General features: G+C 43.6%; 2 protein-coding genes across 10 annotated transcripts in view; one reads left to right on the top strand and one right to left on the bottom strand.

Moving 5' to 3' along the window:
* The window catches only part of LOC129695762 (protein prune homolog 2-like), a 335,597-nt gene extending 334,839 nt beyond the window's left edge, over positions 1–758 (top strand). For all 7 annotated transcript variants that reach the window (XM_055633039.1, XM_055633041.1, XM_055633044.1 and 4 more), the window contains one exon: positions 1–758. This exon is cut by the window's left edge and continues 4,352 nt beyond it. The gene's annotated coding sequence lies outside the window, so the exon portion shown is untranslated.
* Positions 759–66,628: 65,870 nt separating this feature from the next.
* Positions 66,629–119,206, bottom strand: LOC129695763 (beta-1,3-galactosyl-O-glycosyl-glycoprotein beta-1,6-N-acetylglucosaminyltransferase-like). Of its 3 annotated transcripts, XM_055633048.1 has the most exons (4): positions 118,853–119,206; positions 118,445–118,642; positions 76,894–77,009; positions 66,629–71,361 (listed from the first exon to the last, which is right to left on the bottom strand). In XM_055633048.1, the coding sequence occupies exon 4, from the start codon at positions 71,266–71,268 to the stop codon at positions 69,946–69,948; it is 1,323 nt and encodes a 440-aa protein (XP_055489023.1). In that variant the 5' UTR covers positions 71,269–71,361; positions 76,894–77,009; positions 118,445–118,642; positions 118,853–119,206; the 3' UTR covers positions 66,629–69,945. The 3 variants fall into 3 exon arrangements, with proteins under 3 accessions (XP_055489023.1, XP_055489024.1, XP_055489022.1); XM_055633049.1 differs by lacking the exon at positions 118,445–118,642; XM_055633047.1 differs by lacking the exons at positions 118,445–118,642; positions 118,853–119,206 and adding an exon at positions 117,687–118,379.
* Between the last annotated feature and the right edge of the window lie 2,690 nt (positions 119,207–121,896).

Below are 121,896 nucleotides of genomic sequence, written 5' to 3' on the forward strand. Positions count from 1 at the left end.
ATAAGATCCCCCCTCAATCTTCTAAATTCTAGCGAGTACAAGCCGAATCTATCCAGTCTTTCTTCATATGAAAGTCCTGCCATCCCAGGAATCAGTCTGGTGAACCTTCTCTGTACCCCCTCTATGGCAAGAATGTCTTTCCTCAGATTAGGAGACCAAAAATGTACGCAATACTCCAGGTGTGGTCTCACGAAGACCCTGATGGAACATGCTATCCCTAACAACTTCTCCTTCGACAACTTTCAGTTTTGACAAATCTAAAGCATAGCCAAGAACACTTGTATGGATGCTTGTATGGACATGTATGGATTATGCACCTGCCTCTTGATTGGCCAAGCGAAGCAGTCTGTTTTTCAAACCTACTTTAGCATATTTCTCCAATTCCTACACAGCTAACTTCCACTCTGCTCTTGGTCATTTGGAACATTTCAGACGCATCTCTCCCCTTTCTTGATATCTCTTCCCTGTGCTGATGGTAATTGAGGAGGAAGTGTTGCCAATTCATGCTAATTGTGGTATGTTGATGAGGAATTCAACATTGTTGTTGTCAATTCATACCTATTGTGTTGTGTTGATGAGGAAGTCGAGGTTCCAGTTGCAAAGGTATGTGCCGTGACTCAGTTCCCTGTGCATGGTAACAGGTATGGAGGGGATGAAGTTGTTGAAGCTATCCTTGTACAACAGCCTGACGTATATGTTTTTATTCTTGTATCAAATTCTTTGTATGTTTACATACTTGGCTAATAAATTAATTCCAATTCCAATTATTGTCCAAGTAGTCCAGTGCACAGTGGAGAAGCCAGCAACACCTCATCCACCATTGATCTATTCTAACAGTAGGCACATTATAATAGGTCCATGTTCATGGTAAGGTAGGAGTTAATATGTACAATAAATAACCTCTCAAGTCATGTCATCACTAAGGATGTTAGTACCACTGGTCGATGGTCATTGAGGTATGTCACCTTATTGTTCTTGGACAACGGTATTATTGATGCTCTTTTAAAGCACTTGGAGACCTCAGACCTCAGTAATTGATAGCAGTAACAGGATTGGTCCGAGTCAGCATGGATTTATGAAGGGGAAATCATACTTGACTAATCTTCTGGAATTTTATGAGGATGTAACTAGGAATATGGACAAGGGAGAGCCAGTGGATGTAGTATACCTGGACTTTCACAAAGCATTTGATATGGTCTCACATAGGAGATTAGTGGGCAAAATTAGGGCACATGGTATTGGGGGTAGTGCTGATATTAGCAAATTTGCAGATGACACAAAGATGGGCGGCAGTGTGAACTGTGAGGAGGATGCTATGAGAATGCAGGGAGACTTGGACAGGTTGGGTGAGTGGGCAGATGCAATTAATGTGGATAAATGTGAGGTTATGGGTAGCAAAAACAGTAAGGCAGATTATTATCTAAATGTTGTCAGGTTGGGAAAAGGGGAAGTACAACGGGATCTGGGGGTCCTTCTTTATGAGTCAATGAAAGTAAGCATGCAGGTACAGCAGGCAGTGAAGAAAGCGAATGGCATGTTTGCCTTCATAACAAGGGGAGTTGAGTATAGGAGCAAAGAGGTTCTTCTGCAGATGTACAGGGTTCCAGTGAGACCACACCTGGAGTATTGTGTGCAGTTTTGGTCCCCTAATCTAAGGAAGGGCATTCTTGCTATAGAGGGAGTGCAGCGTAGGTTTACAAGGTTAATTTCCGGGATGGCGTGACTGTCATATGCTGAGAGAATGGAATGGCTGGGCTTGTACACTCTGGAATTGAGAAGGATGAGAGGGCATCTTATTGAAACATATAAGATTAAGGGTTTGGACACGCTAGAGGGGATATGGGGAGAAGGCGGGAAATGGGGCACTGATTGGGGATGATCAGCCATGATTACATTGAATGGCCGTGCTAGCTCGAAGGGCTGAATGGCTTATTCCTGCACCTATTGTCTAGATCACTGATCGGTGCGGACTCCGCACCATATTTCTAAACAAAACTCAAAATGCCTTCTTCACCACAATATCCATGGACTGTTTACCCTCCTACCATCCGGGAGGCGCTACAGGTCTCTCCGTTGCCGAACCAGCAGGTCGAGGAACAGCTTCTTTCCGGCCGCTGTCACTCTACTAAACAACGTACCTCGGTGACTGCCAATCACCCCCCCCGGACACTTATTATTTTTTTTTTTTTATTCAAAATCGTTTGCTATGTCGCTCTTCAAAGGAGATGCTAAATGCATTTCGTTGTCTCTGTACTGTACACTGACAATTAAAATTGAATCTGAATCTGAATCGGACTTGTTACTTTTAGGGATCCATGCACCCCCAGATCTCTGTTCTGCAACGCTCGTCAAGGCTCTAACATTTACTGTGTAAATCCTACCCTGGTTTGACTCTTCACTATGTCAGTCCAGAGGAAGGTTCTTGATCTGAAACATTGACTCTACTGATCTCTAGTATCATGTAGAATACGTTTTTGCTTGGTTTATCTTCAATTATTCTTCATCCAGCTAAAGGCTATGCTGATATAGTGAAAGCAACAATGAATATTACATGTACACAAAAATGCTGGAGAAACTCAACGGGTGCAGCAGCATCTATGGAGCGAAGGAACTAGGCAACCAAAGGGTTTCGGCCCGAAACGTTGCCTATTTCCTTCGCTCCATAGATGCTGCTGCACCCGCTGAGTTTCTCCAGCATTTTTGTGTACCTTCGATTTTCCAGCATCTGCAGTTCCTTCTTAAACACAATGAATATTACATGTACTACAGTGCTTTCCATATTTTTTTAAATTAAACATCTGTCAAACTTTCATAGATTTCACAAATGCTACAAATTTAATGCAGTCACAAGTTTTGTTTGTTGTAATCTTTGCAATGGCATTGCATTATTTTTGTTGAACACAGATGCTGTTGGAATATCATCTGTTTCTAAGTTCTGTGGAGTCTAATTTTGACTCACCAGAAATATTCTGTGTTCTTCTGAAGCAATTGCAGTATTTACTTCAGAGCACCTATAAAGTAAATGCCTTAGGAGAATACTTAACATCTGGTGGAGAGACAAAGGAAGCAATGTGGACCTGTGGAAAAGAACAAGCCAGGAGCCCATTGACGTACAAATTCGAAGGAGAAAATCGAGTTGGATTGGACACAGCCTCAGGAAACCTGCCACAAACTTCACCCGGCAAGCTCTGAAATGGAACCCCCAAGGAAAAAGGAAAAGAGGTCGCCCCAGGAACAGCTGGAGAAGAGGTGTCCAGACAGAAATGTCTGAGAGTGGGCTCAACTGAGGAGATCTCGAAAGAACTGCCAGCAACCAAGTGAGGTGGAGGATATTTGTCAATGGCCTATGCTCCCTCGAGGAGCAAAGGGCTTAAAAAGATCTGTGATATCACAGTTTTCTTCACTATTCCCCTGGGATTGTGCTTTGGAGCCAATATTTCCATTGGAATTGGTATTGGTCTATTATTGCCATATGTACTAAGATACAGTGAGAAAACTGTGTTTGACTACAATCCAGGCAAATTATACTAAGAAACATAGAAACATAGAAATTAGGTGCAGGAGTAGGCCATTCGGCCCTTCGAGCCTGCACCGCCATTCAATATGATCATGGCTGATCATCCAACTCAGTATCCCGTACCTGCCTTCTCTCCATACCCCCTGATCCCCTTAGCCACAAGGGCCACACCTAACTCCCTCTTAAATATAGCCAATGAACTGGCCTTAACTACCCTCTGTGGCAGAGAGTTCCAGAGATTCACCACTCTCTGTGTGAAAAAAAAGTTCTTCTCATCTCGGTTTTAAAGGATTTCCCCCTTATCCTTAAGCTGTGACCCCTTGTCCTGGACTTCCCTAACATCGGGAACAATCTTCCTGCATCTAGCCTGTCCAACCCCTTAAGAATTTTGTAAGTTTCTATAAGATCCCCTCTCAATCTCCTAAATTCTAGAGAGTACATTCTAAGAAATGTATTCTAAGAAAGAGTACATTTTATAAAGCAAAAGAGAAAATAAATAGTGCTGTATATATTGTTACAGCTTCAGAGAAAGTGCAGAAAAAAAGGTACAAAGCTGCAATGGGGTAGATTTGAAGATCAGAAATGCATCCTTAGCATATGACAGATCTATTCAAGAGACTGAAAATCTCAGAGAAAAACCTGTTCTTGAATCTGGTGATATTTGGTTTCAAGATTTTGGATTTTGTTTCTGATGGCTGAGGGGAGAAGAGATGATTTTCAGGTGTGAGGATTATGTTGGCTGAGATGGTGTGAAGTATAGATGGTCGATGGGGAGGATTGTGGTTTGCATAATAGACTGCATTCACACTCTGCAATTTATTTGGCTCTTGGACAGAGCATAATTAAGCTGTGATGCATTGGAAATCTTCTCTGGTGCATCTGTATAAATTGATTAAGTCATTGAAGCCATGCCAGATTTATTTTGCCCTCTGAGAAAGTAGAGGTATGTGTGTGCTTTCTTGGCAGTGTCATCAATGTGGTTGGAAAGGGACAAATTGACTGTGTACTCCACTCTGCTTCCACAAGTTGATATCTTGCTCCTTCATTTTGATGAGAGGTTGTCCACAAAGGCTTTGGGAAATTTCCCACCAACCTTCATGAGAAATACAATTTCTGCAATGTCACATTTTCTCACTTCCAACTTGCTGGGAAGTCTCAGTAACAAATGTTTTGCATCTTACAGCTTGTTTTAACTCTGTTTGGACTGTCAAACTCTGTGAATCTTGAGCCTCTTATGTTTTCACATTTCTACTGGAGTCTGGCACAGCTTAGAAGATGTAATGCATGTCAATGTTTCATTGTGATGCTCAATCAACCTTCATTATATGTTTTTTTTCCCAATTCTGTTCTGAGAAAGCTGATGTTCCCATTTCCCTATTCCATTGTTATTTATAGATTGTGCAAACTGAACTAATCTAACCTATGGGCCATTGCCTGATAGGACTTCTGCAGAATGTAGGGAGTAACATCAATTCCTCTAACATGTGTGGGAAGGAATTGCAGATGCTGGTTTAAACTGAAGATAGACACAAAATGTTGGAGTAACAGGCAGCATCTCCGGGGCAAAGGAATTGGTGAAGCTTCGGGTCAAGGCCCTTCAGTCTCCAGTCTGATTCTGACTCTGAAGCCTTCAGAGTCTGAAGAAGGGTTTCTACTCGAAATGCCACCCATTCCTTCTCTCCAGAGATGCTGCCTGTCCCACTGTTACTCCAGCATTTTGCATCTATCATCTTCTATCGTGTTCTGTGGCAGTGCATGCTTCTACATGGTTTATTTTCAACCAATTTTCTTTCCATTCATAATAAATAATAAATGTGGATCCTGGAATGGTTTGGCATTCCATACCTGGAGTGGTACTTAAAGAGACTGAGTCCTGCAATAATGACCTCCATTCATGTGTTTGATGGGCGTGCTCTCACGTTTGATTCTGGCAAATAGACAAATGCCTTAATCACTGCATTTGTGTTCATTTAACACACATTCTGCATGGAGTTATTCTGTAATCTTTCTTTGCAATTTTGGTATCACTGTCCCAAATCTCCCTTTACTTTGCCTTGGTTAATGAACAATTCATAGCATACATGATGAAAAAGCTCTATGCTTTAGACCAAAATAGTTCATCCACTGAATGTGCATTCAATGGGACATGCACACACTCCCCTACCTTCTCCCCCATTCACCCAACCCTCTTCCATAACTGCTTCCCTTAGTCCTCTCTCCCATTAATACTTTGTCACATGTGCTCCCACTGTACTCACTCATCTGGTTCACCCTTGGCCCATCCCTTTCACTCCCGATTCACTTTCTCACCCACCCACCCCTGCTGATTACCCCCTTCAGAGGTCTTCCCCCGTTGGCAATTGCATCTCCCCCCCCCACCACCACTCCAACCCTCTCCTTGCAACCTGAACCAGCAGTCGAAACATAAACACCACGCTCAGACACCTCAGGAAATGCTTCTGTGGCCTGCCTAATGTGAAAGATCGTGATCATCAGGCACTCTGTGGGCAGCTGCAGGGTTTGAGCCATTTCCTGCATTATTCATAATCTCACAAGCCATATGGTTGTAAAGCACAGAAATAGGCCCTGCAGGCCACCACGTCCATGGTAACCTTTATGTCTATCTACACATCCTATTTTCCTGCAGTAGGATTGCAAGCTACTGTGCCTTGTCTATTTAAGTGTCTGTGCAAATGCCATTTAAACATCGTAATTGAATTTGATTCCATCACCTTCTCTGACACCATGTTCCAGATATCAATGGCACCAAAAAAAAATTCTAACTTTCAGATCTCCTTGATAACTCCTTCCTTTCACCATAAAATTATGCCCTCTTGTTTTTGATACATCTATCAATGGAAAAAAAATTCTGACTATGTACCCTATCTATGCCTCTCAAGTTATGTTTGTCTGCGATGGACTGGGTTGAGTCCATTACTCTCTGTCACTTCTTGCATTCCTGTGCATTAGAAATGGTCATAATGTATTGTCATGTGTACCGAGGTACAATGAAAAGCATTTGTAGTGTGCTAACCAGCCAGCGGAAAAACAATACATGATTACAATTGAGCCATTCAGTGTCCAGATACATCTGGAGGTATGTGTTTTCACACTTCTATACCTTTTGCCTGATGGGAGAGGGGGGAAGAGGTGCAACCCATCCTTGATTATGTTGCTGGCCCTTCCAGGGCAACATGAGGTGTGAATGGAGTCAATGGAAGGGTGGTTGCTTTTGTGTGATGGTCCGGGCTCTGTCCATAATTTGCTGCAATTTCTTGTGGATGGAGCTGTTCTCAAACATAACAGTGATGCGATAGAATGCTTTCTAAGATGCATCTGTAAAAGTTGGTGAGGGTTGACGGGAACATTCCGAGGAAGGAAGTAGGAAGTAGTGGTGTTGGTGTGCTATCTTAGTCATTGCTTCAATGTGGGGGTCCAGGATGTTGTTGGTGATATTTTCTCCTAGGAATTTGAAATTTTCAACCATCTCCATGGTGTAAGGAAAGTAGAGCAGTGGGTCCAAAGCACAGTCTGGAGGTGCACCTGTGTTTATGGTCAGTATGGAGGAGATGTTGTTACTGATCCACAAAGACTGAAGACAGTTAATGAGGAAGCCAAGAATTGAGTTGCAAAAGCATCTTTGACTTCCTCACTGTTGACTCTCTGTCATGAACAAAGCCACAAATCTAACTTGACATATATAATTAGTTTTCAAAACAAATAGAATCAAATAGTTTTAGAACCATTTCTAAATTCTAAATGGAAGATGATTTAAACATGAATACCTAGAACATAATCCTTTATAGAAGATGAGGAACTTGTTAACATATCACTAATTGATAAATTACATAACTTTTTTTCAACCACAGAAACAGGATCTTAGATGGGAATAGAAACCCACTCAGTGAATCAGTTTTCAAAGATAAAATCCTTTAGCGATGGGACTTTCAGAATTAAAGAGTTCAGATGTACAGGATTAATTATATATATGTGAATGCAAAAATGCTACTAATGTTATTATTTATCTGTTGGACCATACATATATACATACATAGAGGGATAGTTGAAAAGAACAACAGTTAGAAATTGAAATCTTCCACTCCTGATGTTCTGGGACAATAGTAATAGTCAAGGATTAACAATGCAGCAGGAGCACGATTGAACAATTATCTGCGATTGAACAATTGATTGAACAATTATCTACAAGAAATGGACTGAAAAACAGCACTCCACCATTGCTGTTTGCTTCCATCCATGAAGTTAATTCTCTATCCAGTCAGCTAGCTCTTCCTGGATCCTATGATATCTAACCTTGTAGAGATAGACACAAGATGCTGGAGTAACTCAGCAGGACAGGCAGCATCTCTGGAGAGAAGGAATGGGTGACGTTTCGGGTCGAGACCCTTCTTCAGATACATGGGAACCGTATTGAATGCCTTGCTGAAAAACATATTGACAATGTCTTAGCCCTCATCAACATTTTTTGTTACAACTTCAAAAAATCTAATCAGATTTGTAGGCATGATCTCCCACAAACAAAACCATGCTGACCATCCCTAATCAACCTCAGTGTATCCAAATGCATATAAATACTCTCATAATCTTCTGTACTTTTATCAGCCTCCAGTGTCTAAAAAAAATATTCAGGTGTATCTAATCCCTTTTACAGCAGTAAGGGTCTCAATCCAAAATGTCACCCACTCCTTCTCTCCAGAGATACTGCCTGGCCCGCTGAGTTATTCCAGCATTTTGTGTCCATCTCTGTTCACAGCTAATACCCTCCAAACCAGGCAACATTTTGGGGAACCTCTTTCACACCGTTTCCACATTCTTCCTATAGTGCGGTAACCAGAACTCCGCACAACTCTCTAAATGGAGCCAAACCAAAGTTTATATACTGTAGCTGTAACATTACCTGTTGAGTTTTATACTAAACTAGACCAAGTGCAGATCCATTGGGTCTGCTCCCCAATACAATAATCCAGCACTCACCCATTCCCCCAATGCAACCCGTTCCCCCAACGCAACGCAGGAATGTGCGGGGGGGGGGGGGGGGTGTTTGGAGGGGATAACTTTATGGCTTTGCAATTTTGGTCCTTCAGAGCAAATTTCAGACTATGTGCATTGAAGTCTCTATGGTTTCTGAGCTGTTGTCAGGAATGTGACATTTTAGAATGGCCTTGAATAACTTTAGAAGCTAATATAACCGTATAACCATAAAACAATTACAGCACGGAAACAGGCCATCTCGGCCCTACAAGTCCGTGCCGAACAACTTTTTTCCCTTAGTCCCACCTGCCTGCACTCATACCATAACCCTCCATTCCCTTCTCATCCATATGCCTATCCAATTTATTTTTAAATGATACCAACGAACCTGCCGCCACCACTTCCACTGGAAGCTCATTCCACGCCCCTACCACTCTCTGCGTAAAGAAGTTCCCCCTCATGTTACCCCTAAACTTCTGTCCCTTAATTCTGAAGTCATGTCCTCTTGTTTGAATCTTCCCTATTCTCAAAGGGAAAAGCTTGTCCACATCAACTCGGTCTATCCCTCTCATCATTTTAAAGACCTCTATCAAGTCCCCCCTTAACCTTCTGTGCTCCAGAGAATAAAGCCCTAACTTATTAAACCTTTCTCTGTAACTTAGTTGTTGAAACCCAGGCAACATTCTAGTAAATCTCCTCTGTACTCTCTCTATTTTATTGACATCCTTCCTATAATTGGGTGACCAAAATTGTACACCATACTCCAGATCTGGTCTCACCAATGCCTTGTACAATTTTAACATTACATCCCAGCTTCTATACTCAATGCTCTGATTTATAAAGGCTAGCATACCAAAAGCTTTCTTTACCACCCTATCTATATGAGATTCCACCTTCAAGGAACTATGCACGGTTATTCCCAGATCCCTCTGTTCAACTGTATTCTTCAATTGACTACCATTTACCATGTACGTCCTATTTTGATTTGTCCTGCCAAGGTGTAGCACCTCACATTTATTAGCATTAAACTCCATCTGCCATCTTTCAGCCCATTTTTCCAAATGGCCTAAATCACTCTGTAGACTTTGGAAATCCTCTTCATTATCCACAACACCCCCTATCTTGGTATCATCTGCATACTTACTAATCAAATTTACCACCCCTTCATCCAGATCATTGATGTACATGACAAACAACAAAGGACCCAACACAGATCCCTGAGGCACCCCACTAGTCACCTGCCTCCAACCCGACAAACAGCTATCCACCATTCCCTACATCATCTGGAATCACCAAACACCTATGCACGCATCCTGTTTATAGATTTTATCTCGGCCTTTAATACTATACACCCGATTAAACTCTACAATAAAATGTTGGACATGAGCATTCACCCAGCCATGTGCCATTGGATTCTACACTTTCTAACAAACAGACAGCAAAGAGTCAAGGTGGGTGAAAAACTCTCCAGCCCTCTGACTCTCAACATAGGAGCCCCCCAAGGGTGCGTTCTGTCATCCCAGCTCGTCTCACTTTACACCAACAACCTCACATCCCAATGAAGCTCAGTTAAATTTTTTAAATATGCAGACGACACAACAATAATTGGCCTCATCTCAGACAACAAAGAATTACAATACCATCTAACAGTCGATATCGCAGTCAAATGGTGCGCAGACAACAACCTCCTGCTCAATACTTCAAAAACCTTAGAAACTATCATAGATTTCAGACGCAATCAAAACCACAAACCCCCGGTCCATGTCAACTCTCACCCCATAACCTCCATGAACTCATTTAAGTTTCTAGGCACCTATATCTCCAATAATCTAAAATGGCACATCAATGCAGACCACGTCATCAAGAAAGGTCAACAACGCCTATATTTCCTCAGACAGCTCAAAAAGTTCAGAGTCCATAAACACCTCCTGGTCCGTTTCTATCAATCAATCATTGAAAGCATCATCACCTCCTCAATCACAGTCTGGTACGGTAACACCGATAGTCACTCACTACACAGAATACAGCGCATTGTCTCCAAGGCCTCCAGGATCATCAACTCCCCCCTCCCCTCAATCCATTCCATTTATCTCCAACGTACCTCAAAACGGGCAAAAAAGATCATCTCGGACCACTCCCATCCAGCAAATCACCTTTTTCAGTCTCTCCCTTCAGGGAGGCGCCTCAGGTCACTTGCTACTAAAACCACCCGCTTTAAAAACAGTTTCTTCCCCTCAGCAATAAGAACTCTCAATTCCGTCCAATAATCAGACAATAATATGACTTTTGATGTATACAGTGTCTTGTCTATGGTCTTTGTTTGTTCTTTTGCACTCTGTATTGTTGGTGAGATTTGTGATTTGTGATGTGGTATGGATGCACTTTATTACGGTGATCTGTGTTATTAGTGGTATGTAACTAAAGCAGTGTACCATCATGTACCGAACCCAAATACCACCAACCCTGGTTGCGTGGCAAATAAAGATTCTATCTATCTATCTACCATTACCCTCTGGCTTCTCCCATTCAGCCACTGTTGAATCCATCTTGCTATTCCTGCATTTATACCCAACAGTTTAACCTTCTTAACCAACCTTCCATGAGGAACCTTGTCAAAGGCCTTACTAAAATCCATATAGACAACATCCACTGCTTTACCTTCGTCAATTTCCCTAGTAACCCCTTCAAAAAATTCAAGAAGATTAGTCAAACATGACCTTCCAGGCACAAATCCATGTTGACTGTTCCTAATCAGACCCTGTTTATCCAGATGCTTATATATATTATCTCTAAGTATCTTTTCCATTAATTTGCCCACCACTGATGTTAAACTAACAGGTCTATAATTGCTAGGTTTACTCTTAGAACCCTTTTTAAACAATGGAACAACATGCGCAGTACGCCAATCCTCCGGCACTATTCCCTTTTCTAATGACATTTGAAATATTTCTGTCATTGCCCCGGCTATTTCTACACTAACTTCCCTCAATGTCCTAGGGAATATCCTGTCCGGAGACTTATCCACTTTTATATTTTTCAAAAGTGTCAGTACTTCTTTTACTTTGAAACTCATAGTAACCATAGCTACTCTACTAGTTTCCCTTACCTCACATAATTCAATATCCTTCTCCTTGGTGAATACCGAAGAAAATAAATTGTTCAATATCTCCCCCATCTCTTTTGGCTCTGCAGATAGCTGCCCACTCTGTCTCTCCAATGGACCAATTTTATCCCTCGTTATCCTTTTGCTATTAATATAGCTGTAGAAACCCTTTGGATTTACTTTCACCTTACTTGCCAAAGCAACCTCATATCTTCTTTTAGCTTTACTAATTTATTTCTTAAGATTATTTTTACATTCCTTATACTCCACAAGCACCTCATTTACTTTATGCTGCCTAATTGAAACTAATGGTATTGTGATCACTGGACCCGAAGTGCATTTATCCTCCACCTCACTTCATTCCTACTCTCACTGTCGCGTGGTACAGGCAGTAATCCTGAGATTGTTACCTTTTTGGTCCTTTTCCTTAACTCTCCTTCCAACTCCCTAAAGCCTCCCTTCAGGACCTCTTCCCTTTTTTTTACCTATGTCCTATGTACCTATATGTACCACGACCTCAGGCTCCTCTCCCTCTGATTTCAGGATATCTTGGATGCGTTGAGACACGTCCGAGACCTTGGCACCAGGGAGGCAGACCACCATCCTGGTCTCCCGACTGCGTCCACAGAATCGCCTATCCGACCCCCTAACAATAGAGTCCCCAATTACTATTGCCCTCTTCTTTCCCTACCTTTCGGAGCAACAGGGCCGGTCTCTGTGCTGGAGGCCCGTCCGCTGTCACTACCCCCGGGTAGGCTGTCACCCCCATCCGTACTCAAACAGGAGTACTTATTTGCAAGGTGTACCGACATTGGAGTACTCACTCGTCCCTGCCTCTGCCCCTTGCCCTTCCTTAGCGTGACCCACATGTCTCTCTCCCGTGGTTTTGGAGTGACCACCTCTCTATAACTCCCCTCTATGACCTCCTCACTCTCCCTGACCAGACAGAGGTCATCGAGCTGCTGCTCCAGGATCCTAATACGGTCCCTTAGGAGCCCCATCTCGCTGCACCTGGTGCAGATGTGGACATCTGGAGGGCCATCCGACACCATGACCTCCAACATCTGACATCCAGAACAGTATACTGCTCTGACTGTCATTCTCCCGCCTTACCCTGGATCCGATACCAGTATAATACAATAGAAACTGCTGGGAGAAATCAGCAGGTATCTGACTCACAACAGCTGCTCCCTCTTTCCCTTTAAACTGCACCGTTATTATATAACAAAAAGCACTGTACCCTTGGCTCACTGTACCTTTACTAAAGCACTGCACCTTTAACCAGAAAGCAGAAATGCTAACCTGAGGTTGCACCCAATCAGCTGCTTCCTCTAGTCTGCTTCCGCCAATCAGCGGCTTCCACCAGAACCCTCCCTATGAAGTGTGGAACGTTACGGATTTTGGTAAAAAAGCCCTGACCCTCCTCCACGCTCTCCAACGGTCCCGGGCCTCTGTGAAAACAAGCCCCGTGCCCGATTTAAGTACTCACCGCCCTGACCCTTCTCCACACTCTCCAACGGTCCCGGGCCTCTGTCCGGTCTGTAAGTGGGATTGAATTCCTTTACTACGGTGTTGAGTTGGCCGTATTACTTTAAAATCATATTTAGTATACGCTGGGAAGTGTGGGAGGTAGGGAGGGGCGGTGAGGAGGGGGTACCGTGCTGTGGGAGGAAGGGTGGGGCGGTGAGGAGGGAGCACCGCGCAGTGTGAGGAAGTGAGGCCACAGGCAGGCATGGACCCGAGGACCCAAGCGGGGCCACAGGCATGTACCCGAGGAACCGAGCAGGCGTGTGTGAAACGGGCGCCAACCCAAGCCATGGTGCTCGCCCACCTCATTGTGACGTCAGCAGTCGTAGCTGGTTGAAGAATCTCTGTGATAGGCAGTTAAAAAGGCTGTTTTGTCTTTTTTTTTAATTTTATTCACCAATAACGTGAAATATAGGATGAAATGTTAAGTGATCCTGATCATTGCGGAGGAAAAATGTGTCAGAATATGTAAAAATGTAAGCGCTACCGCGTAGCGTTTTGGCGAAAATACAAAAACACATACACACACATACAAGATGAGACTTTTATAGATATAGAGATGTCCAATTTTTATACTGTCCCATTAGCTCAAACGATTAAAAGATCAGCATTAGCCAGGACATGATAGGTTGGTATTTTATTAAAAACTTAGAAACGACATACTCAGGAATCCAAAATGTAAGCAATACATATTTCTGCATTTTTTTTAGCACTAATAAACGATTTCTCATATTTCTTCATCTAAAAGAGTAAATTTAAAACTATTTTGAAGAGAGATTTCCTATGAGTCCATTGTGTGGACTTTACCTTATTTCCTTGTGCTCAGAGCAGCAACAATATCAAATTGTTCAAGCTGCAGATTAATGGGTAGCATTTCAGGAACAGCAGTGAACATTTATCCAGACAAGTAACTACTGGAAATTCATACCACTGCTTAATAATCTGTTTCATTACCAATCCCTGTAATGATGTGGCTCATAGTAGTTCTTTATGTCTACACACAGAACCGTGTTTCATAAGACTTGTTGAAGGGAAAACAAGGTCAATGTTTTTTCAGGCACGCTGCCTCGAAGCTTGGCTTTTAGATTTGACAGAAAGAGTCCAGACTTGTTATGGAACTAGTAATTCTCTACCTATGAAACTGAGCAAAGTTATACTCACAGAATTGCCCAATGTTGAATCAGTCTGTCAGTACGGCGAGATCTGCAGGGAATGGGTGGGAGCCAGTAAATAGGGTGCATTGCTGATTTGGAGGTTGCCATATTTTTTAGCAGGATAAATGTTTATCCAGACTGCCACACTATTTTATTTCTTTGGAAAATAAGATTTTCTAAGAGGTTGATGGCTGAAGAAGGATAAATATTTTTTTTCCATTAGTCCACTGTGCACAAGAGGGGATGAGATAGGGTAAATGTAGAGACTTTTACCCAGAGGAAAGGAATCAAGAACTAGAGAGAATAGATTTAAGGTGAAGGGAAAAGATTTAATAGGAACATGAAGGGAAACTTTTTTTATACAAAGGTTGGTGGGTGTATGGAATGAGCTGCTGGAGGAGGTAGTTGAAACAGGTACTATCACAACATTTAAAAAACATTTGGACAGGTACATGGATAGGATAGGTTTAGAACAATATGGGTCAAAAGGACAGGGGTGGGACGAGTGTAGACGTGGCATGTTAGTCAGTGTGGACAAATTGGGCGGAAGGGTTTGTTTCCACACTGTATGACTGTGTCTCCAGTCCTTCTATTGAAAATGCTAAAATGTTGAGACTTTTTCAAGGACTGAATTTTTTTGCATTTGGTGAGGTAGATACAGAGAAATAATTTCACATCATGCGAAGAGATAATTCTCTTCTTCGTGCCACACAGTATGGTCACAAGCTCTTTAGCTGACACTGAGTAAATATTGTGCAAGAAGGAACTGCAGATGCTGGTTTAAACCAAAGATAGTCACAAAAATCTGGAGTAACTCAGCAGGACAGACAGCATCTCTGGAGAGAAGGAATGAGTGATGTTTTGGGTCAAGACCTTTCTTCAGACTGGTTAGGGATAAGGGAAATGAGAGATATAGACAGTGATATGGAGAGATAAAGAACAATGAATGAAAGAAATGCAAAAAATTAACGATGATAAAGGAAACATTGTTAGCTGTTTGTAGGGTGAAAATGAGAAACTAGTGTAACTTGGGTGGGGGAGGGATAGAGAGAGAGAGGGAATGCCGGGGCTACCTGAAGTGAGAGAAATCAATATTCATACCACTGGGCTGTAAGCTGCCTAAACGAAATATGAGATGCTGGTCCTCCAATTTGCATTCAGCTCCACTCTGACAATGGAGAAAGCCTAGGACAGAAAAGTCTGTATAGGAATGGGAAGGAGAATGAAAGTGTCCAGCAACCAGGCGATCAGGTAGGTTCAGGCGGGCTGAGCGAAGGTGTTCCATGAAACGATCGCCCAGTCTGCGTTTGGTCTCCCAGATGTATAAGACTCCACATCTTGAACAATAGATACAGTAAATGAAGTTGGAGGAGGTGCAAGTGAATCTCTGCTTAACGTGAAAGGACTGACTGGGTCCCTGGACAGAATCGAGGGAGAAGGTATAGTGACAAGTGTTGCATCTTTTACGGTTGCAGGAGAAGGTACCTAGAAGGAGGGGGTGGTTGGGGTGGGAAGGGATGAGTTAATCAGGGAGTTGCAGAGGGAATGGTCCCTGCAGAAGGCGGAAAGGGGTGGGATCCCTTTGGAGGTGGCGTTTCAATTGTTCAGAATCCTGGTGGCTAACCTTAATCTTCATTCTAGTTTATGCCTTTTTTTTTCTAATGTGCTAATTTATTTTCCTATAAACAATCTGAGAGATTAACTCCAAACCCTCATGTTTTGGGAAATATATTTGAATTGCCTCTCATCTCAAGGCATCTGGGCCAGCTGTAATTGCAGATATGTGAAAGAGCAAGGCCCAAAGATCTGGTTGCAATTTATATTTCACAAAAGCCTTGTGCAACTACCTCTGATGCATATGGTTTGGCACAGACCAAGATTTTGGAGTGTGTTCAAGTGTTGGTCTCCTTAGAGATAAAAACATCACGTGCTTTAATTCTTAAACGTCACAAACATGGTGTTTGGCACTGCTTGGTTTCTCGTTATTGGAAATTTAGCCCATGTGTTGTGGAGTATTGATTCAGGAAACTAAATGCCCTTTTGTCGCTATCGGGAGGCTGCAGGGCGGCAAAGTGGAGCAGCTGGCAGAGCTGCTGCCTCAGCGCCAAAGAGCTGGGTTTGATTCTGACCTTGGGTGCTGTTTGTGTAGAGTTTTCACGTTTTCCCTGGGATTCCTCGGAGTGGTCCAGTTTCCTCCCACATCCCAAAGTTGTATGGATTTGTAGGCTAATTGGCCTCTGTAAATTGCTCCTAGTGTGTTGGGAGAATGTGGGATAACATGTGGGATAAAACTGGTATGAGCGGGTGACTGATGGTCGGTTCGGCAAATTCTTTGTAGGTGTGCATACTTGGCCAATAAACATTTATTCATTCATTTGTTTGCTGGCTGAAGGGCTTGTTTCCATGCTGACTCTTTAAAAACACTAAAAGCCACAAGCCACCACACTCTGCTAGAGCTGCAATCATATTGGTGGGTGGAAGGCCTCCCCAGTGGCCCTGCTACCCAACACATATTTGGAAAGCCTTTCTCCATGTCTTTACACAGTTTCCATATCCTAGCTGTATCTTTCCTATATAACCGGATGTGGTGGCGGTTGTGCTTTTGTCCTGTTTTAGTTAATTTTGGTTTATTAGGTTGTGTATGTGTGTGTGTGGGGGGGGCAGAAACATATTTTTGGTCTCTTCCTTCGTGGGGTGGCGACTTTTCTTGTCATGTCCCCCCGTCTCCGTCTGCGCCGAGGCATAATGGCGGAGCTGGCGGCCTCGGGGCTGTGCCAGCGTTCCGGCGGCAGCGGTGACCCGACTCCGGAGCTGTGGCAGCGTTCCAGCGGCAGCGGACCCGACCTCGGAGGATCGGCCACGGGCCCAGTGGACGACATCGTCGGGAGCTCGCAGGTCACAGGTTGGTGACCTGTTTTTCCGGCGCTCCCGCAACAACAGCTCCCGCAACAACAGCTTCGTCCGCTGGACTGGAGGGAGGCAGCTTCGGCAACTTCGACCGCCCCGGGCCGCGGAGTTTGAACCGGTCCGTTCGCGGGCTTGGATTCAGCCGCGGGACTGACTTACCATCGCCCGGCGGGGTCACAACATCCGAAGCCTGGATCGCCTCGGCGCAGAGGGAGAACAAGGAGGGAAGAGAAACAGACTTTAAGACTTTTGCCTTCCATCACAGTGAGGAGGTGCCTGGTGAACTCACTGTGGTGGATGTTACATTTGTGTTTATTGGGTGTTTTTGTCATTTTTATTATATGTATGATGGTAAGGCACGAAATTTTGTTCAGACTGAAAGGTCTGAATGACAATAAAGGATACTTTACTTTAAAAAAGAAATACCATACATTGTCACCACAAGGATCTTCATGCTGTCTGCCAAAGGGTCTGCGTGTACACTCAAACTCAGTGGAGTGACATTTTAATAATCACTGATGTTGTTCATGTAATTTATAAGAATGGCAATGTAATACATTCAAAACATATTTCCAATTTCACATACTCAGCCGTTGTGGTTTGTATCACTAATTAAAATCATCAGATATATTTCTGCGAATTGTTGTATCTGAGTAGCGCATTACACACACATGGCATTTGTTCTCGGGTAACAGGTTTTGCCAAAATTCCTTACAGTAATTGAGGGTGGATGCACTATTAAAATTGTTTTCTATTAAAATTGTTTTCAGGGGAACTATGCAGATTTGTGTGTTCCATCAATCCATTCACTGAACATTGCAATTATAGAATCTATATGATTATAGACTCCTGTTAGGCTTTTCTGTTGATCGCGTCAGCAAGGAAAACAAATTCAACAGTCACCAGAGACAAACTGGAGCAGTGATCTAAAATCAGAAATTAAAATAAACTTTACCCAGGGGACTTTATTTTCCATCTACAGTCCTGTTAAAATGTGTTTGTGGTAGTTAGGTTCCCATCCTGGATTTTCTGCGTGGAGACTGAATACATAAAATTAATTAAAATGTGGCCGGTTTTTAAATTATGTAGCAGGCTTCTGGCTTTAATTGTTTAAATAACCATCATACATTATGTAAAAGTAATGTATGTTTTGGCAACATGTTAATTTCAGAATACATTTCTGGTGATCGACTGTTAAGTTTGCAGCTTAGAATGGTCCTAGAAACACGCCAACCCAGAAAACTTTGGGAATTGGTCCCAAGATGTGTTGAGTTTAGGGCCTGTCCCACTGACGCGACTTTTTCGGTGACTGCCGGCACCCGTCAGGTCGCCGAAAATTTTCAACACAAGTTGAAAATTCAGCGGCGACCAGACAGACGCTACGACTCTTTGGGTGACTAGGAGACTTGTCACAACCATACAGGCAACCCCCCTGGCAACATGCCCCCTGGTGACACTCCGCAACACCCGTGACATGTCGCCAGGGGGGTCGCCTGTATGGTCGTGAGAGGTCTCCTAGTCACCCAAAGAGTCGTAACGTCTCTCTGGTGCCGGCAGTTGCCGAAAAAGTTGCGTAAGTGGGGCAGACCCTTTAGTTGACAATAAATATTGCCAACTGTCACTATAAAGGTAATCAATATGCTCTTTATGTGAATCTCTGTCAAACCGCATCAGGTTGGCTAATGTCAAAATTGTGCTTGGGTGCCAACTGAAATTTAAGAGCCCTCTGTCCAAAACACACTGGCTAGCCTACAAAACAACTTCAGGCAGTGAATAGTTCCTGATGTGGCCTCCCTTACATTAGTGAGATCAAGTAGAGACTATGTTACCATTTTGCTGAACTACTGGTTTTCACAGTTGCCAACCATTTTAACACCCCTTCCCGTTCCCAGTCCTTGACCTTCTCCATTGCAAAGAGTGATGCCACATACAAAATGGAGGTTCAACACCTCATATTCCACTCGGATAGCTTGGTATGAACATTGAATTATCCAACTTCAACTAATACCTCCCACCCCCTCTTTCTTTCCTCTGCTCCCTCCCCCCCCCCCCCCCCCCCATCCAACTTGAAGCGCTCCCATTCCACCCACCCATTCCCACTTCTTTCCCCTGCTTTGTACACTCATACCTCATCCCTGAGTTCTTCATTTCCCTTTAACACCCCATCACTGCCTTCCACTTGTCTCCTTCCACCTACATCCCTCCCTCTGGCCTTACACTTTACCCTGCCTCTCCTCTCCATTTCTGACACCCTTTTGTCTCCTTTTCACCTCAAGCCTTTATCGTTTACTCCACCCACCTGCAAATCAACATCCCTCCCTCCCCCTTTACCTCTATCCACCTATCACCTGCCAGGCTTTGTTTCACCCCCACCTGACATCCACAGAGCAGTCATCACAAAAGCCGAGCGCACAAAACAGGCCAATGACAACTGGCACTCACTCCATGAGCACTCTGCTGCCCAGAAACGGCTCAGCTTCAGGAGCAGTTTCCTGGACACCACTGCAGTACTGGAGCCCGCCACAACTGATGCCAGGATTACTGAATGACAGAACCAGTGGAACAGCCTTGGCAGCCAGACAACCCAATAGATGGAGAGAGGCATCACCCCAGACGAATGCCTCGCTACTGGCCACGATCAACCTTGGGCTGTCAGTAAAACACTGAACCGCCTGCGGGTCGGCGAAGGGCACTGCAAGGTGCCCATGAAGAAATGGAAATTAACAACTTCCGATGCATGTGTGTGTGTGGCAAATCCCAAACCATGGAACACATTCATGAGATGTAGCCAAGCTCCACAATGTACCGTAGATGCCCTGGCCGAAACAAATGCCGCTGCGCTCGCCTGCGCCAACCACTGGAAAGACGTGATATAGAAGATGGCCGCACACGAAGAAGAAGAACCCCCACCTCTTTTTTTAACTTTCTCCCTCCTCCAAACAGTCTGCCCGATTTATTCCTCTCATGATTTTATACAACTTTGTGAGATCACCCCTCATCCTCCTGCCCTCCAAGGAATAGAGACCCAGCCCACTCAACCTCTTCCTATAGCTCACACCTTCTAGTCCTGGCAACATCCTCATAAATCTTATCTGAACTCTTTCAAGTTTGCAATATCTTTCCTATAACATGGTACCCAGAACTGAACACTGTACTCTATATGCAGTCTCACCAATCTTATACAACTGCAACATGACATCCCAACTTCTATACTCAATACTCTGACTGATGATGGCCAATGTGCCAAAAGTATTTTTGACCACCTTGTCTACCTGTGGCTTAACCTTCAAGGAACCATGCACCTGTACTCCTTGATCCCCCTGCTCCGCAACACTCCCCAGAGGCCTACCATTTACTGTGTTGGTCCTGCCTTTGTTAGACATCCCAAAGTGCAACACCTCACATTTTTCTGTATTAAATTCCATCAACCATTCCTCAGCCCACCTGGCCAATCGATCCAGATCCTGCTACAATCGTTCACAACCATGTTCACTGTCTGCAAAACCACCCACTTTTGTGTCACCAGCAAACTTGCTAATCTTGCCCTGTCTGTTCTCATCCTATTCATTGATGTAGATGACAAACAGTATCGGGCCCAGCACCGAACCCTGGCACACCACTAGTCACAGACCACCAGTCCGAGAAGCAACCTTCCACCATCACCTTCTGCTTCCTTCCATGAAGCCAATTGCTATCCATTCAGCTATCTTTCCTTGGATCCCATGCATTCTAACCTTCCAGAGCAGCCTACCATGCTAAACCATGTTGAAGTCCATATTTGCTGAAGTCCATATTTACAACATCTACATCTCTGCCCTCATCGACCTTTTTGGTCACACCTTCAAAAAACTCAATCAGATTTGTGAGACACGACCTCGCATGTACAAAACCATGCTGGCTATCCCTAATCAGCCCTTGCCCCTCCAAATGCCAGTATAACCTATCTCTCAGAATACTCTCTTGTAACTTTGCAACTACAGATGTTAAGCTCACCGGCCTATAATTCCCAGCATTTCCCTGCAGCTCCACTTGAATAGAGCCACAACATTCGCCACCCTCCAGTCTTCCGACACTTCTCCCATATTTAAGGATGACTCGTAAATTTCAAGCAGGGCTCCTGCAATTTCCCCTCTAGTTGTCCTCAGATATATCTAATCAGGCCCTGGAGATTTGTCTACCTTCATACACGATAGTACCTGCAGTACTTAGACAGTAACACTGACTGCTCTCAAGCTACTTCCATTGAATGCCCCAAGTTCCTCCGTCCTATTGTCTTTCTCCTCGGTAAATACAGAGGAGAAATACTCATTGTGGACCTTGCCCATCTCCTGTGGATTCACAGAGGTGACCACTTTGATTCCTGAGAGATTCCACTCAATTGTTTCATGCAGCATTGCCAAAACCTAATTAAACAAAAGATTGAAATGGGTTACTTTATCACTTGACACAGGTCCCCGCCCACACCAACATCTCTCTCACTCTTCGGCCATTCTTGATGCATATGGTGTGGAAGTGAAGAATGGGTGTCTACCTATCAACAGAGGGAAAACATAGGACACAATGATCAAACATGTTTTATATGGCTAGGGTATTCAAATGTTGGGATTCCATAATGGGATATACGCTATCTATACTGAATTATGGCTGTAAGTCTTCTATTGGGGTGGCATATTGACACAGCTGGTAGTTGCTGCCTCACGGAGCCAGAGACCTGGGTTTGATCCTGACCTCGGGTGCTGTCTTTGTGGAGCTTCGCATGTCCTCCCTGTGACTGTGGATTAGTTCCCTCCGAATGCTTCAGTTCCCTCCCTCATCTCAAAGATGTGTGGGTTTGTTGGTTAATTGGTCATTGTAAACCTGTCCTTGATATGCAAGGAGTGGGTGAAAAAGTGGAATTACATGGAACTAGTGTGAATGGGTGATCAATGATCAGTGTTGACTCAGTGGGCTGAAAAGCCTATTTTTATGCAATATTACAATTCAATTCAATGTGATAAGAGAATTCCTTGGGATTACTCAACACAAGATAGTAGTGAGCAAATTTAATTAAATGTCTTGGGATGGATCCAAAAACAATAGCCTGGATCCAATTATTAAGCAGCATGGTTGGTGAATAACTTACCTATTTATTATAATACAAAAGGAAGCCATTAAGACTGGAAAGCAGCAGAACAGTCCAATCGGTTCAATTCTCCCTTTTACTTCTCTGTGAAATTATCACCCTCGTGGTCCCATAAATTGTATTTGATTTTTTTACTACTTTGCCACACCTGTGATAATTTAAAGCAGTCTATTGATACACCAGCATATCTTTAGGATATGGGAGGAAAAGTAAAAACCTATGAAAACCCAAGTTGAGACTTTGGAGATACAGCAAGGAAGCAGTCCCTTCGACCCACCGAGTCCACGCTGACCAGCGATACACTAACGCTATCTTACACACCAGGGACAATTTTCAAATTTTACCGAAGCCAATTAACCTATAAACCTGTCTATCTTTGGAGTGTGGCAAGAAACTGGAGCACCCAGAGCAAATCCATGCGGTCACAGAGAGAGTGTGCAAACACTATACGGACAGCACCCATAGTCAGGATCGAATCTGGGTCTTTGGCCTTGTAAAGCAGCAACTTTACCACTGCTCCACTGTGCCGCCCCTGAGGACCCTTCGATCATAGGAAGAACATGAAAACTGTACACAGAGAGCACACAAGGTTAGGCTTAAACATAAATGATCAACATGGCAAACGATACCCCATATTCCAGGTTTGCAACTGATCAAACTTGCCAATTAAATTAAGCATTTACGGATTCCTTTGATATCATGCACAATCAATCAATATTATTCAGCACTTATCAAAACCTAAACACATTTTATGTTAAACAACTTAGAATTATTTAAACTAATATACAGTTCCAGCACCCTTGATTCTAGAGCCTTTCTGGATGATCTGTTTTCGGAATGGTACCATTCGGCGCCGTCGTTTGTGCGCTGCCGTTTCGGGGTGTTAGAGATAGGGTTAGGGTATGGGTTAGAGTTAGGGTTAGGGTTAGGGTATGAGTTAGGGTTAGGGTTAGGGTGCCACAGCGGTGGGCCAGTGGAAACCAATTTCCAAACTTGTTAACATAAAGCTGATCTCACTTGCAATATCCTTGGCATAGAAACTTCTTGCAGAGGGTGATGAATCTCTGGAATTCACTATCTCGGAGTATTGTGACGCATGGAACACTTTTATTTATCTGGAGGTATTTACAGAGGTTAGGGTTAGGGTTAGGGTTAGGGTTAGGGTTAGGGTTCTGATGAGTACAATATTATAAACGGAGGCGCCGAAACAGCAGCGCCAAATCGGCGGCACCAAAAAGTACCCAACCCTCCGTTTTGCCATTCAACAGAGGTCACAGCCTCTGAGAGGAGTCCAAGCGTAATGGAATGGTCTGGCAAGGCTGAGATACTGGCCCACAAAGTTGGCCTGGGAGACAATAGACATTAGGTGCAAGCGTAGGCCATTCGGTGTTAATTCAATGTGATTATGGCTGGTCATCCACAACAGTACCCCGTTCCTGCCTTCTCCCCATATTCCCGGACTCCGCTATCTTTAAGAGCCCTATCTAGCTCTCTCTTGAAAGTATCCAGAGAACTGGCCTCCACCCCCCTCTGAGGCAGAGAATTCCACAGACTCACAACTCTCTGTGAGAAAAAGTGTTTCCTCATCTCTGTTCTAAATGGCTTACCCCTTATTCTTAAACTGTGGCCCCCGGTTATGGACTCCCTCAACATCGGGAACATGTTTCCTGCCTCTAGCGTGTCCAAACCCTGAATAATCTTATATGTTTCAATAAGATTCCCTCTCATCTTTCTAAATTCCAGAGTATAAGGACATAAGGAATAGGAGTAGAATTAGGCCATTCGGTCCATCAAGTCTACACTGCCATTCAATGATGACCGATCTATCTCTCCCTCCTAACCCCATTCTCCTGCCTTCTCCCCATAACCTCAGCAATGGGAACGGATCTGCAGGCTCTTTAAAGAGGATAAAATATGTAAACTAATGTAAGTAAATTAAGAAAAGAAACTGCTTATCTTTCACCTGACAGCAAATTTCATTTGCAACTATCCATTTCCTGCCACAGACAATGCCTAACATGCTGAGTTCCTCCAGCACTTTGTTTTTTGCACAAGATTCCAGCATCTGCAGTTACTTGTGTCAACAAATCTCTCTCCAGAATTTCAGTGGGCTCATTGTATGGCTCTGTTGGGTCTCTGCTGGGATGAGTCAATAAAATATTTCATAATGACATGGAGCAAGAGCCACTCCCCTGCTGAAGAAAGGTTGAGACATTTTGGTAATGAATGAGTGAATGTGTAGGAGGAACCTATTGCATGGTTATTGAGAAATGTATTCACAAACTGTGTTAAAGGAGTACACGGTTTATACTGAATGATGGTTAAAGATCTTTTAAAGGGGTGGCACATTCGGGCAGCCGGTAAATGTGCTATCTAACATCACCAAAGATCCACTTTCAATCGACCTGTGTGGAGTTTGCATGTTCTCGCTATGGCACATGGGTTTCCTCTGGGTGCTAGTGGTGTGATCTGTTATTTCAAGGGAGAAGCATCTGAAATATATCATGTAATCTGTCTGTTTAAAAAAATGTTCAAGTCATCAAGGCACCCATTTAAGAAGCAGTTAGACAGGTGCATGGATTCGACAGGTTTGGAAGGATCGCAAAAATGTAAGCAAAAGGCCCTCCGCAAGATACAGGACTGCAGCAGTGACCTAGTATTTCCCATCGCCCCAGAAGAAGTGCACTAACTAAGTATGGAGTTTGTATGTTCTCCCTGTGACCACGTTGGTTTTCGGTTTCCTCCCACAATGTTATGACGTACAGGTTTGTAGGTTAATTGACTTGGTGTATGTGTAAATTATCCCTAGTGTGTGTAGGATTGTATTAATGTGCTGGTCTGCAGGACTCGGTGGGCTGAAGGGCCTGTTTCTGCACCATATCTCTAAACTACACTAAACGTCCCCCAGAGTGGGGAATGGGGAGAAAGAGTGTATCGGGGATGAAGGGCATGGTGTTGTTGAGTTTTACCCATTGCACGGTGGACTCTAGTGGGTCCACGGGCAAGAAATTCCCACCCATCAAGATCCCCTTATTCAACGTCAGGGACACTGCCTGCTCAGTCTTCATGAAAAACACAACCGAACCTGACATCTTTGAGGCTGCAATAACAGCTGAAGAGCCAACAACACCAGCCATTGCCTTCACACTGCCATCAATGCTCATGCCAGGGTGCATGTGACGTTTCAGTGGATGGAGCAGCAGCTATACTCACGTAGCCCGAAAGTGACTTTGACTACCCATTTTATACACAAAAAGTGAAAACTAGACTACTGTAGCGGCGCCTGCTGGCGCACGCGGGTATCGAACCTGGCGTTCGGATGCCGCGGTCACGTGACTCGGTTTCGCTTTCGCGCGGCAGTTGAGTGCTGACCACCGTTGTGGCCAGACGTGTTGTAAGAACCTGTGAGCTAAGAAGCTATTTTGTGAATAAAATAAGTTACAAAACTTAGTTGTCGTTCTTGCGACCGCCAAACTATGCACTTTTCTGTAGAACACGGCACCGAAGGGATAGAAATCAAAGTGTGTTCCAGGAATGCAAGGAATGCACCTTGTCGATGGTGTCTCTACGACGCAGCCCAGGAGAGGCCCTCGCAGCAAGTCCAGCCTTGGGCCCCACGAAAGTCCGAGACTTCCAGCACCCGATGAACCGAAGGGAAGCATAACAGTGTGGGAGGGAGTTCACCAAAAGTAGCGACGAAAAGTCTATTCCATCAGCTCCTCCAGACTTGCAGTCTCACGCCTGTGATCTTGCAGCCACCTTCCCACCTTCCCGACCTTCCCACCTTCCCGACCTTCCCAACCTTCCCGACCTTCCCACCTTCCCGACCTTCCCAACCTTCCCAACCTTCCCATCTTCCCGACCTTCCCGAACCACTCTGCAAAAACAGTCACAAGCTTCGCAAAACAAAACCACACTCCACTGCTCACTCATAAGCTGTCTTTTTGCAATCAATCCCACCTATTGTTTTTCCAGTGCTGTGAGAGAGCTCCTCCCTGTGCAAGGCCACACTTAGAGGATTGTGTGCATTTCTGATCGTCGCACTGCAGGAAGGAAGTCATTAAGATGGAAAAGTTGCAAAAGAGATGTTACCTGGGCTTGCGGGCTTGAGTTATAGGGAGAGATATAATCCCGAAGAACTCTAGCAGATTTGCAAATGTGATTTACCTTTCATAAAACCATTGTTTAATTAAACCTTTCTAAATAATTATGCTAGCAGGTGGGACAAGTGTAGCTGGGACATGTTGGCCTAAAGGCCTGTTTCCACACTGTATTACTGTATGACTGTAACTCATCGTATGTCATAGGAGTTTAGCTAGTTTATCAGATGAATGGCAATTAATGTACATTAGGCACTCAAGGCTATTAAATAATAACCTGTAAAATGTGGCAATCATGATAATGAACGCAACAGGGCTGTTTGGCTAAGAGGCCAATAAAAGGATAACTTTAAGCTGCGTTGTCTCTCTCTGACAGTCCAGAATGAGAAAGTTCGATAATTTCGAGATACAGCGTGAGAACAGGCCCTTCAGCTCTCCAAGTCTGCCTGATCACTATACTACACACTAGAGACAATTTACAATTTAAAGAAGCCAATTAACTTACAAACCTGTACGGCTTTGGATTGCGGGTGGAAACTGTGGCACCCAGAGAAAATTCACACGGTCACAGAGAGAACGTACAAACTCTGTACAGACAGCACCGCAGTAACAAGGAACAAGGATATGGCGGACCAATTGAATAACTACTTTGGTTCCGTCTTCACTAAGGAAGACAAAAATAATTTGCCGGAAATAGCAGGGGACCGCGGGTCAAAGGAGTTGGAGGAATTGAGTAAAATCCAGGTTAGCCGGGAAGTGGTGTTGGGTAAATTGAATGGATTAAAGGCCGATAAATCCCCAGGGCCAGATAGGCTGCATCCCAGAGTACTTAAGGAAGTAGCTCCAGAAATAGTGGATGCATTAGTAATAATCCTTCAAAACTCTTTAGATTCTGGAGTAGTTCCTGAGGATTGGCAGGTAGCAAACGTAACCCCACTTTTTAAGAAGGGAGAGAGAGAGAAAACGGGGAATTACAGACCAGTTAGTCTAACATCGGTAGTGGGGAAACTGCTAGAGTCAGTTATTAAATTTGGAAAGTGGTGAAATCATTGGACAAAGTCAGCATGGATTTACGAAAGGTAAATCATGTCTGACGAATCTTATAGAATTTTTGTGGTGTATCTGGACTTCCAGAAGGCTTTCGACAAGGTCCCACATAAGAGATTAGTATACAAACTTAAAGTACACGGCATTGGGGGTTCAGTATTGATGTGCATAGAGAACTGGCTGGCAAACAGGAAGCAAAGAGTAGGAGTAAACGGGTCCTTTTCACAATGGCAGGCAGTGACTAGTGGGGTACCGCAAGGCTCAGTGCTGGGACCCCAGCTATTTACAACATATATTAATGATCTGGATGAGGGAATTGAAGGCAATATCTCCAAGTTTGCGGATGACACTAAGCTGGGGGGCAGTGTTAGCTGTGAGGAGGATGCTAGGAGACTGCAAGGTGACTTGGATAGGCTGGGTGAGTGGGCAAATGTTTGGCAGATGCAGTATAATGTGGATGAATGTGAGGTTATCCATTTTGGTGGCAAAAACTGGAAAGCAGACTATCATCTAAATGGTGGCCGACTAGGAAAAGGGGAGATGCAGCGAGACCTGGGTGTCATGGTACACCAGTCATTGAAAATAGGCATGCAGGTGCAGCAGGCAGTGAAGAATGCGAATGGTATGTTAGCTTTCATAGCAAAAGGATTTGAGTATAGGAGCAGGGAGGTTCTACTGCAGTTGTACAGCGTCTTTGTGAGACCACACCTGGAGTATTGCGTACAGTTTTAGTCTCCAAATCTGAGGAAGGACATTATTGCCATAGAGGGAGTGCAGAGAAGGTTCACCAGACTGATTCCTGGGATGTCAGGACTGTCTTATGAAGAAAGACTGGATAGACCTGGTTTATACTCTCTAGAATTTAGGAGATTGAGAGGGGATCTTATAGAAACTTACAAAATTTTTAAGGGGTTGGACAGGCTAGATGCAGGAAGATTGCTCCCGATGTTAGGGAAGTCCAGGACAAGGGGTCACAGCTTAAGGATAAGGGGGAAATCCTTTAAAACCGAGATGGGAACTTTTTTCACACAGAGTGTGGTGAATCTCTGGAACTCTCTGCCGCAGAGGGTAGTCGAGGCCAGTTCATTGGCTATATTTAAGAGGGAGTTAGATGTGGCCCTTGTGGCTAAGGGGATCAGAGGGTATGGAGAGAAGGCAGGTACGGGATACTGAGTTGGATGATCAGCCATGATCACATTGAATGGCAGTGCAGGCTCGAAGGGCCGAATGGCCTACTCCTGCACCTAATTTCTATGTTTCTATGTTTCTATGTAAACAAAGCTAGGACTCTGGTGCTGTAAGGCAGCAACTCTACCGCTGCGCCACTATGCGGCCTATACTTGAGATAAAAACGGAAAAATTCAACCAACTCCACTAATAACTTAAGTAATAGTAATGAGTATGAATAACACATCATTACCCTATAATTAACCTACAACCTCCTTGATATTTAAAAGCATTGTAATCACTAGATCCTCCAGCATCAACATTCTGTTGTGTTTACTAAAAAAATCACATCACTCCACACTTTTCCTGTCTATATATTTTGTCCAAGTATCTTTTCAAGGTCGTAGTTTACTCCCCTCTACCACCTCCTCTGGCAGCACATTCCATGTACACAGGTGGAAAATCTATTAATATACATAAATTATTTTAAATATTTTAATTTGCCGTGTGGAAAATGTACCCCTTAAGTGCCATTTATATATTTCCCCTCTCACTTCAAGCCTACTCCCTCTATTTATATTCACCTTATTGATGCTCCTCGTGATTTTATGCATCTCTATAAGGTTATCCCTGCCCATCCAGCCGGCGATGGGATAACTCAAACCCTCAGAACAAGTGACTTATTTGTAATTTTTTCATCCTCAACATTAATTCCCTCTAGCACTGATGCATCTTTGTGTCAGTTTGTACCATCTATCATCAGGTGTCTGTGGCATGAATGTATAATTTTGGGTGAGTTGAAAGCTGGCAGACAGATTGACTGAAACTTCTATCAGAGGGGTGCTGTGGGACCCAGTGGGACCCAGTGTCACAGCAGAATCTTTCAATAGGTTGTAAACTGGGAAGAAAATTCCTGAAGCTTTGGTTTATTTAAAATACAAACCTTTTGGCTGGATATGTGTTGAGTGGCAATGTCATCAAAGTAATTCATGGCATACAGCCATGGCATATATCACCAAATGAATGAGTGTGTCTAGCTCTGAATTCAAATGAGCTGGTGTAGATGCGACCATTAGTGGAAATATCAACAAGTTTTAGACTGCTGGTTACCTCCATCAAAAGATCAATGTGGTTGGCCATTCGACATTCGTACAAGTTTGGCCATTCAACATTCGTACATGGGTCATGTACATTGCGAATGGCACAATCAAAAACAAAGATTGTTTTAATCGAATCATTGTGGATTATAAATAAAGTGCTGAGAGGTAGAGAGCAAAATAGATGCAGTAAGTGTTCAAATCATGTCAGGAACATCTCTGTGGATGAACGCCAGTGACTGACATCTCCCCGCAAGATACAGGACTGCAGCAGTGACCTAGTTTTTCCCTTCGTTCCAGAAGAAGTGCACTAACTACCTCTGATAGGGGTAATATCTCACCACACTGGCGGCATAGTGGCACAGCGGTAGAGATGCTGCCTTACAGTGCTGGAGACCCGGGTTCGATCCCGACCACAGGTGATGCCTGAATGGAGTTTGTACGTTTTCCCTGTGACCTCGTGGGTTTTTGGTTTCTCCCACACCTCAATGACGTACAGGTTTGTAGGTTAATTGACTTGGTGTATGTGTAAATTATCCCTGGTGTGTGTAGGATTGTATTAATGTGCAGGGAGCGCTGGTCTGCAGGACTCGGTGGGCTGAAAGGCCTGTTTCCGCACCATATCTCTAAACTACACTAAACTTCCCCCAGAGTGGGGAATGGGGAGAAAGAGTGTGTCGGGGATGAAGGGCATGGTGTTGGGGAGTTTTACCCATTGCACGGTGGACTCTAGTGGGTCCACGGGCAAGAAATTCCCACCCATCAAGATCCCCTTATTCAGCGTCAGGGACACTGCCTGCTCAGTCTTCATGAAAAACACAACCGAACCTGACATCTTTGAGGCTGCAACAACAGCTGAAGAGCCAACAACACCAGCCATTGCCTTCACACTGCCATCAATGCTGCATTTAACTTTTCAGTGGTAGATAAAAGTGCTGGAGAAACTCAGCTGGTGCAGCAGCATCTATGGAACAAAGGAAATAGGCAACATTTCGGGCCGAAACGTTGTAACGTTTGTAACTTTTCAGAAGATGGAGCAGCAGCTACACTTATGTAGCTTGAAATTGACTTTGACTACCCATTTTATAGTCACAAGCAGTGAAAACTAGTCAGCACTTTTCTGTAGAACAGAGCACTGGAGAGATAGAAATCAGAGGATGTGGTCCGGGAATGCAAGGAATGCACCTTGTCGATGGTGTCTCTATGACGCAGCCCAGGAGAGGCCCTCGCAGCAAGTCCAGCGTAGGCCCCACGAAAGTCCGAGATTTCCAGCACCCGATGGACCGAAGGGAAGCCTAACAGTGTGGGGAGGGAGTTCACTAAAGGTAGCGACGAAAAGGCTTGCATCAGCTCCTCCAGACTTGCAGTCTCACCCCTGTGATCTTGCAGCCACCGCTGCCTCTGTCCAACCTTCCCGAACCACTCTGCAAAAACAGTCACAAGCTTCGCAAAACAAAACCACACTCCACTGCTCACTCATAAGCTGTCTTTTTGCAATCAATCCCACCTATTGTTTTTCCAGTGCTGTGAGAGAGCTCCTCCCTGTGCAAGGCCACACTTAGAAGATTGTGTGCATTTTTGATCGTTGCACTGCAGGAAGGAAGTCATTAAGATGGAAAGGTTGCAACAGAGATGTTTCCTGGGCTTGCGGGCTTGAGTTATAGGGAGAGGTATAATCTTGAAGAACTCTAGCAGATTTGTCAAATGTGATTTACCTTCTTTCTCGTTCCCTGGCTCCCACATGTTAGGGGTGGTCAAGGCAAAAACATCATCATGATGCTCCAGTAGTGTTGCAGCAGTGATGCTCCAGTAGTGTTGCTGCCTTACAGTGCCAGAGACCCGGGATCGATGCTGACCATGGGTGCTGCCTGTGTGCAGTTTGTATACTCTCTCTGTGGCTGTGTGGGTTTCCTCTGGGTGCTCCGGTTTCCTCCCACACTCGTACAGGTTTGTATGTTCTTTAATTGTCCCTAGTGTGTAGGATAGGGCTAGTGTATGGGTTGCACAGAGTTAATTTAAAACCTGCACAGACCAACTGGCTGGAGATTTTGCAGACATCTTCTACCTCTCATTACATAGGTTCCAGGGACCCATTGCTAGAAGACCAAAGAGCTGATTGTTGACTTGATGAGGGGTAAGCCGGGGATCCATAAACCTGTGCTCATTGATGGAACAGCAGTGAAAATAGTGAACAGCTTCAGATTCCTGGGTGTGAATATCTCATTATAACAAGAAAGCTCATCAATGCTTCTACTTTAGAAAATGGAGGCGATTATTCTGTCCATGAATGATCTATCAAACTTCTGCCGGGTAGAGACCGTATTGACTAGTTGCAGCACAACCTGGTTCGACAACTTGATTGCCCAGGAATGAAGGAGACTACAGAGAATGGTAGGCACTACCTGGACAATCAGAGGCACTGATCTCCCACCCTCAAAGGGATCCATGGGAGTCGCTGCCACAGAAAAGTAGCAAATATCATCAATGATCCACACCACTCTAGCCACACTGTCATTTTGCTTACATCATGAGGAAGAAGGTACAGGATTCTGAAAGCTGTGACCACCATCCTCAAGTACAGCTTCTTCCTAACAACCATTGGGTTCTTGAACATGACTCAACACTAACCTCAAGAACTACGATCTTCTGTGGATCGTGTCTTTGGTTAAACCATGGCCTTCAGTTTTTGCACTATTATGGTTACCTAGTGTTACAGTTATTAATTTATTTAATTTGTTTATTGTAAGATCAGAACTGTGTAAATCCTGCCCTACATAGAGCCAAAATAAAGCAGAGGATTCGTGTATTTACAAGGCCTGTTAGCGCTTTCTGTATAAGAAACCACAGACTGCTAGCTAGCGCCGGGAAGTCTAGGTCCCAGATCAATACCTCAGATAAGGAAGGCCCACGTATTTTTGCAATTGTTAGTACGTATGAGAATCTTGCTGAGGAATTCCAAGGTATTGTAAATGCATGTGTTTGATTGGATTACTGCAAAGGGATTGTAAATAATGTGAATAATGTTGTTTGTTAATTGGCCAGAGTGTAAAGCCCTGGCAGAATTGTTTATGTTCCGGGGTAAATGTTGCATTATTCAGTTAAACTGATTTCCTTCCAGAAGCTTCTGTAAGAACCATTGTTTAGGACTCTTTGTAATTTGGTTGGGGAACTGTCAATAATGTATTGATGCAATTGATATGTATAATTGGATCGTAAGGGGAACCACCCCTAGCAGTGATGTGCGGTGAGGTCAATGGCTGGGGAGGCACTGGCCTCTACCCCATCCTAACTTAGTTGTGTATGTGTGTTAGTTGTCTCTGCGTGATGTGTGTGTGTTAGTTGTCTGTGCGTGATGTGTCTGGGAGGAAAGGAGGGAAGGGAGGGAGGGAAGGAAGGAGAGGAGGGAGGGAAGTAGATAAAGAAGGGAGGGAGGGAAGGAGAGAAAGAAGGGAGGGAAGGAGAGAAAGGAAAAGAGAGAGAGGAGGGAGGGAATGAGAGAAGGGAGGGAGGGAAGAAGGGGAGGGAGGCAAGGGAAGGAGAGAAGGGAGGGAGAGGGCCAGCGGCGGGAGTGGATGCCGGGGTCCCAAGCCGAGAGTAGATTACTCCAGCGTGTGGCAAATTTGGGAGCTCTCAGCAGCCCAGAGTCTCCGAATCGGCAGCTACAAATCAACGAATCAACCTACCAGTCAGTGCCGCCCGCGGTGGAAGCCAGTGCTGCGCCGCCGCTGCTGAAGCTAGCTAACGTGGAGGGAGAGCGAGGCAGCGTCAATTACATGAGCCTAAGTAATTGACGCTCACTCTCCCACCACTGGGCTCAAGACACGCCTCCTCAGTGAGGCAGATGTGATAGCTGCCTCCCCTGCTGCTTTTTCATTGCAGTTTTATGAAGAGACCAGCGAGCCTAAATTTAATATATTTATATGTGAAATAAGTTACCTGGTCTATGGAAGATGATGATATGAAATGAAGGGGTTTACACACATTGCATTGGTGACATACAAAGAGATAGTAACAGGCACACACTTATTGCCCGCGCTCCATACAGTTTCTGAGGGGTTGCGCAATCAGAGGGGAGGCTCAGCTCACTGCTGCCTCACCTTTCATCTCTATTTGCAGCGGAGCTGCGCAGATTTGCTGATTTTGACTATAAAAAATGACTGGATTCATATAGAAATGACATTTATAACACAGTGGGAAAATCTTTATATTTATTTTATTTTATTATTATTTTTCTTTACTTTTCTTAACAGCTAATTTCATTGGGAGTATGACAGGTGAGGCTCTGCTTCCCCTGCCTCCCCTGACCGCATGTCCCTGACCCCTATGTAGTTCGGCCCCTCAAGGTTCGTGGACATATAAAAGGTAGCCCCAATTTTAGATCAGTGTCGATCTTCTGGAAGGGCGCTTGGGACTACGTGACCTTTTGGGCTGTGTCTGCTTGCACGAGGCTGAAGGGCTTGGCCAGGCAGAGACAAGGATCGAACCCGCGGTGGTTTAGGTATCGTATAGAGGAATTTGTTGTTCGTTCAAAAAATAAAGATTAGTTGGTCCAGTGCTTGACTCAGTGTTTTTTACTGAACTAGACTAAGGGGGTTAAGCTTTAGGAACATATTTACATTGGGGGCTCATCTGGGATCTCAACGGAACCCCAAACACAAGTTTGCGATTAAGGATGTTGAGCTGTTCCAGATCGCGAGAGAAGAAATTGGCGCCATGGTGCGGTTTTAACATTGTTTCTCCCCACTTCGCTAGTCAGAGCAGATCGATCATTCGCGAACTTGGGAAAGGGTCCCAACGAGATCGTAGAACAGTAGTCTAGCAAGCACTGGAGGCATTCGTGCCTTTAGGGTTAGAGGCCCCTTCTTAGGGTTGTGTTAAAGGCCCTCTCCTTTGGGTTAAAGGCCCGTAAAAGTTAACCTTAGTTAATAGCAGCAGCTGCTACTAAGACCAACCGTTCCGTTTAAAAAAAAATAACTAGAGGTTCGAGGCCCTGTCCTGATCGGGTATCTGATTGACTGGATATTTTAAAATGAATGGGGTGTAACAGTGTTAAGAGGCAAAGTATTGTGTCAGTGCGGGGGGCGCAGATTGGAAGAGCGCTCCAAAAATCGTCATCGACTGCCAGCGTAAAGAGCTTACGCGCTGACACCAGATACCAAGCAGGTGGAAAAGAAGAAGCCTTTTTGATAGGGTGCCTACTTCACACCCAATCACCCACATCCTCTGTGCTGCACAACATAATTTATCAAATATCAACAATAAAAATAGAGGAGGTGGAGAGACTTTTCAAAGGACAAAAGAGCAGGAAATCTCCAGGACCTGACAATGTTTCCCCCTCTACTCTTAAGCTCTGTGCCAAACAGCTGGCACCAGTCTATACAGACATTTTTAACCAGTCCCTGCAAACATGTACTGACCCTGCCTGCTTCAGTCTCCTCTATTGTCCCTGTACCCAAAAAGGCAAGGATTACTATCTTACACAATACACACAATACAATACAATTTATTTGTCACTTGAACCTCATAGAGGCTCAAATCAAATGTTGTTTCTGCAGTCACACACACATGAAAAAAAAAGACCCAAGACACAACACAATTTACACAGACATCCATCACAGCGCATCACCTCCTCGCTGTGATGGAAGGCAAAAAAACTTATCTCTCCCCTGCACTCCCCATTCCCCTCCTGATGTCAGAGTCAAAGCCCCCGGCGGGCGATGGCAATTGTCCCGCGGCCATTAAAGCCACGCCGGGCGATGCAAGGCCATGCTCCAGGTCTTGTTGTTGGAGCCCCCGGCGGGCGCCAGCAAAGTCCTGCAGCCGTTGAAGCCGCGCCGGGTGGTGATGTAAGGCCCCGCTCCAGGTTCTCCTCGACTCCGCGACTCGGGCGGGTGAAGTCGCCGTTGCAGAAACCTCGAAAAGCGGTCTCCCACCAGGGACCCGTGGGCTCCCGATATTACTGTCTGCCAGACCTGCGGTAAGCCTCCGAATCTCCGGGGGTCGAGTCACAGCAGCGCCCCACCACTGCTCCACCCACTCTGAACTCGGCCAGTTCCATGATGGTGAGTAGCTCCGCAGCTCCGTGATTGGAGCCCAGGACGTTCCTGCTGGAGGCCGCTCCACGTTGCAGCCCCAACGACAACGGAGACCTGACAGGGAAAAGGTCGGGTTCTCTGTGCAGGGGAAAGATTTTAAAAGTTTCTCACCCCACTTCACACACACACACACACACCCACACACACACACACACACACACACACACACACACACCCCATCAAAAAATAAATAAAAACTCCATTAAAACGGGACAAAAAATAACAAAAAGACAAACGGACTGCAGAGGCCGCTGCGATGTGAGTCGCGCCGCCCAGACTAGTCAGACAGCCTGTCGCACTGAACTCTGTAGTCATGAAGATACTCGAAAGGCTTGTGCTGGCCAAGCTGAAAAATATCACAAACTCCTTGCTGGACCCTCTGCAGTTTGCATATCGGGCCAATAGATCTGTGGATGATGCAGTCAACCTGGGCCTGTACGTCATCCTACAGTATCTAGACCGCCTGTGGACCTATGCGAGGATCCTGCTTGTTGATTTTAGCTCTACATTCAACACCATTGTGCCAGAGCTACTACACTCCAAACCTTCCGAGTTGACTGTGCCTGAATACCTCTGTTGGTGGATCACCAGCTTTCTGACAGACAGGAAGCAGCATGTGAAGGCTGGGAAAGCACATCTCGGACCCGCAAACACTCAGCATAGGAGCACCGCAAGGCTGCGTACTCTCTCCTCTCCTCTACACCAACGACTGCACCTCCACAGACACCTCTGTCAAGCTTCTCAAGTTTGCGGACGACACAACCCGGATTGGACTGATCCAGGATGGGGTGGAATCTGCCTACAGACAGGAAGTGTCACAGCTGGCAGCCTGGTGCCATTGCAACAACCTAGAGCTCAATGCTTTTAAGACAGTGGAATTGATTGTAGACTTCAGGAGAGCACCCCCTCCCCTCACCCCACTCACCATCAACAACACCACAGTCACATCTGTGGAGTCTTTTAAGTTCCTGGGAACCATCATCTCCAAGGACCTTAAGTGGTGGACTACCATCTACTCCACAGTCAAAAAGGCACAACTTCCTACGGCAGCTGAGGAAGCAAAATCTGCCACAGGCAATGATGGTCCAATTCTATACGGCCATCATAGAGTCTGTCCTTACCTTCTCCATCATGGTCTGGTTTGGCTCAGCCACCAAGCATGACACCTGGAGGCTGCAGCGAATCGTCTGATCAGCAGAGAAGGATATTGGCTGCAACCTTCCCTCCATTGATGAACTGTACACTGCAAGGGCCAGGAAGCGAGCAGGCAAGATCATCTCTGACCCCTCTCACCCTGGCCACAAACTCTTTCAATCACTTCCCTCTGGACTGTCAAAGCTGCCACAGCCACACATAAAAACAGTATTTATCCACGAGTAGTTGTTCTACTCAACAGCCAAAAATCTGTAGCCTCCCTTTAATCTGGTATTTTGTTGGTTCACATGCTGGATCAATGGTGATTTATCATTGATGTTTTATTATTATTAAAGTTTAGTGATTTCTGAGTCATTCGTAACTGTCACTGTATGTCATGTTATTACTTGTGGACGGAGCACCAAGGCAAATTCCTTGTATGTGAATACTTGGCCAATAAACTTACTTACTTACTTACTTATTTGTAGAAGGGATAAGACAGGCCCTGAAATTAAATTAGAAAATACATCAGCATCTTTTTGTTAATATATTTGTTAGAATGGAACAGTCAATATTGTACTTTAGTTATCATTGATGATAGGTTATAATAATAAGCAAATAAGTATTTTTAACCACTAACATAAAGCAAACAGTGGTAAATCCTGTAAGCATCCTGTTAAGTCACCCAATTACCTATCATTATTTATCATTATGACAACCAGACTACCCTCCAAAGCAGAATATGAATGTCTCTAAATGTCTTATGTAAAGCAAATGGCATTTAACTATGTTAACAAAGCTACACAAAAATGCTGGAGTAATTCAGTGGGTGCAGCAGCATCTATGGAGCGAAGGAAATAGGCGACGTTCCGGGCCGAAACCCTTCTTCAGACTGATGGGGGGTGGGGGGGAGAGAAGGAAGGAAAAAGGGAGGAGGAGGAGCCCGAGGGCGGGGGGTTGGGAGGAGACAGCTCGAGGGTTAAGGAAGGGGAGGAGACAGCAAGGGCTAGCAAAACTGGGAGAATTCAACGTTCATGCCATCCGGACGCAAGCAACCCAGGCGGAATATGAGGTGCTGTTCCTCCAATTTCCGGTGTTGCTCACTCTGGCAATGGAGGAGACCCAGGACAGAGAGGTCGGATTGGGAATGGGAGGGGGAGTTGAAGTGCTGAGCCACCGGGAGTTCAGGTAGGTTATTGCGGACTGAGCGGAGGTGTTCGGCGAAACGATCGCCCAACCTCCGCTTAGTCTCCCCGATGTAAATCAGCTGACATCTAGAGCAGCGGATGCAGTAGATGAGGTTGGAGGAGATACAGGTGAACCTTTGTCGCACCTGGAACGACTGCTTGGGTCCTTGAATGGAGTCGAGGGGGGAGGTGAAGGGACAGGTGTTGCATTTCCTGCGGTTGCAACGGAAAGTGCCCGGGGAGGGGGTGGTACGGGAGGGAAGGGAAGAATTGACAAGGGAGTTGCGGAGGGAGCGGTCTTTGTGGAAGGCAGACATGGGGGGAGATGGGAAGATGTGGAAAGTGGTGGGGTCACGTTGGAGGTGGCGGAAATGGCGGAGAATTATTTGTTGTATTTGCCGGCTGGTGGGGTGAAAGGTGAGGACTAGAGGAGCAACCTATACCCAGCCACTGACACCCTCCTCCACCTAGCGGAGTTGGTCCTCACCCTCAACAACTTTACGTTTGACTCCTCCCATTTCCTCCAAACACAAGGCGTAGCTATGGGCACACGCATGGGCCCCAGCTACGCCTGCCTCTTTGTCGGGTACGTTGAACAATCCTTGTTCAATACGTACCAGGGCCCCATCCCCGACCTCTACCTCCGTTACATTGACGACTGCTTTGGGGCCACCTCCTGCACCCACACAAAACTGACTGACTTCATCCACTTCACCACCAACTTCCATCCAGCACTCCAATACACCTGGACCATTTCCGACACTTCCCTACCATTCCATGACCTCACCATCTCCATCGCAGGGGACAGACTTCTGACCGACATACACTACAAACCAACTGACTCACATGGCTATCTGGACTACACGTCTTCCCACCCTGCCCCCTGTAAAGACTCCATCCCCTACTCCCAATTCCTCCGCCTACGCCGCATCTGCTCCCAGGATGAGACATTCCACACCAGGGCATCGGAAATGTCCTCGTTCTTCAGGGAACGGGGATTCCCTTCCGCCACCATAAATGAGGCTTGCACCAGGGTCTCATCCATACCCCACAACACTACGTTCTCTCCCCATCTCCGCACTCGCAACAAGGGCAGAGTCCTCCTAGTCCTCACCTTTCACCCCACCAGCCGGCAAATACAACAAATAATTCTCCGCCATTTCCGCCACCTCCAACGTGACCCCACCACTCGCCACATCTTCCCATCTCCCCCCATTTCTGCCTTCCGCAAAGACCGCTCCCTCCGCAACTCCCTTGTCAATTCTTCCCTTCCCTCCCGTACCACCCGCTCCCCGGGCACTTTCCGTTGCAACCGCAAGAAATGCAACACCTGTCCCTTCACCTCCCCCCTCGACTCCATTCAAGGAACCAGGCCGTCGTTCCAGGTGCGACAAAGGTTCACCTGTATCTCCTCCAACCTCATCTACTGCATCCGCTGCTCAAGATGTCAGCTGATTTACATCGGGGAGACTAAGCGGAGGTTGGGCGATCGTTTCGCCGAACACCTCCGCTCAGTCCGCAATAACCTACCTGAACTCCCGGTGGCTCAGCACTTCAACTCCCCCTCCCATTCCCAATCCGACCTCTCTGTCCTGGGTCTCCTCCATTGCCAGAGTGAGTAACACCGGAAATTGGAGGAACAGCACCTCATATTCCGCCTGGGTTGCTTGCGTCCGGATGGCATGAACGTTGAATTCTCCCAGTTTTGCTAGCCCTTGCTGTCTCCTCCCCTTCCTTAACCCTCGAGCTGTCTCCTCCCAACCCCCCGCCCTCGGGCTCCTCCTCCCCCTCCCTTTTTCCTTCCTTCTCCCCCCCCACACCCCCCATCAGTCTGAAGAAGGGTTTCGGCCCGGAACGTCGCCTATTTCCTTCGCTCCATAGATGCTGCTGCACCCGCTGAGTTTCTCCAGCATTTTTGTGTAGCTTTGTTAACATAGTTAAATGCCATTTGCTTTACATAAGACATTTAGAGACATTCATATTCTGCTTTGGAGGGTAGTCTGGTTGTCATAATGATAAATAATGATAGGTAATTGGGTGACTTAACAGGATGCTTACAGGATTTACCACTTTATGTTAGTGGTTAAAAATACTTATTTGCTGGAGCTGGAGGCAATCCTGACGTACTGAAATTGTTGGTTTACATATCAGCTATGTTTGACAAGTACCCAACTTAAAAGTGTTTAATTATCATATGTCCCAACAATGGAACAGAATTATTACTTGGTGCAATATAACAGATCCAAAGCACAATAACACACAGATCTCTCCCCTCCCCCCCTCACTTTAAATCTGTGATCTCCCTGCTTAGACTCACCCACCTGTGGATATTTACCTTATCTGTGCCCCCTCGTGATATTGTGTACCTCCATAAGTACTGTGTACAGTTGTAAATAGGCTCCGAAAGCTTATTCAGAAAGGGCTAACAGGCCTTGTAAATACATTAATCCTCTGCGTTATTTTGGCTTTATTTTGGCCAGGATTACATTCCCCCATCTTATCAAATGATAACCTATCATCAATGATAACTAAAGTACAATATTGACTATTCCATTCTAACAAATATATTAACAAAAAGATGCTGATGTATTTTCCCAGAATCTCATCAAGCTTACCTTGTTTATGTGGGCGTAGCTTCATGATTTCCGTCTGAAGAGTCTTCACCTCCTAAGTTTTCGTGGGCACGAATCTCCTCCATCCATGTTGATAATTTCTCTGTGCTTGATCCATAGTGGAGCATGAAGTTTCTAAAAGAACCTGGAATAAAGTAAGTTAGCAGTCCATACTTCCACTGATACTCCTACAGTGGTGGAGAGGTACCCAATGCGTTCTTCCCTTCTACTCTCAACAGAAGGCTGTACACTGCTCTGTACACTGCTCTGTACACTGCTCCTACTCTATTATGCAATTCTTCCAACACTAGGATCAAAGCTAGAACGTGGTCGGTCATCTCTGCAGTCACACAGTGTACTTTTACTGAAGGTTTCTCATATGAATTTCAGCTGGGTTCAGTCCAGATTTCCCTACAGGCGTGACTCTTATTTAAAATAACCGTGGAAATACTTTAATTCAGCCAAATTCAGTCTTAGCCTTTAATTTTACTAATTTAATTTCAGGGCCTGTCTTATCCCTTCTACAAATAAGTAAGTAAGTAAGTTTATTGGGCAAGTATTCACATACAAGGAATTTGCCTTGGTGCTCCGCACACAAGTAACAACATGACATACAGTGACAGTTACAAATTACTCCGAAATCACTAAACTTTATCATTGTCATTGTTCTTTATCTGTGCATATCAATATAAAAACATAAGATATAGGAATAAGAATAGCAGCATGGAAACAGTTTCTTCAACCTAAGCTGCCCATGCCAATCAAGATGCTGAACCAAGATTGGATTGGATTGGATTGGATTCCTTTATTGTCATTCAGACCTTTTGGTCTGAACAAAATTTTGTTGCCTCATACATATAATAATAAATAACGAAACATACAATAAACACAAATTAACATCCACCACAGTGAGTTCACCAGGCACCTCCTCACTGTGATGGAGGCAAAAGTCTCTGTCTCTTCCCTCCTTGTTCTCCCTTTGCGCTGAGGCGATCTAAGCTTCAGATGTTGTGACCCCACCGAGTGATGGTGAGTAAGTCCCGCGGCTCAACCGAGCTCCGCAAACGGGCCGGTTCAAGCTCCGTGGCCCGGGCTGGTAGCAGCTGCCGAAGCTGCCGCCCTCCAGTCCAGCAGATGCAGCTGTAGTTGCGGGAGCTCCGGAAAAACAGGTCGCCAACCTGTGACCTGCGAGGTCCCGACGAGGTCGTCCACTGGGCCTGCGGAGTGTAGAATAGAGGGAGAGGACGGCAGTGGGGGAGGTGAGGAGAGATAGTGGGGGAGGTGAGGAGAGATATTGGGGGGGATAGGGGAGGTGAGGAGTGGGGGATAGAGGGATAGGAGGGGGGTAGGGAAGGGAGAGTTATGGAGGGAGGAAGTGACTGAGGGTAGGGGAAAGGCAAGGGAGGGAGAGGTGAGGGAAGGATTGGGGAGGGGAGGAGGAGAGGGGAAAGAAGAGGGAGGGTGAAGAGGAGGGGGATGGAGTGCTGGGGGATGAGGGGAAATGAGCCGCGCCTGCGCAGTTGGGGGCCGCCGGTGAATGGCGGAATATTGCGTTGGGGGACCAGACCTCCCATGTGACAGGGACCCAACGGGTTCCACCTAGTCTAATTCCCTTTAAATCTATGCCATTCAGGCTTACTCTGGGGGGAAAAAACTATGGCTATTGACTTTAATTTTCCACCCCACGATTTTATATTCCTCCATCAGGTCACTCCTCAGACTCATATTCCAGGCAAAGTAGACCAAGCCTATTCCGTCTTTCCTTATAATTGAAACCGCCAGAACCCTAACCATCCTCATAATTCTTTTTTACATCCTTTCCTGTTTAATGACATCCTTCCTATTGCAGGGTGGCCAGAACGATACAGAGTACTCCAAATGTGGCTTTAACTATATCTAATACAGTTTTAATGTGATATCCAATTCCTGAGCTCAATACCTTGACCAAAGAAATCAAGTTTGTCAAATGCCTTTCTCACCACAATTTATCACCACTTTCATGGAACATTGTATATACATTCCTAATTCTTTCTGTTCCACAACAATCCCGAGGGCATTACCATTTACTTTGTCAGTCCTAACCTGGCTTTTCTTCCCAAAGTACAATATCTTGCATGTATCTGAATTAATCTCCGTAGGCAATTTATAGCAAATTTCTACCTGCACCATTTATCTGCCCTGTCTCCATATACCCTGATTTTCTACTTCCAAAACTCAATCAGTCTCAACTTTGAATGAATGATTGAATGTTTATTGGCCAGGTATCCACATACAAGGAATTTGCCTTGGTGCTCCACACGCAAGTGACAACATGACATACAGTGACAGTGAGGAATGTGACATAAAATATTAAACATTAATTATAAAACATTATTGATTAAACCTACCCGACCCGACCCGACTCGCAGGGTAATTGACATTGCGGGGGAAGTTTTTGTGCATGATATAGGGTCAGATTCATAATTCTGTTAGTTCATAATTCTGTTAATTCTTGTTAAAGAATAAAATGTTTATAAACACACATACATGAATGTGATATAAATGTATATAATCATATAACACACACAATTATATTTCTTCTGATCCAATGATGAACTTTATTTCAGACTAGATCAAGGGCCATTAAATAAGAAACATTGTAAACCTCCCCACAACTTCACACACACTAGGTCTATACCCCCCCCCCCTCCCCCCGGCACTCCCTCGCCTGCCCCCCACACTACAATGTCTCCCCCCCCTCCTATGGCCCTCTCCTCGCCGCCCCGGAGCCCGAACACTCTCTCCCCGCCGAAACAAAGATCCAACCTTTGGCCGGGAGCAAGATGGCGGAACAAGATGGCGGAACAAGATGGCGGGGCTGGTTGCTAAAATGGGTCCTATAATCACCCATGAGCGTGCTACACGTTTGCGTGAGAGTAACCCATCTTGCTCTGCTCTAAGATCTTTGCTATGTATGTTAAGCAACAATGTTTATTTATTCTCACCTGCAGGGCCGGCCTTAAGCCGATTGGACGGATTGCTCCCTGCGCAATGCTGTGAGTGGCATAACTGAACCATCGTTGCTTTCGTCCGTCTGTCTGCACGTTCGCTCGCTCTTGGTGCCGGCGCTTCTCCACTCAGACTGTGCCAAACACACACACACACACACACACCCACACCCACACCCACACACACACACCCACACACACCCACACACACCCACACCCACCCACACCCACACACACCCACACACACCCACACACATACACACAGCATGTCCGGCAGATCGGTGCGGGCCTAGACCATGAGCAGCTTTGAGGAGCAGGGTGAAGGATGACATCAAACGGGTCATGGCAGCTATCGAAAAAGTACGGAAATGATAAGGGGGAAATTAAAAAAAAAAAACCCGAAGGATTTCCTGAAAACCTGAGTGGTTACCAAAGGAAAGGGGAGGGAGGGGGTGGCGATCGCTCCGTGTCCGTGTTGGAGGGAAGGGGGAGGAAGGTTTGAGTTCCTCTTTTCCCCCGACTTAGTCTGAAGACGGGTCTCGACCGGAAATGTCACCTATTCCTTTTGTCCAGAAATGCCGCCTGACCCGAGGATTTTGTGTCCATCCTTTAATCACTCAGCTTTGCTTTGGAGTAATCTACTCTCGGCTCGGGTAGATCTACCCCGGGTGGAAGGGGGAGAGAGAGTAGAGGGGTGGAGGGGGAAGAAAGGGATAGACGGGGAGGGGGTGTGAGGGGGAATGGAAAAGGGGGAGGTTCCTTCACAGTCCCAGGCAGCACTCCCGCCCCGCCAGTCTCCGTGCTTCACGCACACAGCCCCGGCTCCCCCCCTCTCTCTCCCCGGGAAGAAGCGGTGAACACTACAGGGAGGGCCGGGCTGGGCCGTGCCGGGCCGGGGGTTTACGTTTACAAACCTCGGCCGCAGCTCACACCCGTCTGCCTGGACCCCGGCATCCGTTCCCGCCGCCGGCCCTCTCCCTCCCTTCTCTCATTCCCTTCCCTTCTTCCCTCCCTCCCTTCTCTCCTTCCCTCCCTCCTTCCTCTATCTCTTTTCCCTTCTCCCCTTCCCTCCCTCCCTCCCTTCGTTCTCTCCTTTCTCTCCCTCTTTTTCCTTCTCTCCTTCCTTCCCTCCCTTTGTTCTTTCTCTACTTCCCTCCCACTCTTCTCTCCTTCCCACCACACACACACATAACGCACAGCCAACTAACACACACCCAACTAAGACACACACAACTAAGACACACACACAACTAAGTTTAGATTGGGTAGAAGCCCAAAGGGTAGGATGGGGCTGAAGCCCAAAATTTAATGCCTGGACTGGTTTTTCGCCAATAGTTATTGGTTTTCCAGGATCTAGTTAATTTTTTTTTTCATTTCACAGTCACTAAAACAAGTGGTATTGTAACTATGTACTTTTCACAGGTGATCTACACATTTTGTTTGTTACTTGTAGGCTTACATGTATGCAATTTTATATTAAAATGTAGCTTAGATCTGTTTGGTCCATTAACTCGGAGGCACTTTTTAAGCGCACATTTTGATTACTTTCCATTCTACCATAGATATATGAAGCCTATAATAGACTTTATATGTATTTCTATGATTGTACAGATCTTGGCTGGGAACCTGGGGCTCACCAAAATTGTTCCCAATTGGGCGGCGCACCTCCTAAGGCCGGACCTGCTCACCTGTACCCTGAATCTGGCTTTCATGTGGGACCCAGTCACATTCTTAATTACAGCTCAGATTGGGACAACACACAAAACAAAATCACATACACCACTGGTGAGTCTCTCAAACAAATCAATTGATGCAGGCCATATTATAATGTACATTGGAGGACATTTTTGAGTGATAGCTCAAAAATACTCTACCATTCCAAAAATCTTTCAGTGCTTTAAAGTATTAGTATATAGCAATAGTTAGATGTGGTTTCTATAGTTTCACAGCAAATTGTTGATATCTTATTATTTTTAATTGCGGAATAGGATCTGTACAGGATTTGCCTGACAGCATAGTTTCCCATTCTTCTTGTAGACAACAATTCCTTATTTGATCAGCTGTGTGTACAAAAAGATTGCTTGTTCTTTTCCTGCTCTAATCATCTTGCTTTTCTGTGAATCATTCCATCCTCTCATACCCTTTATCTTTATTCTAATTAACCCTGCCTTACTGACTTTGCTATTGTGACAATAAGTTACCTTATGTAGTTAGCCCAATATCCCACCACCCATTTTGCCTGCATGCAAGGCACTTTGGTTAGGTTACCGTTTATTATTTTCATGTGTACTGAAGTGAAAAGCTTGGCTTTGCATGCTATCCAATCCAATCAGAAAATACAATGCATAAATACAATCAAACCAAACTCAAGTACAATAGATAGGGCAAAGGGAAAGATACAGAATGCAGAATATTGTTTTCAACATTATAGCACACCAGTTCCAGGGATAAAAGTCCAATAATCTAAAGGTGAATCAAAAAAAACTATGATTTAGTCACATTATCAATCAAACTAGCAGAATGCTGTAGAAACATGGAATTGCGGATGCTGGTTTATACTGTAGCAAAGTCAGAAATTCACTATGTGCTGTAGTAACTCAATGGGTCAGGCAGCATCAGTGATATTTTAAAAGTAGCTGGAGTAACACAGTAGCTGTATGTTGCTGATGTTAAGTGTGGTCTGAGTGTTTTTTTATGGTCTGTGGGTGGGGGATGTTTCTTCTTGGGACACACAGCAAGACAAAAAAATTACTGCTGTTGGAAAAAACCAGTGAGGCAGTCTGAGGAGCCACACAATAGTACTGATCGTAGAATGACCAAGTACACCGACTATGATCCGTGGTCTTGTATGAATGTGCACAGAAAAGATTGTAAAATGTGTTCTGCCACACCCGAGTGAGAAGTTTTAATCACAAGCTTACAGTTTAAAAATAAGCTCTTGAATGGTGAGTAATACATACCAAAATGCAGCAATTAATTCCATGGAAAGATAATGCAACCCAGAACTAATCAGGCAGTCGACTTGTGAATTGTGGTGTCGGTATTACTCTGAGACATTAGCGCCATTTGTGCTACGAATGGAGCTGCAGGGTGGAAGAGTACTGAGGTCTCTGCACAAGACTGACCAACTTGAAATACAAGTGGACGTAACAAGCTATCTTCTGACCGCATGCAGCCACTGTAGGGGGGGTTTATCTGATGGTGAATGAATGAACTGTAGGAATGTTAATACATTATCAGTCTAACCGTAGAATGCTGTTCATGCTATTGAGAAATGTAAAATGTTTTTTTTAATAAATAGCTGGGGGGTCTCAGCAGATCAAGAAGTATTTGTAGAGCCAAAGTGTTGGGTCCGCATTTTGGTTTGAGACCCAACGTCAGTGTCAATGACTATGAGTCAATTGAGTTGGTAAAGGGCTGAGTGAGTGATGGGGTACGGTGGGTTAGGGTATTTAACAAGGTTCTTATTCTGGATGGTGATGGTGTGTGAGCATCATAATCTGAGGTGAACGTCTCAGAAATTCCCATCTGGAAGAGTATGTGCATAAATTAAAGATGACCCACCAGAGACAGGTTCTGAGCTAAGGATGACGCAGGTCGTTCACGTGATGTGAAGGCCATCTTCTGCGTACAAGGCCATCTTCTGCGTACAAGTTACCTGCAGTTGAATACACTGCCACATGGACAACTGAATGCATTACCGGTCTGAAGAAGGTTCTCGACCCGAAACGTCACCCATTCCTTCTCTCCAGAGATGCTGCCTGTCCCGCTGAGTTACTCCAGCTTTTGTTGTCTACCTTATAGGACAAACCAGGCTGGGAGAAAAATCCTGGATTTTGTGGACCTGGCAGGAGATCCAATGTTCCTTAATGATTCCCTTTCTTATTAACATTACTATAGCTTCACAAAAGAAAGTAGGATACCACTTTGATGCCTTCAGAACTAAGAATTGATTTACACAAGTTCAGATAGTTCACTTTCGCTGTCCATCTATGACTTTGGTTCTCTTCTCTCTCATTTGCAGTCTGGCTTCCTGGGCAAGTCGCACAGCCTCACATGATATGACATTTTCCACTATGTTTGTATTCTCTGACTGCCCCAGCAAACCTATTGTCTGATAAACTCCACGGGATTTGTCCGAGCAACCCACACTCACCATAGGCTGTGGGCCGAGGAGCTTTTTCGTGACCGAACTCAAGGAACTACCTGCATTTTTAACATATTGTGTAAAAATATTATATAAATCATTGTGGAATTCTCTGCCACAGAATGTAGTTGAGGCCAGTTCATTGACTATATTTAAGAGGGAGTTAGATGTGGCCCTGTGACTAAAGGGATCAAGGGGTATGGAGAGAAAGCAGGTACAGGATACTGAGTTGGATGATCAGCCATGATCATATTGAATTGCAGTGCAGGCTCGAAGGGCCAAATGGCCTACTCCTGCACCTAATTTCTATGTTTCTATGTTTCTAATATCTGGAGTGAGGTTGAGGTGAATAGGATAGTACCCTAACTTATGAAAGGACTTCAGAAGTCTGATAACAAAAGGGAATTACCGCTTCCTGAGTCTGAGTGATGAACACCTTCAGAGGTTGACCATATTACAAACTTTCCCATTTTTCACATGATATCTGGAGATTCCTTCTTTAAATATCCATTTTTATCATCATAAATGCAGCTGTTTTAATGTCTAGGTGATCTAGATGCATGCTATTTGTTAACTCTTCTGCTGATGATGAGATGATGAAGTGCACAGTGGTTCATTGCACCGTACACCACCAAACGTCATGTTAGAGCTATGTGGCCTTACTGGAAGAGTTTCAATGTACTCATTCTGTCCCAGATTATTCAGATAAGGATTATGATCAACATGCTTTCATTACATGGCTGCTGCTGATGCAAAACAAGATGGTTGGCTGGTTATCAGGCCAGCTTGACCTTATGCAGGAGGTTCAAGGTGAAGAGGAAAAGATTTAATAGGAATCTGAGGGCTAACTTTTTCACACAAATGGTGGGAGTATGGAGCGATCTGCCAAAGGAGATAGTAGAGGCAGGGTCTATCCCAATGTTTAAGAAGCAGTAGACTGGTACATGGATAGAAACATAGAAACATAGAAAATAGGTGCAGGAGTAGGCCATTCGGCCCTTCGAGCCTTCACTGCCATTCAATATGATCATGGCTGATCATCCAACTCAGTATCCAGCCCCTGCCTTCTCTCCATACCCCCTGATCCCTTTAGCCACAAGGGCCACGTCTAACTCCCTCTTAAATATAGCCAACAAACTGGCCTCAACTACCTTCTGTGGCAGAGAATTTCAGAGATTCACCACTATGTAAAAAATGATTTTCTCATCTTGGTCCTAAAAGACTTCCCTCTTATCCTTAAACTGTGACCCCTTAACCACATAACCATATAACAATTACAGCACGGAAACAGGCCATCTCGACCCTTCTAGTCCGTGCCAAATACATAATCTCCCCTAGTCCCATATACCTGCGCTCAGACCATAACCCTCCATTCCCTTCCCATCCATATAACTATCCAATTTATTTTTAAATGATAAAAACGAACCTGCCTCCACCACCTTCACTGGAAGCTCATTCCACACCGCTACCACTCTCTGAGTAAAGAAGTTCCCCCTCATGTTACCCCTAAACTTCAGTCCCTTAATTCTCATGTCATGTCCCCTTGTTTGAATCTTCCCTACTCTCAGTGGGAAAAGCTTTTCCACGTCAACTCTGTCTATCCCTCTCATCATTTTAAAAACCTCTATCAAGTCCCCCCTTAACCTTCTGCGCTCCAAATAATAAAGCCCTAACTTGTTCAACCTTTCTCTGTAACTTAGTTGCTGAAACCCAGGCAACATTTTAGTAAATCTCCTCTGTACTCTCTCTATTTTGTTGACATCCTTCCTATAATTAGGCGACCAAAATTGTACACCATACTCCAGAATTGGCCTCACCAGTGCCTTGTACAATTTTAACATTACATCCCAACTTCTATACTCAATGCTCTGATTTATAAAGGCCAGCACACCAAAAGCTTTCTTTACCACCCTATCTACATGAGATTCCACTTTCAGGGAACTGTGCACAGTTATTCCCAGATCCCTCTGTTCACCTACATTCTTCAATTCCCTACCATTTACCATGTACGTCCTATTTTGATTTGTCCTGCCAAGATGTAGCACCTCAGATTCAGATTCAATTTTAATTGTCATTGTCAGTGTACAGTACACTTATCAGTATTAAACTCCATCTGCCATCTTTCAGCCCACTCTTCCAACTGGCATAAATCTCTCTGTGGACTTTGAAACTCTACTTCATTACCCACAACCCCACCTATCTTAGTATCATCTGCATACTTACTAATCCAATTTACCACACCATCATCCAGATCATTGATGTACATGCCAAACAACAGTGGACCCAACACAGATCCCTGTGGCACCCCACTAGTCACCGGCATCCAACCTGACAAACAACCATCCACCATTACTCTCAGGCATCTCCCATTCAGCCACTGTTGAATCCATCTTGCTACTCCACCATTAATTACCAACCATTGAACCTTCTTAACCAACCTTCCATCGCAGCAAGTCCAGCCTTGGGCCCCACGAAAGTCCGAGACTTCCAGCACCCGATGAACCGAAGGGAAGCATAACAGTGTGGGAGGGAGTTCACCAAAGGTAGCGACGAAAAGTCTATTCCATCAGCTCCTCCAGACTTGCAGTCTCACGCCTGTGATCTTGCAGCCACCTTCCCACCTTCCCGACCTTCCCATCTTCCCGACCTTCCCAACCTTCCCGACCTTCCCGACCTTCCCGAACCACTCTGCAAAAACAGTCACAAGCTTCGCAAAACAAAACCACACTCCACTGCTCACTCATAAGCTGTCTTTTTGCAATCAATCCCACCTATTGTTTTTCCAGTGCTGTGAGAGAGCTCCTCCCTGTGCAAGGCCACACTTAGAGGATTGTGTGCATTTCTGATCGTCGCATTGCAGGAAGGAAGTCATTAAGATGGAAAAGTTGCAAAAGAGATGTTACCTGGGCTTGCGGGCTTGAGTTATAGGGAGAGGTATAATCCCGAAGAAATCTAGCAGATCTGTCAAATGTGATTTACCTTTCATAAAACCATTGTTTAATTAAACCTTTCTATATAATTATGCTAGGAGGTGGGACAAGTTAGGATGTTGGCCTAAAGGCCTGTTTCCACACTGTATTACTGTATGACTGTAACTCATCGTAAGTCATAGGAGTTTAGCTAGTTTATCAGATTAATGGCAATTAATGTACATTAGGCACTCAAGGCTATTAAATAATAACCTGTAAAATGTGGTAATCATGATAATAAACGCAACAGGGCTGTTTGGCTAAGAGGCCAATAAAAGGATAACTTTAAGCTGCGTTGTCTCTCTGACAGTCCATATAACCATATAACCATATAACAATTACAGCACGGAAACAGGCCATCTCGACCCTTCTAGTCCGTGCCAAACACATATTCTCCCCTAGTCCCATATACCTGCGCTCAGACCATAACCTTCCATTCCCTTCCCGTCCATATAACTATCTATTTTGTTGACATCCTTAAATGATAAAAACGAACCTGCCTCCACCACCTTCACTGGAAGCTCATTCCACACAGCTACCACTCTCTGAGTAAAGAAGTTCCCCCTCATGTTACCCCTTTCTTTACCACCCTATCTACATGAGATTCCACTTTCAGGGAACTGTGCACAGTTATTCCCAGATCCCTCTGTTCACCTACATTCTTCAATTCCCTACCATTTACCATGTACGTCCTATTTTGATTTGTCCTGCCAAGATGTAGCACCTCACACTTATCAGCATTAAACTCCATCTGCCATCTTTCAGCCCACTCTTCCAACTGGCATAAATCTCTCTGTAGACTTTGAAACTCTACTTCATTACCCGCAACCCCACCTATCTTAGTATCATCTGCATACTTACTAATCCAATTTACCACACCATCATCCAGATCATTGATGTACATGACAAACAACAGTGGACCCAACACAGATCCCTGCGGCACCCCACTCGTCACTGGCCTCCAACCTGACAAACAACCATCCACCATTACTCTCTGGCATCTCCCATTCAGCCACTGTTGAATCCATCTCGCTACTCCACCATTAATACCCAACCATTGAACCTTCTTAACCAACCTTCCATGAGGAACCTTGTCAAAGGCCTTACTGAAGTCCATATACACAACATCCACTGCGTTACCCTCATCAATTTCCCGTGTAACATCTTCAAAAAATTCAAGAAGATTAGTCAAACAAGACCTTCCAAGCACAAATCCATGTTGACTGTTCCTAATCAGACCCTGTTTATCCAGATGCTTATATATATTATCTCTAAGTATTCTTTCCATTAATTTGCCCACCACTGACGTCAAACTAACAGGTCTATAATTGCCAGGTTTACTCTTAGACCCCTTTTTAAACAATGGAACAACATGCGCAGTACGCCAATCCTCCGGCACTATTCCCGTTTCTAATGACATTTGAAATATTTCTGCCATAGCCCCTGCTATTTCTACACTAACTTCCCTCAATGTCCTAGGGAATATCCTGTCCGGACCTGGAGACTTATCCACTTTTATATTTCTCAAAAGTGTCAGTACTTCCTCTTCTTTGTTCCTCATCGTTTCCATAGCTACTCTACTTGTTTCCCTTACCTCACATAATTCAATATCCTTCTCCTTGGTGAATACCGAAGAAAAGAAACTGTTCAATATCTCCCCCATCTCTTTTGGCTCTGCAGATAGTTGTCCACTCTGACTCTCTAATGGACCAATTTTATACCTCGTTATCCTTTTGCTATTAATATAGCGGTAGAAACCCTTCGGATTTACTTTTACCTTACTTGCCAAAGCAACCTCATATCTTCTTTTAGCTTTTCTAATTTCTTTCTTATGATTCTTTTTACATTCTTTATACTCCTCAAGCACCTCATTTACTCCATGCTGCCTATAATTATTGTAGATCTCCCTCTTTTTCCGAACCAAGTGTCCAATTTCCCTTGAAAACCATGGCTCTTTACAATTTTTACGATTTCCTTTCAACCGAACAGGGACATAAAGATTCTGTACTCTTAAAATTTCACCTTTAAATGTACTCCATTTCTCTTCGACATCTTTCCCATAAAACAAACTGTCCCAATTTACTCCTTTTAAATCCTTTCGCATCTCCTCAAAGTTAGCCTTTCTCCAATCAAAAATCTCAACCCTAGGTCCAGTTTTGTCCCTCTCCATAATTATATTGAAACTAATGGTATTGTGATCACTGGACCCGAACTGTTCCCCAACGCATACCTCTGCCACCTGACCCATCTCATTTCCTAACAGGAGGTCCAGTACCGCCCCTTCTCTAGTAGGTACTTCTATGTATTGTTGCAAAAAAAACTATCCTGCACACATTTTACAAACTCTAAACCATCCAGCCCATTTACAGAATGTGTTTCCCAGTCTATGTGTGGAAAATTGAAATCTCCCACAATCACTACCTTGTGCTTACTACTAATATCTGCAATCTCCTTACATATTTGTTCTTCCAATTCTCGCTCCCCATTTGGCGGTCTATAATAAACCCCTATAAGTGTTGCTACCCCTTTCCCATTTCTCAGTTCCACCCAAATAGCCTCCCTAGACGAGCCCTCTAATCTATCCTGCCAAAGCACTGCTGTAATATCTTCCCTGATAAGCAATGCAACACCTCCACCTCTTGCTCCTCCAATTCTATCACACCTGAAGCAACGAAATCCTGGAATATTTAATTTCCAATCACAGCCCTCCTGCAACCATGTTTCACTGATCGCCTTGTTCTGGACTTCCCCAACATCGGGAATAATCTTCCTGCATCTAGCCTGTCCAACCCCTTAAGAATTTTGTACGTTTTTATAAGATCCCCCCTCAATCTTCTAAATTCTAGCGTGTACAAGCCGAGTCTATCCAGTCTTTCTTCATATGAAAGTCCTGCCATCCCAGGAATCAGTCTGGTGAACCTTCTCTGTATTCCCTCTATGGCAAGCAATGTCTTTCCTCAGATTAGGAGACCAAAACTGTACACAATACTCCAGGTGTGGTCTCACCAAGACCCTGTACAACTGCAGTAGAACCTCCCTGCTCTTATATTCAAATCCTTTTCCTATGAATGCCAACATACCATTCGCTTTCTTCACTGCCTGCTGCACCTGCATGCCTACTTTCAATGACTGGTGTACCATGACACCCAGGTCTCGTTGCATCTCCCCTTTTCCTAACCGGCCACCATTCAGATAATCGGATAGGACAGGTTTGGAGGGATATGGATCTATCCACGTTTTCCAGAGGTGCGGCCTGACCCTCTGGGTTGTAATCCAGCATCTGCATTTCCGTGTGTTTCCCCCATCATCCGTTTCCTTTACCTGCCATATGCTTCCTTTTATTTATCTTTGTCTAACCTTCAATATCCTTCGACTTTTTGCTTTTCCCATGTTTTGTACTCCTGGCTTTCACCCTTACAGCATCATGTTAGCCTTGAACTTGCTATTTCTCCTTTGAATGCTTCACACTGTACAAATGTAGACCCACCTGCAAGTACACTTACCTGCAAATAGCTGCTCCAAATGACCCTTTTTGGGTTCTCCTTTGCAGGGCGGCCCAGTGGCATAGTGGTAATCGCTGACTTACAGACATCTAGTTTGATCCTTATTTCGGGTGCTGTTTGTACAGTTTGTACATTTTCCCTGTGACCACCTGGGTTTTTTCCAGGTGCTCTGGTTTTCTCCCACATTCCAAAGACGTGCAGGTTTGTAAGTTAATTGGCCTCTGTAAATTGTCCCTCGTGTGTCGGATAAAACAAGTGTACAGGTGATCGCAGGTCAGTGTGGACTTGGTGGACTGTTGCCAATCAATTGACCTTCTCCCAATTTAAGACTATTTATTACTGGTCCATCCCTAGCCTTTTCCACAACCACTTTAAAATACGGTATAGAAAGTCGTCATACGACCTCCGTCATACAAATAAAATGTTTTCCCACTGATATACCCTCCATTTGATGAGGTACATTCCCCAAGATAAATTCCGGTAATAGACACAAAAAGCTGGAGTAACTCAGCGTTTTGGGTGGAGACCCTTCTTCAGACTCAGATTCCAGTAATACTCCTAACCCTCATTGATCGACCTGCACACTGTGTCAAAAAGCTGCCCTGGACAAACATCAAAAACTCTATCCCCTCTGTGACTTTGCATTAACATTTTGGAATTTGAAATCTCCCAGGATGATAACTCTATTTTCATTGCATCTCTGTGATATCTGGCAATGTATCGATCACCTGTTGACTGTTAAGATGTCTGTAATATGCAGTACCCCCTGCAGAGTGACAACACATTTTTTGTTTTTAATTTCCATCCAAATGGCCTTGTTTTAAGAGCTTTCTAAGATATGAACTGTTACTGTTCAATACTAACTTGTGATTGCAACTTGCACTTTTCCCTGGCACCAGTCACGACCCAGTCCTATCTGCAGAAAGCTACCCAGGCTGATTCTTCATGGCACGTACCTTATCTAATCTCCACATGCTCTGTGGTCAAAAGGCCTGGACCATCTGTTTCCCCTGCACAAATGCATGACTACTCCATCCGCATTCCCCGTACCACCATTCCCCAAATAAAATATATCAATCATGACATGGTAGTTCAAGGCATCACTGCACAAGGTCTGTGTTTTTAACTCTTTCCTAACATCCTCTCTCAATACTAAGGCAAACTTTGATTAAGAGTGCAATGCCTCTTCCTCATTTATTGTACGTTTAGTTTAGTTTAGTTTAGACATACAGCGCGGAAATAAGCCCTTTGGCCCCCCTAGTCTGCGCCGACCAGCATTCCCAGTACACTTGCACTGTCCTATAAACCTGTACGCCTCTGGAATGTAGGGGGAACCACAGAACCCAGAGAAAACCCACGCCGTCACCGGAAGAACATACAAATTCTGTACAGACAGCACCCGAAATCAGGATAGAACCCTGGTCTCTATCCCACTTAGGCGACTTTTTAGGCAACTGCAGGAGACTATGCAGTTGCCACATGGTCACCACATGTTCGCGGGTGGTTGCCGGGGAGTCGCCTTCATGGTCGTGAGGAGTTCCTGCATTCTGGGAACTATTCGCGGCCTCATTATGTTCGCTGCAAATTTTTCAACATGTTGACAAACTAGCGGCGACTAGAATGAAGCCGCCATGGAGAGTAATGGGAATTCTCGTGCCCTCGTGGGTCACCAGCAGGTCGAAGGTTCTCATAAGATGTAGCCGGTGCTGACCGGTGAATTTTATTGGCTCATTGGAGAAAAAAACTTAAGCAGTCGTTTTCAGAACCAAGAATAATCGACCAGTAATATTAATGTCCACCGAGCTTCACAATCATGTATCTCTGGCTTCTTTAAAGTTGTCTCCACTCCTTCTCCCCCCTCACACCATAACAAGCTGTATGGCAATGAGGTAACACAGTGATGACTATGTTATTGTTGCAGGAGTGCCAGCAATGGCATTCAGAACAGATGTTAACACAACAGTTCACAGCCCAAGCTGATGTCTTTAAAATGTTACCAAGATCTTTTTCGAGCTTTGGCTCCAGAAAACCTGCGGTTGGAAAGGGAAAGACCATTTATTTAAATTAATTCACCATGTTACATGGAGATTTAAATGGATGCTTTGACGAATGAATGAATGATTGAATGCATGAATGAATGTAAATGTTTATTGGCCAAGTATGTACACATACAAGGATTTTGCTTTGGTGTTCCGCACGCAAGTAACAAAATGACATACATTAACAATTAAGAATGACGCATTAAACTTTAATTATTAATAATAAAACATTACAGTTTAAACATGTGAATGAAATAAAATACCAGAACAAAATGAGGCTACAGACGTTTGGTTATTGAGTAGAGCTGCTACTCGTGTGAAAAATGCAGTTTTTATGTCTGGCTGTGGCAGCTTTGACAGTCCGGAGTTGCCTTCCAGAGGGAAGTGCTTCAAAGAGTTTGTGACCAGGATGAGAGGGTGCAGAGATTATCTTACCTGCTCGCTTCCTGGCCCTTGCAGTGTACAGTTCATCAATGGTTGCAGCCACCAACCTTCTCAGCTGATCGGACGATTCGCTGCAGCCTTGGAATGTAGTGCTTGGTGGCCGAGTCAAACCAGATGGCGAAGGTGAGGACAGACTCTACCATGGCAGTATAGAATTGGACCATCATTGCCTGTGGCAATTTGTGTTTTCTCAGCTGCCGCAGGAAGTACATCCTCTGTTGGGCCTTTTTGACTGTGGAGTCGATGGTAGCCCCCCATTTCAGGTCCTTGGAGATGAAGGCTCCAAGGAACTTAAAACACTCCACAGATGTGACTGTGGTGTTGTTGATGGTGAGTGGGGGGAGGGGAGGGGGAGCTCCCCTAAAGTCCACTATCAATTCCACTTTCTTAAGAGCATTGAGCTCCAGGTTGTTACGAAGGCACCAGGACGCCAGCTGTACCACTTCCTGTCTGCAGGCAGATTCCTCCCCATCCTGGATCAGTTCCATCAGGGTTGTGTTGTCCACAAACTTGAGAAGCTTGACAGAGGTGTCTGTGGAGGTGCAATCGTTGGTGTAGAGAGAGTAAAGGAGAGGAGAGAGTACACAGCCTTGCGGTGCTCCTATGCGGAGGATTTGCGGGTCCAAGATGTGCTTTCCCAGCCTCACATGCTGCTTCCTGTATGTCAGGAAATTGGTGATCCACTGACAGAGGGGTTCAGGCACAGTCAACTTGGAGAGTTTGGAGTGTATTAGCTCTGGCACAATGGTGTTGAACGCAGAGCTAAAATCAACAAACAAAATCCTTCCATAGGTCCCCTGGCGGCCTAGGTGCCAGAGGATGAAGTGCAGGCCTAGGTTGACTGCGTCATCCACCAATCTATTGGCTCAGTATGCAAATTGCAGGGGGTCCAGCAGGGGGTTTGCAGTTTGGCCAGCGCAAGTCTTTCAAGGGCCTTCATGACTACAGAGGTCAGTGTTTCAGGCCTGTAGTCATAAAGACCAGTAATCCTTGTGGAGACTTTGAAGCTGGCAGAGACAGTATTGGTTTGCAGGGACTGGTTAAAAATGTGTGTGTAGACCGGTGCCAGTTGTTCGGCATAGAGCTTGAGGGTAGAGGGGGAGACTTTGTCCGGTCCTGGTGCTTTCCAGCTCTTCTGCCTTCTGAACATATTCTCCACCTCCTCAATTTCTATTGTTAGTGATGGCGAAGTGGCCAGACTGATGTTGGGCAGCAAGGAGGGCGTGGGTAGTGGATGATGGCACAGTCTTTGCAGACTGGAGTCAGGCTGTAAGTGGGTGTTAACCATATAACAATTACAGCACGGAAACAGGCCATCTCGGCCCTACAAGTCCGTGCCGAACAAATGTTTTTTCCCCTTAGTCCCACCTGCCTGCACTCATACCATAACCCTCCATTCCCTTCTCATCCATATGTGGTGATTGGAGAGGGGTGGGTGGGAAAAGGCCCCGTCTTTGCAGACTGGTAGGTGTGAAGTGGTGGTTGGGGAGGAGTGGGTGTGGATGGGTCCAGTCTTTGTAAACTGGAGTCAGACCACGAGTAGGTGTGAGAGGGGGTACCAGGGTTATGTTTCTGTTTATCAAACCTGCAGTAGAACTCGTTCAGGTCGTTTGTCAGCTGATGATTGTCCAAGGAGCGGGGGGCTTTCCTCTTGTAGCTGGTGATTTCTTGCAAGCCCTTCCAAACTGAAGAACTCCTCAACTTCTCAGAGTATCTTTCCTTGGCAGCTCTGATTCCTCTTCTCAGCTTGTACTTGGCCTGCCTGTAGAGGTCTGCATCCCCACTCCTGTAGGCCTCATCTTTAGACAGGCCGAACTGTCTGAGTTCTGCTGTAAACCAGGGCTAGTCATTGTTGAACCAGATCCGGGTCCTAGTGGGAATGCAACTGTCCTCACAAAAGCTGACATATGATGTCACGGTGTCTGTATATTCATCGAGGCTTTAGGTTGCTTCCCTTGAACACATTCCAATCAGTGCAGTCAAAGCAGGACTGGAGGTTGTCAATGCCCTCGCTTGTCCACCTTTTCATTGTTCTGACCAAAGATCCTATAGCGAGCAAGATAGATCACTCGACGAAAAAGACGTAGTATGGTCATGGGCAGATTCATGGGTAATTTTAGGCCCCATTTCCATAACCGGCTTCCGACTCTGCACCAAAGATCCCATAGCGGAGCAAAGATAACTAGTGCGGAGACGGAAGGCGGTTACGGAAACATCCTCGTAAAGATAAAAGTTATTTGGTAAACATCTTCTCCTCATTTTCAGAATTTTAATTTATTAACACAAACTGTTCCCCCTGCATCGTTGATTACACTGCGAGTTGGGTCGGGTCGGGTTACGGAAATGGATTAAAAAAAGGCCCATGTTCCGCTCCGGGAGGGGGGGGGGGGAATGTAAAGTCCAGCGAGAATAAAAGAGGTAAATTCCCTCGGAGAATAAAAGGGTTTGCAGTTTATAACGCAGGATTCTAGATTGGGAGCACAGAAGTGAGACAGTACTGTGATGTCGCTGCACCAGTCCTGGTTAGTATATTTCACCATAGCAGGACTGTGCTCTCAGTCCATGTTCCCTCTTTAAAAACAAAATACAAGTAATAGACCTTAAAAACAAAATATTACTTGCAAGAGAATATTTGTATATACTTGTAGAAAGGCAGCTGCTTCCAACTACAGCGGCGGCATGGTGGTGCAATGGTAGTGTTGCTGCCTTAAGCCCCTGTCCCACTGAGGAGAGCTAAACTGCAACCTCTGGTGACCTTGCCCACCACCCAAAAAAAAATCAAGGTCGAGGTGACCTGCAACCTCCTACCACCTCCCACGCATATGTTGAAAACCTTCCTCGACTATGAAGAAAACCAGCTTCAACTAGATCTGCGACAAAAGAATTATCGATTTTTAAAACGGCAACCTATTTTTAGTCGAGGCCGGTTTTAAACATGATGAAAAAATAGCAGCAACCTAGATGAAGCCTCCTCCACGTGGAAACCATTTCCGAGAGTGACCAAAACCTCCGGTGACCTCATGGAAACCTTGGGTGGCGGGCAAGGTCACCAGAGGTTGCTGTTTAGGTCTCCTAAGATGGACAGGGGCTTTACAGAACCAGAGACTCGACTTCAATCCTGACAACAGGTGCTGTCTGTACAGAGTTTGTACGTTCTCCCCTTAACCATGTGAGGTTTTTTCGGGTGCTCCAGTTTCTTCCCACAATCCCAAAACGTACAGTTTTGTCAAAATTAATTGGCTTCGGTAATAATTGTAAATTGTTCCTGGTGTGCAGGACTAGTGCTAGTGTACAGGGATTACTGATTGGCAAGGACTCGGTGGGCTGAAGGGCCTGTTTCTACACTGTATTTCCAAATCAAACTAAACTAAACTTGTTCACTTCCTGCCCTGCTGACCAATTATTTTCCATTGATAATTATCCCTTCACACACATGAGGTCAAAAATCCCGTTCCCATAGTAATAAATGTAAAACAACTACAAAATGTAAAGCAGACTGAACAATTACAAATTTGGAAATCTGCACTGGTTCAACAAAACTCCCTTTTACTACCTCACTAAATCTGCATTAGTAAGCAAGCCTGTTTATCAGGAATGGCCCCATTATATTAATTACTGTGAGATTAGCCTTCCAATTGCCTACAAACTGCTAATAGTGATACTTGAATCTAGCTGCAAAAACCCCAAGTAACTGAGAAAACTTTACCATATTAAATACTCTTAAATGTTTATGGTATATTGAAAAGCTGAAGCTTGAATCGGTAACTGTGGTTGAATATATTTCTGTCTGGAAATCTGTTTGTGGATCAAGGAAGAGGAGGAAACCACTATCAATAAACATTGATCAGTCCCTACACAATCACACACCTCCATCACCTGCCATCAGCAACCAGCGGTTTCTCAAAAAGTCATGGATGGAGTCATGCAGCTTGAAAACAAGCTCTTTGGCTCAGCTTGTCCATACCGACCAGGATGTTCCATCTAAGCTACTTCAATTTGCCTGCATTAGGCCCATGTCCCTTTCCTAACCATGTACTTTCCTAAGTGTCTTTTAAATGCTGCTGTTAATTACTTCAACTATCTCCTAACTTTTTTACACAAAAGGTGGTGAGTGTATGAAATCAGCTGCCAGAGAAGGTAGTTGAGGCAGGTACTGTCACAATATTTAAGAAACATTATTAGTACGTGGATAGGACAGGTTTAGAGGGATATTTGCCAAACGCGAGCAGGTGGGGCTAGTATAGATGGGACATGTAGGTCTCCTTAGGCAAGTTGGGCCAAAGGGCTTGTTTCCATGCTGTATGACTCTATGACACTATAGCACTACTAATTGCTTTCTCAAACCATAAACTTACCATTGCACTTGGCCTGAAGCCCGATTGTCCCAGCCTGGTCCAAGATTTGATCTCTTCTTGGCTTGAGTTGCTTGACTTTCCGCATATATGGACAAGTATTAGCAGTAGTTTGGACAATCACTGCCCTGCCAGCAGAACCATTTAGTGCACTGACTCATTGGAGAGAAGAGCCAGAATCAAATATTAAAACTCATAATTCAATCTTGAAAATGGATAAACCACATTTCTAATGTTTATCAAACAATATTCTTCATCAGTTTTTGCAGGTCTCTCTGACCTACATGCTCTTTCTCTCCCATCCTGTATTATTCTTGCTTTAAAGTAGTAGACTTCCTTAGTAGCTGTAAGAGCATTGTAATTGTAAGCTGTACTGCAAAATAGCATAGTACTGTTAGAGGTAGCTGCAAAGTCACAGCTATGAGCCTGAATGCAAGTAGCTGTAAGATTGAGTGAAAGATCCATACAGAAGCACATACTAAAACAGTCATATATTGCATTTTTCTTTTTGACCAAATTTCCCCTACTTTGCTACCCTTGTCCCTCCTCCTTACTACAACACGCTCATTCTGAAGTCGGATCAGCTTGTTTATAAACTGCACACAAATGTCATGATGTGGACTCACCCAATAACAGCTGCTCCCAATTTACTCTGCATAGCTCCTTCCTAATAACGTAATAATCTGCCAAACCCTAATTTGGTACTTTCCCCCAAGGTCCAGACTTATCCTGATTCATTCCAAGATCCAGACTTATTTTGATTCTGCTACTTTGAACGAAAGGCTGTGCATTCATCCTACCTGTTCACCTCATAATTTCATTCACCTCTATCAGATCGCCCCCAGCCTCCTATGCGTTGAGGAATAAAGTCCTAACCTGCCCAATCTCTCCCTCAGGCCCTCGGGTCTTGGCAATATCCTTGTTAATATTCCTTGCATCCTTCCCAGCTTAATGACATCCTTTGCTGTAGCAAAATTGAATACTATACTCCAAATGCGACCTCACCAATATCCTGTACAATTGTAACAGAATATACCAACCTCTACTCAATACCCTGACTGATGATGGCCAAAGTATTTTTTATTGCCCTATCTACTTGTGTTGCCGTTTTCATCAAGTTGTGGACTTGCATACAAAGTCCCTCTGTACATCAATGCTCCTAAAGTTCCTACCAATTACTCCATTCTTTCCTTTTACATTTGACCTCTCACAATGCCACATTTTGCCCAGATTATAATCTGCACAGATTTACCTGTCACTTGGCACATCTTTTTTGAGTGTCTGGGTCCTCTGTCCTTGAAGCTTTTAGACAATCCATATGAACAAATACCCCAACTATGGACAGACTAACAAGTAACAAGTAATGACCACATTTGCTGTGCCAAGTAACCAATACATCTGGTCTGGAAGTTTCCTTCATCTCTCTAGCAATGATGTGAAATAACTTAAGATGAAGATATCTATTCTGACTGGAGATCTGTGTCTAGTGATGTTTCATTTAGACAGCTGCATGTCATATACTGTAAGTTTGTTGTAGTAGGGAATTTTAACTTTTCAAATATTGACCGGGAAAGTCATAGTGTGAAAGGTTTAGATGGGGCGCAGTTCCTCAAAGGTGTTCAGGAGAGTTTTCTCCAACAATACATAGAGAGCCCCATTCATGAGCGGACAACACTTGATCTAGTCTTATGAAATTGGGATGGGCAAGTGTTCGTGGAGGAGCATTTTAGGACAAGTGTTCGATTAGGTTTAAGATAGTTATTGATAGGGACAGAGAGGGCTCACGAGTTAAAATGCTTAATTGAGGTAAGGCCAACTTTCAGGGTATGAGAGACAGTCTCGCTCAAGTTCATTGGAGCAGGTTGTTTGAAGGGAAAGGAACATCAGCCAAGTGGGATGTTTTTAAAAGTGTGATGACAAAAGCTCAGGATATGCACATCCCCGTTAGAGTGAAGGGCAAGGCAGGCAAACGTAAGGAAGCTTGGCTGGTGAGAGAAATAGAGGCATTGGTTAAGAATAAAAAGATCGCATGGGAGAAGCAGGGAGAGAGGGAAAGCAGGGAATTATAGACCAGTTAGCCTGACATCAGTGGTAGGGAAGATGTTGGAGTCGATTATTAAAGATGTAATAGCGGCGCATTTGGACAGTAATAACAGGATCGGTCCAAGTCAGCATAGATTTGTGAAGGGGAAATCATGCTTGACTAATCTTCTGGATTTTTTGAGGATATGACAAGTAAAATGGACAAGGGAGAGCCAGTGGATGTGGTGTCCCTGGACTTTCAGAAAGCCTTTGATAAGGTCCCAAACAGGAGATTAGTGGACAAAATTAGAGCACATGGTATTGGGGGTAGGGTATTGACATGGATAGAAAATTGGTTGGCAGACAGGAAACAAAGATTAGGGATTAACAGGTCCCGTTCAGCAGGCAGTGACTAGTGGGGTGCCGCAAGGTTCGGTGCTGGGACCGCAACTATTTTCAATATATATTAATGATTTAGATGAAGGAATTAAAAGTAACATGAGCAAATTTGCAGATGACACAAAGCTGGGTGGTAGTGTGAACTGTGAAGAGGATGCTATGAGGATGCAGGGTGACTTGGACAGGTTGGGTGAGTGGGCAGATGCATGGCAGATGCAGTATAATGTGGATAAATGTGAGGTTATCCACTTTAGTAGCAAGTGCAAGAAGGCAGATTATTATCTGAATGGTGTCAAGTTGGGAAAAGGGGAAGTGCAACGAGATCTGGGAGTCCTTGTTCATCAATCACTGAAAGTAAGCATGCAGGTGCAACAGGCAGTAAAGAAAGCTAATGGAATGTTGGCCTTCATAACGAGAGGAGATGAATAAAGGATGAAATAAGTCCTTCTGCAGTTGTACACGGCACTGGTGAGACTACACCTGGAGTATTGTGTGCAGCTTTGGTCTCCTAATTTGAAGAAGGACATTCTTGCTATTGAGAGAGTGCAGCATAAATTCACAAAGTTAATTCCCGGGATGGCGGGACTATCATACGATGAAATAATGGAGCAACTGGGCTTGTACTCACTGGAATTTGGACGAATGAGATGGGATCTAATAGAAACATAAACATCATTAAGGGATTGGACACGCTAGATGCAGAAAACATGTTGGTGGAGTCTGGAACTAGGGGCCACAGTTTAAGAATAAGGGGTAGGTCATTTAGAACTGAGTTGTGAATTTGTGGAATTCTCTGCCTCAGAAGGCAGTGGAGACCAATTCACTGGATGCATTCAACAGAGAGTTAGATAGAGCTCTTAGGGCTAACGGAATCAAGGGATATGGGGAGGTCAGGAATGGGGTACTGATTGTGGATCCATGATCACATTAAATGGCGCTGCCTCAAAGGGACGAATGGCCTACTCCTGCGCCTATTGTCTATGTATCTATGTAAGTAACCATATAACCATATAACAATTACAGCATGGAAACAGGCCATCTCGGCCCTACAAGTCCGTGCCGAACAACTTTTTTTCCCTTAGTCCCACCTGCCTGCACTCATACCATAACCCTCCATTCCCTTCTCATCCATATGCCTACCCGATTTATTTTTATGATATAAAAAGGAAATACAGCACTCAGTAGGGAAACTGAAGCTCTCCAAACTTCCAGGTTATTTTCCTGTTTTTAATGTAATATTCCCACTGTTTCATATCCTGTAAGTAGCATACAGTAGATCATCGTCTATGGCCAAAATAATGAGATGAAGCAAAAATAATTAAATCTGTTTTTACAAAAAAAAATATCAGATATGTCTCTGTGTTTTCTTGCCTTGTTTTGTGACATTTTTCAAGCAGGATTTCATCAAATCCTTAGGCTAATTTATACCAGAAAGATGACATTAATTTAAATAACTCTATAGAAACCAAATTCTGATTATGCTTATGATTTTTAATCATTTATCACCCGATTAGATGGTCCAAGTTTGTGCAGCACAACGCGAGTAGCAGTGTCCTTATGGTCACGTGAGAAATGTGTGAATTAAAAGCAGAGTAACCTGCTTTTTTATTTTTTAATCGTTTTTTATTTATTGTTTCTCTTTTTATTGTTTATATTTTGTGTTGAAGCTTTCCATTGAAATACGTAATAATTAATAGAACTTAAAATCATGAAATAAAAATCTAGTTTGCTCACCTATTTTATCGATGTCTCATTTTCCCTCCAGTTTTTTGACGTTGTCAATGTTATAACGTATTTTTTTGCACTCGTCGCAATTTATAAATAATTCAAAAAAAACGCAGCTGTAATAACTGCCCTGAACTATGGGACTTGTGGTGGGTTATGTGCCGACAGTTTGTAAGGGAGCTTATAAATAAGAATAAGATGGAAGTGTACATCAATACCAACGCTTAAAATGTGGATTGCAAGTATGTTGGACACCGCTCATCTTGAGGAAATGCGATTCCTCCTAATGGATAAATCAGACCAATTCATAACGAGTTGGTCTCCATTCGTCGTTTTTTTGGAATCATATGGTGCAACACAATTGTAAAAAATAACTGTTTCAGAACTGGACGAGGGTTGGTCAAGACTATAAATAATGATCTCCTTTTCTTTTCACTATTTTCTCTCTCAACTTTCTTCATTTACTCGTTTTCTTTCTTCACACACTATATATTTCACATCTTTCTATCCTTTACTATCTAACTTCTTTTTCTTATTCTCATCTTTTTTCAATGTAACAAAAAAAAAAAGTTGTACATAAAATGTATTATGAAAATATATATTAGGCACTTTGGTGCCATATGACTGTGCTTACTTCTAATAAAATAAAATATATTAAAAAAAATATATATATATATATATATATATATATATATATATATATATATATATATAAAATAAATAAATAAATAAATAAATAAATAAATAAATGAATAAATAGATAAATAAATAAATAAATAAGAATAAGAGACAATGTCCCAGTTGTCATGTTGTGCGCGCGCTGAGCTCTGACTAACATTATGTTCACTTTTTTTTGCTTGGAATCATTGGTTAGTAAAAATCATTTTGCACTTTTTCATTCTTTTCTCGTAAATGTTGCTTCTTGTTTACTGTAGAAATGTTTGAATTCCGTTAAACTTTCATTGCTTGTTGCTATGTTGTTGCAAAGTGTGTGCATTGGAGCGAAGGGAATCGAAAGATCCAGATTACGCCATATCTCGTTGAAAGTATGCTCCTGTCTACACAGATGCTTTTGGTTCCAGGCAAATTTCGAGTAACTTAACATCGAATTTGATGAAAGGTTACTATTTTCTTTCTCATTTATGTACATTAACAAAAAATGTCCTCTTGTTTTGTTTTCAAATTTTGAAAGTATTAAATTTTGGTGAAATGTTGTTCGATTTTGATCACAAATTAACTCAAAAGGATCACAGGTAGGCCAATTTTTAATGCTGTGGTATTTTGTTATAGTTTGATAAATTTCAAATTTGGCCATTCATGTCACACGTTGGTACACTTATTTACGGAAACACCCACATAAAATATTTGCAGCAATCAAAAATGTTATTAACAGCAGTTTAACAGCAGTTATGAAGGAGTCAGGAGCCATTTTCCCCAAATCATGAATATTCAGCATTTATTTGCCCATTTGGACGTATTTATAGATATTATTTAGTCAGTATCTCGGATTCAAACACACATGAAATTAAAAAAAAAAATTATATTTTTTGCATACAATAAATTATCTCATCCTTTACACAGTAATCTGACAAAGTTATTATAAAATATTTCAGATAATTTATCCAGATAAAATTTACAAAGTCAAATACATTTCAAGAACATTTACATTAAAATAATAATCAAACAAAGACAGATTTTATTTTTCTTGTAGAATTCAATGATGTAAAATTATTTTTAATGACTGCCTGAATAACAAGCCATGTTGATATGTAATTTAGAGATCATTTAATTTCCTGTAGCAATGTTTTACAATGATGATCTTTGTAATACATTCAAAGAAATTGTTCGATAAAATTATCACAATTTAACAATACATGTATCGAATCTCAAAACTTCAGACATAAAGGCACTGAGCTGATTTTCATCTTGTTGAGAACTGAGTGGTATACATGGAAAAAATCGATACTTTAATTCGTAGGTTTGGTCATGGTAGGTCGACATGTTAGTCGTAGGTAATCGAGGGTAGTCAAAAGTAATCGAAGGTAGTGGAAGGTAGTCGTAGATAGTCTTCACCATTGTCGAAGGGAGGTCGAAGGAGATTGTCTTCACTCTCCACTATTCGGTGTCCAATTTTCCCGAAGTAGTCGTAGCTACTCGTAAATAGTCGAAGCTGGTCTTCAACATAGTCAAAGGAGGTCGAAGAAGGTCTTCTACATAATTGAAGGAGGTCTTCAACATGACATTTTTTCAAACTCTGCTAAACTCTTCTAAACTCGCCAATTAGGTCGCCGCAGTGGGACAGCCCCTTAAATCATCTTAAGCCCAGATATGATTTAGTACAATTTTCACCATGAACTGTTTACTTTGTAGGAGTCCAATACATTGCAAATTTTATATTTGGGTTGAACCAGACTAAACTTTATAAGTGTCATGAATAGTGGATGTAATTGAAAACATTTCAGTTCATATATTATTGATCCAAAACATACTTGTCACTTTCCAGAGGATGAGACGGAACTGCTGATGATCTCCTCATCCCTGGCTGGTGCCACCCCGACTTATCTCCCAGTATATTATAGTGTCAGGAATGTACTAAAGGTCAGATGCTGATGGATCTGACCTTTGCCGCTGTTGCTGAACTCTGCAATGTGATTGAGAGTGGACCACAGATATAGGAAATTGAGGAACGAGACGTACCCTATATTTGGTTGCTTAGCTTCCCACTGACCACAACTTCCATGTTTAAATCAGGTAACTGATCATGATGAAAAAGAAGCAAATGGTTACTGTACCTTAAACAAAAACAAACACTTGAAGAACACAGCAAGCCAGTTACCATTGCAGATGGAAAAGTTGTAAGTCAACGTTTGAGGTTGAGACCTTGCATCAGGACTGATATCTGGATTATTTCAGATTCATCTGCACTGTTTCATCCTGGTTCCTTTTTTAATTTTAATTAATATTAATCTTTAAATAATTTCACTTATTATTTTTAATTATCTTCCCTTTTAAACATTGAAATAATTAACATTTATCTATTTTAAATGTCTCTGATCATGAGATAGTTTGCAGCATTGAAAAGGAAGATACACAAAGTGCTGGAGTAACTCAATGGGTCAGGCAGAATCTCTGGAGAAAAAGGACGTGTGACGTTTCGGGTTGGAACCCTTCTTCAGTCTGAAATGTCAGCCATCCTTTTCCTCCAGAGATGCTGCTTGAACTGCTGAGTCACTTCAGCACTTTGTGTCTATCTTCGGTATAAACCAGCACCTGCAGTTCCTTTCTACACAGCATTGAAAAGGATTTTGGCACCACAAACTGTCACAGGTCATCAAGGCAATCTAGGGTAGCCCCTACATCTGTCATACAGTACAGAAACAGCCCATTGAGCTCACCTTGTCATGGCCATCCTATCATTACTAAATGTATTTACCAATCATGGTCTATGATTTGAAGTGCCTTGGTTTAGTCACTCCGGTGGGTCTCCTATGTCAGTGAGCTCCGACGCTCAACAAGATACATGGGGCTACAAAGACTGATGTGGCCGTGGAGGTCATCGCATGTGAGTTGCGAGTTGACTCAATGTAAAATTACAGTATATTCATCCCCTGCTTTGTAAACAAAAGTATGTTATTTTAAAATAAGCTGCAGCAAGAATCTGTGATTAGCATTAATGAATAAATGAATAACACAACCTGATGTCACTTTGAGAAGGAAGTGAGAGAGATGTTGTTTTTAAAAATTCTACCTTGTAATGTATGATTTAGCTGCGAGTCCAGTATAGTTATAAAATATTTTCCAGTACCAGCCTGGAAAATATGATGTAATTAGGAATGAAGCAAGTGTGTAAATTTTAGGGAATCCTGGAGATAAATTAAAACTCAAAGTCAGGTGGGCTGAGTGTGATTTAAAAAGATTCAACCCAACCTTCCCTCTTCCAAACATAATGAAGGTGGGACAGTTGATCATCTAATCCCAGAAGATGGGTTGACTGATTCAAGCTTGTTGCCTCGAATTTAACATCAAACAAGTCCATCCTTTACTGGGTTGCCAATCCATTTCTGTGTTCTGGGCCACAGGCCACCTGGCTGATGAAAGAAGATATGGATAACCAAAAACTACCTATGGGTCATGAGGAGCAGAAGGAGAACGTACCTTTGCCTTCCTCAAGAGGAACCATGTCCCTTCCTCCCATCTTAACAGAATAGTAACTTGCTTACTTTATCTTGACAAATCCAACATCAAAAGGTACCTATACCCATCCATATAGACCATACAAGACCACCACCACATTAATATTAATAGGTATTAACATCAACATTTTAAAAATATCTCTAATCATCATTGATATTTAACAGTATTTTTAAAAAACTCTTTGGTCGTGCAAGTTGTCAAAAGCCTATTAGGGCAATTACAAGGCGTGAAGGCTCAGGAGTCAGGACCACCATCAAGGCCCAACCCGATAACTTGCCCAACCTTCCATGTCAAGACAGGGACTTTTTGATTCAAAATTAATACGACCCGTTTGATGTTCTTCGCTAAATTAAGGGTGCAAAAAATGATGGTGTCCTCTCATTCTCTCAAATCTTTAGGAAGATATCTATGCAAAGTTTAAAATATTAGAAATTGCTTTATGCCTGAGATGCCACTCTAAGCATTGAATTGCAACATTATCAACCATTGAGTCAAACTTATTGGCAAACAGGTGATGCTGCTGTAGCATCCACTTCAGATCTCCTGCTCCGTACACACACACTGAACGGACGTGTTCACCAGTGCAGGGTGGATAAGGTGCTCCTTTGGAAATATCACCTTCTAGGTAGCTCCATTTTACCAGTCTTGCGATAGCATTCATGTCAGAGATGTCAAATTTATTATTGACAGGGCTTGATCCAGGGACATCAGGCATTCTTTGAAGGGTTGCCCACATGTGCTCATCGGGACTGTAAGTGTCCTTTTCCCATTCAATAAACTTCTGTACTTTAGAGCTTTTCCATAAATATTCCACAAAATCTCTATTAACAACAAAATAGGCACTTCCTGAAAACATTGGTGTGTCAATTGGAGGAGGTTTCTTATCAATCTCTGCATTTTTTATCGCTCCATTCACTACAGTATGTTTCACTTTCCACCTCTTTGCTTTATGGGGTGCGGTCATTTCTGTTTCCATACTGTTTGATCCTCTTAAGGTTTTGAGCATTTCCACCATTTCTAGATTGGTTTTTATGGGGAAATCCATGCCACAGAGATTAATGAGGTATTTCCATTTTGAATTCTTTTGTTGGAGATCCTTCATACAGTTTAAATCGGCCTGAACCCTACTCCAGGATGCATAGATTACAGACTCAAGATGGCTAGCAAGAAATACATTATCAAAGCATGCAGCAATGCTCTTAACTGCTTCTTGAAAGATCTTGGATGATTTTTGGTCCACATGAATACAGTAAAAATTCTGAGGTGTGTATATGGACCTTAAAAGTCTTTCAAACATCTCAATTCTTTGATGGATTACAATTGAATATGCTATTGGAAAATCTTCCTCTTCTTTACTCAGTGGAAATGTGATATATTTTTGTAACTTAATGTAGTTATCACAGTTTTTGCTCAAGTTTATGTAATCTTTCTCACTCAGCACATAACGATGTTTATATTCTTTTGACATTGTCTGAAGTTTAGCGTAATTTATTGCCTCTTCATTTCCATTGATAATGTTCGTACAGTTTACGTAGTATCTGGGATCCTCTTCAGTGAGTTCCAAGTTTACATAATCTTTCTCGTGGCTTATGAGAAAGAATAACGCCACCAAAGAGATGACTCCTGTCAAAATCCACTTAGACTTCCTGCACCTGAGACAACGGCACCGGAGATGAAAGAGCTTTGTGCACAACATATTTGATCCAGTTAAAATATTGAATGTACTCATCTACAGTTTCCTTTCCACAGACAAATTGGGGTTTCACGGCAGAGCACCCTCTTTAATCTCAGAAAAGTTGATTCTCCTGCAATCGTGGGATAACTGCAACAAAATAAGTTACACAAATTACATTGCCTGTTCATTAAATAAACATTAGAAATACTCAAAATGAATGGTATGAAAATAGCACTTCAATTTTACATTTAAAATCAATAAAACACTGAGAGAATTATAAACAGCACAACCTGATGATTAGCAATAGTGCTTCAATCTTGTCCTTATAATGATAGAAATTAAATAATGAAAGTGAAATACTAAATACATGATTGTTGTATACATTTACATCAAACCATTAGTGAAGTACAGTTGTAAACTTGAAAATACATAGATCTATTATAATCAGTGGAGGACTGGGTTTAAAAATATTGGTTGCCAGGAGACAAAGGGGGCCCACTTTATCAGGGGCCCACTTGATATAGGGGGCACTTCATCAGGGACCTACTTGCCATCGGGCAAGCTGACACCCTGGCCAGTCCGCCACTGATTATAATACATCTAACTGAAAATAGAAAATTAGGTTTAATTATAATTGTTTTCTGTTTCAAACATAAAAGCAAAAGTAAATGAGTCAGAATTAGATCACTGGAACAACTCTGTATGTAGCGGATTAGAAAATGGTGACTAATCTTATTTAACTAATGTGAAACAATAACAGAAGCTGTTTACACACCTCACCAGTATCCTAAACTGTAATAATGCTAGAATAAGCCCACAACCTTAATTCCTTTTCCTTTCAATAATATGCTGTGCCATGTGGCATAATTGCACAGTGGTAGAGTTGCTGCCCTACTGAGCCAGAGATCCGGGTTTGATCCTGACTAAAGATGCTGTCTGTACAGAGTTTGTATGTTCTCCCCGTGACCTGCGTGGGTTTCCTCAGGGAGCTCTGGTTTCCTCTCACACTCAAAGGCATCCAGGTTTGTAGGTAAATTGACTTGGTAAAATTGTAAAATTGTCCCTCGTGTATATGGGATAGTGTTAGTGTTGTTGGTCGGTGTGGACATGGTGGGCCGAAGGGCCTGTTTATGCGCTGTATCTCTAAACTAAACTAAATATATCTGCCTAATCCTTAAATTCAGACAATGTCTCTGGTTCAATAGGATTTTGATCTTCATGATGTTCTAGGTAAAAATAGCTTCTTCTGGTCCCTGTTCTGGCACTTATATTTAATCACATCTCCATGCCCCATCACTCTACATTTCTCAGTTAATAGAAGTCGTTTGATTCTAATGATCCTTTATCAACTCTCATAATATTTAAAATCACATATCACCTTTTTTTTGCAACAAAGCTAGGGATAAATGTTTAAATATTTCTCCATGTTTGTGCTCTGTTGTACAACTTCTGTTACCCAAACATTGTTCTTAGTCCCAGTGTCATACAGCAATGGAAACATCCATTAGCCCAACTCATCCATAACAATCATGTTTTAAAGACGAGTGAGACCGATTTGCCTGCGTTCATCCTGTACCACTTTAAACCTTTCTTTTCCATATACTTGTCAAAATGCCCTAAACATCGTCGTTTTACCTGCCTCCGCAGCTTCCCCTGGCAACTCATTCCATACACGCAGCATCCTCGGTGTGAAAGACATTTCTCCCCAGGTTGCTTTTACATCTTTCCACTCTCACCATAGACCTATACCCTCTGTTTCTGGACCCCTCTACTCTGGGAAAGATACTGACCATTCACTTTTTCTATGTCGGTCAAGATTTTGTATACTTATACAAGGTCATCCATCAGCCTCCCACAATCCAGTGATAAGTCCCAGACTAGCCAATCTCTCCTTAAGGTCAGGTTCACTTGGCTTGTGCTGCCAGTTCTATTTAAATAAAAGTACATTAACCACCCTTCAGTCTCCTGGTAACCCTCTCATTGCTAAACATAATGCAAATATCCCTGCCAGGGCCAAAGCAATCTTGCCTAACTTCCCATAATGCCATTGGATGTGCTTTCCAGGCCCTAGGTGTTTAGTTATCCATCTTTATATTCTTTAAGACTGGCAGCACTCCTTTCTTGGAAATTCAATATAGTCCATATTCATTTCCTGGAATTTATTTGCTTTCATGACTCAGTAAATCCATATGAGAAGTAATCGTTTACCATCTGGCCCATATCCTGTGTACCACAGATAAACAAGCATGTTGATCATTAGGGGAACTATTCTCTTTCATGTAATCCTTTAACCATATAACCATATAACAATTACAGCACGGAAACAGGCCATCTCGGCCCTACAAGTCCGTGCCGAACACGGACTTTGTTTTTAATATACCTGTAAAATCCCTCAGGGTTTTTCTTTGTCTTGTCCGCCAGAGCTATTTCATGTCTTTTTTCCCCTCCTGATATCCTTCCTGATGGTGCTCCCACGTTTCTTATATTCATCATGCAATATGCCTGATCCCATCTGCCTGTGTATGACATGTTCCTCCTATTTGTTGACTAGAACCTCAATGTCCCCTGTCAACCATAGCCATACTCTTTCCAGCCTTGCCCTGTACTCTAACAAGGAAATGCCTTTCCAGAACTGTGTCTTAGAACTCCGCCAATCATACTTCGCACAAGCCGTTAATCTCACCCACAAAGAGCATCTCTCAGTGAACATCTGTAAGTTACTGTCTTACACTTTCAGAATTTGCCTTGTCTTAATCTAGGACTTTACAATGTGACTAATCCTACCTTTTCCATTATTGAAAAAGGCCTTCTTCTTTTTGCGTATGGCGTGCACAGCCTAAAGTTGTAGGACAACTTATTCTATTTGATCTTATTTGATTGCGCATGCAGGGTTGATTGCATTTGTCGAAACAGGGCAGCGCATGAAGGTTGCAATCTTCCACCCCATTTAAAACGGTGAATTTATTATGGGGAACAAGGAAATGGCAGAGGCGTTGAACAGGTACTTTGGATCCATCTTCACTAAGGAGGACACAAACAATTTTCCTGATATAGTAGTGGCCAGAGGATCTGGGGTGACAGAGGAACTGAAGGAAATCCACATTAGGCAGTAAATGTGTTGGGTAGACTGATGGGACTGAAGGCTGATAAATCGGCAGGGCCTGATGGTCTGCATCCCAGGGGGGTCGGGTACTTTTCGGCGCAGCCGTTCCGGCTCCGCTGTTTCGGCGCCTCCGTTTTGGCGCCGCCCATAGTTCATCTTAATTCATCTAAATTTTGGAAAGCTGTTATATACTTATCACCTAGTTCATCCAATATTAAGATAAATTAACTAATTACTGTTGTCTAAACAACCAATTAAGAAGAACTAGGTGATAAGTATATAACAGCTTGAAATGATTGGCGCCTCCAAACCGAAACGGCGGCGCTGAAACAACGGTGCCGAAATGGCGGCGCCAAATGGTACCATTCCGTCCCAGGGTACTTAAGGAAGTGGCCCTAAAAATCATGGACGCATTGGTGATAATTTTCCAATGTTCTATAGATTCAGGATCAACTCCTGTGGATTGGAGGGTAGTTAATGTTATCCCACTTTTTAAGAAAGGTGGGAGAGAAAACAGGGAATTATAGACCAGTTAGACTGACTAGTGGGGTACCGCAAGGCTCGGTGCTGGGACCGCAGCTATTTACAATATACATCAATGATTTAGATGAAGGGATTCAAAGTAACATTAGCAAATTTGCAGATGACAAAAAGCTGGATGGCAGTGTGAACTGTGAGGAGCATGCTATGAGAATGCAGGGCGACTTGGACAGGTTGGGTGAGTGGACAGGTGCATGGAAGATGCAGTTTAATGTGGATAATTGTGAGGTTATCCACTTTGGTGGCAAAAACAGGAAGGCAGATTATTATCTAAATGGTGTCAAGTTGGGGAAGTACAACGAGATCTGGGGGTCCTTGTTCATCAGTCAATGAAAGTAAGCATGCAGGTACAGCAGGCAGTGAAGAAAGCAAATGACGTGGTAAGTTCATAAAAGCAAAACCTGTTCCAGCACATCACAGCTAAAATTTAAACTGCACATTTATGTTCAATTCAACAACTACTGCAGAATTTCATCCTACAATAAGACTTATCATCTTCCAGAACCATGATCCAGTCTATGCCTCAAGGTTATATGACTTGCTCGTCAGGCTTCTTGCTATATAAAAAATGCAGTTTGGTCTATCAGACCTTTCTCATTCCCTAACTTGTCCCTGCCTGCCCCTTACTCACACTGACATCTATATCAGGCAATATCTGCCCACCTGCCACTCTATGGCATTGATACACTACCCCTGCCAAACCATTGAATAGAGTCATCAAGACATGTCCCCTTTGGCTCCTGGGCATTGCAGTGTTCAAAGATTTAAACCCTCCCAAGTGGCATGAGCAAATCTCCCTGCCAGGATATTGGTGCCCCAGTAGTTTAGATACAAACCATCCCTTTCGTAAAGGTCCACCTTGTCTGGAAGGGAGCCCAATGATCCATTTACCCGAATCCCTCCTCCCTGCACCAGCTCCTGCGTCATGCATTTATTTATTCATGTGTCGGAAGGAACTGCAGATGCTGGATTAAACCAAAGATAGACACAAAAAGCTGGAGTAACTCAGCGGGACAGGCAGCACCTCTGGAGAGAAAGTATGGGTAACATTTTGGGTCGAGACCCTTCTTCATACTCTTTATCTATACTATATATCTGTTCCTTGCCTAGCTAGCTTAAATATTTGAATTAACCAACACTCGTTTACATTATTTATTTGCATATTTGTATCTTTAACCAAATCATAACAATAGAATGCATTTTACAACAGCAACGTTAATCAAAATTTGAATCTGAGTGATGGAAAGAACTATCAGGGCCAGGGGTGGAAAACCCGGGTGGGGGGGGGGGGGGGGGGGGGGGGCAGGGCATACGTCCCCTCCATGTTTTGAGAGGTGGGGGACATCCCCCCAAGTTTTTGTAATCCGGATTTTAAAACCAAGTAAACTCTCCGCTTTCCGCGAGATAGTGGGGGTGGGACTGATGATCGAGGGCGCCGATTGGACGAGAGAGACGTCGGTCAGTAGACAATGGGGGCGGGACATGATTCAGCGCGCTGATTGGAGGAGGGAGGAGTGGGGGGGGGGGGTGGGACTGAGGATAGAGCGCAGTGATTGGAGGAGGGAGGAGTGGGGGGGGGGTGGGACTGAGGATAGAGTGCAGTGATTGGAGGAGGGAGACGTGGCACAGACCTGCGCTTCATCCGCAGCCAGGATCGATCCCGGCCGGCTCTCCAGCGCTGTCCTGTCCCCTTCCCCCCCCCCCCTCCCCCCGTGGGTGGCCAGAGGGGTCGGCAGCAAAGATCCTCCGCTATAGCATCTTTGGTCGGGAATCAGATGGGCCAGCGCAGAGAAACAGCGCTAAACCCAGCTATCTCTGCCTGTCCCGCCAGGTGAGCCTACAGCCTTCCTGGACTTGCGGGAAATATGGCCAGCGCAGAGAAGTAGCGCTGGTATCCCGTCAGTCCAGTCAGGGCTGTAGTTAACCCGATGAGACAGGCACAGTTGAGCTGCATTTAGCGCTGGATTGAGCCTCCGAAGCCTCGCGCGCGCGTGTGTGTATGTGTGCGCGTGCATGCGTGAACAATTACAACTTACATTACTGGGAGTGAGGTTGACTGTGCTTCTCTGTTGACAGATGCTTCCGACTTCTGAATGTTTTCTGATCTTGACGAGTTGCAGGGCTGGCGCAATTTACGTACATCTTTTGGTAGCTGCAAATGCAGAACAGCAACAATAATTTTGCATTTAGGTTACTGACGCAGCTAATTACATCAGAAGCATTTGAATGTATTACTGTGATGCCTCTTCCATCTACAGGGATTTGACAGCTTGTAATTATATGCTCCCTGATCAAAGTCACACAATGGAAAGATTAATTTTCCGTTTGCGCATAATCACATCTCCCATATGTGCAAGTCTCGAGGCAACAGAAGGAACTAGAGAGCTGATGGAAGTGCCATGAATACACATAGGGAATCTGACCACAGATTTATGGACAGTGTAACCAAGAACGTAGAACAGTACAGCCCGTGGACAAGCTCATCGGCCTATATTATCTGCACCAAGACCATTTTTTATCTACCTGCATATAATCCATATCCTCCCATTCCCAGCATATTCATGTGTCTCTCCAAAAGTCTCTTAAATGCCACTATTACATCTCTTAGTATAACTATTGTGATGTTTGCCCGTCTTTTATTGAGATTTAGTCCTGACTGTGGTTTAAAATTCATGCTGGTTTAGGTTATTTAGCGATACAGCGTGGAAGCAGCCACTTTGGCAAACCGACTCGGCGCCGACCAGCGATCACTCCATACACTAATACTATCTTACACACTAGGGACAATTTACAATACTTACTAAAACCAATTAACCTACAAACCTTTATGTCTTTGGAATCAGAGGAAACTGGAACACCCGGGGTAAATCCAATCGGTCACTGGGAGAATGTACAAACTCCGTACACACAGCACCCTGGTCTCTGGTTCTGTAAGGCAGCAACTCTACTGCTGTGCCACCATGCCGCACAAAGTTTACACACTTGGTTACTACTATGGACATATCTTGCAAGAAGTTTGCACAGGGTGTAGCATCAGACCAACTTACGGGTTCAGCCAATCTGTTCCCATCAGTGTAGTTGGGTGTTGTCTAAGCATAGAACAACTATGTATTTTTCCTCACAGAGCCATCCACGAATGACACAGATCTTTTCATTAACAAGCATATCACAAAGCAGTTCTAGTGACCGGTCTCTGACAAAATATTGTCTCTGTTTCTCAACTCATGCATGCAGCCTGTCCTGTTGAGCATATCACCAACTTTCTGCCGCAGTTTTAGATTTCCAGTGAATGCAGATTTTTTTTTCCTTCGGTCTGAAGGAGGGTTCTGACCCAAAACATCACCTATTCCTTTTCTCCAGAGTTGCTGCCTGACCCACTGAGTTACTCCAGCATTTTAGACAATAGACAATAGGTGCAGAAGTAGGCCATTCGGCCTTCGAGCCAGCACCACCATTCAATGTGATCATGGCTGATCATCCCCAATCAGTACCCCGTTCCTGCCTTCTCCCCATATCCCCTGACTCCGCTGTCTTTAAGAGCCCCATCTAGCTCTCTCTTGAAAGTATCCAGAGAACCAACCTCCACCGCCCTCTGAGGCAGAGAATTCGACAGACTCACAACTCTCTGTGTGAAAAAGTGTTTCCTCATCGTTCTAAATGGCTTACTCCTTATTTTTAAACTGTAGCGCCTGGTTCTGAACTCCCCCCACCATCAGGAACATGTTTCCTGCCTCTAACGTGTCCAAACCTGAATAATCTTATATGTTTCAATAAGATATCCTCTCATCCTAAATTCCAGAGTATACAAGCCCAGCCGCTCCATTCTCTCAACATATGACAGGCCCGCCATTCCGGGAATTAATCTTGTAAACGTACGCTGCACTCCCTCAATAGCAAGAATGTCCTTCCTCAAATTAGGGGACCATAACTGCACACAATACTCCAGGTGTGGTCTCACTAGGGCCCTGTACAACTGCAGAAGGACCTCTTTGCTCCTATACTCAACTCGTGTTATGAATGAGGAGTATGTCTCCTTTTATGTCTATCTTCAGTATAAACCAGCATCTGCAATTTCTTCCTACACACTCTAGATCACTGGGAAAACCATAGGTGTTCCGTATGTGTAGGAAGGAACTGCAGATGCTGGTTTAAAGCAAAGATAGACATAAGAGGCTGGAGAAGACAGCAGCAGCGGGTCAGACAGCATCTCTGGAGAAAATAAATAGGTGATGATTTGGGTTGAGACCCTTCTTCAGACCAAAAGAAACGTCACCTAATCCGTTTCTCCAGAGGTGCTGTCTGACCCACGGAGTTACTCCAGTTTTTTGTGTCTACGTAAGGTGTTCCATCGTCTGCCTCCTTTTGCATCTGTAGGTACCATAATGAAACACCATTTCACCATGTTGGTTCAACCAGAGAGGGCTTAGGATGGGCTACTGCACCTCCACCCCTACAGGGTGCCTTAAAGGCCAAACTACTCCCTATGCCAAGGTCTGCAAGTCATGCTCGTCACAACTGCTTGTAGATAGTTATGGCAATAGTTTTTACTGCTCATATGATCATGATTCTTGTGTGCTTCTTATTTTTCATGACTGTGTTGATATAGACAATGTTTCTCCTTTTTGTTTACTGTTTCCTTTCTTCTTGGCTGCCCACTGCTCTCGGGTGTCTGGTGCTGCTGTTCCAGTGAGGTAATACAACTTGTAAGAAAAAGGAACTGCAGATGCTGGTTTATACCAAAGACACAAAATGTTGGAGTAACTCAGGGGGTCAAGCAACATCTCTGTCAGTCTGAAGAAGGGTCCCGACCTGAAACTTCACCTTTCCATTTTCGCCAGAGATGCTGCCTGACTCGCTGAGTTACTGTGGTATTTTGTGTCTCCCTTGGGTCATACAAGGTTGGGTGTGCATTGGTTTTAAGGCACCTGATAACGAATCTCCCTATTCAATCACACAGAGTCTGATCCAAACTGGCATTTAAGGAGGCAGATTGTGTTTGCACTGCATATGCAGCATTATAAATGCTGCATATGCAAATGTAAGACATTCACCCTTCTCTCCCTTTCATTGTCTCTGCTCCTACTACCTCCCCTGGCAGGGTGGTCCAGTCACTTACTGGAACACTGAAGCTAGACACAAGAGCTGGCGTGGCGCAGCGGGTCGGGCAGCATCTCAAGAGAAAGGGAATAGGTGACGTTTCAGTTCGAGAACCTTCTTCAAACTGTCGGTCTGAAGAGGGGACTCGACATGAGGCATCACCTATTCCTTTTTTCCACAGATGCTGCCTGACCCGCTGAGTTGCTCCAGCTTTTTGTCTATCTTCAGTGTAAACCAGCATCTGCAGTTCCTTCTTACACCTACTTGAACACTTTGACGGGGGGGGGGCGAATCTACTCCAATCCAGGCAACATCCTTCTGCACTTCATAACCAGCTCTGATGACCCGAACTGTGCACAATACTCCATGTGGCCGAACCCGCAATGTGACTACCGGACATTTATATTCAGTGCCCCGACTGATGAAAATAAGCATGTCATGCTGCCTCCTTTACAGAGATACAGCGCAGAAACAGGCCTGCCACCCAGCGATCCCCGCACACTAACACTGTCCTACATTAACACGCGAGACAATTTAAAATTTTACCAAAGCCAATTAACCTACAAGCCTGCCTTTGGAGTGCGGGAGAAAACCAGAGAAAACCCATGCAAGTCACAAAGAGAAAGTACAAATGCCATATAGACTAGCACATGGTCAGGATCGAGCCTGGGTCTCTGGCGCTGTGAGGCAGCAGTTCTGCCGCCGTGCCGTCCCTAATGACTTGCACCCCAAGATCCCGCTGCATATCATTGCTCTCAAGGATCCTCCCTTTACTGTGTACTTTCATCTTGCATTTGATGTCCCAATATGCATCACCTTGCGCATCCAGATTGAATTCCATCTACCATTTCCCTGCCCAAATTTCCACCTGCTCTATATCCTCGTAGTTTAAGGATAAGGGGGAAATCTTTTAGGACCAAGATGAGGAAAACTTATTTCACACAGAGTGGTGAATCTCTGGAATCTCTGCCGCAGAAGGTAGTTGAGGCCAGTTCATTGGCTATATTTAAGAGGGAGTTAGATGTGGCCCTTGTGGCGAAAGGGATCAGGGGGTATGGAGAGAAGGCAGGAACAGGATACTGAGTTGGATGATCAGCCATGATCATATTGAATGGTGGTGCAGGCTCGAAGGGCCGAATGGCCTACTCCTGCACCTATTTTCTATGTTTCTATGTTTCTAAATCGTTTAGAAATATTTCCTTATCATGTTTAGATATGATATTTATTAATCCTTTTACGTCCAGTATCACAAATTTCCTTTAAAATAGTGATGAGAAAAAGCAGGGATCTCTTTTAACCAGACAAGATCTCCTGTTCCAACAAACAGAAAGAAAATTGAAATTTGTAAAAAAAAGTAACAAATCCCTCTGAACTTCTCATGTCAAAGATGTTTGACACTTTAGCATTACAATACTAAATACACTCTGACTGAGGCAGTCAAACACTTATAGTCAGAGGGTGGTGAATCCGTGGAATTCTTTGCCACAGAAAGATGTGGAGGCCAAGTCAGTGGATATTTTTAAAGGCAGAGATTGATAGATTCTTGATTAGTACGGGTGTCAGGGGTTACAGGGAGAAGGCAGAAGAATGGGGTTAGGAGGGAGAGATAGATCAGCCATGATTGAATGGTGGAGTAGACTTGAAGGGCCGAATGGCCTAATTCTGATCTTATCACTTATGAACTTATGAATGAAATTGCAAATGTTTAACCAATTGTGTGTAGTATTTATTTTACAGTGGACATATTTATAGTACACATATTTATAGTACACATATTAACACCACCTTCAGAAAGTCCCTATGCTATAAGGTTCATTTTATGAATATATGTTATCTGGAGAATGAAACATAGCTGCCAAGGATGCCATGAATGCGTTGCAGGTCAGGATTCAAGTTAGAAGTGAAACCTCACTCATAGAATTAATAGGCTGACATGAATCAAAATTTTAAATGCAAAAATTATGATTTTTCATAGCTATCTGCCACCCAACTTATTTTCTTATTTCTTAATTTGTCAATTATGCTTTAATGTTACTTCAGGTAAGAATAACTCCTTTGAAGAGGGCATGGCCCGAGTGATGTGATCTTCAATGATATTGTGGCTTCTTGAAGCATTATTTCGCTTTTGCTTTTGATAGTGGGGAGAACTGTACCTGGCATGTGCCCTGAGTAACTACTCAGGGTAGGCACTGCCTGGACTGTACCCATGATGGACCAGGCTCAGTCCACCACTCTCTGTATCCTCGTGTCTTCCTGTGCATCAGAATTGCTGCACCAGGCCATGATCAACCAATCAGGAGACTTTCAACCGCACACCTGTAAGCGTTTGTTGGAGTATTCAGTGACATGCCGAACCACTTTAAACTTCTACGGAATTAGAGACGCTGGCGTACTTTTTTTTGTGTAAGCAGATTAAAAACTTTGTGCCAAATCGTATCTCTGGAGAAGTCAGTCAGAAACCCATAAAACACTACACCCATGTGTATTATGGGTTTCTGACTGACTACACAATGCAGTGTCTACCAAACAAATACTGGCATTATAGAGCCTGGGGCAGATACATTGTATGACTTGGCACATTTGTAGATCTGTTTAAAAAAATAAAGTTTCTAGCACTAAAAGTTTAATAGGGAGTGACATTTAAACTGAGGTCCATTCGTTGCACAGTGTAAATAATAGATCACATTTCCAGGTAAACAAGCACAGTTCCTATTTCTATGCAGCCATATCAAATTTATTTTTGAAACCAAATGAAACCTCTTTGAGTTCTATGTATCTTGTGATTCCAAATTAGTAAGCAAATGAAAAAGGATAGATGTCAACAATCTCAGTGCAGGTTCGGTCGCAGCCAATTGCATTCCTTAAATTATTATTTGCATTCGGATCAGCAATGGAAAAAAAGGCAAAGTTGTGAAATAATTGACACTTCATCCTATCATAATCTCAAGACTGCCTCCAAAAATTGAGGCCTCTTTGCATAAAAAGAATAGGATTAAAATGTGCTTCCGTACTGAACCTGTTCTCGCCATCACGATCCAAACCAGTTTTGTACTAAAAAAATATGCAGATTGCAAAACGGAAGTATCATGGATCGAATAAATAAAAATGTCATAATATAACTGAGATCACAATACAATATCACATGAGGTGATATTCCTTGCTCAAAATTAAGCCAGTTTTATTAGCATCACGTGCACTGAGAAAATAGGAGAAATTCAATTTTTCGTGCAGTCCAGTTAAATCACACCGTACAATCAGATGAATACAACAGTGCAAAAAGAGAAAAGAAACAGAGGGCAGAAAAAGTGCAGGTAAAAAAGTGCATGGGTTGCAACAAAGTAGATTGGGTGATCGAGAATACATTCTTAGCTAATGATCAAGTATCAGCGAACAGTGAGGAAGAAGCTGTTCTTCTGCCCTGTGAGAGATGGGAGAGAAGGGAATACCCGGGGTGTGAGTGGTCGTTGATTATGTTGGCTGGCTTTCCTGAGGTAGTTTCAAATGTAGATGGAGCCTGTCCCACTTGGGCAAAATTTGGGGGACATTTAGGCGACAGCTGAAAAAGAGGTTGTCGCGTCGTGGTCGGGTCGTGATGCGGGCGTGATGCGTGGTGAGGTGTGGTGACGCATGCTGTGATGCACGGTAACGCGCGGTGCTTCCTTGTCGCCTCGAGACTTTGGAATATTCAAAATCCTGGGGCGACATTTGGGTGTCTCATCTTGTCGTGCACCCTGTCACACGCTGACGTATGCTGTCCTGTGGGTGACGTCCAGTTAGGGTTAGGGTTGGGGTTAAGGGACCACAGATGGGGTGTAAAATATTCTTCCTTCAATGCATGGATTTTAAACATTAATATATTAAAATTAATACAATAAAATCAATTGTGCAAATGAAAAGATGTCTGAGTCATTCAGTTTCATTTATAAATTTATATATGCAGAAGGTAGTTGAGGCCAGTTCATTGGCTATATTTAAGAGGGAGTTAGATGTGCCCATTGTGGCTAAAGGGATCAGGGGGTATGGAGAGAAGGCAGGTACAGGATACTGAGTTGGATGATCAGCCATGATCATATTGAATGGCCGTGCAGGCTCGAAGGGCCGAATGGCCTACTCCTGCACCTATTTTCTATGTTTCTATGTTTCTATGTTTCTATGTAAATGTATTGGTCCGCTTCCAGATCCGATCACTGTCTCTATAATTTTTCACAGGGATGTATTCAGTGAGTGTAGACTGAACTCTCCTCTGCCCTCTTCCCCCTTCCCGCCCCCATCCCTCCTTCTCCACTCCCCCCCCACCCTTCTCCGCTCCCCCCACCCTTCTCCCCTCCCCTCTTCCCTTCCCCCCTCTTCCTCCCTTCTCCCCGCTCCACTCTTCTCCCCCTTATCCACTACCCCCTCCCCTCACATCCCCTTCCCCCCCTCTCCCTCTCTTCTCCCATTCTCCTCCCCACCCCCACTTTCCCCGACGCCCCCCCAGGTAGACCCAGCCTGCCACCAGCGATCCCCCACACACTATCCCACACACGCTCGGGACAATTTATACAAACCTGTGCGCCTTTGGAGTGCGGGAGTAAACCCAAATCCTAACCCTAACCCTGACCCTAACCCTGACCCTAACCTTAACCCTGACCCTAACATTAACTGTAACCATAACCCTAACTCTAAGTTGATAGGCTTGGTATAAGTATAAATTGTCCCTAGCGTGTGTGGGACAGTGTGCGGGGGGTCACTGGTCGGTGCGGACTCGGTGAGCCAAAGGGCACTGTATCTCCGAACTAAATGTGACACAGGGGTCCCAGGAGTTGGATCTGAACCCCCACTGTTCTGCCTGCTCCTCATGGGAACTAGACTCTTGGGGCCACGAGTTGGCCCAGAGGCAGATCTCTCTTCCAATGGTCTCTCCAAACCCCCAGAGATAGCGGCTTTTCAACTGGGTACATGCAATGTTGTCAGTGCCACCCACCTGCTCTGGCCACTGAGTCTAAATACCCACCACCCATTTTGAAGCAAGGCGATGGTGCGGGGTAGGGGGGGGGGGGGGCTGAGGTGGAGGGTGTTGTTCCCAAAGTCTGCATTTATCCCATAGTCAATGTTACTAAAACAGATGATGCGGCCTTTGTGCGGCACTTTCAGTGAAGAATGGAGCGAGGAGAAGGGAGGAGAGGGGGACACCCCCCATTTGTGGACCCAGCCTGCGACAGCTAGATCCCACTAACCACTCGTGGTCTACAGTTTAGTTCCAATGAGACTAGGCTTAGGGTTAGTGTTTGGGTTTCCTCCCCCACTCCAAAGACACACAGGTTTGTCTAAATTATCGCTAGTGTGCGGGGCATAATGTGCAGGGGATCACTGGTCCACAAATGGGGGGCATTGGGGAAAGGGGGGGGGGGGGGTGGAGAAGAATGTAGGTATGTTACAAAACCTACCTGAATCGTGGTTGAGAATCTGTCCCAGCCCCGTGTGTGTGATTTTGGCGCTGTTTAGAGGGGGCGGGTTTAAAACGCGATTTTTACTAGGCTGTTGCAATCGGAAATGTTCAGCCTAGTAAATCATTAACGAAAAATCGCTGAAAGACCCCGTCGCAAAAGGTATTATTAGTTTTTATGGCCTTGTATAATAGTTATACAGTAGTTTAAAAATCACTCTCTAAACCCGCGACCTCTCGCAGCCCCAGGGTTTTATAAAGCAAACAATTAAAGGTATGTACCTTATTTTTACATTAAAAGGGGCTTCTTAAGAACCCTGTATATAAAGTTTTCTATAGCGAGTAGTTCATTTTGGGCTCTTTATATCCCGCAGTATTTTTCTGGGCATTTGAGGGCACAAATCCAGCGCAATGTGAACGTTCTAAACCAGCGCGTTCACAGGATCCCACTAGAAAGCCGATTTAAAATGGACTTTAATTTACAGCAATTGAACACTAAATTCCTTCCATTTGGCCTATAAATTAATGTAAATAAGATTTTAAAATCATGTTTTATTGTGAATTATTTATGAATATTATTTGGACACTTGGGCTATTTAAAAACGTTAATCATTTATTAAGAAATGGATAGATGTTTAGATCTAGTAATTGAAGTTTGAAATTTGCTACACTTGGGTAACTAACTAATTATATGCTTTAATTTCAGGTCATCCAAGTTAGATTATTTTATGTTTGTTTCAGAATGGTTCAATCTACGATAACTGAAAATTTCATTCAGTCTTAATTTTTAAGAAGGTTATGGCCTTTTGACAGACACGATCACAGCTTTTTTGTCTTGTCCATAGAAAATCAATAGGGAACAAGATGCTAATTTCCGAGTATGAAAATGGCCATAACTTTTTAAATACTTGAGATATGAAAGTGAATTAAGTGTCAAATTAAACTTCTTTTTATGCTTTATCTGATGGGATGAATTACAGACTTGATTTTTTAAATCTCAAAATTTTGTAACATTACTAGAGAATGGTAGAACGGAGGGAGAAGGAAAGAAGGGGATGTGAGGGGAAGGGGATAGTGGTAAGGGGTAGATGAGTGGAGAGGGGAGAAGGCAGGAAGAAGGGGGAAGGGAAACATAGAAACATAGAAACATAGAAATTAGGTGCAGGAGTAGGCCATTCGGCCCTTCGAGCCTGCACCGCCATTCAATATGATCATGGCTGATCATCCAACTCAGTATCCCGTACCTGCCTTCTCTCCATACCCCCTGATCCCCTTAGCCACAAGGGCCACATATAACTCCCTCTTAAATATAGCCAATGAACTGGCCTCAACTACCCTCTGTGGCAGAGAGTTCCAGAGAGTTCCAGAGATTCACCACTCTGTGTGAAAAAAGTTATTCTCATCTCGGTTTTAAAGGATTTCCCCCTTATCCTTAAGCTGTGACCCCTTGTCCTGGACTTCCCAACATCGGGAACAATCTTCCTGCATCTAGCCTGTCCAACCCCTTAAGAATTTTGTAAGTTTCTATAAGATCCCCTCTCAATCTTCTAAATTCTAGAGAGTATAAACCAAGTCTATCCAGTCTTTCTTCATAAGACAGTCCTGACATCCCAGGAATCAGTCTGGTGAACCTTCTCTGCACTCCCTCTATGGCAATAATGTCCTTCCTCAGATTTGGAGACCAAAACTGTACGCAATACTCCAGGTGTGGTCTCACCAAGACCCTGTACAACTGCAGTAGAACCTCCCTGCTCCTATACTCAACTCCTTTTGCAATGAAAGCTAACATACCATTCGCTTTCTTTACTGCCCTTCGGCCCACTGAGTCCACATTGACCATCGACCACCCTGCAAACTAGCACTATCCTACACACACTAGTGACGATTTACAATTTTTACCGCAGCTAATTAACCTACAAACATTTTTGTAGTGTGGGAGGAAATTGGAGCATTTGGAGAAAACACACGTGGTCACTGGGAGAACGTACAACTCCGTTTAACCGGCACCTGTATTTAGGGTCGAACCCGTGTCTCTGGTGCTATAAGGCAGCAACGCTACCATGCTCAGACTGTCATGCATCAATGTGCAGAGGAGATTGTGGGCTGAAGGGCCTGTTCCTGTGCTGAACTGTTCTATATTCCATGTAGTAATTTGATGGGGCAAATGGTCTTCCCCTGCTCCCATCAGGGAGAAGGGAGGGGAGAGGGCAGTGGAGAAGGGTAGGGGGAGTGGAGAAGGAGGGATGGGGGCGAGAGGGGGAAGAGGGGAGAGAGGTTCAGTCAGTGATCGGATCTGGAGACGGTGATCGGATCTGGAAATAAAATGGAACGACAGTTCATTTGCACAATTGATTTTTATTGTATTAATTTTAATTTTTTTTTTTTTTTTTAATTAGAGGTACAGTAAATTACAAGTCTAGTTTTTTGAAAAAAACTTTTTTGGAAGATATATTGGAATTGATTGAAATAAATATAGGATTTGTGGTAAAAAGATCATTTTTATAGCATTTATTTGAACTATTAAAGACATCGGGAGCGTTTTCCAGAATTTGATTAGATTATTTAGTTTCTTAACTAAGGGGCTATAATTGGCGTTAAACATAGCGTGATAGTTTCTAGTGATTTAAATTCCTAAATATTTAAATTTTTCTGTGGCTATTTTAAGGGGAATTTCAAGAGATGTGTGGAGTCTTTCGGTTTTATCGACATAATTTCACTTTTGTTCCAGTTTATTCTGTATCCTGAGAAAGATCCAAAGTCCTCAATTAGATTTAATATGTTTGGTATACTGATTTGGGGTTTTGTGATATACAGTAATACATCGTCTGCATATAAGGATATTTTGTTATTTGTATATTTTATATTATAACCGTAAATGTCCGGGTGTGTTCTAATTTTTTCAGCTAAAGGTTCAATTACCAGAGCGAATAACAGTGGTGTTAATGAACATCCTTGTCTAATGCCCCTTGTTAATTGGAATTTCGTAGATAGTATATTATTAGTTAATATTCTAGCCGTGGGTTTGTTATATAATAATTTTATCCATGCGATGAAGTCCTCTCCCATTTGAAATTTTTGCAATACTTTAATCATATAATCCCATTCTACTTGATCAAACGCTTTTTCTGCGTCCAATGAAATGATAGATAACCCTTGTTCTTGAGGTTTGTGAGAGTGCATTATGTTAAGCAGACGTCTCAGGTTATTAAATGAATGTCTCTTAGGTATAAATCCCGTTTGATCCTCATTTATTAATTTACTAACATATTGACTTAGTCTTCTAGCTAGTGTTTTCGCTAATATTTCTTGATCCGTATTTAACAAAACAATAGCTCTATATGAGCCTGGTTCTTCTATTTCTTTATCTTTTGTAAGTATTAATGTGATCGTTGATTCTGCTAGTGTTTCAGGTAGGATTTGTTCTTTAAAAGCGTATGTATACATTTTCTGTAGACGTGGTGTAACTATGTCGTAAAAACATTTATAAAATTCATTACTGAATCCATCTGGCCCTGGTGTTTTTCCGTTCTTAAGTGTGTTTATTGTGTCTTCTATTTCCTTAGATGTAATTTGTGCTCCCAGTTCCTCTTGTTCCTTCAGTTCTAGTTTTGGAAGGTTACAATTGTCCAAAAAATCTGAAACTTTATTATTGTCTATTAGCGTTTTTGATGTGTATAAATTCTTGTAAAATTGGGCAAATCTTTTATTGATATCATTAGGTAGTGTTAATAATTCCCCTCTATTTGATTTAATCTTTAAAATTGCATGATCTTTTTTCCGATTTTTCAGTTGGCGTACCAAAAGTTTATGGGGTTTATCCCCAAATTCGAAATGTTCTTGTTTTATAATTTGGAATAATCTTATAACCTTCTCTGATAATAATTTATTTAGCTTAAATTTCAGTATTAAAATTTTATTATGTTTATCCATAGTTGGATCTTTAGCATTATCTATATCTAGTTTTCTGATTTGTTCTTCTAATTGTCTTTGTTCATTCTTATTCTTTTGGTTTTGAAAAGCTTGATACGAGATAATGACTCCTCTAATAAATGCTTTGAATGATTCCCATAATAAAGTGGGCGATATATTGGTGTGTCGTTTGTCTCAAAAATTAGGTCCATCTGTTTTTTTAGATATATACTCCCTTGTGGGTCTTTCAAAATTTGCGAGTTAAACCTCCAGAACGATTTGTTCGTAGACATTCCTTCTAATTTTAGAACGAAAGTTAGCGGGGAGTGATCTGAAATCGTATTGGTGTGATATTTAGGGTTCATAGTATAAGGGATTAGTTTTGTATCCACTAGGAAGTAGTCTATACATGAGTATGTTTTGTGTACCATTGAATAAAATGAGTATTCCCTTCCAGTCGAATTCGCGATCCTCCAGACGTCTGCTATATTTGTTTTTTTTATATATGTATTTAAGAGTTCACTAGTTTTAGATTTCATATTAGTTTTTGCATCGATTTATCTAAATACGGATCAATAATAGATCCCTTCGACGGTGGGGGTCAATTCCAGTTTTCTGGAACCAGCATTCTGACTGGTTGCATCGTGGCCTGGTTCGGCAACTTGAACGTCCAGGAGCGGAAAAGACTAGGAAATGTTGTGACCACTGCCCAGTCCATCACCGGATTTGACCTCCCCACCGTCGAAGGGATCTATCATAGTCGCTGCCTCAAAAAGGCAGCCAAAATCATCAGACCCATACCATCCTGGCCACACGCTCATTTCACCATTGCCATAAGGAAGAAGGTACAGGAGCCAGAAAACTGTAACATCCAGGTTCAGGAACAGCTTCTTCCCTACAGCCTCCAGGCTATTAAACACAACAACAAATAAGCTCTGAGCTCTGAACTGCAAAAGACATTATTATTACTGCACTATATTTGTTATTTATTTATAACTTTTTTTCCCTTCCCCCGTTATGTACCATGTTTACATAGTCACATATTCTGTTGTGCTGCAGCAAGCAAGAATTTAATTGTCCCATCCGGGACATATGACAATTAAAACAGTCTTGACTCTTGAGCATTCATTTACAGTGCAATACAATCTCAGGATATAGCCCAAAGTATTTTCCAATGTACAGGTGACAAAGTGGTGGAGATTGAAAAACTAATATACTTCACCCAAAGTATTATTGCATGAGAAAACAATGATAATTGTAGGAAATCTGAAAAAGTAAATAAAATGTTTCTCATGCAAAGTCAATTTTTAAGTGCTACAAATGCATTGTAGTTCACAGACTGTCTACTTGGTCAGAGTCATACAGCACAGAAATAGACAACCTGGAGGAACAGCATCTCAAAAACTGCTTGGGTAGCTTCCATCCTAATGGTACAAACATTAAATTCGCCAATATTAGGAAACCTCTAACAGCCCCTTCCCACTTGATTATGCCCCTCTTTCTTCCCCCTCCCCTCCCTCCCTGTGCTCCACCTGAAGTCGCACCTATTTCCCCCTCCCCCTACTTCCTTCCTCTGGCTTCACACTTGTTTCACACCTGTATTTTCATCTCTAGCCTTTATCTAACCATCCGCTTATCACCCTCCCCCCACTCACCCGTACCATGTGCCGCATGGTAACTCAAATTTCACTGCACCAAATGGTGTATGTGACAATAAATGTCCTTTGTCGGTTGTCCACCCATTACCACGCATTATCTTGCCCCTCCTCTCTTCCAGCCTTCTTCCCCCCCCCCCTTCACCCCCCATAATGTCTGAAGTAGGTTCCCAATTGGAAACGCAAACTATTCATGCTCTCCAGGGATCGTACCTGACCTGCTGAGTTACTCCAGCACTTTGTCTTTTTTTTGTAAATCAGCATGAGCAGTTCCTTGTTTCTACAAGTACTGTGTAGGCTTCAGTATGGCAGATGGTCCTATGAATATTGAAGACAGTTTTATGGGTCCGAATAGGAATCTAGACTACTAACTTCTGATCACCAGTATTTTAATCAATCACAAAGAAAACACAGGTAAAACAATACACAAGGGGTTCCTGTATGTTAGCAATTGCTTCAGTGATTGGGTGAAATAACTAGAATAATGATGGGTGGGGTGCACACACGAACCACTCAGAATAAGGTACTTAATGCGGAGCATAAAAGGGGAAAGAGAGGGGCCAACAAACGGATTCTGGACAAAGAGAGGACCCTAATGTTCACTGCCAGATGGGTGGCATGGTGGCACAGCAGTAGAGTAGCTGCCTTACAGCGCCAGAGACCCGGGTTCAATCCTGACTACGGGTGCTTGTCTGTACAGAGTTTGTATGTTCTCCCCTTGACCTGTGTGGGTTTTCTCCGGGATCTCCGATATCCTCCCACACTCCAAAGACGTACAGGTTTGTAGGTTAATTGACTTTGTACAATTGTAAATTGTCCCTAGTGTGTGTGAGATAGTGTTAGTGTACGGGGATCACTCGTCCGCCCGACCTCGGTGGGCCGCAGATCCTGTTTTCACGTTGTATCTCTAAACTAAACTAAACTGAATTAAACTAAACTGTTAAAAACACTGGTCAATTTACTGGTCTATCATCTCTAAAAGGTCACTTTATGGTGGACTGCTGTAAGTGAGATTAATGGATTTGTTCATATAAATGGTCTGGAAAAGATAAGAAATTGGGTTACATTTTCCAAGCCAGGAAGCAGTGATGGACGCTGCTGACAAATGAGCTGAGGGTCAATCTAGCGCCATGATAATATTACGCCCACTGTAGCCACAACCAAGCTGAACTAAGTATTTCCCTATCATTAGGAAGCTCAGCAAAATTCTGCCATTGATGCCCACCAGAAGCTGTAACCCATAATTGATCAACACCAGATAAATGAGGCCCCCAATCTGGGAGAGCTATGGGGCAATGGTGGGTGTTTACTCCACCAAGAGCTGGCAGAGGCAAATGCTGATTTCCTAAGGTGAGTTGGCAATGCAAATTGTCTCTATGTAGATGCACCTCACAAGGGACTTGGTGGACAATACTCATGTGATTTGCTCTTAACTGGGCCATCTAACCATGTTGGAGTCTCCACGCTCAGCTCGGTGGCTGGCAGATCCCAGCTTTCAGGTGTCTTATTTTAGACTTCTCTTGTGGCTCTCAGCTAAATCTAAACAGCCAGTGCTCGTGATATTGAAGTGTCTAAAGCTGGGCGGCATCAACCTGCTCCCGGGCAAGAAAGATAGAATAATAGAAACATAGAAACATAGAAATTAGGTGCAGGAGTAGGCCATTCGGCCCTTCGAGCCTGCACCGCCATTTAATATGATCATGGCTGATCATCCAACTCAGTATCCCGTACCTGCCTTCTCTCCATACCCTCTGATCCCCTTGGCCACAAGGGCCACATCTAACTCCCTCTTAAATATAGCCAATGAACTGGCCTCAACTACCCTCTGTGGCAGAGAGTTCCAGAGATTCACCACTCTCTGTGTGAGAAAAGTTCTCCTCATCTCGGTTTTAAAGGATTTCCCCCTTATCCTTAAGCTGTGACCCCTTGTCCTGGACTTCCCCAACATCGGGAACAATCTTCCTGCATCTAGCCTGTCCAACCTCTTAAGAATTTTGTAAGTTTCTATAAGATCCCCTCTCAATCTCCTAAATTCTAGAGAGTATAAACCAAGTCTATCCAGTCTTTCTTCATAAGACAGTCCTGACATCCCAGGAATCAGTCTGGTGAACCTTCTCTGCACTCCCTCTATGGCAATAATGTCCTTCCTCAGATTTGGAGACCAAAACTGCACGCAATACTCCAGGTGTGGTCTCACCAAGACCCTATACAACTGCAGTAGAACCTCCCTGCTCCTATACTCAAATCCTCTTGCTATGAAAGCCAACATGCCATTCGCTTTCTTTACTGCCTGCTGCACCTGCATGCCTACCTTCAATGACTGGTGTACCATGACACCCAGGTCTCGCTGCATCTCCCCCTTTCCCAATCGGCCACCATTTAGGTAATAGTCTGCTTTCCCGTTTTTGCCACCAAAATGGATAACCTCACATTTATCCACATTAAACTGCATCTGCCAAACATTTGCCCACTCACCCAGCCTATCCAAGTCACCTTGCAGTCTCCTAGCATCCTCCTCACACCTAACACTGCCCCCCAGCTTAGTGTCATCCGCAAACTTGGAGATATTGCCTTCAATTCCCTCATCCAGATCATTAATATATATTGTAAATAGCTGGGGTCCCAGTACTGAGCCTTGCGGTACCCCACTAGTCACTGCCTGCCATTGTGAAAAGGACCCGTTTACTCCTACTCTTTGCTTCCTGTTTGCCAGCCAGTTCTCTATCCACATCAATACTGAACCCCCAATGCCATGTGCTTTAAGTTTGTATACTAATCTCTTATGTGGGACCTTGTCGAAAGCCTTCTGGAAGTCCAGATACACCACATCCACTGGTTCTCCCCTATCCACGCTACTAGTTACATCCTCGAAAAATTCTATAAGATTCGTCAGACATGATTTACCTTTCGTAAATCCATGCTGACTTTGTCCAATGATTTCACCACTTTCCAAATGTGCTGCTATCCCATCTTTAATAACTGACTCTAGCAGTTTCCCCACTACCGATGTTAGGCTAACTGGTCTGTAATTCCCCGTTTTCTCTCTCCCTCCCTTCTTAAAAAGTGGGGTTACGTTTGCTACCTGCCAATCCTCTGGAACTACTCCAGAATCTAAAGAGTTTTGAAAGATTATTACTAATGCATCCACTATTTCTGGAGCTACTTCCTTAAGTACTCTGGGATGCAGCCTATCTGGCCCTGGGGATTTATCGGCCTTTAATCCATTCAATTTACCCAACACCACTTCCCGACTAACCTGGATTTCACTCAATTCCTCCACCTCCTTTGACCCGCGGGCCCCTGCTATTTCCGGCAGATCATTTATGTCTTCCTTAGTGAAGACGGAACCAAAGTAGTTATTTAATTGGTCCGCCATATCCTGATTCCCCATGATCAACTCACCTGTTTCTGACTGCAAGGGACCTACATTTGTTTTAACTAATCTCTTTCTTTTCACATATCTATAAAAACTTTTGCAGTCAGTTTTTATGTTCACTGCCAGTTTTCTTTCATAATCCATTTTTCCTTTTCTAATTAAGCCCTTCGTCCTCCTCTGCTGGTCTCTGAATTTCTCCCAGTCCTCCAGTATGCTGCTTTTTCTGGCTAGTTTGTACGCATCATCCTTTGCTTTGATACTATCCCTGATTTCCCTTGTTATCCATGGATGCACTACCTTCCCTGATTTATTCTTTTGCCAAACTGGGATGAACAATTTTTGTAGTTCATCCATGCAGTCTTTAAATGCCTTCCATTGCATATCCACCGTCAACCCTTTTAGAATTAATTGCCAGTCAATCTTGGCCAATTCACGTCTCATACCCTCAAAGTTACCTTTCTTTAAGTTCAAAACCATTGTTTCTGAATTAACAATGTCACTCTCCATCCTAATGAAGAACTCAATCATATTATGGTCACTCTTGCCCAAGGGGCCACGCACAACAAGACTACTAACTAACCCTTCCTCATTACTCAATACCCAATCTAAAATAGCCAGCTCTCTCGTTGGTTCCTCTACATGTTGGTTTAGATAACTATCCCGCATACATTCCAAGAAATCCTCTTCCTCAGCACCCCTGCCAGTTTGATTCACCCAATCTATATGTAGATTGAAGTCACCCATTATAACTGCTTTGCCTTTGTCGCAAGCATTTCTAATTTCCTGTTTGATGCCATCCCCAACTTCACTACTACTGTTAGGTGGCCTGTACACAACACCCACCAGCGTTTTCTGCCCCTTATTGTTTCGCAGCTCTACCCATACCGATTCCACATCCTCCAAACTAATGTCCTTCCTTTCCATTGCGTTAATCTCCTCTCTAACCAGCAACACTACCCCACCTCCTTTTCCTTTCTCTCTATCCCTCCTGAATATTGAATATCCCGGGATGTTCAGCTCCCAGCCTTGGTCACCCTGGAGCCATGTCTCCGTGATCCCAACTATATCATAATCATTAATGGCTATCTGCACGTTCAACTCATCCACCTTATTACGAATACTTCTTGCATTGAGACACAAAGCCTTCAGGCTTGTTTTTACAACGCTCTTACCCCTTATACAATTATGTTGAAAAGTGGCCCTTTTTGATTTTTGCCCTGGTTTTGTCTGCCTGCCACTTTTACTTTTCACCTTGCTACCTATTGCTTCTACCTTCATTTTACACCCCCCTGCCCCTCTGCTCTTGTACCCATCCCCCTGCCACATTAGTTTAAATCCTCCCCGACAGCAGTAGCAAACACTCCCCCATCAATGGCTCATTTTTGTTTCTGCACAGAGGGTCATGTATGAGTGTTCACTGCTGGACAATCTGTTCTTAGATGGCATCACTCAGCTTAATGATGACACCAAGCTGCTGGGGAGTTTCTGAAGAGTAGCTATCTACTTCTGTGTGACATTGCCCTGTATTCTGCTTGAACATTGTCTGAATACTGCTGAATGGCATCTCCATGGCAGATGCCACCTGACCCAACAACAGCTGAGAGACTGGTTTGGCAGCAGACCTACCAACTGAGATGTTTCTTCTCACAGAAAAACAATCCTGCAAGAGGAGTAAATGGGTTTTCCCACATTCTTTACAATCTCCTCCATTTAAATCATATCCATCTCTATTCTAGGTACAGCGGCAGCCTCGGGAAAGACTCTCAACAACAGTCGTCCGGGCAGCAAGTTGCTGCTCAAGTGCAATAGGTAGAGCAAAGGTGGAAAGACACAGAGTGCAGAATACAGTTCTCAGCATTGTGGCACACGTTCTTTCTTGTCAATATAGAAGAGGTCACATTGTGAGCACAATGCAATAGACCACCACATTGTGCAACAATTCATGGATTGTTGATAATCATGGACCTCTATGAAATTGTAGCATTATCCCACCATGATTGACTGTCCTTCAGAAGGAAATTCAATTACTTGTTAATTTACGCAATGCATCATGACTTACAGACTTGCATCTGTGCACTGCTGCTTAGCCTGTGACCACATCGTTCTGGCCATTCAGTGGTGCACATCAGAAATCCAGGAAAACACTGAACCCAATTTTCTAATAATTACTGATTTTTTTTTTTTTTAATGTGCATGAATGCCTTAATTGCTTAAATGTACAACTGACAACAATAGGTTGCAACAATAAATGTGTATGAATTAAAAGAACCATTAAACTTTGTTCTCTATCAGAGACTATAGCAGCAATCCATCATCTAGTATTCAGATACGATTGTCACATACAAATCAGCTTATTGTTAATTTTTGCCTCTTGATTCCAAGATTAGGCCATCTTTTATTTCCAGATTTCCAGATAAAATCAATAGCTATGTCCCCCCATTGTTGGCCTTGGAATTTCTTTGCACTTCCCAAATCAAGCCTTCCTGGCCCAGTCTACTCCCTGCATTTCTTAGTTCTCCGTGGCAGACACAACTCTTAGTCATTCGAACTTTCTGACTCGTACATAAATCCCATTTTTTGGAGGTCCCGCACAAAAGTAGGGAAAGAGTACTTAAATGTCACAGGAATAGGCTTTGGATTAAACAGACTGAGATCCCATATGCTCCAAAGGTCCCTACTGCTGATGTGAAGAACAATGCGGCATGGTGGTGCAGTGGTAGAGCTGCGGCTCACAGTGCTCGAGCCCCAAGTTTGATCCTGCCTACAGATTTTGTATGTCCTCCACGTGACCACGTATGATTTCTCCGAGTGCTCCGCTTTCTTCCCACATTCCAAAGACGTGCAGGTTTGTAGGTTATTAGGCTTCTGTAAATTGCCTCTAGTGTGTAGGATGTGAAAATGGGATACCATGGAACTAGTATACGGGTGATCAATGGCCGGTGTGGACTCGGTGGGGCGGGGGATCCGTTTACATGCTGTATCTCTAAAACTAAACAGGGAAGTTATACACAATCCTAGTCAATATTTATTCTTCAATCAACAATTTCGAAACAACATTATCTGATCAAGCAAATGCTGTTTATATAAGCTTTTCTTTGTGTAAATTGGCCATTGTTGCTATATTATCACAGTGACTACGATTTACTTAAGAGATGAAGCAAATCGGATTGTGAAAAGCCCTGTGCAAATATATACAATCAGGGAAACAGAAGAATTAGGATTGGGATCCGGTCTCTTGGTCACTCAGGTTAATCTGTTATTCAATAATTTCATGGTTGATGAATTGTAATCCATTCCTCACTACCCTCGATAACATGCAGTTCTTTTATTTATTAAGTATCTATTCGCTTCAGTATCTTTGCCTGTAAAATATTCAAAAACTTTTCTGCCACAGCTCTTGGGGGAAGATTTTCAAAGTTTCATAATCCTTCACAACTAGACATTTACTACAATACAATACAATATTTATTCCATGTCATTTGAACCTCAGTGAGGCTCAAACGAAACTCTGTTACAAGACATACAATTCAATTTACACAAACATCCATCACAGTGAATCTCCTCACTGTGATGGGAGGCAAAGTCTTTTCTCTCCCCTGCACCATTTCTCTCCCGATGTCGAAGCCCCAGGCGGGCGATGGTAAGTCCCGGGCGATGTACGGCCCCGCTCCTGGCCCAAAAGTCACAAAGTTGGAGCCCCCGGCAGGAGTTGGAATGTCCTGCGGCCATTAAAGCCACGCCGGGCGATGTACAGCCCCGCTCCAGGTCGTTCCAACCCCGTGACATGGGCGGGAGAAGTTGCGTTACGGGAGTTCCGAAAAGCGGTCTCCCACCCGGACCCGCGAGCTCCCGATATCACAGCCCACAGGTCTGCAGCTGGAGCCTCCGAGCTCCGGAGTTGGGGCGCAGCAGCGAGCCACCACAGCTCTCCACACTCCGAGGCCGGCCAGCCCCACTATGGTGAGTAGTCCGCAGACTCCGCGACTGGAGCCCCCAGGTCGTTCTGGTTGGCGGCCGCTCCACGGTGCTAGGCCCCAACGACAACGGAGACCCGACCGGGAAAAGGTCGGGTCTCCCGTGCAGGGAAGAGATTTTTTAAAGTTTCCCCCTCCCCCCCCACCCCGCCCCCCACATATACACAGTTTTACAAAAAGACAGACGGGCTGTAGGGGCCGCTGCAACGTGAGTCGCGCCGCCAACATTCTCCTGTGCTGCGGTTGCGCCAAGTTTCGTTCTGATTGGTGGTCTAATGTACAAATTAGTGAGGTTTTAAAAATCTTTTAAACCCCGTGTAACCATGGTAAACGATTCACATATGTTTAGTAAATGTGTTGGAATCATTTTAGAAAAGGTTTCCAAAGACTAATACCCAATTCAATGGAGTTTAGAAATGGAGAAAGATGACTTGATTGAAACATAAGAACCTGAGGGATTTTGCTTGGCTAGATATGGCGAAGAATCCTAATGGGAGAACTCAAAGCTTGGGGATATAGTTTAAAAATGAGGCACTGCCTGTATAAACCAGAGCTAACTCGGCTAAACTTGTGTGAATCGTTTACCATGGTACACACGGGTTTTAAAGATTTTTTAAACCTCACTAACTTGTACATTAGACCACCAATTGGAATGAAACTTGGCGCAACCGCAGCACAGGAGAACAGTGAGTAAGCTGGCAACAAATCATAGCCTTATCAAGTACCGTTTTTGCGCAAATAGAATGACCGTGCAAACCGGAAGATAACAAGATCAGAGCTTTGGTTGTGTATAGATATTTCTAGCCTCCAATGCTTGCAAATTGCTATCTCAGTGGGATGAGATTGGGCAGAGAAAATATTTTTTTTCTGTCTTTGAGACTTAACACAGCTGAGCAATTTAAGTCTCAAAACATTTACTGTCCCAACAGTTGTAGCTTCCAGCACCAATAAATTAAAAATAATGTGAAATTAAAATTCACAATGGGCTGCTGAGTTACAAGCATTCTCCTAAACTTCTACAGGTGCACGGTAGAGAGCATTCTGACTGGTTGCATCGTGGCCTGGTTCAGCAACTTGAACGTCCAAGAGCGGATAAGACTGCAAAAAGTTGTGACCACTGCCCAGTCCATCAACGGCCTTGACCTCCCCATTTCTTTATCCTCTTAAAAGTTGTATTTGGATGCTATCATTGTAGAACTGGGTGCGTATTTATTATGTGAACATTATTTCTAGGTTCAGTACTGCATGAGCTTATAGATTCTTAATGTAGTTGTAGCTTAAAATGGATAAACATCGAGTAAACATCAGAGCATTTGATTCTTTGTCAGGATGTGAGTATGAGAATAAGACTTTTTACTCTTACAGGTCTGTCACCCAGCCTGGCAATGCCCCAGTACCACTATGGCCGTTCCTCCCATTCTCCCCACTATGGCAGTCAGTGGGGTTCAGTAAATGGGTGAACCCACAGGATCTGTCCTGACCCTTCAATTAGGCAGGTTCAATTAGGCAGGTTCATGAGCCCTTAAAACCTGGGGCCTCTGTGGCAGTCTCATTCATTTTCCTATTAAAGCGACTGGAAGATGCCTTGCAGGTCTGTCCCCCAGCCTGGAACTGCCCCAGTCCCACTATGGCCGTGACCCCCACTCTGCACACTGGCAGTCAGTGGGGTTCAGTAAAGGGAGGAACTCACAAGAACTGCCCTCACCCATTAATTAGGCTGGTTCAGGAGCCAGACCTCTGCAGCAGTCTCATTCAATAACACACTCACAATTATATTCATTATATTATTTTTATATAATATAATTATACTTAATTATATATGATTACAGTCATATTTGCAAGTCATATATATATGGTTTAAATAGACTGCAACACGGAAATAGGCTCCCCATCGTGTAATATGGGCATTGGACACTAGAAGGCACTTATTTTTCCGATCTCATTTTCTAATTAGATTAATTAATTAATGTGCAACTTTTGGCAGTGATGAGTTATGACATCCTTCTCAATTATATTTCATCTAAATCTGTGCAAAATTTCATGTAGTTCCGAGACGTGGGTCACGGAAATTGATTTCTAGACACATTTGTGATGCTCGTCCTACAGCCTATACATCAGGGTCTATTGCCTGCAACTTAATTAATCACTGCCTCTTCACCTCGCCAAGATGAAACTGAGTGGTCTGTAATTAATGTGTTGGAAGGAACTGCAGATACTGATTTAAACTGAAGATAGACACAAAAAGCTGGAGTCACTCAGCGGGTCAGGCAGCATCTCTGGGGAAAAGGAATAGGTGACATTTTGGGTCAACCCAAAGCATCACCTATTCCCTTTTCTCCAGAGATGCTGTCTGACCCACTGAGTTTCTCCAGCTTTGTGTGTCAATGGTCTGTAATTCAGTCAGTCTCTGCACCCTTGTTCAGCAAGAATGCAACATTTCCAACTTTCCAGACGTCAGGCTCCACCCATGAATCTGCAGCTGTGTGGAAATTTCAGAGAAAGGCCTCAGCAATTTCCTCCCATTTCCTCCCCTGAATTCCTCACAGCAACTTAGTTTTTCTCCTCACTGGATCAGACTTGTATACGATTTGTTTTGCTCCTCTATTATTTGCAGTTGTTCTCAGATTTGTATAGCACAGAAACACCGAGTGAACCTTGAACACTAAGTAACCATTTACACCATTTGTTTTATTAACCTCATTCTTTCTTTGCCCCGCATTCATATCAGCTCCCTCATATCCCAGAACTCAACTACCCATTAGAGGTAATTTAGAGTGGCCAAATAAAAAATAACCAACTGTCTTTCCTTTACTTGGTTCCTGTTTAGAAACTTACACGTCTCATATTTTAGCCATGGTCCATGATCTTGATAATATCAGGCATTTTTTGGGTGCTTGACAAAATGGAGGATTTCTGCTTCTGTAAAACCTGCTTGTCATCTTTTGCAAAAGGTGTAAAGACCATGAGGATCATGGCTCAAGAGAGTCTCAATAAGTTTTTTTTGGCCTTCCATCACAGCAATGTGATGGATGTTTATGTAAAATGTAAATTATGTTGTGTCTGGGGTCTATTTGTTTGTAATGTATGGCTGCAGAAACGGCATTTCGTTTGGACCTCCAGGGGTCCAAATGACAATTAAATTGACTATTGACTATTGACTATTCTGTGGCTTGGGAAGGGTTGAATAGAGGTTGATGTCCAGATGGCCTTTAATTGTTAATATTATGAGATTTTGCAGAAGGAGCTAGGTCCTGTTGCAAATACATGCTTGGGATTGGTTGGGGAAATGATGGGTTTCAAAAATGTTGCAGAGTCTTCCCACCGCTAATTATGATCGGTCCAGGAGAGGGGCCTTACCCAAGATGTTTACTTTACCTGGGAGAATGTTTCTTTACCTAACAGAATTGTTTCCACCTAAAGTGCTTTATGTTATGTGGGACCCCAGCTATTTACAATATATATTAATGATCTATTATTAATGAGGGAATTGAATGCAACATCTCCAAGTTTGCAGATGACACAAAGCTGGGGGGCAGTGTTAGCTGTGAGGAGGATGCTAGGAGGCTGCAAGGTGGGTGGGCAAATGCATGGCAGATGCAGTATAATGTGGATAAATGTGAGGTTATCCACTTTGATGGCAAAAACAGGAAAGTAGACTATTATCTGAATGGTGGCCGATTAGGAAAAGGGGAGATGCAACGAGACCTGGGTGTCATGGTATACCAGTCATTGAAAGTAGGAATGCAGGTGCCGCAGGCAGTGAAGAAAGCAAATGGTATGTTAGCATTCATAGTAAAAGGATTTGAGCATAAGAGCAGGGAGGTTCTACTGCAGTTGTACAGGGTCTTGGTGAGACCACACCTGGAGTATTGCGTACAGTTTTGGTTTCCTAATCTGAGGAAAGACAGCCTTGCCATAGAGGTAGTACAGAGAAGGTTCACCAGACTGATTCCTGGGATGGCAGGACTTTCATATGAAGAAAGGCTGGATAGACTTGGCTTGTACACGCTAGAATTTAGTAGATTGAGGGGGGGATCTTATAGAAACTTACAAAATTCTTAAGGGGTTGGAAAGGCTAGATGCAGGAAGATTATTCCTGATATTGGGGAAGTCCAGAACTAGGGGTCACAGTTTAAGGATAAGAGGGAAGTATTTTAGGACCGAGATGAGAAAATCATTTTTTACACAGTGGTGAATCTGTGGAATTCTCTGCCACAGAAGGTAGTTGAGGCTAAAGTAGTTCATTGGCTATATTTAAGAGGGAGTTAGATGTGGCCCTTGTGGCTAAAGGGATCAGGGGGTATGGGGAGAAGGCAGGGGATGGGATACTGAGTTGGATGGTCAGCCATGATCACATTGAATGTCGGTGCAGGCTCGAACGGCTGAATGGCCTACTCCTGTACCTATTTTCTATGTTTCTATGTTGAAACTATGTTATGTGATATTTAATGATTGTGTTAAGGAACTGTCATTCAATGTATTTCGCAACCCTTATCGATAATTGGCTTGTAGGGGTTGCCCCCCCCCCCCACATGTATTTTCACTCCAAGGGTCTGTAAAGGTATAAAAGAGGGGAGGGCACATTGGGGTGTGTCGATCTTCTGTGGTTTGTTCTATTTGCACGAGGCTGTTGAGCTCAAGCAAGTAGAGACAAGATCAGTCCCGCGGTATTGAATTAGGTATTGTATTGGTATTGTGTAATAAAAGGGAGTTGGATTTCCAGTGCTCGTATTCGGTGTTTGACTGAACCAGACTAATGGGGGTAAGTTTAGGAACTGGAATTACAATCTCACCATTCATCCATGACCAGCTGAGCCTTGTTCAATGAACGCAGATGTAGTTACAGAGAAAGGTTGAACAAGTTAGGTCTTTATTCTTTGGAGCGCAGGAGGTTAAGGGGGGACTTGATAGAGGTTTTTAAAATGATGAGAGGGATAGACAGAGTTGACGTGGAAAAGCTTTTCCCACTGAGAGTAGGGAAGATTTAAACAAGGGGACATGACTTGAGAATTAAGGGACTGAAGTTTAGGGGTAACATGAGGGGGAACTTCTTTACCCAGAGAGTGGTGGCTGTGTGGAATGAGCTTCCAGTGAAGGTGGTGGAGGCAGGTTCGTTTTTATCATTTAAAAATAAATTGGATAGTTATATGGACGGGAAGGGAATGGAAGGTTATGGTCTGAGCGCAGGTATATGGGACTAGGGGAGAATATGTGTTCGGCACGGACTAGAAGGGTCGAGATGGCCTGTTTCTGTGCTGTCATTGTTATATGGTTTATATGGTTATATGTGCTTTTATCACTTTTCTGCATTGTGTTTTAGGAACAATTGCTGTTATTGCTCCAATGACCAGGTCACTATGACTGCCCAGTTCTCTCATGTGGAAATATGTTTTTAATGTACCATTTTTCTGAATCATTCATTTCCAGCAATGGTATGAGGCTGCTGCATTTTACCAATCTCCTGCAACAACAGCCAAGAGAATGGCATGTGTCTCATTAAGTTCCGTTTAGTTTAAAGGTACAGCGTGGAAACAGGCCCTTCGGCCCGTCGAGTCCATGCCGACCAGTGATCACCCTGCACATAACACTATCCGACACACTAGGGACAATTTTACCAAAGCCAATTAACCTATAAACCTGCATGCCTGGGATGTGAGGAGAAATCGGAGCACCTGAAGAAAGCCCACATGATCCAAGGAGAATGTGCAAATTCCACAGCACCCGTAGTTAGGATCGAACCGATCTGGTGCTGTGAGACTGCTACTCTACTGCTGCGCCACTGTACTGCCCTACTGTAGATACGTTTTTGTCCCAAGCTCAAATTCTAAAACATCCATATATGGCTAAGTGCATCAGCTGCATGCGCTTTTGTCAGGACACTTCTGAATGATGCAACTTCAAGCATTTTCAGCAGCCTCATGGGGATTTTTTTAAACAATGACCTTGCATGGTCTGTGATCACTATGTACATATGTAGTTCTCCATATCTTTACTGGTGAAGCTTCTCCAAATCACATATCACAGCAGGTAGCTCCTTCTCATGTGTGCAGATGCTATTGGCAGCCCACCTGCAACATCCATCACTGCAAGATTCTTCTACTGAAGCATAGCCTCCACTCCGACTCTCCAAAATCTGTTGCTCTTTTGCTGCCTTCATTATAAATGGCATTACACGTGTTTTTTAGTTTCATTTAGAGATACAGGGTGGAAAAAGGACCGTGGGACCATCGAGTCTGTGTTGACCCACGATATCCTGTGTGTTGGTTCTATCCTACACATTAGGGACAATTTCCAGAAGCCAATTTAAACTATAAACCTGCACGTCTTTGGAAATTGGGAGGAAACCTGAGCATCCAGAGAAAACCCACCCGGTCACAGAGAGAACATACAAACTCCATACAGACAACACCCATAATCAGGATCAAAACTAGATCTCTGGCACTGTGAGGCAACAACTCGACTGCTGCGCTACCATGGGTATATTGAAAGAGACTAAATATAACTCTCGTGATCAAACTCTGTGTTGGAGAAATCCCTAAAGAATTATATTAACTTCCCGAATCTAGGCTAATTTGCACTTGCCAATTAAGTTCTTGAATTATATCAGGCTAGGTGCCAGGGCAGACTAATCTCCATTTGAACTGCCATTTCTCTTCACTTTGCTAGTGACTATTCAACAATTATTGGAACACACCCATGTGAGATTGCAACTGGCTGTTGTTTCACATCTAGGACTTGACTGTACTTGCCTAATCGTTTCCATCTTTTGAAGAAAACATCTTCCTGTGCATCTGAGATTTATACAGCTGATGTGTTTAAGAAGGAACTGCAGATGCTGGAAAATCGAAGGTACACAAAAATGCTGGAGAAACTCAGCGGGTGCAGCAGCATCTATGGAGCGAAGGAAATAGGCAACGTTTCGGACCGAAACCCTTCTTCAGACCCTAGTTATACAGCTGACATTGAGTTCATTTTCTCACTGTGTGTCTTTATCTCACTGCGGAGGCCTTCCAGAGCTGCCACAGCACCAGTCCGGAAGGCTTGTCGGATGGCAGAACCGGGAACCTGCCCGAAGGCTCGTCGGACGGCAGGACCGGGAGGGATCTGGAGAAGTCATACACAAAGAGCAAGGACCGTTGGGAAGGTGAACCGGGGTAATGCCTCCAGATGGCCGGGCGAGGAGAGAAGAGTTGACGTTGGTTCATGGGAACTGCTCCAGTACATCGAGCATGCAAGTCAACCGGACTTTGAATAATGGTGCCAAAAATGGAGCCACCCACATGTGTAATATATGCACAATGAATGTCACTGTGCAGCTGCATAGGTGACAAATAAAGCACTTTTGAACCATCTGTCCCATTAGCTGTACTGCACTAATTCAAATATTTGTTGTGATATTTTGCAGGTCTACCTTGATAAAATCCACTTTTAGCTTTCCATTCTTTGTCTTTGACATCTTCAAACACCTTCTCCTGACTTTGATTGCACAGCCTTGTGGTTGATGGCTTGCTACATTCTCACTTTGGAATCACGCTTAATGCATATTTTCTTTGGACATACGTACATCTAATAGTGTTCCTTTCACTTTGTACTTGTTAATTGATCTTGTATTCATTGTACATTGTATTCAACTGGTTACCGAGCACTATTCCCACAGCCCATTTCATTTGTTTCATTAATCACAGGGGGCATGCTAAACATCCTCAACTTTCTAAGGATAAAAAGTTGTTGGTGTGCTTTCTTGATCATTGCTTTCAATATGGGTAGTCCAAGAGAAGTTGTTAGTGATATTGACTCCTAGGAATTTGAAGTCTTCAACCATCTCTACGGCGCCAAAGTAAACATGGTTGCAAACTTCAAATTCCTCGGAGTCGATATCACCAACACCTTCTCCTGGACCCCCTGTATCAAAACAACGACCAAGAAAGCACACCAATGCCTCTACTTCCTTAGTAGGCTTAGGATGTTTGGAATGTCCCCTACAACTCTCACCAACTTTTACAGATACACCATAAAAATCATTTTATCGGGATGCATCACAGCTTGGTTTACGAACAGCTCTATCCAAGACTGCAAGTAATTGCAGTGATTTGTGGATGCAGCGCAGATTGCGCCACTGGGAACAAAGGAGGACCTGGCTTTGGGGAGGGGGGAGGGGAAAGGGGGGAGGAGGATTGGGAGCGGGATACTTTGTAAGCGCTTTTTATGTGGCGAGGATTTGCAAACCTTGGTTATGCAAGCAAAGAATTTCACTGTGATTTGTCACGTCACAATAAAGTTTTCAATTCATTTCATTTCAATTCAAAATCAACCTCCCTTCTATTGGCTCCATTTATACCTCTCGCTGCCTTGGCAACATAATCAAGGACGAGTCGCACCCTGGCGACTCCCACTTCTCCCCTCTTCCTTCAGGCAAAAAGTATAGAACTGTGAAAATGCATGCCTCCAGATTCAGGGACAGTTTCTTCCCAACTGTAATCAGGTAACTGAATCATCGTACCACAACCAGAGAGCAATGCTCAACTGCTAGATACCTCATTGATGACCCTCGGACTATCCTTAATCAGACTTTGCTGGCTTTACCTTGCACTGAATGTTATTCCAGTATCATGTATCTATACATTGTAAATAGCTCGATTTTAATCGTTTGTCTTTCTGCTGACTGGCTTGCACTCAACAAAAGCTTTTCACTGGACCTCGGTACATGTGATAAACTAAACTAAACAACAAAAAATCTTCTGTCCTCTTGATTTTCACTTAGTAAAAGTGATATCTCAACCGTGCACATATCATTTTTCTGTCAGGCACAATACTTGCAACATCTAAACAATCGTTGCGTTTGCCTTTTCTGTCTTTTGTCTCACACACACCCAAAATACTTAATTTCATTGATCATTAAATCCTATGATGAGTCAGGGGAAATTTACTTTTGTCACTTGTTAGTTTTGGATGGCTCGCCAGCTCTGCATGACTGGAGAGTTGGGGGAGTCCAGAATGTTGGAGGAGTCCAGATGTTGGGGGAATCCAGAACCAGGGGGGCATAGTTTAAGAATAAGGGGTAAGCCATTTAGAACAGAGATGAGGAAACACTCAGAGAGTTGTGATTCTGTGGAATTCTCTGCCTCAGAGGGCGGTGGAGGCCGGTTCTCTGGATACTTTCAAAAGAGATAGGGCTCTTGAAGATAGTGGAGTCAGAGCATATGGGAAGAAGGCAGGAATGGAGTACTGATTGGGGATGATCAGCCATGATCACAATGAATAGTGGTGCTGGCTTGAAGGGCCGAATGACCTACTCCTGCACCTATTGTCTACTGTCTATTGGATGCACTTTTCCGGAATCAATCACCCAAATGCCACAAACTGACTGATCTGTGATGAGCAAGCCCTTTAAATTTGTAAAACTGCAGTTACTGTACCTATTAACAGCTCCATTTAGCATCAAAGGTCTCTCAGTGCTCATGCTTGTAAGAGAAGAACCAATAATAGATGCCAGTTTCATTTCTTAAGAGGTGGCAGTGTGCGTGTAATGAGTCCAAAATAGTCTTCTGGGTTTCATTTTCATTTTCTACCATTTGCCAATGACATATATTAGCATATTTACCTCTGTATATTCAGAGTTATTGTGCACACCAGCTAAATATATATTGCTACGTTTTTGAGACAGGTGACATGCCTGTAAATCCAGGGACACGCACAGGCATTTTATTGTAGCATTTCACTTGAATGATATGGGTTGCTGTAACTCAGTGCATGTCATAATTATTATACTTTATTAACCAAGTATATTTTACAACATATGAAGAATTTGCTATTATGTGAATTTTCACTCACAAAGTCATTTTATTGACTAGTTCATCTCATTCTGCAGAAGAGCTGGCAAGTAAAAGTAGTGTTTGATTAAACAAAAGAACTTGAAGGAACAGAGAACACAGTGTCATGGTGTCAGGATAATATCCTAGCTCTTAACATTAAAAGGACGAAGGAGTTGGTCATCGACCCAAGGATGCAAAGGGGTGAACAAAACCCTGTCCTCATCAATGGCGTTGCTGTGGAGATGGTCGACTGCTTCAGGTTCCTAGGCATCCACATCACCAGCAACCAAACCTGGTCCCTTCACACCGACATGGTGATTAAGAAGGCACATCAGCTTGCACAAGTTCAGCATGAAGCAGCTCAGCAGAAAGCACAAGTGTGAGTCTTTGGCTCGAGAGTCTTCGGCGAGGAGGCTGAGGAGAGGAGACCACGTAATACGCTTGAGAGGTAGAGACGAAAGAAGGAGATGTCAGGCAAGCTGATTCAGTGTGATGCTTGCAGTATATGGGAGGTCAAGGACACAGCTGGTGCCTCTGGCTGCTACAAATGCGAGAAGTGCATCCAGGTAGAGCTCCTGAAGGACCGTGTTGGGGAACTGGAGAAGCAAGTGTATGACCTCCGGTTCGTCCGAGAAATGGAGTCGTTCCTCGACAAGTCCTACAGTAAGATTGTTACACCTAAGGTACTGAAAGAGAGAAGGTGGGAGACAGTGAGAAAGGGAGGGAAGCATGGAATGCCAACGTCCCCGGGTGTTGTACCTCTTGTGAACAGGTTCACCCACTGTCGGGACAGAAGACGTCTTTACACTGAACGGCGGACTGGCTTGCGATGCGAATAGGGCTGTTGAGCCAAAACCAAAAAGGCCTAAGGCAGGCAACGCCATCGTAGTGTGAGACTCCATTGTGAGAGGTACGGACAGGGGTTTCTGCGGCAACAGACGGGATGCGAGGATGGTGTGCTGCCTTCCTGGTGCCAGGATCCAGGACGTCACGGACAGAGTGCAGAAAATCCTCAAGGGCGAAGGTGAACATCCGGAAGTGGTAGTGCATGTCGGCACAAACAATGTCGGAAAGAAGGGGATGAATTTCTGCAGCGTGACTTTAGAGAGCTCGGAAAAATGCTGAAAAGCAGGACCTCCAGGGCTGTTATCTCCGGTTTGCTTCCAGTTCCTCGTGCTGGCGAGAGCAGGAACAGGGAGATACGGGACCTGAACGTGTGACTGAGGAACTGGTGCACGGGGCAGGGATTTAGATTCTTAGATCACTGGGATCTGTTTTGGGGTAAGGGGGAACTGTACAAAAGGGACGGATTGCATCTTAACAGGTGTGGGACCAGCATTCTGGTAGGCAGGTTTGCCACTGCTACACGGGTGGTTTTAAACTGAATAAGGGGGGCGGGGTGTCGAATGGGATACTGGAGGATGGAGTTAAAGGGAAAGGGTTTCTTAAATGTGTGAGCGTAGAGACCGAGGGGTGTAAAATGAGGGTAGAAGCAATAGGTAGCAAGGTGAAAAGTAAAAGTGGCAGGCCGGCAAATCCAGGGCAAAAAATCAAAAAGGGCCACTTTTCAGCATAATAGTATAAGGGGTAAGAGTGTTGTAAAAACAAGCCTGAAGGCTTTGTGTCTCAATGCAAAGAGCATTCGTAATAAGGTGGATGAGTTGAATATGCAGATAGCTATTAATGACTATGATATAGTTGGGATCACGGAGACATGGCTCCAGGGTGACCAAGGCTGGGAGCTGAACATCCAGGGATATTCAATATTCAGGTGGGATAGACAGAAAGGGCAAGGAGGTGGGGTAGCGTTGCTGGTTAGAGAGCAGATTAACGCAATGGAAAGGAAGGACATTAGCTTTGAGGATGTGGAATCGATATGGGTAGAGCTGCGAAACACTAAGGGGCAGAAAACACTAGTGGGAGTTGTGTACAGGCCACCTAACAGTAGTAGTGGGGGATGGCATCAAACAGGAAATTAGAAATGCCTGCAACAAAGGTAAAACAGTTATAGATGGTGTCTTCAATCTACATATAGATTGGGTGAATCAAATTGGCAAGGGTGCTGAGGAAGAGGATTTCTTTGAATGTATGTGAGATAGTTTTCTAAACCAACATGTAGAGGAACCAACAAGAGAGCAGGCTATTCTAGACTGGGTATTGAGTAATGAGGAAGGGTTAGTTAGCAGTCTTGTTGTGCGTGGCCCCTTGGGCAAGAGTGACCATAATATGGTTGAGTTCTTCATTAGGATGGAGAGTGACATCGTTAATTCAGAAACAAGGGTCCTGAACTTAAAGAAAGGTAACTTTGAGTGTATGAAACGTGAATTGGCCAAGATAGACTGGCGATTGATTCTTAATGGGTTGACGGTGGATATGCAATGGAAGGCATTTAAAGACTGCATGGATGAACTACAACAATTGTTCATCCCAGTTTGGCAAAAAAATAAATCAGGGAAGATAGTGCATTCGTGGATAACAAGGGAAATCAGGGATAGTATCAAAACAAAAGATGAAGCGTACAAATTAGCCAGAAAAAGCAGCCTACCAGAGGACTGGGAGAAATTCAGAGACCAGCAGAGGAGGACAAAGGGCTTAATTAACCATATAACCATATAACAATTACAGCACAGAAAAAAGGCATCTCGGCCCTACAAGTCCGTGCCGAAGAACTTTTTTTCCCTTAGTCCCACCTGCCTGCACTCATACCATAACCCTCCATTCCCTTCCCATCCATATGCCTATCCAATTTATTTTTAAATGATACCAACGAACCTGCCTCCACCACTTCCACTGCAAGCTCATTCCACACCGCTACCACTCTCTGAGTAAGGAAGTTCCCCCTCATGTTACCCCTAAACTTCTGTCCCTTAATTCTGAAGTCATGTCCTCTTGTTTGAATCTTCCCTATTCTCAAAGGGAAAAGCTTGTCCACATCAACTCGCTTGTCTATCCCTCTCATCATTTTAAAATTAGGAAAGGGAAAATAGATTATGAAAGAAAACTGGCAGGGATCATAAAAACTGACTGCAAAAGCTTTTATAGATATGTGAAGAGAAAAAGATTAGTTAAAACAAATGTAGGTCCCTTGCAGTCAGAAACGGGTGAATTGATCGTGGGGAACAAGGACATGGCAGACTAATTGAATAACTACTTTGGTTCTGTCTTCACTAAGGAAGACATAAAACATCTGCTGGAAATAGCAGGGGACCGGGGGTCAAATGAGATGGAGGAACTGAGTGAAATCCAGGTTAGACGGGAAGTGGTGTTAGGTAAATTGAATGGATTAAAGGCCGATAAATCCCCAGGGCCAGATAGGCTGCATCCCAGAGTACTTAAGGAAGTAGCCCCAGAAATAGTGGATGCATTAGTGATAATTTTTCAAAACTCTTTAGATTCTGGAGTAGTTCCTGAGGATTGGAGGGTAGCTAATGTAACCCCACTTTTTAAAAGGGCAGGGAGAGGGAAAACGGGGAATTACAGACCAGTTAGTCTAACATAGATAGTGGGGAAACTGCTAGAATCAGTTATTAAAGATGGGATAGCAGCACATTTGGAAAGTGGTGAAATCATTGGATAAAGTCAGCATGGATTTATGAAGGGTAAATCATGTCTGACGAATCTTATAGAATTTTTTGAGGATGTAACTAGTAGAGTGGATAAGGGAGAACCAGTGAATGTGTTATAGCTGGACTTTCGGAAGGCTTTCGACAAGGTCCCACATAAGAGATTAGTATACAAACTTAACGCACACGGTATTGGGGGTTCAGTATTGATGTGGATAGAGAACTGGTTGGCAGACAGGAAGCAAAGAGTAGGAGTAAACGGGTCCTTTTCACAATGGCAGGCAGTGACTAGTGGGGTACCGCAAGGCTCAGTTCTGGGACCCAGCTATTTACGATATATATTAATGATTTGGACGAGGGAATTGAATGCAACATCTCCAAGTTTGCGGATGACACGAAGCTGGGGGACAGTGTTAGCTGTGAGGAGGATGCTAGGAGGCTGGGTGACTTGGATAGGTGAGTGGGCAAATGCATGGCAGATGCAGTATAATGTGGATGAATGTGAGGTTATCCACTTTGGTGGCAAAAACAGGAAAGTAGATTATTAAAGGTACACAAAAATGCTGCAGAAACTCAGCGGGTGCAGCAGCATCTATGGAGCGAAGGAAATAGGCGACGTTTCGGGCCGAAACCCTTCTTCAGACTGATTGAAAGTAGATTATTATCTGAATGGTGACCGATTAGGAAAGGGGGAGATGCAACGAGACCTGGGTGTCATGGTACACCAGTCATTAAAAGTAGGCATGCAGGTGCAGCAGGCAGTGAAGAAGGCGAATGGTATGTTAGCATTCATAGCAAAAGGATTTGAGTATAGGAGCAGGGGGGTTCTACTGCAGTTGTACAGGATCTTGGTGAGGCCACACCTGGAGTATTGTGTACAGTTTTGGTCTCCTAATCTGAGGAAGGATATTCTTGCCATAGAGGGAGTACAGAGAAGGTTCACCAGACTGATTCCTGGGATGTCAGGACTTTCATATGAAGAAACACTGGATAGACTCGGCTTGTACTCGCCAGACTTTAGAAGATTGAGGGGGGATCTTATAGAAACTTACAAAATTCTTAAGGGGGTTGGACAGGCTAGATGCAGGAAGATTGTTCCCGATGTTGGGGAAGTCCAGAACAAGGGGTCACAGTTTAAGGATAAGGGGGAAATCTTTTAGGACCGAGATGAGGAAAACTTTTTTCACACAGAGAGTGGTGAATCTCTGGAATTCTCTGCCGCAGAAGGTAGTTGAGGCCAGTTCATTGGCTATATTTAAGAGGGAGTTAGATGTGGCCCTTGTGGCTAAAGGGATCAGGGGGTATGGAGAGAAGGCAGGTACAGGATACTGAGTTGGATGATCAGCCATGATCATATTGAATGGCCGAATGACCTACTCCTGCACCTATTTTCTAAGTTGCTATATTAATTTTCTTCCATGTCTGAGAAGATTTCACATGCCCACAAGGATGCATAATCCTTGTATCTAACAAGTATCATCAACGATTTTTACTACCCTGGAGGAAATCGCTATAAAAACGTGGGGGGGACCACACACACACACACACACACACACACACAACACACACACACGCACACACACGCACACACACGCACACACACGCGCACACACACGACTTCGGCCGTGGACCCTGTGGACGGTAACACCGGGAGCTGACCTGGTTCGCGACGGACTCCGAACTCCAACAACAGCAGCTTCGTCCGCCCTGAAACGTGGGGCTTCAATTTGCCCATACGCAGGGCCTTTCATCGCCCCGCGCAGCTTAAAACTGGCCGCAGGATCTTCTATCATCCGGCGGGGGCTTCAACATCGGGAGCCTCGATCGCCTTGACGCAGCAAATTGACCGCGGGGCGATGGAAGATCCCGCAGTCGATTCTAAGGGGGGGGGGGGGGGGGGGGTGTGGGATTTAACAGTTGCAAATTGTGAAATAAGTGAGTCCATGTGGGGCACAATGGAAGGTGAGTGATGAAAGAAGAGGGGGGAAAGTAGGTTGTTACCTACAATTGGATAATTCAATGATCATAACATGGGGTTGTAAGCTACCCAAGTGCCATGTACTCTTAATTCCACCTCATGCTATGGTTCTGTTATTCAACTTTAATGTTCCATCACACTGCTCAGATTTTGCACTACAATTTTGCAATATGCTGTTGTTTTGCACGTATTTATTGCCGTATTTTTCATTATTGTATATATAACGCTAACTGTGAGAGCTTTGTGTGAAGAAGGGAATTTACTTGCGCCTGGTGTATCACCCTAACCTTTAAGTTTGATGCCAAGATTTCAGGAGTACCTTCAACAGAAAGAAAGGAGCAATTCTTCAAAAATGGGTCATCATAAATTAACATCACTATTTTGGTCCATTACACTTTTACAGTCAGTGGAATGAGATACTTAAAAAAAAATCTTGCCCGACTTGTTTAATTCTTCCCAATCAACATTCCTCCTTTCTGATTCATACCATTGTGTTCATACAGATTAGAGCATTCTACTGATAGGTAGTTTTACAGTTTTGCAAAGCAGTTGGCAGCAGGACAAAACACATGCCTAGGTAGGTTGGAAAGTGTTACATGAAAGCTGCATTATTAGATGATCTTTTTGTGAGGGTTTAAACAGACTATGTGAGCGAAAATAGAGTTGTAATTTAAATTAGCAGCACTGCATTTCAAACCCTGTTTAGGACAACAAGTAGATGTTTTAGAAGAATGCTTGGGCTAATTCAAAGGGACACCATGAGGCCACCTGCGAGGTCATTAAGATAAGCTTTGCTTTCCCAGATAATCCGAGACTAGCTCGGTGTCAGATAGGACACATAACCCACACCATTATGGAACCAATGAGGATAGCTAGCATGACACATAATCACTTGTTGTTCTTAGAGATAAAAAATATTATATGAATACGCTTCTACCATGAGAGGGGAGAGAGAGGGGAGAGAGAGAGGAGGAGAGAGAGAGGGAGAGAGAGGGGAGAGAGAGAGAGAGAGGGAGAGAGAGAGAGAGAGGGAGAGAGGGGGGAGAGAGGAGGGGGGGAGAGAGAGGGGAGAGAGCACTTCCTCCGTTCATTGATGCGAATCCTTGGACCCTGCATATATGTCATTACATTTTGGTACAGTCGGTAGGATTCAGTGAAAATGAGGAGAAAGAGGGCTGATGATGCAGAACCAGAGATCTTTTGAATCTTGGATGGGAAGATAACTCTGAAGATTATGGTAGTTTAGGCAATGTGTTAAGTAAATGGAGAGTTAAAGGATAAGGCAGCAAAGCTACCATACTTGATTACCACGTCTTTTGGAATTGGTCTGCTTTACCTGCTAAGAGGAATCTCATCTCTTCCAGATGTAATGTTTCAAACATATTTGATATCCACATTTTTATTGTTGGTGTGGGCGCATTTTTTCAGAATTTAAGTATGAGCTTTTTTCCCATTATTAGCCCGTAATTGAATAAATTCTTCTGAAACACGTTTAGTTCAGGGTTACCTTCCGATATTACAAAAATAATCCATTCTGGTTTTGGTACCAGTTTTATTTTGATTAATTTTGAAAAAAATATCAAATATTTCATACCAGAATTTTTGGATTTTTGTACAAAAAAACAAAAGAATGCGCTAATGTTTTGCTTGAGCAGCTTACAACCCAGTGGTATGAACTTTGATTTCTCTAACTTCAAGTAACCCTTGCTTTCCCTCTCACTCCGTCCCTTCCCCTCCCTAGTTCTCTGACTAGTTTCACTGTGCCCGATTTATTTTACTGTTTTGTGGGCCTCGTTGTCACCTTCTCCTCAGCTAACAATGAACCAATCTACATTTCCTTGATCAGCATTTGCTTTGATCTGTCGCTTTCAAGCTTGCCCTTCCATATCTCTAGTTTCCCTCTTCCTTGACTCTCAGTCTGAAGAAGGGTCTTGACCCGAAACATCACATATTCCTTCTCTCCAGATTCTGCATGTCCCGCTGAGTTATTCCAGCATTTTGTCTATCTTCAAACTATTTAAAGTATAGTCTCCTACAAAGTCATCTGTTGTTACCTCCGCCTCTCATTCAACATTATTTCAGATATATTGTATTCAAGAATTTAGGGTGGTGATGCTTAATCATCTCTTTAATTCAATTTTCATGATTATCTTTAAAGTTCATGAGTGGAACACCCAAGTGTTTCATATCTATGAAAGCTATTTGGAAATTCTTCCCATTTGAAACAAATATACTTGCTCAAACAAATAAACTTAAGTTTCATTAACATTGTTTAAACTATCCAGGCAATAGGTAATTCCAGATAGTTCTCTTCATTAACCACCCTAGATAAAATCAGCAGTTGAACAATGGAAAACTTGGAAATAAATGTGTATATACTATTATTGCAGTTTTCCAGGACATATTAGAAGGGAATTTAGAAGGCCGACACAAAAAGCTGGAGTAACGCAGCAGGTCCGACAGCATCTCTGGAGAAAAGGAATAGGTGACATTTCAGATCGAGACCCTTCTACGAATTTAGAAAGCTATTGGTTAGCTTTGATTAAAGTTTTGATGACAAGAATAGGATAATTTGTAGATTCAGGAAAACAAAAATAATTCTTCTGAATGGGAAGAGAACGTTGTCTAACAATTTGAGTTAGATCTTTCAGGAGGAATTTTCTTCTGTAATTGACCAGAGTTAACTTTAGAGATACGACTCGGAAACAGGCCCTTATCTGCAATTCTCGTACACTAGCACTATCACACACTAGGGCCAATTTACAATCTTTACTGAAGCCAATTAACCTACAAACCTGCACGTCTTTGTGATATGGAAGGAAACTGAAGCACCTGGGGAAAACTCATGTGGTCACGGGGAGAACATACAAACTCTGTGCAGACACCACCCATGGTCAAGATCGAACCCGCGCTGTAAGGCAGCACCTCTACCACTGCTCCGCCTGATCATTGTACAGATTATATATTAATCAGTAATTTTAATGTGGTGACAGATAGACTTTTGTTTAACAGTGATATTGAGGCACATGGTCTTAGGACACAGATCACCCATACTTTGACCCGAATGTTGGAATGGGCTCATAAGCTAAACTGCTGATTTTACCTCCCGGTACTGGGACATTGAAGACACTTGAAGACATTGGTGAGACCACATTTGGGCCTGAGCTATATGTGTTCAGTTGGTAGCTGGGGGTCACCCTGTTATCATGAAAGGAATAGATATGAATACACAGAGGTTAAAGAACTAGAAACATGGTTTAAGGTGAGTGAAGATTTTTTTTCACACAAAGGGTGGAACAAGCTTGCCAAATTCAAGGGCCTGATAGGCTATATGGATAGAGGCAGATATGACCAAATGCAGCCAGCTAGGGGGCATGGATAGCGGCTGATGGAGTGGTTTTTCACCCTATATGGACTACTGAAAATGTGCTGCGTTGCCAGCGAGGCTGGAGTTGGGATGTTATAATTGAATGTCAAAAGGATAAAATCAACCTCCCAGCTTGGTCCATTTAAATCCATTTATACCTCACATTGCCTTAACAAGGCCAGCTACATAATCAATGGCCAGTCGCACTTGGCAACTCCCTCCTCTTCCCTCTCTCATCAGGCAAAAGGTATAAAAGTGTGAAAATGCACACCTCCAGATTCAGGGGCCGTTTCTTCCCAACTGTTATCAAGCAACTGAATCATCCTACCACAACCAAAGAGCAGTCTTGAACTACTATCTACCTCATTGGTGACCCTCAGACTATCCTTGTTCGGACTTTGCTGGCTTTACTTTCCACTAAACGTTATTCCTTTATCATGTATCTATAAACTGTAAACGGCTTGATTGCAATCACGTATTGTCCACCCACAGACCAGATAGCATGCAAGAAAAGCTTTTCCCTGTACCTTGGTGCATATGACAATAAATAAAACTAAACTAAACCTTCATCATAAGGGCTGCAAGGGCAGATGGCAGTGATTCACCACCACTTTCTCAACGGCAATAAATCCCACTAAATTAATAAATTAAAAACATCTCTATAACAGATTACCTTGCGTTATGAAACAAAGATACAGAGTGGAGGACATGGTGAGGCTATGCTTCAGGTCGGGACTCTTCTTCAGACTGATTGTGGTTGAAAGGAGAACGCTGGAATGGATTTGGGGGCAGTACAAATCCAGACAAGTGACAAATGGATGCAGGTGACCATGTTGTGATTGGCAGATGGTTGGACAAAGGCCAGAGAAAGAATGGGCTGAAGATAAAAGTTAGAGATAAGTTGAAGACAATAAGGAGAGGAGTGGTGTGAAATGAAAAGTTAGAGGAATGTGCATAGGTGGAAAGAGGGGAGAGGGGATGTGGGGTGGGAGAATTTGATGTTCATACTGTTGGATTGTAAATGACCTTGTGTTATGGCGAGGTATTTAATGTTTTATCACAAGATTCTTAATAACAAGGATATTAATGTGTGAAGAAGGGTCCCACCCGAAACGTCACAAATCCATGTTCTCCAGAGATGCTGCCTGATCCGCTGAGTTACTCCAGCACGTTGTGTCTATCTTCGGTATGAACCAGCATCTACAGTTCCGTCCTACATACCTCCCTATCTTGCTACCTTTTTGCCTTCATACGAAAACCTTATTGGTAGTAACGTGGTTTGAAATTGTTAGTGAAAGGGGCTATATAAAATAATTCATATTTTATTCCTGAACTTTAACCGGTTTTAAAGCATACTCTTTCGTAAACAAAATATAAATCTTATTTCTGGAATGATCAAGGATTAGCTCAATGTGAAAGAGAACCACTTACATTTAACCAATATCCCGACACAGAAAATGCCCTCTGCCGCATGTCTCGGGAATATGTAGCCTTTTTCTTGACGAGAACTCATAATCCGTATTAGGCGACTTTATGTTCTGCCATTAATCTATTTACAGGTACGAGGTTTTAGTCCACAACTAATATCTGTCCGTGAATATTGCGTGACGTAAGGTTGTTTCTTTTAAACTGTAAAACACCCAAACAAAGCGACCATTTAAATCCCAGCAAAGATCCGAACGCACCTCCAGCTCCTGGACACGATACAACATTACTGCCTATGTATCATATACAAAAATAAGTGCCGCTGGCGTGCCAAGATTCGATAAATACATAGTACTGTGCAATAACAGAGTTTTAAATCACGACAGCAACATTGAACAATTCAGAGAGGCTTACTGCACAGCCAGATCCAGGAAGCAAGATGTTTATTTGTTTCCATTTAACTCCATAGTTACGCAAAGCTGCGGGAGAGGTCTCCGAGGGAAATAGACAAGCACCCCGGCCGTGAAATACACCGTCCCGCGCCGTCCCTCGCTTCCTCTGCGTGCTCTTTCTCTTCCTGTGCTTCCACGGGCCACTTCATACAGACTTGACTGAACCTTAAAATGAGTAACGGTATTGAACCTAGCTTCCTACCTCGCTGCCGCCGCGGTTACTCCTCTGAATTCCTGCGAGTATAGGTCATATTTTGTGGGAGCAGGAGCTGAAGGTGCGGAATATGGAGCTGGACGAGGAAGATGGGGCTGGCGAGAATTCACATCGCAATTTCTTAACAATTACGGCCAATCCGGATTTTGCCACAAAGAATGGCAATTTGAAAAAAATAAACGAATCCAGCATCTGAAAATAAAACATTTTTTCCCCACATCCCGGGATCGCAACGGAATTGCATTTACAATTATGTTTAGTTGAATTTTGAAAATTAGTTTCAATATTAAATGTCAAAACGAGGAGCAATGTATTAAAAATAATCCTGGCCATGCTTGAAATGCAGCAAGTTCAAAATAACAAACACGGTAGCTAAATGGAGCAAAGATGTAGGGGAAACTCAGGTAGCATCTGTGGAGGGAAATAAACAGATGCCGTTTCGGTTAGGGACCCATCTGTAGACTGATGGAGTAGAGGGTAGAAAGCTGGGAACGAGAGGCCACGGAAAGGGATGCGACAATAACCGGCAAGTGATAGGTGGGAAGATAGACACAAAAAGCTGGAGTAACTCAGTGGGTCAGGCAGCATCTCAGGAGAAAAGGAATAGGTGAGGTTTCTGGTCGAGACCCTTCTGCGGACTTCATTCTTTAAACCAGCATCTGCAGTTCCTTCCTACACAAGTGATAGGAGGATGTAGATGAGTGGCAGATGTGTGTGTGTGGAGATAGTGATAAAGGCTAGAGGTAAAATTTAGGCAAACGGGTGAAGAGGTGAATTGATATAAGGGGGGCAAATGAGGAGCAAAACGCAAAATGGGGAGGTGGGTAGGGTGAATAGGGGCAGGGGGAAATGGGGTGTAGAAAGAAAAAAGGGACGAGCAGTAGTTGGGAAGAGTAGGAATGAATGGAACGAGAAGTGGAAATAAACAGGGAGATGGGCACAGCAGGAGAAAAGTGTACACTCATGGTGGTCAATGGAAAATGCCTGAATTTGGAGAATCCGATTTTCATACCGCTGCATTGTAGGCCACCCTAAATTTATTGATTCAGGGAAACCCCATCCCCTTCTCGCCTACTCTACCATTTTTTTCTCAACCCCCCCACCCCTCCCTCTTTCTTCCACTGCTCCCGTATCCCATTCCGTTCCCTTCCTCCTTCTCTTCATCTGCTACTCTTCGCTACTTGAAATTCCCTTTTTCTTTTTATTCCTCCTTTTGCCACTTCTCTCCTCACCATCGTCATCTCCACGCTTCCCTTCCACCAACATTCCTTCCAGTTATGCACTTAACTCCCACTCTTCCTTATCTGACACCTTCTACATCTGCACCCTTTTGTCTGTTTCACCTCTAGCTTTTGTTACTATCTCCACCCATCTGCTAATCAACCCTCCTCACCTGAATCCACCTATCACTTTCCAGTTTTTTCCGTACCCTTTCCTCTCTCTCTCTCTCTTCTGCTTCATCGGAGAAGGAACCCACCCTGCAATGCTGTTTGCCCATTGCCCTTCAGAGATGCTGAGTTCTTCCAATATTTTGTCTTTTGCTCAAGATTACAACATCTGCACTCTCTTGTGTCTCCAGGGTAGTAAAGTTGCACAGAAGATAGACACAAAATGCTGGAGTAACTCAGTGGGACAAGCAACATCTCTGGAGAGAAGGAATGGGTGATGAAGGATCGCGACCGAAACGTCATCCATTCCTTCTCTCCAGAGATGCTGCCTGGCTGTCATAGAAACATAGAAATTAGGTGCAGGAGTAGGCCATTCGGCCCTTCGAGCCTGCACCGCCATTCAATATGATCATGGCTGATCATCTAACTTAGTATCCTGTACCTGCCTTCTCTCCATACCCTCTGATCCCCTTAGCCACAAGGGCCACATCTAACTCCCTCTTAAATAGAGCCAATGAACTGGCCTCAACTACCCTCTGTGGCAGAGAGTTCCAGACATTCACCACTCTCTGTGTGAAAAAAAGTTCTTCTCATCTCGGTTTTAAAGGATTTCCCCCTTATCCTTAAGCTGTGACCCCTTGTCCTGGACTTCCCCAACATCGGGAACAATCTTCCTGCATCTAGCCTGTCCAACCCCTTAAGAATTTTGTAAGTTTCTATAAAATCCCCTCTCAATCTCCTAAATTCTAGAGAGTATAAACCAATCCCGCTGTCCCGCTGAGTTACTGCAGCATTTTGTGTCTATCTTCGGTGTATAACCAGCATCTACAGTTCCTTCCTACAAATGTTGTTACGCATTTGGAGGTAAGCAGCAAAGAAACAACTTTTGACCCTGAACCAGAATAAAGACATGGAAGTAACTTCTGCTTGATTTTGTTTACATCCTACCACGAGAAAACTAATCAGCGGCTTTTCAGAATGTGACAAAGGGCTTGATAGGCACTAGTGGTAGATGGGAGATGATGTAAACGGCTTGTTAATGCCAGCTAATCTGTCTGATAAATAGAGGGAGAACAGAGGAGAAAGAAACAATGTTGCAGAATAAAAGAATATCACTGACGTGGGTTAGAATGGCCAAGGCACTCAAGGGGTAGTGGGTATATGGAACAAGAGGCAGAGGAGGTAGTTGAGGCTGATACTATAATACGATTCAAAAGATTCTTGGACAGCTACATGGACAGCAATGGTTAAGAGGGATATAGGCCAAACATGGGCAAATAGGACTAGCTTTGATGTGGCATCTTGGTCAGCAAGTGAGTTGGGCCAAAGGAGCTGTTTCTGTGTTGCGTGACACTGTGGCTAATTTTGAGCTACAGAGCACAGCAGTTACTGGAATTCTCACGT

The sequence above is a fragment of the Leucoraja erinacea genome, chromosome 3 (assembly GCF_028641065.1).
Source record: "Leucoraja erinacea ecotype New England chromosome 3, Leri_hhj_1, whole genome shotgun sequence".
NCBI lineage: Eukaryota > Metazoa > Chordata > Chondrichthyes > Rajiformes > Rajidae > Leucoraja > Leucoraja erinaceus.

Coding starts and splice junctions, on each gene's coding strand:
- LOC129695763 (XM_055633049.1), bottom strand. CDS start 71,268: ATGAGTACATTCAATATTTTAACTGGATCAAATATGTTGTGCACAAAG.